The 144,179-nt window shown below is 43.8% G+C and overlaps 1 protein-coding gene and 1 pseudogene across 1 annotated transcript; one reads left to right on the forward strand and one right to left on the reverse strand.

Annotated features, from left to right (window-relative positions):
* The first annotated feature begins 13,550 nt into the window (after positions 1-13,550).
* On the forward strand, positions 13,551-70,881 carry LOC146833216 (aquaporin-5-like). The gene is made up of 5 exons (XM_085600055.1): positions 13,551-13,603; positions 15,048-15,563; positions 16,440-16,604; positions 69,596-69,676; positions 70,492-70,881. The coding sequence occupies exons 2-5, from the start codon at positions 15,123-15,125 to the stop codon at positions 70,708-70,710; spliced, it is 906 nt and encodes a 301-aa protein (XP_085456181.1). The 5' UTR covers positions 13,551-13,603; positions 15,048-15,122; the 3' UTR covers positions 70,711-70,881.
* A 47,245-nt stretch (positions 70,882-118,126) lies between these two features.
* LOC146833217 (uncharacterized) lies at positions 118,127-119,106 on the reverse strand (annotated as a pseudogene).
* Positions 119,107-144,179: the final 25,073 nt, after the last annotated feature.

A 144,179-nucleotide genomic window follows, 5' to 3' on the forward strand; every position in this document is an offset into this window, starting at 1 on the left:
GAAGTATTCAAGAAGTCCGTTCTATATGAATAGTTCTACTGTAAGCAGATTGAATTGCCTTTTAATTTCAAATTTAGAAAAAGGTCAATTTTTAGGAAGAGTTCCAAGTTTTGTTCTGTTTTGAAAATATGGAGGCCAAATTCATAGCTTTCCCAGTACACTGTGAGCTGAATCAAAAGTCAGTGTATGGGTCTGGCGTAAACATGAAATCATCTACTCCAGTAGACAAAAGATCGTCTACCGATGTCGGTGACAGTTGGAATACCCTGTTTAGAAGGTTAATTGCACAGAGATGTGAAGCATCACTGTCAGCACTGGATGCCGCAGCAATCTTCGCGCCTGTTGATACCTGTGTGCTGGTTGATCCATCTCGTACCTCAGCAGCAGCAGGCAGCATCTGTGAGATCTCGAATGCCGTCATCAGGATTGGTAGCCTCTGGGAACAGCACAGAGCATGGGCCGTTATCGGGTCCAGCAGAGTATCGATATCCATTGGCATGATGATGGGAGTGTTAGACAGATGTCTAGCACGCTTTCTTCACCGCAAAGCAGGCAGCGTAGAACAAGTAAGATGCAATCTTGCCGGATTGGTCTAAATGACAGAAACCATGTGGTATTAAGTTCCCATAGGCGAGGTATGCCCAAAAGTTGTACTATGCGCTCACTGCACTTCCGTTCTAGGAGATCTTTCTCCAAGTTGCTGTGAGTGACACCGGTGGATAGGCTTGCCATAGTGTAGTAGTAGGAATAGAATCAGGATTCCTGCAACGAGTGCTAAAATTAATGGCAGACCACAAAACACCGAATGCACGAAGTTTGGAATGATTCCGAGGACTGCCTGAAAAGGTGTAAACAGTCATAAAAATATGGTCTTAAATACATGTACAATCCCGCTCTTTTCAGACATGTTTAAGATACGTCCCATCATTTCTACAAAATGCATAGGGCAGTTTGTAAGTATGAGAGCCTATATCTCAGCCGAAGTCCTTGCAATTTGTAGATCATAGGTTTCTTTGGCCGAGGTCAAAGGCACGGTCTGTTGCAAAAGCATGGCTTTAATTCTGCTTAAATTATCAAAACGTATAAAAGAAACATTCAATGAAGGCCATAGAGGCGACTCCCTGACTGTGTCTATTTGGGGGAGCAATACTTGCATACAACACGTAACCCTGGAGCTAACCGTTACCAGATATGGGATCCTGGGCAACATGCCACAGCAACTCTGATCATTCAACATGAGGTAACTCCCGTTAGATAGTTGGCCAAACGTTGGATTAATCATAGCAGCTGGTGTACCCTGCAGGTGGCAGGACAAATTTGCCACTGAACCATTACAAGCTCCGTGTAAAGAAATGTCCTGACATATGAGTGAGCCGCTAAGTGCAATTTCAGTGTGTACCGCTTAGAAACACTTCCCGACCCCCACTCCAACATCTGTATTCTAGTGACAGGTAGAGTTATTTTGCCATGGATAAGCTATTCTGTAGCTGTTTTTTCTGCTACTGTAAATGGTAAATTTTCCAGTTTTTCAATGCTCATCACTGTATACTTTGCTCCCCTTTGTACCAGTTCGATCTGTTTATCTGGGAGATTGTAGTCAGAAAACAGAGCCGACGTTTTGATAAAACACCAAGGCACATAGCCTGCACGCAAGGATTGCAGCTTACAGCCTAATAACATAATAGAACGTAACTGAGATTGGCCTTGTTGTAGCATGGCTAAATCTTGTTCCAGAATGTCAATAGCAGAGGATACAATGTTGCCCAGTGAATATATTCTGGATGACAAAGTTGTTAACCCATTGTCGACCACAGCGAGAGATTTCTCTAAGTTAATACGATCAAGTTCACTTCTTTCTGCGGCCTCTGCCTGTGAAACGTTCCATATTTCATGATAAGCAGCATAAATGCCGGCATATATGAAACGTTTTTGACGCGGTTTTCTTGGTCCTAGCAAGAAATCCCTAAGGTCTGCGTCTTCTTTAAGTAAAGATAAGTGTTGTTTCACATCCTCAAGTGTAGATTTTTGTAACCAGTCGAGACACAATTTTCCTACACTGTATGTTGTTTTTACCCAAGGGTGCTGTTGTTAACATAATGTGGGTCTGGCCTATGGATAGTAAAGCCCGGTGTTCTATTCAGGAATCTTTCTTGGCAGATGTTTGTGTCTGTGGGCCAGAGCAACCATTTTTCCCAATCAGGGTCTGATCTGTTGTGTTGTAGTATTGTATTTACGGTGACCACCCTCTGTGTAGTGCTATTACTTGCAGGTGTTGGTACAGAAGATGTGTTCATGTCTTTGATCTTGGCTAATCCAAGCCAAGATTTTTGTTGCACAGTGTCATTCAAAAACATTATTTGCTGTGGGATGATACGGGCTCTAAATAAAACTTCTATCCCCTACACTTGCTATTCTTTAGAACACCAGACAGATTTTGTGTCGATTGTGTCTTTCCAAAAGTCAAACCCTTGTCTAGACAGTTGGGCAATAAAGGCTGCAGAATAAATATGTTTTGTATTAGTTAACATATTTTTCTGTCCTGTTTTATTTCCATTTCTATAGAAAAAGGTTTCTGGATCAGATGTATTGTACCCTGAAAAATATGGAAACTTATTTGCAAACGTTTTTGAACTACCCCTTGGTGGTGTAGGACAATGTTACCATTGGTTAAACATAAACACGTTTCTAGGTTTTGCAGATTTATGCAAGAAATTATGACCATAGTGGTTGTAACAATAAAGCTGTTCATAGTCTGATGAACCCTCTAAGTTTTCATTGTTATGGAATGCAGCAGATCTTTCTAAATCAGACATCATGTTATTAACAGTCTCAAAGTCCCAATCATCAGAATAGGTACTGGAGGTAATAAAGTCACTTAATGAAATTTTAAATAAATATGGAATCTTCAAAAGTTCAGTCGGGCCGAATATGTCAAAATCGGTTTTGTCCCAAATTATACCATCCTGTATAGGAACGGCTGTGATGTTCACTGCTGACAAGTCTCTTGCTTCACGATGGGATGATTTGTGTGGTTTTAAAAGTAAGTTCACATTTTTAGTTTCAGTGTCCAAACGAATGTATCTGCCATTTATAAGCACGTTAAGAGTATTTAATAAAGCTAGCCAAAGCAGAAAGAAAAATAGTCCAGAAATTATCCAAAGTTCAATCCATGGTGAAACCAGATAAGTCTTTTTCAGAAAATGAAAAAAGTCTTGTACTTGTTGCTTGAAAGACTGTAAGGCTGGCGTCGTTTCAGGCTCACTTGGATCCTCAGAAAACTTATCAAAGTTATTGAAATAGCCAGAAGCAGTTAGGTCAATTGTTGGAATTGCATCAGGATTCATTGAAATCGCTGGAACCAGTTGATCACGTGTTACGTTAGTGTAGACAGGTGTATCTGGATGAACTGTTACTTGAGTTTCAAGAGGGATGAGTTCCATAGCATTGTTGCTTAGTCCTTCATTTCCTTCTGCTGAATTCTCGATGGTGATGAGTCTTTCAGTCTGAACCTCTTGGATAGTAGGGTGAGGAGGGCGTCTGCTATTAGGTCGGAGTCCACAAGGCCTACTATTTAGTATCGGCCACATAATGTGGTTGATAAGGTCGATTGACACAAATCTTTTCTCCTTTTTTCCAGCAAGTGGCAACAGAAGTACTGTTCTTGTTCCGTAGACTGCTAGGACAGGTACTGGTTGTCTGTAAGAAGGTCCAAATTCCTTTTTGTCCGCAATCTTCTCTATGACTAGATCCCCAACTTTTGGGATCAAGACAGGCCTTGCTGGGACTGCCGTTTTTTTCCCAGTGGTGGTTGGCTTCAGGAACACGTTGCTTTCTTTCGATCTTAGTTAATTTAGATCCTGTAAAACAGCCAAACGATCTTTGATATTAAAGGATTTATTTTCCACCACTGTGCCTTTACATTCGAGATCAGGAACCCACATTCTTGTCCCAAATAGGACCTCATATGGAGTGACCCCCCCTAGAGAACTTCTTGGCAAATTATTTAATGAGCGTTGGACCCCATAAAGATGTTTGACCCACCCATCACCCGAACCTAATATTCTAGCTGTTATAGACTGCTTTATGCCCCGGTTTTTCCTTCCCACAACAGAATTTCCCTCAGGATGAAACAGAGAGGAGTACCGCAATGCTACGCCCAAACTGGCCATGGCTTCTTTGTAGGCTGAAGAGCTAAACGCAGGGCCCTGGTCAGAATAAAGTGTGCCAATTGCGTATGTGCCGATAAAGACTCGCAAATCTTTTATAACAGTTCGAGCGTCAGCCGAGCGCTGAGGCCACATCCATAGGAACCTAGAGCACAAATCCACTGCGACCATTATATATTTATAGTTACCGTCCCTTTGCAAGGGACTGAAGTGGTCCAGGTAAACACAAGCTAATGGTTTGTCTGAAATCAACAGGGGTGTCTGTTGCAGGACGTTTCACTGTGAAGACTTTCATCTGTTGGCATATTTCACATTCCAAAACATAGTTTTTGGTCTGTTTTCTAATGCCAGGCCACCAATATATTTGTTTTAGTAAAGATACTGTTGCAGAAACACCTGCATGGGCAGGGGCTATCCCTTCATGTGCTGCTAGGATCAGTCCTACTCTACGTTCCTTGTTTGGAATTACCCTATCCCCCACTCCAGGGATTCGAGCAAAAGGAACGTTATGAGTACTTGAGTGGAAATTTCTTCGGTAACGCTGCACCACTGCCTTTGCTTGAAGCATTGGCAGCCAACAATATCTCACTGTCTATTCTCATTTTTGAACGAGTGATCGCAGCTACGGAAGCCGTTTGCACAGCCCCCTTTGCGGCTTCATCAGCCAATGAATTCCCTGCAACGTGAACGCCATCACGTTGATGACTTAGCGTGTGTATCACTTGAGTTTTTGGTAGTTCGTTTCTCAACTGAACTACTTGTTCCCAAAGCGTTTTATGCTTTATCGTACCACCTTTTGCATCTTTGAATCCATTTTTAAGCTAATTCTGTAAATATTCATTATATGAATGAACACAGTAAAAGGAATCGCACACTATAAGTGTGGGGAATTCGCGATCTGTACTTTCAAGTGCCAGTTTGAATGCTCGTAGTTTAGCTCGCTGAGCTGTACAATCTCCTAGAGATTGAGTTTTAGTGACCATTGGTCAGAATTTACCATCGCGCATGCGACCTTTAACGATTGCGCACGCTGCACTATAAGCTTGCTTACTTCCTGTAGCGGGTTGTGCTGATCCGTCAATATAAATTATGAATTCGTACTGATCGAGGGGCAGAATTTCAGTGGACAGAGGACATTCATCTTCATATTACAGGAAAGCTTGTGTTTTTAAATCAGGATCACAAACATATTCAACATCCGTTGCAGCAAGAGAATTAACCCATTGTATCCATCTAGGATGTAACGCTTTCGCATTTGGGATGCTCGCTTTTGCAACCGCCTCTTAGGATGGTACTGGAGTCACGACAATAATGTGTTTCCCCTGAGCTAGTGCTCTTTCTTTTGCTACAGCAGTTTGAACTGCTGTCAGTATTTTTTCTGTTGAAGTGAAGCGCATTTCTGCTTGTGTATACAAATGTGATTTGTATGCTATTGGTACTTTTTCACCTTTATTATATGTTAAATAAGTGAATCCGTATTGACCCGAAAATATTCGGATCACAAAATTGCGTTTATTTACGCGTGTTTGTAAGTGATTTGATGCTAACATGTTAGCTTGAAGTGAATACAGGATGTCTGTGTGTTCCTGTGTCCAATGTTTTGTTGAAAAATCAGGTTTGATTAATTCATAGAGAGGTTTAACCCTTTCTGCGTAATTTAGAACATAAGTTCTACCAAAATTTAGAAAACCCAAGATGGATTGTACATTTTTCAGCGTTTTTGGAGGTTGGAGCAGTGCACATTTTTCTAAAAAGTTAGCTGCCAGGCTTTTGCCTTCACTTGAAAGCTCATATCCTAGGAAAAGGACATTGAGATGGGCAATTCTGGATTTTTTAAAGTTGCATTTATAGCCCTCAGAGGCGAAGCCCAATATAATGGTACTCACCCTGTTCAAGTGCCTTTCTAGGTCATCGTCTGTCAGATAGATGTCATCGACATATGACAATGCCTCGTCATCATAAATTTGTAGTAACTCTGTTACCCTTCCTGAGAATAACCCCGGGCTATTCTTAAACCCTTGTGGGAGTTGACAAAATTGACGCTGAGTCCCCATTATTGAAAAAGCTGTTAAGTACATGCTTTCAGGTGCTATTTTCTGCCAAAAGAAACCATTTGAAATGTCTAATGTGGTTTTATATTTTTTACGCACAATGTTATTCATTAATGCTGTACTATGTGCATTTTGCACTGCAAATGTTTTAGAACAAGTGTTCAAGTGTTTGTAATCCAAAACTAGACAATATGTATTGTCTGGTTTGGATACAGGAAACATAGGATTGTTCATTGAGGAGGTGCATGTTTCAATCACCCCTTGGTATTCAAGTTGATCTAAGATCTCCCTGACCTGTTTTTTAGCTTCTTGCTTTATTTGGTACTGCCTTTGTGCAGTAGGTTGATTTTTTAGTTGTATTTTGCAGTGAGGTGAGTCCTCATCCCATGCTACATGATTTTTGTATAATGCTGGGGCCTGGACAACTGCCCATTTCCTGGCATAACTATATTTTAAGTGAATTGGAATATGGTTGGAAAAGGCTGGCATAATGATGTCCTCGCCATGTAGGCACTCTCTGACAAATTTTGGTGGCCAGTCCTGTTCTGCTAGAAGTATATCATAACCCCTTGAAAGTTTCTCACAAAAGAGTGCTTTAACTTTTCTTGGTATGTCTCCCTCCATCCGGAGTGCTATTTCATATAACTTTTGTTGAGTACTAACCCTGGTATCTACAGTCTCTATTGTGATGTACTCATTCAAGTCCACTATCTCCAGAAGTTCCTTCAGGTTCTGGCGAGCTATTGTTACTTCTGCTGCACTGTCCAGCATTGTCTGAGCTCATTCTCCGCTCTTGAGCTGCGTTCTTAGTATCCTCGGCTTGTCTGGTCTTCAGACCTGCTACCTTCTTTTTTGAGAATTTAGGTTTTGATTTATTTTTCTGAACGTGCTGTTCGTCTTTGTACTTCGAGCGTTCTTCTTTGTGACCTGACCATCCTCTTCTTTCTGATGTCTGTGATGATATCTGAAAGGTACGAGAGGAACATGTATCAGTATCCTGATGCCTGTCAGGTTTTCTCAAATTAGCCCTATTCCTGAGTTTATACCTCCTTTCAGAGGGCTCCTTTTGAGGAGACCTACCTCAGGATTGAGATCGTTTCTCTTTTGAATTTATTTTGTTTATTATTTTTCCACTTCTTTTGAGAAGATGTAGGATTTTGTTTAATAGAGTCCTTCTCAGGACATTCAGACAGTTGTGGCTTCAAAGGATTTCCATGCAAAACTGTCTCTGCCTAATTCAGCGTAAGATTGTTCTATTATTCTGGGTAGTTCTTGTTGATGTTCTGTTACATCAAATTCCCTTAAGCGTTGGCGGATCGCCACTGATGCTGCCTCCCCTTTAATATTAGATAATATTATTGTTGAGACCTGGTCGAAGTTTTTTTGTAATTTCATACCTAGATCCAGAGCAGGCTCTGCCCCGTATTCGTTTTGAATTTGTTTCAGGACATCTGGCATTACTGCAATTGACGGAACACCATGTGTTATAGTATAGATGGCAGCAAAGACTGTGCCCCAAGTGGTGCAGTCTTCCAGTTGTGGTGTGATCCCCATTGGTAAACAGATTGTTAGAATTCTGTGTTTCTTATAAGGGCTAGTATTAGGAAATACTGCTTTGATTTGAGTAATTTTTTGAGCTATCCAGAATGGAATTTGTTCATATTTTGTGGGCATTTTACCCATGACTGCGTGTAAAGTCTGTGGAGTAATTTTTAATGTATTCCCCTGTTGAGGGGTTTGATTTGGAACGGTTAAAAGTGGTTGGACTTTGAAAGTCCGCATGACATATTGGACTAATTGTCTATACATTTTTATTAACTCTTGAAGTTGAGTAAGTAATTCCTTGTCTGACATCTCTTCAATGTCAGGATGTGGACTGTAGCCGGCTAGAATCGGCCATATTGCTCCTGGTCTACCTAGTGGCCCAAGCCTGGTAATGTTTTTGTGATGTTTTAGGGCGCATTTAAACTAGAGATTATGCTCCTGGTATGTGCGTGGAATTTCAATATCCTCAAAAGGAATATATTCCTCAAATGGTTCATCTTCTTTAAAGAAGTGAAACACTTTTGTTATTGGATTTGATTCTGGGAATACAATCCATGAATAGAATACCTCTGTCTGAAAGGATTTGTGTGCCTCTATCACGAAAACTGCTCTACCACCCCTTGGTGTTAGGCCGTGTTTTATGAGTTTTATAGTGATGGCTCTTCTTAAGTTTGGAGGGATGTGTATAACACCCTCCTCGGTTTCATTTAAACCTGTGAAATTAAAAGCTATTACGACTGGGTCAGCCGCAGCTACACGGTCCTCGGTGTTAGTAGCCCCGTTAAGGGACATTGTTTGAAAAATGCAGAACAAGTTTCAAGGAAACAAAGATAAGGTGCACAATATTTTGGAACACTGTATCCTTCAACGTTAAACAAACCAAACAGCTAATATATAGGATTTTTGCCCTATTCAGCTTTGGTGGATACTTAACCCTACCCACTCCAGACGTCTTGTGGAGTATAGGAGTAGGGGTCTCTGAGAAAACCACGACTGAGTTACTCAGTATCTAGCGTTAAATTAGTGCCTTACCAAACGTTGGGCACCATGTAGTGTAGTTCCTATTTCCCTAATAGGCTCTGCGCATTGGAATAATATACCCTGTAGTTTTGGCATAGGACTGAGGTCAGTATGCCCCTATCGAGTATATTAAACTTAATTACTTTGTGCCAGCTACCTCAGAGGCCACTAGAAACTCCTTGTAAACAAGAAGGGAGTAGTTTCTGGCAATCGCATAAACATGACAACTTTGTTTCCCTTTAGAATCGGAACGCTCTCAGAATCGTGGAAACAACTAATAACAGTTTCACTACGCTAATCGTGCATGCTTAGTTTCTTCAGAGTTACACAGAAAGAATAGACGGGCGTTTCAATAAAAGGATTTATTGAACAGTCTTGTTTCTCGTGTAAGAGATATGAGCTGTTACAATCGTAAGACAGTATGCGAGATGTATTATGTACAGCGTAAGCAGTAGAAAGAAATAATACTGCGCTAACATTATCTTTTAGCGATGACACATATATTCATATACATAAATAACACAAGCTAAAAATGTGAGTACTCATAAGATGCCTCTTAAACTAGTTCTACCCCTGTGTACCTATCCTAAGTGTAGTACAAGGTAAGAAGTAGGTAATGTATTCTATATGCAGTCTAATAGATAGATTGCTATAGTCTGGTATGGTATGCCATGGTATTGTATGGTATGGTATGGTATGGTATGGTATGGTATGGTATGCCAAGAGTCCCTCTAGCTTCTAGTCAGCTCCATAACTTTAGAATGTGAGAGGTGGGAATCTCTTGCCGGGTCTCGAACTCTAACACCCCGGGAAGGGAGTCAGAACACTAGAAGCTGGATTCTCTGCGAGCAGGGATGACAGTGTCTCTTGTCAGTGCGTCAGGCCGGGATATGGGCTCCTCTAAAGTCGAGGTCTCCTCTAACTTGCTTGGGCAAGGGAAGTATGTTTATACCTGATAGGTGCCTTGGAATGTCAGCATTGACGTAAAGTCGGGCAGAGGAAGACGTCAGAAATGAACCCTTAAGGATTAGTGCTTCATTCATAATAAATAAGTTCCTGGAGAAATCAAATAATCCTGGGCTATGGAAACTCCCAAGCGCTTAAGGGTCTGGTTTCTAAGAACTCGTTGTGACATTAGGGTGGACGGATGTAGGTGACCATGCCTGTATTTAGATGGCTGATGCCTAAATAAGGACTGGGATCGTATGTCTATATAAGGGCAATGGGAATTGTGCCTATATAAGGACATGTTTCAGGAAAACCTATATACAGACACTTAAAGCGGACCACAACACCCACTCCACTTTCGAATAAACAATAGTACTAAATGCTAAACATTAAATGCTAAACATTAAACTGAGTACCACATGTTGCTAAAAGCATCTGTAAAAGCATACTAGGACCGGTTTCGGGGTTTCACCCCTCTTTAGCCAGGATAGCTTGAATCCAGTGGCACAGTGAGCCCGGGACCCACGTCTGGGCATACCAGGTGCACTTAGGACGAGGAAGCAAAAGACACCAGAAAGTAACGGGAATAACAATCATGACCTACTTCTGGGATCAGCACTCTCTCTATGGCTCCTTTGGCCAAAAGAGCCATCATCACTTCTTGTTGGAGAAGAGACAGATGATCCTCAATCAGCGAATCATCTTGAAGGGGACGGAGAAGCCCATTCGGACACTCTGCAAAACCCACCTGTCCGATCTTATGGACTGCCAGTGGTTACAGGTGATGGTGGATCCTGCTCACAGGAGCTCCTGTGCTGGGCATGGGCCAAATCCCAAGCAGGACATCAGCAAGTGCTGTATTGAATGGGAGGAGCATTTCTGATGGGGACATTCCCGGCTGAAGCACTTCCGTTAAGACGTTAGTGTTGACTGCTACCTAGGGCAAACTAAAGTTCAGGACCTTAGCTGCTCACAGCACTCCCATTGCGAATGAAGCTTCCTCCTCCTCTGTAGCCACAGCAGGGGTAGAAAGCATGCCAGTATCTGAAGAAGTGCTCAGTCCACTGGCTTCAGCCAGACCCTCACACCAGTCCATTTGTTCTTCATAAGGCTAATATTCTTCAGGGTCCAACAACCCCTCCCCTTCCTCCCCGAGTCCTAGCTCATAAGATTAGGGCTCAGACTCCAGCCTGGACGGCATTTCTCTAGTCGGTCCAGGAGCCAGCATTGGATGACGCCCCTGTGGCTCTGTGTCAGAGTCACAGATGAAGACGGGGATGGCGCTGCCAGTGGGCACTGACACCTCTGGGAGCATTGTCCTCTGTATTGCCGTGGGGGAAGGTCAAGGTGGCCTGACTAGTACCAATCCGGATACAACTGTGGATCCCTGGGGCCCAACTGGTGCCAGAAGCACCATCATGAATCCAGTAGGGGCCCCACCTGAACCGGCAGGGCTCAAAGCCACGCCAGAGGAAATGGGCTGCCCAAATAAGAGATGCATCGCTTCATAAAATTCTTTAAATTGGGCAGGGCTTGCTCTGGCTCCTGGAAATTCGGAGAAGCGTGGATTCATCCCAGGAGCTGGCTCAACCACAGAGCCAGGACTTGAGAGGCAACGCTCCCTCATCTTGGGGGGACATCTGTTGGTGACAGGTGTCACAGAGCTTGAATGCGACCTTTTTGGATAACATTTCTGCCACACCAGGAGGTAAGACCTCAGATGACTTTAACAAAACATCCCCAAAAGTTTAGTCAAAAATTACTAAAGGGGTAGCTCCTCTCAGATCTGTGCTGAATGGCGTGGAAAAAAAATAACTAACATCAGAATGCCTGGGTAGCACCTATATAGGCACAGCAAATGTCACTTCCACGCAAATTACACCAACAACACCATGCAGAGCCAAACGGCGCAACCTACAGGTGTGCAGGGGTACTGCTCACGAAAAAAAAATGCAGATCCAGTCTAACACTTGGGGGTAATTCAAAGGTAAGGCTCCTGCGGCTAGAAGTCTCTATTAGTTGCTCTGAACAGCCAATGTCCATTATGGGTTGTGAAACTTCCCCAGGACTTCACCGGAATCCTCAGAACCTTTTTTTGTTTTGGTGTTGAAAGGAGAGATGGCAAATTTAAAGTGCCCCAAGGCTTTGCTTGGTTCCTGGCCACACCCCTCCTCACACAGTAAAAATTGTGCACAAGTTGGCAGGTCTGCAGGAAGTGCAGAAGGAATATTTATATGTATTACGTCTCTTTTTTAGTATAAATAGAAAACAATTTGTGTAGCACCTGTCGGAGTTGGGAGGGGCCTCACTATGTCAAGGGGGACGGACGTGTGGGCAATGGAGACTGTCATATACTAAAAAATGCAGGGAAAGAGACAGACAAGAACATCTTGATGGCTCCTTTTTCATAATACAATGAATTAGAAATTGCATTTATCCACCCAGCTAATCGTCATGACTGCATCTGGTCGTCAAATGTAGCTATAAACAGGGAGGTGCATGAGAAACAGTGTTTCCAAGTGTTTGACTACATGTAAAACTGACTAAGTTAATACCAACTTCTAGCTGATGCTATCACAGGCACGCCTTTATCTGGCAGTAAAGTGATATTAATATAACACACTTGTAATCCAACAATACAACAATTATGTGTAGCAACCTGTTGATAAATAAACTGTAATCACAGATTTAGCATGATTTTATACATTTCCCCACTGTCTCAAATTACTGACATAGGATAAAGGAGAAAGAATATCACTGTTCGATCTAACCACTGACTAGAATTACCCCCATACAAACTCCACACATGTGGGGCCCTAAAACCTCTGGCAGCTGCTGGTGAGTCTGTGGGAATGCAAAGGGCTCCTCCAGTCTTAGGTGGTGAAAACAGGTTTAAGCTGCTATAGATGGTATGTCCCACATCGAACTACCCAGATCTCTGGCTTACATAATGCACGCTCTGCCCATTAAACTCTGGTTCACACTTTTCTCGTTGCTAGATAAACACAGGGCACAAGTCCTAAAAAAAGAAGTGGGGGGACTGACCAAATTAGGCAGTATGCAAGTGACATCATGACGCGTGCCATCACAGCACATGACGTCACGACGCGTGCCATTCCACATGGCATCACAGTTAGTGACCGCATTGGAAGTGACATCAGGTACTAAGATCTCGCACATATGTTTATCAGGTGTATGATGACTACATTTAAGTGCATTATGATATTTAACAAATGAGATTTGAAGTCGGGCTGTGCTGAAAAAGTTGTGCAATTCTGATGCAAAATCTGGACCTCAACTAATACATTTTTTAAAAACCCTGCCACAAAGAAATTGGCAACAAGGAAAAGCATGGTAGTAGATCTGTTCTGCTTAATTGGTTGCAAAGTCTGCATTTTAAAATATGTTATGGGGTTAAGGCACCTGCGGCAGAGCTGCCCAGTAAATCACTAGGAATAATAATAATGGTGAGATAACGCTGGAGATTAACGCATTTGTTGGAGAGATCTGTGTTTTGTGTGGTCCCAAATTTTAATCAAAGGAGTATAGAAGATTAAGCTGTCTCCTGCAAAACATAATCACCCACTGTTCTTGGGGGTGGGACGGGGCGTTTGGAGATTGTTGAACCACTATTTTGTTGCTACCTTCTTCGGGTTTGTTATTCATGGTATTGCAGCACACATGGTGTGCATCTTACACAATGTTGTGAGTATAAATGTACCACTTAATTATGCAATAGTGCTCTGATGTGTGTATGTTATAACATGTGCAAATTGAAAATGCAATAAAATATGTTTTTTTTTTTAAAAGGTTGTGTCCTGCAAAACCCATCATGCAACATGCAGATCACGGATTTCTATTTTATGTAGATAGGTAAGTGGATTACTGCATTGAACACAGAGATCCTTTATTACTAGCAGTTTATAAATTGTTGTCCTTGTAGTAGGCCACAGTGAGCTGTGAAGGGTATTTGACTCCTACACCTTGTAACCCTGTCTCATGTAACACATCTTGTACATTGATTTGCACACTTAGATGATATATTTTGAATGAATAATGTGTATGTTATGTAAAGCGCTCTAACTGCATTGGGATGAGTAGCGCTATAAAATAAATAAAATAGTGGGACTTAAATTGTATTTATGTATATACCGTGACAGAAAAACCCATCTAACATTCTTACAGTGCATGCACTTATATACAGAGACTGAACACAGTAAAAAGCATGCATCTCTTAACCCCTTCAGTGCCCATGACGAGATAGTCTCGTCATGGAGCGCGGTTGCGCTGTGCCCATGACGAGACTATCTCGTCATGAACCCCGCCCGCTAATGCAACGGCCGGCACAGGGCGGGGAAAGGGCGGGGCACTGAAGGGGTTAAATACCTGTGTTTAGATAATAAGCTGTGTGCTTTTGTTTCCTCTCTGTTGCATTTGCATGTAAGTGTGAGGTTCCAGGCCGCCTCCAATCCCATACTCGATCAAAAGAACGCCTGATAGCCCCTTAATTTCTGCCTTTATCTTTGGCCCAGCTGGAGGTGAAAAGTAACCCCCTCTCTGCCTGCACAATTGCTGCTGGGAATGGAAAGCAGATGACGTGCAGGAGCTGCTGAATGTGTCTGAAAATGACACTGGGACAAGTTCAACATATTTCTGTGGGGCTCAACGTCTTGGCAGGGTGGGCGGCGTCCACCCTGTGAAAATAGTGGGTGGACGACGTGTACCGCATGTTCCCCTGACTCGTGCCCTGGATAAACAGATTCGTTAATTAACTATTTGTATTGAAAGACAGTGAATTACAGCGCTGTGGAGAAAGATGTGGCCTAATGGCCAAAGATGCCGACTTTGGAGCTGGGAAACCAGGTTCGAGTCTCGGCGTCGGCTCAACGTAATGTGATTCTGGGCTGATTACTTAAACTACCCCTGCCGATCAAAAAATGAATGTGTCTTGTGTGATGTAACTGGTGGTCCTGGAGAGCGCTCCAATGCCTTCCGGTCGAGATGGCGCTATATAAAACTGCAAAAAAACAGAAAGTGACAAGGTCACCGACTATTCAGGAATGGCACCATCGAGTGCCATTTCTTGGAGTGGTGGGGATGAGGTAAGAGAAACTCGGGGCCATTTAGTCCACATTGCTAAACGTTGTATTTTTGTATCTTAACAGGAACAATTCCTAGTGTGTAGCGGCCAACGTGTGAACCCGGCGAGTGGCAGCTTGTAGGCGTGCTGGACTAAACCATGTGCAATAAAATGGTTATTTTCTGTTACTAACATGAGTTGTCACACCTTAGTGAAGAACAATTTTGTATTTCACAGGTGGATACCGGCGACCACGCCTATTCCTGGATTTTTTTCCTCGTGTGCCAGCGGATATAAACGTGCATCTCACCCATGAGCGCGATGTACGAACTTTACGAAGCGGCTCAGAACGGAAACTTGCCACACTTCCAAGTGCCTTGGAATCCCACCATGGCGAGCGAGCTGTGCACCGCGGCCTTCACTCGAGCCTTTTTGGGCGAACTGTTAGGGACTATGGTGTTCGTTTTCTGTGGTCTTGGCTCGGCGCTTCTTTGGTCCCCGGAACCACCAAGTGTGCTGCAGATTTCGTTGACCTTTGGCCTGGGCGTCGGTACGCTTGTGCAGGCGGTGGGGCACGTCAGTGGCGCTCATTTGAACCCGGCAGTCACCCTCGCGTTTCTGCTGGGGTCGCGGATCTCCCTCTTGCGAGCTGGGGTGTACATCGTCGGCCAGATGCTGGGGGCAGTGGCCGGAGCAGCCCTTCTTCACGCGGTCACTCCGTCTGATGCTTACGGGACCTTTGGAGTAAACAGGGTGAGTGAGCACTCGGTCTGCCCACTGCGTGGGAGGGAATAACCCAGCCAGCTGTAGGCCAGTGCACCCCCACCTGGGTCAGTGAGCAAATCATGTGACATGCATCTGAGAGGTTTCAGAGGGCATTGTGGTAGGCATCTGTGTTTACAATAAATGTACTATATAGCCAATGGAAATCGGTCCCTGATAAAGAGGTAGTAGGTTACATAGAATGCTGCAAAATTCTATAACTCTGTATTGGATTGTCTCACGGTCAGTGCTTGAAATGGGAAAATAGAAGTGCAGGTACTCTGTATCAGAGTACCTGCTTGCTTCTGAGAAGTGCCGGTACTCTCCAATTAAAAGTATTACGTCTCTCTTGGGAAGTGCCTGTACTCTCCCTCTCAAAATAAAAAAGTGCCGGTACTCCGTACTGGGCAGTACTGGCCCATTTAAAGTGCTGCTCACTGTGATGCAAAAGGGAGATGAAGTCTGGCAGGCTGTTGGGTTCCAGCATCTTGAAGAACTTAAGGCTGGATGGAGAAACCCAATAGGGGTTATTGTTCCAAATCTCTCTATAACTTAATGTATCAATGCATATTATTCCCTCGTCAGTTCATCAATGGCACCTCTTCACATGTTTACAATATATATTTACTCCATAGCCTATGAAAATCGGTCCCTGATAAAGGGGTAGTGGGTTACATCGAATATTGCAAAATTCTATAACTCTGTATTGGATTGTCCCACCCTGGTGCGAAAGGAAGATAAAGTCTGGCAGGCTGTTGGGTTCCAGCATCTTGAAGAACTCAAGGCTGGATGGAGAAACCCAAGAAGGGTTAATGCTCCACATTTCTCTGTAACTAGTTGTATTAATGCATATTATTCTCTCTCCAGCTCAAGAATGGCACCTCTTCAGCACAAGCCGTGGGCATCGAGCTTGTCCTCACCCTGCAGCTGGTCCTCTGTGTCTTAGCCACGACAGACTGCCGCCGGGCTGGTAATGCGGGCTCGCCAGCGCTATCCATCGGCCTCTCTGTTACTCTCGGGCATTTACTAGGGGTATGTATCCAGCTTCCATAGTTCAGCCCTTACCCTGTGCTTCCATTCTTTTACTGCTTTGCACAAACGTTCTGAGGAACCAAAGGTGCAAACTCAAATCTTTCTGTCTTTCTGTCCATGGTGTGGCTGAAGTAGGGAATGGTCTGTGTCATAAGGGTGGGGATTCAGCATTTTGTGTTTGCAAGATTGACTTGCAACTCTGTCGACTCCACAATGTCAACTACCACTATTTTTTATCCCAGTATTGTGACAACAAACCTTAGTAACTACTAAATGGCAAAATCAGTAGAAGGCAAGATGTACAGAGGAACATTTCTTTACCCCTGGCAGAAGCAGAAGAGTTGCCAGTCAAGTGGACTGGTGATCCTGTTTTAGGGGAAAAAGATCAAATAGGTTTATAAGTGGTGCATATTTTATGAGGGAAAATCCTGTAGTCACACTTGGAGGAGTCTGTGCCCAGTAAAAACCTACAACTGATGGTTTGCATGCAGGAATCGGTGCACAAAAAGTGATTCCCATATGTTATCCCCCTTTATATACTGGGATATAGGCGATCAGCCTGTGATATTCTGGTAATTACGGGACCAGGTGTTACCAGTACCTCCATTATTGGTATAATTATGTGCTATACTACCGGCTCTCAAATCTAGTGGCTAGATTTGAAAAGGCATGAATCTATTTATGGTTCTAGATTCGTGCTGATGGAAGAGAAAAAAGTAGCACTGGCACTGACAAACTATTGAGCGGCATATTTTACAGCGGAGTACCAAATTCAAATTACCTTAATACATTTAAGCCCTCTTTTAGAAAAAAACTCGAAGGTCCCGATTACGAGTTTAACGGTGCAGTGGCAGGACCGCCCCACCGCAGCACCGCCAAACCCGTGTGATAACCGCCCACCATATTATGACTTTTTTAGTCACCGGCAAATGGTTCCTTTATCGTTCCCACGGCGGTGCCTCTAAAATAGGCACCGCAATGGGAACGTCAAAGGAAGTTCCAGCGCAGCATGGACTGTGAAGTCTATACCGTGCTGGAATTGGGGGTGCATGCACACAGGGGGGGCACATATTGTGCTCCCCTGAGTGCATTCACATGGAGTGAGACACAAGGGGGCCCCTTTCCTCACCCCGCGGTTTTCATGGAGGAAAGACCTCCATGAAATCAGTGGCGGTGAGGAAAGCCATAATATACTTGGCCGGACAATGGCAGTCCTGCCACCCATATTCCTGCCTCAAGACCACTGCGCCACCACCAGGGAATGGCAGTTCCCTGGCAGTGTTGGTGGTCCCAGGGAGGTTCAACTGCCAGGGTCGCAATGTGGCGGTCAGAAGAGACCACCACCGCAGCCCTACCACGAGCCTGGCGGTCCGAGGACCTCAGGCTTGCAAATAGGCCCTAAATGAGGGCAATAGTCAGTTTGTCCTCTTCAACATGCAGCTGCATGTAAGGTGCAGACAGCATGCTCCTATATTACACACAGAGGGGGTCACTTAGAGTTAGGTGGTGTGGCAGCCATGCTGTGGGTCAGCGGGGCTCACTCTCCACCAACCTTATGGGTCCCTCACTTCATTTAAACACAAGAAAATGATATGTCCCTGAAAACCTCCGACCAGGCGGCCCAGTCGTCAAAGGGCTGCCAGTCAATGCACAGGATGGGCTACCCTATTAGGTATGGGCCTTCCAATACATACTTTCCTGTCCAATCCCCCACGCCAAGCCAATAAACCTCTCATTATGCTGACCGGCGGAAGAACTTGCAGTAAAACTATCTCTGACGATAGCAAGGATTTCTTTGAAAGGTGGGTGGTTTTCTCCTTGAAGATGGAGGCAAAGGGTTTCCCTGGCAGGGCAGGCTGTTGGGCGGGCTCGCTGGCCACCTACCATACTGTAAATGTCCTCTACAATGATTATAATGCATGTCCTACCTAAATGTTGCAAGAAGCTTTGTAGTATAGTCCCTGTTTCTAAGTAAGATAATCAATCTTATTGAAGAATAATGACTGTTTCTTAAAAAATACATATATAATTTAGAAAACAATGATGTAGGTTAATCTTTTAAATATTAAAAACGCTGGCTAGTTGGCATGCATATTTTCTGTCATGTCTCTTTAACCACAAAAAATGACGTTTTTATGGGTTAAGTTAATCAAACCCGCTTTGCTGTAACCTGCAACTTCATTAATAGATTCTTGCGAGGGCTTCTTAATTTTACAATTTAAAAGATTCTTTAGGTAGCTTTTTTAAAGTGTGTTTGTAATATAGACGTCACACCTACAATACAAAATCGTGCAAACAAACCGTCAGATGAAGCTGCATTAGGATGAGCCTTACTGTTAGGGCTAAGGTCCGAGTTAGGGCTGAGAAAAGAGATAGGGTGTGGAATAAGCTTTAAACATTAACAAACATAACAAGCATTGAAAATGCAATAGGTCTCGCCTTTGATTAAGTTAAATCAATGTGCTTTTCGAATGGGATTGTATAGCAAAGCAAATGGCTTTAACTTAATAAAAGGCAAGACCTATTGCATTTTTAATGCTTGTTAGAACTGCCAGTGCGGAGTACTGGCAGGACCCGGCCCACTTAAAGCCCTGGCGCCAGGTAATAGAAAGGGGTATAGTTTGTGGCAGCCCCACAGGGACTTGCTAACATTGCACCAAGAGGCTGCATTTTCAAACACGGCAGTCAAGGAAGTCCAAACATTCTCCCCCTCGGACTTATTTTCAACTGGAACCAGAGAGTACAATCAAGGCGCAATCAAGCTGCATTTCCAGCATGTTTCCTGTTCAATTAGCAGACTCCAGTAACCTCAGACAGAGGCTGCACCGAGGGGCCCCAGTTATTTGGAACGGGGAATTTTTAGACCCTTAATGCAGGGGCGTAACACAGGACCCCGCAGCCCCCGCGGTGCGGGGGGCCCCCACGCTCCAGGGGCCCCCTCACTCTCAGCAGAGGGAGACGGCTGCGCCTGCAAGCAAGCCTCTTCAGCCTCCCCAAGTCCCCATAAATTAAACTGTGCGCGCACACCACGGTGACGGCATCTAAGCCTCCGAGTCTTCCCTCTCATTCTGTCTCGCTCCTCAGTTAGTGAAAACCGAGACTTCAAGAAAGGGGTATTACCCTCTCTTTCCTCCTTTCGTTTATTTGCTCCCCTGTGAAATGGATCCAAAAAAGAATAACATTTTTGCTGGAAACGTCGTCTTTTTCTGACACAAGTGCAGCCTCCAGGTGGAGAGAAATAAAACATTCCAAATGTGAAAAATAAATAAACTAATTAAAGCAAGACAGAGTGGTTGCAAGGTGTCCAGATTGATTTATTTACACCTAAACACATTAGCGCCACTTTACAGTGTTTGCCAGTGAAGTGATACTTTTATTTACTCCTCTCTCTTTGAACAACATTGTTTTCCCTGTGTGGGAAAGTGCACCTTGCCTGGAGGTACTGAAATATCTGCTTGATGGGTGAATTGGAAAACAAAATGTGTACAGCGACTGTGTGTTTACGAATGGGGTCTTTTTAAACAATACTGCCTATGTTTTGAAATGATATAAGCAATGGGCACTGAAACGGGTCCCTTCCAGGCCCTGTAGTCATGGCCTTACCTTTTTATGCAAAAGCACTCACTAATTTCAGAATAATGAGTGCCAAAGAAAAAAGGTAACCATGTTGTTCCTGCTTACGTATCACATGCTTTACTTAATCTTGCATTCCCTATGAGTGTTTGCTTTTTCTTGGATGTTGTTAATTTTTTTTATCCTACTCACAACAGGTACCTAATGGGAATTACTTCAATGTTTCACAACACAATGTGTTTATATTATCAACAGTGGGGCATGTGTTTTTTAAAGACGAGAACCCTCACTCACCACTAGGATGACATGCTTCATCATTGGGTTCCCTCTTGCACATAGTGTCCGCAAGGTACACTATGTGGGCTACAACTCTCCAATGGAGAGGAGCATGAGGTGTTTTGTTATACCAATGGAAACAGTGACTGAGGGGCAGAGTGCAAATCAAAAGTGATTTAAAAACATCTCCTAAGGGAACCAAACTTTAATAATATTCCCAATGGATGTCAATAAAAAGTAGTGTGACGATAGGGGTAAAATATCTCCTATCTGACTAGGTCAACATGTTTCTGCTAAGCGACGTAGAGTTCATAGCATTCATCAGGACCACTGTCTTGTCACTCTGCTATAAAGTGAAAAAAAAACATACTTATATCTTTTTATGTATGTAAATAAACAAGACCAACTGCAGTCTGGTCTTCTCTCTGTAATGTATAAAGAGAATTCATTAGATACATACAACACATCATGATGACCAACATCGTGTACCCTAGTGATGAAAACACTGTGCCAAAAACCATCACCACTGTGACAACAGCCATAATTACAAATTGATAATTAAAAACATCTCACCAATATTTGATGAGAGTCTCCTCCTCTACCTAATTCAGGTCCATATCAATGTGTCGGTACCTAAGGTAGGATCGAATGGCACACATAAGTCATGAAAGGGGCCATCTTCTTAGTAACGTTAAACAGATCTAGTGTCTAGAACGATGCCTAGACTTTCATACTATCTCCCCATTCGTATCTCTCTCTCATCCAACAACAGGTTTATAAAAAGGTGTATAAAAAACAGGTGTATGAGAGGTCATTATCTCGATCCTGCCAACTACGTGTACATAGTGAGGGATTGACTCGTAGTCTACAATGCGTCTAATACTATGCATGCTCATTGGAGGCACAGTGAAAACCTTGTCTCTACGGCTATCCATGACGGTAAAACACACATTACAGAACTCATAGCGTGTAGTCCATCGATCTTCTATTAACACCCACATCCAATAACTCAATCTAGACACTAACGTGTATACTGTAACTTAGGGTGAATCGTAGCCTACAACACATCTAGGCTACACACGCTGACTTCAGGCACAGTCAGCCTATCTCATTCCACAATCTCTTTACTCTCCGGCTATGCGTGACGGTAGACCCCACACTACAAAGCTCACAAAGTATAGGCCGTCAATCCTCTATTAGTACATTCATCCAATACGATGGTTCACACTCACCAAATATCCGCACACAAGGCTCTGCATTTAATAATCAGGAGCGCGAGAACCGTGGCTGTTGTCTCACGCCGTATAAGCGCTTTCCCTGATTCAACCCGGAAGTCCAAAACACCTCTTCCGGTTCATATCCCGTGCGAGATTACAACAAAGTATAACATCGTAATCAGCACACATCACCACATCTTAATATTCATACAGTATACGGCACTTCCAAATTAACTGCCTCAACAAGGATTTTCCGAACCTTCGGAAAAACCGGAGGGTATTGGTTTCTAATCCCAAAATACTGCATCATGGGTAATGTAGTCACACTGAGTACCTAATGTCGTTCTAATGTGAAATATCGCAGATTGCCTTTATTTATAATGAAGATAACTTGTTGAAATACTAATTACTGTAGTCCATAAAACATTTAAAGGGGCAGCCTACCAGACTTCAACATTATCCCGAACCCTACAGCCTGGTCCACAAAAGACCATATGAATGTTAAACAGATATTCAGAAAATACTGTAAAAACGGGTAATGTAATCATACAAGCTACCCCATATAGATTTAATGAGCAAAAATGCCAAGATGAATTGCAAAAGCCAGGACCACTCTACTAGGATAGAATACAGAGGAGTGTGACTCTAAGAGTGTCATATAGCAGATATTCGGACTCTGGTCACAAAAAGTAATAATGATTATAATATATTCCAAGGTATATCATCGTTTAGACCCAAAGTGTGGCTTTTCAACCGGAACACCCATCTTTGTTCCCTTCGAAGGAGTACTCTATCCAGAGGCCCCATATTAATATCATATTTGGGTTTATCAAATATAGTCCACGTGAAATCATCTGCAGTATGTGTTTGATCCACAAAATGCTTAGTCATTCTGGTATTCGTTTTTTTGCACCGAAATGCACTACGGTGCTCCACCATCCTGATTTTAACTTTCCTGGTGGTCATACCAATATAGATCAACGAACAGGGGCATTTAATCATATAAATGACCCCACTCGTATTGCAATTAGTGTGTGTGTTTAATTGCCATGGGGTCTGAAGACCTAAGTCCACTTGAGTCATCTTACTTGTGAAGGGACAAACTGAACAAGATCCACACAGAAAATGTCCTCTAACACGTGTGGATCCCCAAAGTGTCGTTTGTCTGTTGTCCTCTACCTCCACTCTTGGTCTTGTATGTACCAATAGATCGCGAAGATTACTACTCCGCTTAAAGGCAAACAAAGGTCTTTCTAAGAATAGATTACCAATATTCAAAATGTGCCAAGCTTGATTAATGGCTTTTTTCACATTATCAGACAAATTGCTGAAAGTAGTCACACAGACCATTCTTTTATTAACTGGTTTTTCATGTGACTCAAGGAGAGCCTCCCGATGGTTATTACGAGCTCTCTTCTGTGCCCCAGATACTAACTTACTGCGATAATGCCTAGCTAGTAGTTCTTCGCTCAAGTTTTTTGCATGTATCTTATATTGTGACAGCTCACTACAGTTCCTACGTAACCTTAAAAATTGACCTATAGGAAGGTTATTAAGTAAGGCCCGTGGATGAAAACTATAGTAGCTCAACAATGAATTCCTAGCCATAGGCTTCTGATACAGTTCAGTATGTATTTTCCCATTCTTAGGGTATAGTCTTAGATCTAAATAAGATACAGCACTGTTACTCGATTCACCAGTAAATCTCAAGTTAGAATCTTGAATGTTAAGCCATTGAGAAAAAAGGTCTAGAGAATCCTGGTCACCATCCCAGATGACCAGGATATCATCTATGTATCGTCTCCACAATTTAAGGCGTTGTGCAAAGGGATTGTGGGTCTCAAAAATGATCTTAGTCTCAAACCCATACATATAAAGGTTGGCCATACTAGGGGCAAACGTGCTGCCCATCGAAGTGCCAGTCGTTTGCCAATACAGGTCACCTTCAAACTTGAAAAAGTTTTCTTTAAGAGCCAATCGGGCACACTGCATAACAAAAAAGTTTGGTGTGGAATCTTCTCTAGGATGGCTCTCAAGTAGTTGTTCAATGATTGCCAGAGTGTCATCCTGTGGAATGTTAGTATAAAGTGATTCCACATCATATGTGACCATCAATTCTGTTGTGGGATCAAAAGACATGGTTTCTAACAGAGATAAAACTTGTTTAGTGTCCTGCAAATACGACGGCATCTCTGCCACTATAGGACGTAAAAAGAAGTCTACGAACTTGGATAACGGCTCAAGAATAGAGCCGATACCTGACACTATCGGTCTCCCTGGAGGCGGTCTCTGTGATTTATGTATTTTTGGGAGAACGTAAAATGCCGGTATCTTAGAATCCTTCTGAATCAAAAAATCAGCCTCACTTTTAGTGATCCAATTGTGTTCTTTGCCTTCTTTAACTAGAGTGCCAATCTGTGTTCGTAGTCTTGGTGTAGGATCTAGTGTGATCAAGGTATAAAACTTCGGGTCACTAAGCTGTCTCAAACATTCATTACGGTAAGATGTTGTATCCATAAGAACAATAGCCCCGCCTTTATCGGCTGGTTTTATAGTCACATTTATATCGTTACCCAATTTCTGAATACATATCCTTTCTTCTTTAGAAATATTACAGTAGAATGGCTTAGGGGACTGTAAACTAGTTTCATACGTTTTGAGAACTGCCTTCTCAAAGGTATTCACCTTACTTACTTTCATCTTGTCCTAAATTAGAAAAGAAGAAATGTAATCGCACTTTTCGAAAAAACTCAGCTAGTTCTTTATAAACTATGAAATTATCCCCACATTCGTAGGAACAAAGCCCAGTCCTTTAGAAAGAACCATGTGTTCCAAATCCGTAAGTGTCTTAGAACTCAGGTTAACCACTAGGCAATCTGGTCGCTTGTGTGTGCTGTCATACTCCGGGTCACTCTCTGTTCTATCGCTGGGTCCCAACTCACTTGTTGTTGGCTGATCGGCCCTCGTCCTCTGTTGTTGCCTCTCCGCCGTCCTCTTCGGCCTCTGGCCTGACCAAAAAAAGGCGGGTAACTAGGGCCACCAAATGGGGGACCAGGCATAAAGGGTGGAGGAGATGGATATGGCCAAGGTGGTTGAGGCCACCAAGGAGCATGTGGGGGATATGATTGCATATTCCCCTTTCCTTGTCTCACAAAGTTAGACGATTCCGGGTCTGAGTCATTGGAATCACTCCATTCATCTAAATTTGAAGTCAATTCATCAGTATCCCTACGCCATCCTCTTAAGCCTCTCTTTCCCTTTTTCTTATTGAGGCTAGTTTGAAAATCATCAGAGATATAGGGATAAACCTTTTCAAGGGTTAACCTATCAAGATCCTTTTTCAGTTTATTCACCTTGAACTTTACAAGATCTTCCTTAATCTCATTAAGATTTTTAGAAATTTCTTCTAATTTCTTTTTATACACAGTGATCTGAATACCTGTTTTCAATTGATTTTCCAAAGATGTTATCTCAATAGCTAAAAGGTCGGCCGTTTCCTTAGCTGTATTTATGATTAGGACCAACCAATCCATGGAACAACGCCATGCTATCTTGGACCAATTAGTGACAAAGATTTTATTGTCCAAGAAAAGTCTTGGAACATTAGTCACTAAAAGTCCTGGAGGTGCTATATTACCTCTCAAATATTCTGTTAATATGGCGGCATGCAGAATGGTTCTCAAATGTTGCTTTTTAACATTACTCAGTTTTGTCCACTCCTCTGTATTCGAAAGAGTCTGAGAGATGTGTGTATCTAGGATACTGGGTGTTTGTAATATGGCCTGAACCATATCATCGTCAAATGCTAATCCTGTATTATCTGTCATTTTAACGTTATCTAAAAACAGAACCAACACTACACAAATGAGTGACTAACTTGACAAATGAAAACTAACCTTACAATATGACCCACAGCCAAACAGCTGTGCTATATATAATCTCACAACAGGGTCTGTTAGGCAGCATATTGCTCTTGTCTAGTACATAATTAGAATTGAGTCACATCCAGGTGTTTATAGCGGGTCAGTGCAGTGCAAGTTTCTCTAAGTGTGGCAGTATGGGGTTCAGTGGGGGACAGGGTGTGGCACTATGGTCAGAGCTGCTGAAGTGGAACTGGTGAACCAGGTTCAGCCTTAATGACCAGGCTCCCAGACCACTCTCCTGAGGCAGCACATTCCTGTGCTACACCTTAGAAGACGCCGCAAGATCTTAAAAGCCCTGGTGTCTTAGCACCAGCAGGTGGACCCTAGCGGTGGCAAGTGTGGATTAACCTTGAAGGCCTGTCCACCACTATCCATGAAGTTCACCTCCAGTCTTGGGGACAGACCTATGAAGCAGCACACCATAGAGTGGCAGTGACTCTGTCACTGAGGTCACAGGACCCTTGAGCAGGGTGGCTCCAGGGCAGTGCGACCGCACCGGCGCTAACTTCAGGTGGGGGCGTTGTGTTTGTAAGTATATTATGCTTTTAAAAGCACTTGCTGCCTCCTTCCAGGCCTCCAACATTTTTGGGCAACAATAAAAATGTCTTGATAACTCCAGTGATTAATGTTCTTAGTAGAGAGAGATGGTGTTTTGTCTAGTGGAAGGTTTGACTCATGAAAAGGAATGGCAGAGGTGTAATGTACATGCTGCTAAGAACATGTGACATGCATATCACAAAGTGCACATAATGTGAATAGGTCAGTGGGTTACTGCTTTTGTCAGAGAGACCCTATTGGTACTTGCAGTTAATAAGTTAAAATCCTAACATAGAACAGTGAGCTATTAACTGTCATGTAAGAGCTGCATGCAAACTCCAAGGTATAAATTAGAGCGTTATGTTTTTTTCCCCAGTCTTCGATTATCCTAATGTTGCAAAAAAGGGTTAATTTGGGAAGAAATCAATTCTGATTATTAAAGAGAACCCCTAACCATGGTATTATGTTTTTAATTCTGAGTTTGTGTTTCTGCAGACCAATCACTATTAAACTATGCTGCCTACTAGTATGGTTGTCATGTCACTCCTACGCCTTGTAGTCCTTTGTCTTATGTAACATTTCCTACACAGTGATTTACACACATATGAATGATTGTCTCTGTGTAATATGTGTGATGTAAAGTGCTCTGATACCCTACACTGGTATTAGTGGTGCTGTAAATTTTCTGATACTTTATTATTTTGAAAGTTTTACACATGCTAAAAGTCTCTGCAAAGATTTTTCCTTATTAGTACTAGTGGAACATACAACTGCAGCAATGAGAAAGGTCACCAGTCAACCTTTGCAAATGGCCTTCCACTTCACAGCAGCACAAGTCACATTTTTTAGTAACCTTTGATGTGTTTGAGCTATAAACAATTAGTTAAAATCGTCAGATTATGCAGCAGATGATGTACTATGTGGCAAATATGACAAAGCCATAGTTATGTGGAAAACATTTGCAAACTAGGATATTTTGCCATACATGTTTGAACTCTCTCTCTAGGCATCTTGAAGCTGGAAAACTCCCAAACTGGGTTTCGCCCCTCTCAAGGGACTGAAACAGCCTTACTGGCAGTCACCAAAGACTCTAGAAGGATTCTTGATGCAGGTGGTTCTCTAGCCGTGATATTGTTAGAGCTCAGCGTGGCATTTGATATGGTTAATCACCGTATCCTAATGCATCGACTCAAAGATCTGGGTGTGGCAGGACCAGCCCTGAATTGACTGTGCTCTTTCCTCGAGGGTAGATCCTTCCAGGTCTTCGAGGGCGAGGCCATTTCAAGCCCTAGGCCCCTTTATTGTGGAGTGCCTCAGGGGTCGTCCCTGAGTTCCACTCTCTTTATGGTTTACATGGCTTCTCTCGCAGACATTGTTCTACCCTTTGGGGTGCATATAATTACATATGCCGACGACACTCAATTAGAGGTGGCATTTAAGTACAAAAGCAGTTCCCCTACTTGTCTTGGCCCATGCCTCAAGGAGGTGATGAGGTGGATGTGCCATTCCCATCTAAAACTGAACAGTGATAAGACCGAGCTTATGTTGCTCGGTAATCCCTTCCCCTTCGAGGTTTCCTCTATCTGGCCAGCATGTATGGGTCCTGTGCCTATCCCCAAATCCGAAACAAAGCGTTTGGGTTTCTGGATTGATTCTGAGCTTAGCTTTTAAACCCAAGCAAGGAAAGTTGTTGCCTCCTACTTCGGTATTCTAAGACTGCTGCCTAAAGTGTTGCCTTTGCTACCCCATCAAGCAAGAAAGCTCGTGGTCCAGGCACTTGTCTTATCCCGCCTGGACTATGGCAACGCTCTTTATCTCGGTGCTCCCTGTGCGGTCTTTAAGAAACTTCAAATCATGCAAAATTGTGCCGCAAGGATTCTTGAGGGTACTACAAGCCGCCAGTCAGCCAAAGCTGCACTTAGGTCTTTACATTGGCTTTCCATTCAGGAAAGAGTCCACTTTAAAGCCCTCTGCACCACCCATAAAATGCTAGGGGGTGTGGGACCGGCTATCATTTCTTCCTTTGTCCAGCCCTACCAAGCCAACAGGCGGTTATGCTCAAATGACCTCCACCTGGCGTCTGTTCCCAGAATTAAGAGGTCCAGAAGTGGCGGCTGGCTCTTCTCTTACAACGCCGCTAAACTCTGGAACTCCTTACCGCTTCAGCTACATAAAGAGCCAGACCACACAGTCTTCCGCAGGAGGCTCAAAACCTGGCTTTTCCCTAATTGATTGCCACAGCTTAGTGCAGTTTCTGCCCTAGCGCTGGGATTCCTTCGGGTAACCATGCGCTTTATAGATGCTATTTCATTTCATTCATTTCATTTCAACTGCTCTTGTGGAAAAAGGGAGGAGAAGTGTTGATGACAGAAACTCCATGGCTGGGAGACAAATGGCTTGCGATTCCACTTTTAAGGATATTTGGGACATTCGGTGATTGGAAATGTATCCCACTTTGTGAATGTATTTTAGTGTCAATAACACATGTTAAACCTTAAATAAACATGTGTATCTATTGGTTAAATTAAATAATGTATTAAGCTGTAACCGGTTAGTGAAATGGGAAACGAATACTAAAAATTGGGATATTTTGCTCTTTCTGCCACACCTCTCACTCAGCCCACTGACCCAATCCATTGGTTATTCCCGCACTTTGATTCTCCTCTCACAGTTCCCCTCCTTTTTTCCCACCATTTCGACCACTGCCTGGCACTAACATGCATTAGAGACAACTGTGGGCTTTTACCACTGGGTCTCTTAGAGAATGACACCTCATGTCCATACACGGGGGCTAAACACAGCACGTTTCTGGGTTCTCCGCACAACGTGTTTGCTATTTGACGCCAGACTTCTGCAGCTTGTGTTGAGGAAATTAAACATCCCCTTGAGCTTGTATAAAACATAGCCTCCAAGTGGCATTGGCACCATGTCGTGTCCATTCGTAGCTTCTATCCAACAACACTTTGCATGCTGGAATGTTTAACCCCTTACTTAGATGGTCACAGCACAACTCTCAGAATGCAAGGTGCTGTTGGCTTAAAATCCAGGCCTGGCTGGCGGTGTCACACGTGACGATAGAGCCATTTGGAGGCAATGGTGAATCTGTAATTTAGCAGGCGGGCCTATACTCTTAGTACATTGTAAATACCGCCAGTGTTGACACACTGAGGTCTGAGGCCTCTGTTTGTTATGAACTAAGGCCCAGTCTGGTGGTTCAGGTCAGTCCTTGTGAGGGAAGCTGCTGGACTTGTTTTTACCATGCACTTTGAAAGTATTTTCACCTTGATGCAAGAAGAAAGTTGGATTGTTTTACAAAACATGCTTGATTTTTGTATATTGCTGGACTGGTGATTGCTTTATTTTGCACTTTGATAGTATTTGCACTTTTTCTTTTGCTTTACTAATTACAGTTTGTATAGATTGTCATTAGGTACTTGCTGATATGGTTTGTTTTTATTCTACAGGCAGTGTTATTTATGGTGTTGCCTGTAATACGTGTACCTTAAATCTTGTATTTAGCATTGTTTACACTACAGAAATGATAAATTAAAACAGACAAACATCTGCATCAATGTTCTGAAGCATCCAAACAGTTTTCTTCCTCAGCCTTGTTTGCCTGCCTGTTTTGCAGTGCTTACTAATAAAGACATTATGATTGAAATTGCTTCCTCAGTTCACGTTATTATCATGCACAACCATTGACAGTCGCTAGTGTGTGGCATGCAGATAATTCACCAGTCTATTTCTCTTGACGTTCGCAGGATACTGAGTTATAGCTTGTGTACTTCTCATGTATATTGTCAGTCGAGTTTTTATGGAATTGCAGGTTTGGGTTGGTCTTTCAAAGTTTCAAGGTATTGGCAATTCTATTTCAGACCCTTCATAGTTGTTGTTTGTTCTTCAGCCATAGGTAGTTCCTGAGACAATAGGACCGCTCCTTGGCATTGTTCTGATTGCTGCCTCAGTTAAATAATCTGCTTTTGACAGTATTGTTACAAATTGCATAGCTTTTATGTTAAGAGTGTTTCCCACTTTCTCATTACAACTTAGGGAAAGACAATATAGAGGCATTTCATTTAAATGTTGGAGGTTTCAAATCAAAATATGCTAGATTTCTGGGTGGTAGGGCAAAGTGGTAGATGGAGGGCCGGGGGAGGGGGGGGGGGGGGGGCCCTCCGTGTGCTTTGCAGGAGGGCCCCCTCAAGTTTCGTTACGCCGCTGCCTTAATACTCGCAAAATCAATGGTGCACAGGATCCAGGCAGGATACGGCAGACAGGACGGAACCTGCAGCTCGACCCTCGCAGGGCCTGGCCCGCGCACGTCTTCTGTAAATGTGCCTCTGCACCCCGCGCAACACCGCCGCAGTAAGACGGAGCGGCTCTGGCTACGCCGTCTTGTGACTCCCACATCTTTCACATTAACGATGCATTCAGGAATCAAGAAATGGAAAAGAGGCACCATCCAACACTCCCATGGTAAACCGACACAAATTACCTAGAGGGCCACAACCTGGAAAGAAGCAAAACCACCAAGTTACGGGAACCCTTGTCGTGCGCGAGCTCGGCGTTCGCATAGCAATGATGGCGCGCGGCGTAAGGGACACAAAGAGGCATCTTCTTTCAGCTCTCGGAGGCGCATCCTTCATCTGACTGGGAATCGATACCGCCGTGAACGTGAAGGAGGGCAGAAAGCGGATCCTGCCCACCCGTCTCAACAGGAGTGGTGGTGCATCACCGGCGCACACAGTAAAGCGCCTTCTCACATGGCGGGAAGCCGGTGTGTGTGTCGCCACTCTGCAATGCCCCCATCTTCTATATAACAAACCGTTACTTTTTAAAGTATCTTTATTCGCCCATTTGTGTTTTTCAATACTTTTTCCCTTTTCAAGAGGTTGTCACTTGAAATGTGCTCGTCTGCGACAACCACATTTTCAAACCCTGTTTTTGATGTGATGTTACCTGCGGTGTTTGGAAGTGTTTATTATGATACCATGATAAGGAGAAGCGGTGGAGTGAGATAGATATGAAAGTGCGGGGAGGCAGGAGTGTGGGTTACAGAGGAATCTGTCTCACCATTTCCCCATGAAGTATACGTCTGACCAAAAAAAATGTAAACGAGTGTCCAAAATGGACGCACCTGACCAAACCACAATATATATGGTCAGACTGGGGAGAGCATTTAGAATCTCTTAACAACATTTTATTATTTCTTGTGGGCCACAGACTTCATAGAGACTTTTAATTGTAAAATACAGTGTACAACCCTCTTCTATGGTTAGACTTGGTCTTTCAATATAGAAATGCAGAGCGATTCGGAGATACGAGAACAGAAACTACAGAAAAAGTGACAGACTTTAGGCCTAGTTAAGAAGAGTACTGCAAAACAAGCAAACTTGGGCAGATGATAGTAAGAACAACATGTAATAGAGAACATGGGCTTTTGGGTTTCCTCATCCCAGTGTAAAGCAACAGAAGATGTAACCAGAGAAAACAAGCCCGCAAATGGTGCGCACGAGTTGCGGGAGTTGCTGGTGTGCACGCGCGGTTGCGAGCAGCAGCATATGTTTCCAATTATCGCGCCCATGTGTGGGCACGATAATTGGAAACATATGCTGCGGCTGTGCGTAACAGACACCAATATGCCATGGGCGGAGCAATGCGCCCGCCTTTGACCAATTGCGTTCTGTCTTTGGAAAAAAGACGCACGCAAAGGCCAATAGCGTAGCCCAAAAGGAAAAGCACACGGTTGTGCGTGTGCGATTCCTAAACACCCTACAAGAGGACTCTCCCTGCGCGAGTCCTAAAAACGTTTAAAGCTTAGTAAGTACCATGACTATTGTTCTACGATGGCCATGTAGAGATTTGCAAATTTTGCCCCATGCTTATCCTGAATAGCTAAGATTGAGAGGTTGCATACAAAATGTTCTTTACCTTGCCAATTGCTTGCCTTCCCTCATCAAGCTGCACCAAATATTTCATAACAAAATTCCAGTGGCTCACATATTTTGCCAAATTTGGTGCAATAGTCGAAAGGGAGACCACAGATACAGAAGAGAGCCTGTATGTATGCATTTCATTTTTATAGGGCACACACTAAATTATGATTATTTTTAGGCACTATGGGCATAAAAAATTAATTTAAAAAAACTGTCAATAGTGAGTAATGCACTCTTTAGAAATGGTTGCAGAATTTTGTGAAAATGAGAGTTTTCACGGTCTCCCTAAAGCTAATTAATAATGTAGGGTTGTCTTATTAATTTCCATGGGTAAAGCTTTCCACAACGTTGGGCTCACAACCGAGAGACTGCACTCCCCTGTGGATTTTGGCTCTGACAATATTTCAAAAATGTTTGGTCTCCTGCCAGTGCAGCGGTTAGTCATTTTGTCTTGAAGGTATTTTGGGACAAAATTGTTAAAACACATGTATATTAGGCACAAGAATTTGAAGTGAACCCGTTTGACCACTGGTAGCCAAAGTAAGACTGAAGGCCAGCAGAGCTAGGTTGTATTTTCTTGATATCGAGGAGCTAATGTACAGCAGCATTTTGGGTTAACTGAATCGAGCAAACTGATATGGATGGAGGTAATAATTTAGCGTACTCGAACTCACAATAAACGCTCCAAGTAACATTTTATGGAGTGTTTGGTAAATGCAGGGAATCATTTGTTTTAGTTTTTACTGGTATTCGGGAGGTGACTTAAATGTTGAGCCTGTATGTGCTTTGAGGGTTATTTCAGAATCCCAGATGATGCCTAGATTTCATGCATGTTTAACAAAAGTGGTCAAAAGTCCAAACATCTGTGGAAAATATGACACTTTCTCTGAACTGCATTTATTAAGTAACGTGCCTATTCTTCAGCCTTGGCGCTGTTGAGCTTTAGCTCCCTAAGCATCAGCCATCTGGCCACCTCTTCTAGGCATTCCTTAAGGGTTGTAAGTGCCTCCTTCATGGACACAAAGATATCTGTGCATGTCAACAGCGTAGATTTAAAAGACCCCTGTTGCAGAAAATTTGGACAAGAGGTTTGATGAAAATATTTAACAGTAAGGGAGATAACCAAAATCACTAAGGAACCCTGTAATTCAAATTCATATCTGTAGATTGACAGGAAGGAACAACATACTTATCTTCAGTAATGCTCTTTCTGATGGATACTCTATCTAACTGCAGATTCTTCATCTTGTGAATTTTCCCCATGGTGTCAGACTGGATCTGGAGATTTTCTCAGCAATTCCCTCGCATGGCAATAGGTGGCGTTGTGCAGCTCTGTGTCGGAGCCGTGGCACCGCAGAAGTGATGTTGGGACTCCAATATAAGCGTCAAATCTGCTGAGACTAGAGGGCATATTATCAAGCACGGCGTTACAATTATCGCCGCCTTAGCGGCAGAAAACTGCAGCTAAAGCGGCGATAATGGGCTTGATAATATGCTGCAGAGAATTCCAATAGAAGCCCATGTTGACACCAGAACATGGGCTTCTATTGGAATTCTCTAGAGCAAATTATCAAGCCCATTATCGCCGGTTTAGCGGCAGTTTTCTGCCGCTAAAGCAGCGATAATTGTAACGCCGTTTCTTGATAATATGCCCCTATGAGACTTCAAATCCTACTGCAGAGCATGCATGTGCCACTGGCATGGTCCAGTAGCAGACTACAGTAGAAGCCTCAGACCTGCTCTCTCTGAGGCCCAGGTAAAATGGTTAAACATTGGGATCATAGCCCGAATGTACTGGGCTTGTTGAGGTGAAGGGAATACCTGAAACAAAACCGTGTCCAGGTAGGCTCTGATAAAAGTGAACCTCTGTGAAGGAGTCAGGTGTGACTTTGGCATGTTAATGGAAAATCCCGGAGATGTCAACAGGTTGTTCATCTTCTGAAGATAGTTTACAACTGTTTGTGGGGTGCCCGCTTTCAGCAACCAATCATTGAGGTATGGGAAGACTGGTATTCTCAAACTCTGAAGATTGGCAGTGACCAACACCTTCACTTTTGTGAACACCTGATATGTGCTGGTAGGGCCGAAAGGGAGCACTATGGACTGAAAATGGTCTTGGCCTACCTGAACCAGCATTTAACATCTGTGGGACTGCAGGACGGGAATGTGGAAATAAGCTGCCAATAAATCCAATACCACCATTCAGGTGTTTCTGGATTTAGAGCAGACTGTACTTGGGCCAAGATGAGCATCTTGAACATGTTCTGCTTGAGGAAGAAGTTCAGAGGGCAGAGGTCCAGAATAGTATGAAGTCCTCTGCCTTTCTTTGGCACCAGAAAGTAGCAGGAGTAGAAGCCAGTCCTGACCTCTGATGCTAGTACTCTCTGTATGGCTCCCTTCTCCAAGAGATTTTCGACAAACCATTGCAAAATCAACAAGTAGTCCTCCAGAAGCCGTTGCGTTGTCGGTGATATGTTTGGGGAGATGGATAGGAAGTATAGGGTGTAAACATAGTGAACGATTTGAAGCACCCATCTGTCTGACGTGATGCTTTGCCATCTGTAGAGCTAATCATTTATCTGGCTACCAACCAGGTGACAGCGCGCCACTAAGGGTAAACTAAGGGGATTATTTTCAGTAGCGGTGGCTTGAAAGGGGTAGGGCTGTGTAGTTTGTTGAGCCTGGGGGCCTGCAAGCTGTCAGCCAGATCTCAAGCTTCAGTTTCAAAAGGCCTCGGAGTCTGTTGTTGCTAAAGGCAGGCAAAAGGGGTGGCGCTGGGCCAAGAGAGTGCGCTGCTGTCTTGCTTTCCTTAAAGCTCTTTAATGTTGAGTCCACCTTATCTTCAAACAGACGGGTGCTGTCAAACAGCATGTCCATGAGTGATGGTTGGAAATCACTTCAAGAGGCTTTAGAGCATTTCCAGTCACTATAAAAGTAACAACAGCCCTACCCAGACAGTCAACAGTGGTTCTGAGGAGATTTTGTCCTCGCTGCAGTACCTCTGTAAGTACATGTGTTTTACCTCCACCGAGGGAAGCCTGATGTCAAGCACTTCTGCCTGCTGCCTCTTTATCATCACGGCAAACAAGGTAGATTCCTCTGTAGAAGAGCCAGGTGGAGAAGTGAGGCAGGTTTGAGATGAGCAGGTGAGATATCAATTCCAGTGGACGCTTGGAGGTCTTCAAATAGGTTCTCGCCATCATATAGTTGCGATGTGTCATTGCCGTCATCATATTGTGGCTTCAGATCTGAGAATCCATTGAGCAATGGAAGCGTATCAGAATCATAGTGGAGTTGTAAGAGTGGCTGAGGTGGGTATGACTTCGGAAAAGGTCATGGTGGATTTGCCTTCAAGTCCAATAGGACTATGGGGTCTTCCACCGGCATTGGAGGCATTGCTGCCAGCACCAACATGCGGGTCTCCAGCACAGGCCTCGGGTGCCGTATTGACAGTCAAAGCAGGTGTTGGTCTAGGAGTCAAGGTGGACCCAACATGGGGTCGAGATGTGCAGTAGGACACATCTGCAGGCAATGAACCAACTGGAGGCCTCCTTGGAGCCATGGAACCTAGAGGCACTCCTGAGGGATCTGGAAGGATATCAAAGATTAGCAACATAACCTCCTTGAAAGCTTGAGTCTGTTGCAGTGTCGCAAAGGGCCATGGGAACTCGGGCTGGATTGGACTAATGCAGGGATTGGTTCCGAAGTGGGGGACCAAAAACAAATCTTGGAACTTCCCTGATAGTTGCGTGGCGTCTCCTGATGAGAGTGGTGGAAAGGAGAGACATGTTTTATCTTTTTGTGCTTCTTCTTTTTCAACCTACCTGAAGACCTGTAGTGGGGGGACAGCCTCTCTCAGGAATTGACTCGGTACTGAGAACATGTCCACATCCTCAACTTTGAAAGATACCGGGCCTCCTGAGCATTTCTGCGATGCTTGGTGACATAGAGATTGGCCTTGCAGTCAGGGAGGACCTTTGGGTTCATCCAAGGACATTTGTAGCACAAAGTCGAGTCATGTGAGGACTCCAGAGATCAGAGACACACCGCGTGAAGTTCCTTCAGTGACAACTGTTTATGGTAAACCTTGCAGGTTTGAAACCTTTTGTTTTAGGGGAAAACGTGTCCTTTGCACACATGAAAAATTGGGAAAAGGACCCGTCAGGTTACAGAAATCAAGGAAGGGAGCTCAGGATCTGTGTTGGAAGGTGCAGAAAGAACAGAACTGATGTTGACGTGCGGAGGCTTTATTGTAGCCACCTTACAGGGTGGCACGAGCGGACCCAACAGGGAGCCCCACGATGGCACCTACTGGTGCGTGATGGAAGTGCTGAGAAAAATCTGCAGATCCAGTCTGGCGTCTGGAGGAATGCATAAGGTGTGGAATCTGCAGTTAAAATTACCCAGAAGAACCATGTTCAACGCGTTGTGTTCAGTTTGAAAAAAGACCTAAGCCATCATGCAGCTTTGCCAGAAACAAGTGCATCGGTCTGCAATCTACTGAGGAGAAGTACATCGTTCATCATGTCTAGGAAAGTGCTCTTTTTTTTAACTTGGTCATCCCCACTTTTTTCCTGGTATCTGATGCAGTTTTGACTGAAGTGCACTGGGTTCCTGCTAACCAGGTCCCCAGTGCCAGTGCAATTGTTCCACATCTGATAAGACCTTTAGCACCCATGTAAGACCCTGGTAAATGGTACCCCTGGTACCTAGGACATGGGTACTAAAGAGGGTCCTTAAGGTCCACAGCGCGTATTGTGCCACTCTAAGTGACTAAATTCAGTATTCAGGTGACCCCTGACACCAGGAACTTAGAATCAACTGACTCAAGAAGAAGAAGGACACCAAATTACCACAAGAAGCAAGAAGTGAGGATCAGTAACTTACTTAGCACCAATCCTGCCAGTCTGCCTGCTGTACCCGACAATTGCTAAAAAGATGACTCATCCCACAGCTGTTCAACCTCTAAAAGCCTTGGAGGGCTGCCAGCACTTCGCAAAACAGACAGTCTCTCCTTTGGAGTAGCAGAGCTACTTCCCTGCAACATTCAGGGCACCAACATGCTAGTTCTGGTTTACTGAACTGCTGACCCCTGGCCTCACTAATGCATTAACTACCCAGGAAAAGGTGTTCCGTGCTCCCAGAGGTCCGCCCCTTCTCCCCAAGGAGTAATGAGACGCTAGTCACTTAGGAGCCCTCCACCATCAAAACCCAAGGTATCGCAATCCTTGCATCATCCAAGACTTGTTGGTGGTCCAATCCAGACACTGAGCCCACAGAGACTGAGCAACCTATGAAGGACGTAAGCACCACAGAAGTCATCTTCCAGAGTGGCCCAGCTCTCCTGTTGAGTCCCAATCTCCCGGTCGCCACCTGAAGCAAGAGCCTCTGACCTCCTCGACTTGACACCTCAAAGCGCCTCTGCGCCCAAGCCCCACGGCCTGAGTCCAAGCAACTGACGGTGTCTGTAGCACCCAGAGACCCCACAAGACCTGAGCTCACCTTTGAGTTCTGCCCTACTCTTTCTGCAGGTACTGCTCCCATTTAATTCAACTGGTCGCCCCACACCAAAAAGCACCTCTGCACCTGGACGCCCCAGAGCCAACTGAGATCACCTGTTGGTGCTGTCTTGGACCTTGGCCCCTACTTACCTTAAGTCCTGAAGAATAGTCCTACAAGTCATTGGCAAGTGACTGTATGCAGTATATGTTCTTCTCTATAGGATTACATTACCGCATTACTTTGCATATAAAGTGCATTTTCTGTCTCTTGTAAAATCACTATCTATTCCAAAAGCAAACTGCACCATTGAAATATGACAGACATTATGTAGCATATTCGATTTTGAGAGAGGAATAAGAAAGCTGTTGAAGGAAGTGACCCGATTAGGGCCACCCGGATCACTCATGACCACCTCTCAGCCTTCCATACAAATGAAGAGTCGGTCAGACAGTAGAGAATACAAACCAAAGTTATTTATTAGTATACGCTCGAGTGGAGTCCGGCCTCCTCAGATTGTCGCAGAGGGACTGACATTAGACAACATGGCAAAGCATAAAGTACATTTCCAATATCCTTGAAGACCCGCCCAGACAGGAATTTTCCAGTCTAGGAGCTGGTGAACAAAGGAGGTACAGAAGGATGAGCTATGATCCTTGGACCGGGCACACATTATCTTACATTCAAGGTTACTCTGCTTGCCCACACCATTCTGAGCTGTGGGAGCAGGCCTATCTAGACAGAAAGGTGTGCAGAAATATAAGCAGTTTATTCATTAGCACAGCAAACTCAACCTTGAAGAAGTACACGTACAGAGGGCACATTGGCAGCTGTTTTTTGATGAGGCAGACACGAGATGAGACAGACGTTAGTTTCGATCATCACCCAAAATGGCGGCCAATACAAAATGGTGCTGCAAATATTAACTTAAACCGTACAATGCGAGAAGGAGTCGACCAGACACATTTACAGTCCAACAGACCCTCCTTTTAGCATTTGCTAACAATTTTGTCCAGTGATAGGAAACAAAGAACTTCTTGCAAAGTAGGAATGCTACTAGTACATGTTAATACACACATTATCAATATTCAAAAATACCTTAATCTAAGGACATATGGTCTTGGACAGCCTGCATCATCATAACCGTAGTGTGGAAATATGGATTTTTATGGTCGGTTATGTCCCCTATCTTGGACCCCAACGGTTTCATGTATAAGTCACAAGTACATGTATGTTCCCTCCAGTTCCAGTTATGAAGACGCAAACACATGTGCGTCCACCGTCAACATGTCCTCTTTCAGATCCGCCATGAATGGGCTGGATATTCTATTCCTTAGTATGAAAGGCCACCGGCTTTATATGGTTCATTTATCCCATTTTACAGTCCAGGCGAGTAGGCCCTGATTCTGCCACCAAGCCTTTTCCTGCCTTCTGCCTCTGAAAGCTCCAGTCTGAGCCTGCATCTGTGACCATGAACTTTGTCTTACTCCCTGCGCGGCTAACGGTGCCTGATCCAGCCCGTAGCCTGCCAGAAAACTGTACTTCACCTTCAAGATTATCTCCTCCGCCCCTCATCCGATGCATTCCTGTCTAGCAGTTTAGGTAAACATTCCTCCAGCTACCGTGCAAAGGGGCCAGGCCTCGCTGTCCTCATGCAAGTAATTCATAAACCCTGTTACCATGGAATATTCCTACCCCCTCGCATCTAGTGTAGACACTTAGACGCTTGTACATGCACTAACAGTCAGTATAGTCAGTATAGAATAAGATTCTATCCTAAGAGACCTCTCTTTTTGGATAACACAGTTCTTTAAACATAGGATATTAGATATGATTTGGGATTAGGTTGACATAACCCCAGACTTTTGTCTCCACATGTAGAGCTAAATGTCAAGTCCCATTCTCCCCCTAGTTGCACGTCAAATCACACGTCATGCTGCCGCGCGAGCATCTCTGCCAAGTATTTTTGCTGACATTGCGAAATTCTTTCATGGAACCACCCATTTGTGACATCATACCTAATGACGTTCTTTAGTTACGCCTAGTTACACCCATTTTAGTTACGCATGTATATCTTTATCTCTGTTATCAACTGTTACGCCTCCTGCATCTGTTTCACTGTAATGCCTCTTCTATAAAAATGATTACCTGTCAATAATGTATTGTCCTTCACTTCCTGAACCTCCGTGGTGATGGAATATGAAGCCCACAATTCGAATTGTTATTGGAATAAAGCCCGTTCCGAATCTCTAATACCACGGATTCTGCCTCTTATTTTACTGAGCTATTCTTATTAATTTTCCGCATCAAATTAAGTACCGGTAATTAAATTATTTACCACACATATGGCGCCCGAACAGGGACACTTTCTCATCTCACGCGCCGGAGGTGCGTTGCAGGCCCGGTCTCCTGCCACAGCTGGACGGACAACAACGCGTACCCACAGGATTTCCTGTATCTCCCTCCTGCCGAGCGGGGGTAACTGAGGCTGCGATCAACACCCAGACGAGGCGGTGAGAAGTGCGAAGTATCCCGACCAGAGCCTAACTGAGAGAGCAAGATCCGAGGTATACAGAGGCCCACCAGGTTCCGAAGTTCCGAAGTTTCGAGTCGAGTCCAGTCCGGTCCAAGTCCAGTTCAGTTCAGTTCCGAGGCCTTCCGTTCCGAGCTACCCGGTGAGTACCATTGCCGGGGAGGCGTTCTGACGTGCACATAGGTTGTGCCGGTCAAGACGGGTTTGGGTACACAAATCCGGTCTGCACTGTTTCAGCAGTGTATCTGTACTGTTTAGCAGTATATCTAGTATGTCTAGTATATAATTCAGAATTACCTAGTTAGTTGCCGAGTATTATGCTTAGTGACTAGTTCCCTAAATGGCCATCATTATTGTTCATTAAATGTTAAATGTTAAATGTTTTAAATACGTTCTGCATATTGTGGTGTGAATGACTGTTCATTATTGTGTTTTGTTGTATTAAACGTGTTCAAAATTAGGTATTAGATCAGTTCTCAATATGCCGCTCTTTTCGAAATTAAGACAGATCAAAACTAGAAAAGGGGTACTCGAAGAAGCTGTTCCCATTCCTCCTAGGGACACTCCAGGGTACTTCATGTATCATAAACATGGCCTAGACGCCATATTATTTCTTGATTTATGGGTAGACTACACCAAGGAATTACCAGAAAGTCAGAGGTGGCCCGCAGCTGGGACCTGGGATGCAGATTGCATCATGAAAGTAGAGGAAGAATTATGGAAAAAGAAAGCTAGACAATCACAGAAAGATGCCATTGAATTATGGCGTAAAGAATCATATAGACGTACAGAAAAAGCACTCAGACAGGAAGAGAAAAGTAAGGAGAATTCAAATAAAGTTCGAGAAAATCTATTAATTGAAGAAGGTACCCGAGCAAAATCAGAACAAGTAGACAGACAAAGAAATGCCCTTATGAATGGTATGTATCCTCTTCTGGCCGAAGGGTTACCTAAGGCTACTCCGGAGATACCAAAAGACTTGCCACCTCCATTGTTTCCGATAAAAGCACATCCCAAAGGGCATCCCAGAACCGCAGAAGATGTTTTCCTTTCCTCTTATTTAGACGACGCAGCTCCCGAGTATGCTAATACTGCACCACATAGACCGCCTGCCGAGGGGGTTCAACGCCAAGACCCTCCGTCTGTACCTCCGCAACAACAAACTCCGACACAAGTTCCGGCAAGCACATCTGTTTCTACAGCTGTACCCACACCTATGGTTGCTATATCACGTTCAACGAATCCTTTCACATCCAGCACCCCAGGCGGTGCTACAGGAGGTACAACAAACATTTTTTCCACGCCACCCAGAGTAAATAAACTTTCCTTTCAAGAATTAGCCCACCAACGTACGCCCAAACTAGTAACTCCCGACATGCTTAAGGAACTTCTAGTAGATTGTAGATATGACCCTGTGCCCGGCAAAGAGGACGAAATGCTGCTGGCATCATTACGTATCCGACGAGCTGCAATATATTTAGGGAGGCTACCAGGAATGACTACACATTTAGAAAATATATATCACTTTGTCCAGTCAGGGCGAGATTCTGAAAGTATTAATAGAGCCATGGAGCACCAGAAAGTGGAGATACAGGGGGAACTGTTACGTTTCCTCATAAATTGTGTGATCAGAAATCAAGACCGACCAGGGGTAAATCCGGAAGAAATGCGAATTCTTACCACATGGAGTCGGAATATATCAGAGGGGAGACATGATAGACTATTAAGTATAGTAGCTATGTGCCGAAAGATCCGCAAAGAAGTAGAACGAATACACGAAGAAAGATTGGCGGTAGTCCAGCTTGAACAAAACGAGGAGGAGGAAGAATTAGAATTGCCCACAGGACAGTTAGAAACCATGGCCTATGTAGGTAGAGGAAGATCTTGTAATAATACTAGATGCTTTACTGATCCGATACGTCCGATACGTCCAGATAATAACAGAAATTTCCAAACCCCTATAATAAATATAAGGTCCCCCGAACATTCGTTCCAAGCCGCTGACAAATTACTCCGAGAACGAAGGGGTTATCATATACTCGATTCTATGGACGAACAAGAATTAGCCAGGTCAGCCGTTCACTGGGTTGACAGTCCCGGAAAATATAGTGATGATACACTAGTGCACACGTTTTTGAACCTCACCCCAGATGAACAGCGTTTAGCTGGTATCTACATGATTCAACAACTCCTTATATTATATAAAAGCCAACACTCCGATCCTGGTCCCTTACCTGATATATTGACTGAATTACTCACGAATAAATGGAGAGGTTCAGGTACTGAGTTAATTAGAGAAATACTAGAATCCAGAAAGCAGTACATTCTTTTTGTATGCCCCGAACATGTCTCACTGCCCATCAAGGAAAGAACGACGTATTATATGGATAGACAGAATCCCTTACGCGAAGTCCACCCGATAAAAGGTGATGACAATCAGTTTAAACGTGTGTTTGTATACACACCCATATCTAAAATGGAACTATTAGAAATGAAGAAAGTGGTACCCAGTCATGACAAAGACCCAGCGGGTTTCCACCATGAAATTAAAGACATGTTGCTCATGGGAGAGTATACCTATCCCGACATTATGAAAATATTAAAGGTATTAATGCCTGCGGGCATTTATGAAAAACTCAAAGAAAAGGATTGGGAGGTGGGAGACCAAAAGATAGATTGGACAGCATTAGAAAACGAAGAAACAGCTCGAGGTCCAGGTTTAGGGCTTGGGGAAAAGACCAAAATACTACCAGGTTTATTAGTACAGGTACTGCCACGTTTATTAACTACGAAAAAGGAAGACTGGGGTGCAATCTCAGCCTGTAAACAAAAGCAAGATGAAGACACTAGTGATTTTTATGCCCGATTCGAAAAATGTTTTGGTATAAATAGTGGAATAAAAGCAAGTAGCGAATCGTATCCACATCTGTTTGTGACAAAATTAGTTGAAAATGCCTTGCCCCAAGTTAAGAATAGAGTATTGAAATTCGAGAGTACCTGGCAAGGTAACACTCCGTCACAAATGTTACAAATGCTACAGTACCATCACAATAGAATTAGAGAGGAACAAGAACATGAACAAAGACGCATGAAAGACACGAAAATGAAAATGCTAGTTTCCCAGACAGTTCCAGCTGACGGTCATAAAAAGGGTATGACACAGTCCAGTGTTTCAGCAGGTTCTGTAAAAGGGACATGCAACTATTGTAAACAGCCAGGTCATTATGTACACGATTGTCCAGTTTTAAAACATAATATCGCCATAGGTAATACAAAAGAAAGATCACGGCCACTTAGACAGGATCAGAACCAACAAGGAGCCCCGCAGCATGCACAGGCCATGCCAGCTCCGCAACAGTCTATGCCAGCTCCATCACCGCAGCCTATTGCTGCCACACCAACAACGACACGACAGATGTACCAGACCGCACAGTATGACTATCCTGATTATCAACGATACTCATGAAACAGCCTAGAGAGGGAAGTTGGCTTACCCCTTATCGAGGTCCCTGTAGATCAGGAAGGACCTTATGTACACAGTGAACTATTAGGCCAAGATAGAAAATTTTTACTTGATACAGGGGCAAGCCGAACAACCATAAAACGTAGTGAAGTTCCAGGGGCACCCCTCTCAGGCTCACAGAATATTTCCCTTGGTTTTTCAGGAAAACCTATCATTAACGAAGTATCACAGCCTCTTCCACTTACGATTGGTCCCTTGACACGAACTACAGATTTATTGCTTACTAAATCATGTCCAGAAAACCTGTTAGGTATAAAAACGTTGAAAGCTCTAGGAGCTATAATATGTTGTTCTCCGGAAGGAGTAAGATTGTTTTTACGTGATTTCAAAGGGCACTATGTGTCCCGAGACATGGATCACCGACTGCAGACTTTACCCACACATTTATGGGCACAAGGCCCTACAGATGTTGGTTGCATGAACATTACACCATATCGAGTCACACTAAAGACAGGAGTGGTACTACCACGAATGCGACAATACAAGTTACCCCCAGATGCTGTAGTGGCTTTACTGCAAATCATTGACGAGCTTATTACCCAAGGAGTGGTTGTGGAAACCGACTCCAATGTATGTAATTCCCCGATAATTCCGATTCTTAAACGAACTGATCCAAAAGCCCCGCCAGTATATCGATTGGTTATTGATCTGCGCGAATTAAATAAATGTATTGTACCACAATACCCCGTAGTTCCAGACATTTCTTCATTACTGACAGCCATTGATTCCGAAGCAACATTCTTTACTGTAATTGATCTCAAGAATGCCTTTTTCAGCGTCCCAATAGATCCGGAAAGCCAATACTTGTTCGGATTTAGTTTAAATGGACGAAGCTTTAAATTCACACGCGCACCTCAAGGATTCACAGAAAGCCCCAGCATCTATAGCCAAGCACTGAAACGAGAACTTGACAGTATCCACATGCCAGTCAACACTGCCCTGCTTCAATATGTCGATGATCTGCTGATCACCGCTAGAAGCGAAACTGAATGTGAAAAAGCTTCACTGACGGTTTTACAATTTTTGGCCGAAAAGGGGCACAAGGTGTCCCCTTCTAAGCTGCAATTCTGTGCCCAGCGAGTTGTTTACCTTGGGCACTCGCTGTCCAAGGAGGGAAGGCAGCTTACGTCAGATCGCATCCAGTTAATTACTAACATGCCAATACCCAAGACACAAAAGGAGGTACGGGCTTTTATAGGCCTCACTTCATATTGTAGGCAGTGGATCCCTCAGTATGCATTTCTAGCAAAACCACTCATTCAGTTGACAACACAGGAGGCGGCCACATCGACTGTCCTCCCTTGGACTCAGGAACATACACAAGCTTTTGAAAGCCTAAAGAAAGCTTTATGTCAAGCACCTGTCCTAGCAACACCATGTTACAGTAAACAGTTTACACTCTTTGTTACAGAACGCGAAGGTACTGCTTTGTCAGTACTCACTCAGGAACAAGCAGGATCACACAAACCATGTGCTTATTTCTCTAGTACATTAGATCCCGTAGCTCAGGCTCTGCCTGCGTGCCTGAAATCAGTGGCAGCGACAGCTTTAGCAATCAGACAAAGCGATGCCATAGTGTTAGGACATCCATTGACAGTACAAGTACCACACGCAGTAGAGGTTCTTGTGAACCGAACGCAAACACAACACTTGACTATAGCAAGACTTACCGGTTACGAATTGACATTGTTTCAGCCACACATAGAAATCAGACGTTGTAGTACATTGAATCCTGCCACACTTTTGCCAGTAAACGGAACAGACCCACTAGCACATGATTGTATTGAAGTTATTACTATCACGACGAAACCCAGACAAGACTTGACAGATATCCCATTGTCAGATCCAGACCTGACGTTGTATGTAGATGGTTCATGTATGAGAACAAGTACAGGAGAGCTAGTGGCCGCGTATGCAGTCACAACAGACACTGAAGTCATTGAAACATATTGCATAAATACCTTGTCAGCTCAAGCAGCAGAGCTCATCGCTCTGACACAAGCCTGTATTCAAGCCACAAATAAGAAAGTCAACATATACACTGATTCACGTTATGCATTCGGAGTTGTACATGACTTCGGCGTACTGTGGCGAGAGAGAGGTTATTTAACTTCTCACGGTGCCCACATTCAGCACGGACCCCTCATTCATGCCTTATTAGATGCAATACATCTACCCACTGCAATATCAATTATGAAATGTAAAGCTCATACGAAAGTTACTGATATCATTTCCCAAGGCAATGACCTAGCTGACAGAACAGCTAAACAGACTGCTCAGAATCAAACTCACACATCTGACATGACAAAGACAATAGTTCTGACACCAACACATTGCATGACGGTTAAGGATCCCGCTCTTGACGTAATTGACATACAGACACATGCTACACCAGATGAAATAAAGAAATGGACTGAATTAGGAGGGATCCAAACGAATCAAGGATGGATGACGAAGGAAAAATCTATATGGTTTCTTCCCGACTCTATGGTTCAAGTTATCATTAATACAATACATAGTCCAGCGCACCTAGGAGAAAAAGCTATGCTAGACAGCATTCAACACATTTGGTTCAACAAACATTTACGAGCAGCAGCTAAACAAAAAGTTCGTACCTGTATGATCTGTTGTCAGTTTAACCCAGGTAAAAGCATTCCCGTAGAACAGGGTGGATTTCAGCCTCCTGATCACCCTTTTGAAGTCCTCCAGATGGATTATATTCAGATGGAACGATGTCGAGGATTCAAATATGTTCTTGTAGTTGTTTGTGCTCTTTCCCGTTGGACAGAAGCCTACCCGGTCTCAGATTACACTGCCCCGACTACTGCCAAACAGTTGGTTCGAGAATTCTTCCCACGGTACGGTTTACCACGTGTTGTCTACTCAGATAACGGCCAGCCGTTCTCATCCGAACTAATGAAACACGTTTCACTTTTGTTAGGCTATCAATGGAGATTTCACTGTGTCCGACACCCCGAGGCAGCAGGTCTCGTGGAACGACATAATCAAACTCTGAAAATTAGATTGTCCAAAATATGTAGAGAGAAAGGTGTTGATTGGGTAGTAGCCTTACCAGTTGCACTCTTTTACATGAGAATGGTAGCGCACTCTCGAACAGGGCTATCCCCTTATGAGGTGATCTTTGGCAGACCACCAAATATGTGGGGGACGCCTATACCACGCAAAATAACTGATGTTGACTGTAATATGCTGACAGATTACCTGGCTTCCTTGATGTCTGCACTACAATCTTGTCGTTCACAGGTAGCTGCAGCCTTTCCCGACAACACCGAGGTGAAACCCCATGACGTAGTTCCCGGGGACCTGGTGTTAGTGCGGAATTTTGACCGGAAGACTCAGCTGGATCCTAGGTGGAAATCGCCTCAACTTGTACTACTCACCACGAGGACAGCCGTGAAGATCGAAGGTCGCAAAGGATGGTTACATTCAAGTCATATCAAGAAATTTCATGGACTACCGTCTGATGTAAACGTTACACCTCGCGTGTCTTCACCGATTGACTCAAAGCTTCCTTTGGTTGAACAAAGCGATAAGGAACTATACAAACTAAAATTACGGTCTAATAAGTCAGACAATTTGATTGTTTAAGTCCTCTCCAAGGTGAATCGGTCGAATTTATCTCTGACATGTATCCCCTAGACCTGAATAGAGAAAGAAACCGAAAGATGCAGTTGAAAAAGCATGCGTACTGTAAATCACTGCGTAGTCATTGCACAGTGACGTTATTAATTTTGTTTTTCTTATGTCTTTTAATAATCGCTGCAAGTATATTGTTGCACATATATTATCCTATTTCTAAACATGTTTACAATGTTACTGCTGAACATTCTTTTAGTGAATTACCCCCGCATGAGTTGTCCTATAGATTTGCGCTGCGCAATAACACTTTTATTAGTATGTTACATCATTCCCATCAGACTAGCAATGCTACAAATTGTTGGATATGTGGCCGACTCCCTCCCTATCAGAACTATAAGGGAATTCTGCCTCTCTTTCCATATCCGTTCACACACAATGGCTCCTGTGGAGCATGGTTTAGTTTAATTAATTCCTTAGATTCAAACTCAGTAGCTTATCAAGACAACTGGGTATGGGGAAACCTGAACTTAGTTTTGCTTAAAGTCTGCTACCCTAACAAGGAGGGACTTCCCAAAAGAACAGGAACTGATCTAGAAAATGAAGTATACGGATTAGGTAATTTTACACTTAACCTCATGATCCTGAATGTTGAATCTGAAGCTACACCAATCTTGCCCGCCATGTCCGTATTCCCAGTAAAAGGGGAACTATGTATAAGAAAGAATGGCTCCATACACATGGGCCATAGTAAATGCACCACTGTGATAAAATTCAGTGATCAAGGCAAGTCTACATTTAGAGCTTCTCGTCATTCCTACTTTATATGTGGCCAGACCGCATATATACGCCTACTTCTAGATTGGGATGGTACCTGTTACATAGCATTCCTCCTACCACCTGTTTTCCTAGCTCCTCCTGATTATCATAGAAATACTCATTTAGTACACAATAGACAGCAGAGAGATCTCCCAATCGTCGATTACACTGAAACAGCATGGGAAAAATACACAGATTTCAATAAAGGTTTCTTTCCCTATATAGGTACAGTCACTAATAGTAAGTTGATACGTAGATTAACCAGAACCCTTGAAGCAGTAGTGAACGAAACTATTTCCGCCTTAGGCAATTTAACAGAAGAACAGTCTGCTATGCAGATTGTTGTGCTTCAAAATCGTCTCGTCCTTGACGTCATCCTGGCCGATAGGGGCGGAGCTTGTAGGGTCATCGGATCAAGTTGTTGCATTTTCATACCAGAAAATTCACCGTCAGTATATAAAGCCATAACCCGCCTTCATAAGATTGTAAGCCAGATACACCAGAGTCCAGGCACCTGGACTTGGTCCGGTTGGTTCTGGGGCGTGTTGTCAGCCTGGGGATGGAGAATGCTCTCCTTCCTAGGTATTGGCTTTCTCATACTATTCAGTTGCTGCTTATGTCTACAATGTGGGCCAGCGATTTGTGGTCTGTGTGCCACCTCGTGTATCCCACATCCAAGTTTTCGTTCGAGATCCCGGAAGAAGAAAGAAGAACAAATGATGTTATATGAACAGATCGATGGATTGATGAAGATTGATATCTCCTAAGGGCCAGTAGGGGACAAGGAGGGAATGTGGAAATATGGATTTTTATGGTCGGTTATGTCCCCTATCTTGGACCCCAACGGTTTCATGTATAAGTCACAAGTACATGTATGTTCCCTCCAGTTCCAGTTATGAAGACGCAAACACATGTGCGTCCACCGTCAACATGTCCTCTTTCAGATCCGCCATGAATGGGCTGGATATTCTATTCCTTAGTATGAAAGGCCACCGGCTTTATATGGTTCATTTATCCCATTTTACAGTCCAGGCGAGTAGGCCCTGATTCTGCCACCAAGCCTTTTCCTGCCTTCTGCCTCTGAAAGCTCCAGTCTGAGCCTGCATCTGTGACCATGAACTTTGTCTTACTCCCTGCGCGGCTAACGGTGCCTGATCCAGCCCGTAGCCTGCCAGAAAACTGTACTTCACCTTCAAGATTATCTCCTCCGCCCCTCATCCGATGCATTCCTGTCTAGCAGTTTAGGTAAACATTCCTCCAGCTACCGTGCAAAGGGGCCAGGCCTCGCTGTCCTCATGCAAGTAATTCATAAACCCTGTTACCATGGAATATTCCTACCCCCTCGCATCTAGTGTAGACACTTAGACGCTTGTACACGCACTAACAGTCAGTATAGTCAGTATAGAATAAGATTCTATCCTAAGAGACCTCTCTTTTTGGATAACACAGTTCTTTAAACATAGGATATTAGATATGATTTGGGATTAGGTTGACATAACCCCAGACTTTTGTCTCCACATGTAGAGCTAAATGTCAAGTCCCATTCTCCCCCTAGTTGCACGTCAAATCACACGTCATGCTGCCGCGCGAGCATCTCTGCCAAGTATTTTTGCTGACATTGCGAAATTCTTTCATGGAACCACCCATTTGTGACATCATACCTAATGACGTTCTTTAGTTACGCCTAGTTACACCCATTTTAGTTACGCATGTATATCTTTATCTCTGTTATCAACTGTTACGCCTCCTGCATCTGTTTCACTGTAATGCCTCTTCTATAAAAATGATTACCTGTCAATAATGTATTGTCCTTCACTTCCTGAACCTCCGTGGTGATGGAATATGGAGCCCACAATTCGAATTGTTATTGGAATAAAGCCCGTTCCGAATCTCTAATACCACGGATTCTGCCTCTTATTTTACTGAGCTATTCTTATTAATTTTCCGCATCAAATTAAGTACCGGTAATTAAATTATTTACCACAGTAGGCTTAGTATCATGTATTGGGGTCTTCGGTGTGGGTGTCAATTTTCCAGCACAGTAAGCACAACAAGCTGTAAGGCAATGTACGCATAGGCAACAAGTGAAAATTATACCTGCAATTGCTACCAGACAGAGAAGGATCTTCCACCCCCAGGATGTTAGTAGACCCCAGAACCAACCAGAAAGAGTCCAAGTACCATTCTCTTGGTGGATGTCAGATGCGAGCCTATGCAACTTCTGTATAGCAGCGTATACATTGGGGGGTGATCCGGTATGTACACGCAGCAACTGCTGCCAATGATGTGACAGGCCCCACCCCGGTCAGCAAGGATGATGTCTAACACCATCCGGTTCTGTAGTGCAACAAGCATTGTAGCCTGGAGCTCAGCTGTAATATAAGTAAAAATTCCTGCTGTGGTATTAATGACCCCTTATACAACTCTGGTGAGCCGACGAATATTAAGGCTATTAGACATAGGGACCCAAAAGGGTATGATATCCTTCATAGCATCCGTGAACTGCTGTAGAGTAGTGTCTGTCTGATCGATATCTTCTGTATTAATGACCCTTCTAATCCGGAATAAATGGGAAATCCTACGCTGTAATCGATGATCCTTATGATAATTGGGCGGTGCTATGTACACTGGGGGAAGGAGGAAAGAGAGGTAACATACACCTGACCATCCCCTAGGAAGCCAAACATAAGCTTGAGATCCACAAAGTAGATATTATGCGAGGGGAGCAAAGGCGGGTTACTACTCGTGCTCAACATTTTTGTATAGTTGCTATTACTCTTTCCCGCTTTCACCTTCCCAAGCCCTCGTACACAAAAAACAGCTGTTGTATTGACTACTAGCACTGGCATTGCCTCATCCTGAGTAATATTGTGCATTTGAAAAGAGCGACAGTATTCAGTGACGTTGAACCCCTGAAAATCCAACATTTCATTTTGAAGCCATGTTACATTTTTCTCTCTCGCATATACATTCATGCAAGCTGTCAGGTACAATGTATCAGGGGTCCCTTGTTCTCCCGGGGTAAATCCTTGGTGGACACGTATCTATTTTAATACTGTGTGATAATAGGCAGATGACATATTCATAGTACAATAATGATAATGAATGTATACCAAAGAGAACAATTCAAACCAACCCTGTCAACTCCCCAGAAAAGACAAGGGCAACGATAACAGGCTATCACTCTTATGGGTAACTGAAGAGAGCAGTCCACATATCCAACGATTTGTAACAGTAGATGTATCCTGGGCTTGGTGGAGTGTATGCAAAAACACATTATCTATGTATGTCTTTCTGTGTTCACCTTTCTGAGGGGCCAAAGTCGCAAACATGTGTTCAGGGGGAACAGACGTTGTACCAATCAGAGAATGCTTGGGATATTCCTCCTCAAGGAACCATAATATTCCAAGTACTGCTATTAGGAATATCAGAATAATCGCCCAAAACGTGGTGCTGCAAATGGCTGTTCTTCCTCAACAATAGGGCGACCAAACGGATACATTATAGCCAGAGGAAAGGAAATGCAATGGAGCAGATGACAAGAAAACAAAAAGGGGCAAATGTTCCCTGTGTCCTTCTGACCCTCACTGGTAGACTCCTATTGTTCATCAACGTTGGTGCTGTTGAGCACCGGCGGGGCTAGGCGAACCCAGCTCTTTGGAAGAAATCCCACGCCGCTCAGGATGAGTACGCTCTAGTTATCCTGTCCAATGTCTGAACAATGCACCAATTTTGCCTCTCCCTATTCTACTGCAGCCTAACTTATCGAGTCCGTCCCTGTTAATCTGACTTTTCCTTTGGTGCACTGTTCCTCCATCAGGGGTGCAGATTGTACTTAGCTACTCAAGGCACAGAAGCGTCCGGAAAAATGGGCTCAGACACTGAGGGGCCAATGGGCTGAAACTCAAGCACAGATGGGCCAACAGAGCGGGGCTCCTGAATAGCTTGGACCTCAGGGGGCACTGCTGCATTTAACACTGCATCATTCTCTTCCTCCATTTGGGTCCACGTTAGCTGGGCATCCGAGATGGGGACAAAACGGGGTGCCTGTTCCCCCTCTGAGTACCCATTGCCATAAAGAACCCATTAATTGTAAGGCAGGGGTAAAGGCACTCGGCGGCAATGATTGGTATGAATCCAGTTCCTTCGGCTGCCAACCTTCACAGCGGTGCGGGTGGCAAGGAGCACTTGTATGGGCCCCTTCCACCGTGGCGCCAAACTTCCTTTCCTCTGGAAATGCCTCACCAGGATGTAGTCGCCGGGCCAAATATTGTGTCCTGGCCCCTCAGGTGCTGGCGGAAGGGTATCTTGAACCCAGACTTTTAGTTAACTCATACAGGTAATCTACCAACAGAGGATATTCAATTTCTGAAAACTTTCGAGGTCGTGGGATGCCCCAAACATTCACTGGGTGCCCAAACACGACATCGTAGGGTGACAGTCCTGTCCCAGAGTGAGCCGTGACTATCGTAGACAAAAGGGCTAATGGTAAAGCATCTGGCCACTGCAACCCTGTGCTCTCCTGAATCTTTGCCAATTTCAGTTTGAGAGTGCCGTTGTCCTTCTCAACTAAGCCTGCTGACTGGGGGTGTTGTGCAGCATGACATTTCTGTTTGACATACAGGCCTTTACACACTAACTGAATGACCTTTGAATTGAGCTGTCTAAGAGTGGTCGCAGCAGTGGCCATCTCTATAAGGCAATCGGTTGGGCACGTACTTGATACTGATCTCACAGTCATGGTACCCCATGCTGTGGATACACTTTTGAATAAAACCAAGACACAGACCCTCACCAGTGCACTTTTGACTGGTTATGAATTGACCCTTTTGCACCACATGTTACAATTAAAAGGTTTCGCTACTAATGAATAATTAGGAATCCAATGGCCACAGTAGGAAGTGATGCAATAAAGTGCGCACATCCCTCTAAGTTTTAGGTATAGGCATTTTCACAATGCGCTCAGGGGTCAACCTTCTACCCTCCTTCGACAGTAGGTAACCTAAATAGGTGACCCCCTGTTGACAATATTGAAATTTAGAAAGGGGCACTTTATATCCACGGTGAGCCAAATGTAGCAACAACTTAACCGTACTGTCTTTGCATCCCTGTTTAGTGTCAGAAGCAATTAGTATGTCATCCACATATTGAAGCAGTACATTACCTGAGGGAAGAGTGAGAGAGTTCAATTGGGCTTTCAAGGCTTGGCTATATATACTAGGGCTCTCAGTATAGCTCTGAGGAGCTCGACAGAATCTAAAACTTCTGCCAGCTAGAGTAAAGCCAAACAAATGTCTGCTAGCAGGATGGATCGGGATACTAAAGAATGCATTTTTCAAGTCAATGACAGAGAAGAATTTAGCAGAGGAAGGAATCATTGTCAGAAGGGCAGTAATGTCAGGGACCACCGGGAACTGAGGAACCACTATTTTATTAACTGCGCGCAGATCAATCAAAAAATGATAAACATCAGGGTGATCATCAGAGGAACCCAAAGGGGCTGCTTTAAGGATTGGAAGAAATAGGCTGTTACACACATTCGCAGTCGTTTCTTCAACAACTCCAGACTCAATCAGATCCTCTATAATCTGCAACAGCGCTCGCTTCCCTGCTTTGGTATTTTATACTGGGGAGTACAAGGCAAGATAGCATTGTCCTTAACTTTGATGGAAACCGGGGGTATCTGCAATAGTCCCACGTCCGTATCACCTGTGGCCCACAACATGGGCGACGCATCTTTAAATTAGGCAGGGAGGAGTGCATATTTAGATAGACATTGTTTAGTACTGACTACGTTCGGTCCCATTGTCATGTAAACACCTTTCGGGGAACAAAAAATTGTGGCATGCAACTTCTTTAATAAATCCAAGCCCATCAAATTTTCTCTGCAATTCGACGTCAACAAAAATGGCAAATCCACAGTAAATGGACCTATAGTCAAGGCAAGAGGTTTGGAAATGGGGCTCACCAGAAAAGCCTACCAAAATATTATTCTGGCCAGACAGAGCTGCCCCGGGGACCAGTGAACAAGAAACAGAGCTATTCACTGCACCTGTAACCTCCCAGAATTTCTTAACTGAGCCTTGCAAATCTGCAGTGACATAAGGACCGCGCTGATCTACAGGTATCTGGACTGGTCCCTCACCCTGTCCCTGGCTGTCCTAGCTGTGAGACATCCCTGTCACCTCGTCCAGATCATAATCATCGTGATAATACTGTCTCCCTCGAGGGTCATCAAAATAGTTCTGTTCAGAGCGACCCTGCGAGGTCCCTTCTTCCTGAACCTTGTCTTGATCACTTGCTCAACTACCCCATCCACGAGAACCCTGTCCTCTAGGGGCTGCAGCTTTCTGTAATAACACCAGACACTAGCTACGATAGTGCCCCTCCTCCTTGCAATATGCACACTGATTCGGCCCTACAGGTGCAGTATTCCTGCTAGTACGGGGAAGCTACCGGGCCGGACCAGCACCACCTCCCCTCCCATTCCCCCTAGACGCCTGCTGTAACAACACCTTCGTCTTCAACTCCTTGTGCTTCTCCTCCGCCTTCTCCTTCTCCTCGTTCTCCCTGTGTTCATAATACTGTGCCATACTCAATATTACAGAAGGGGAAGAGGTGGTCCAATTGCTCTCTGAAGCCTGCAACGAGTCGCAATCTCAGGAAGCAGGTTCATAACAAATTTGTTAACGAACAATCGGACACCCCCTTCCACTCACAGGTCATGTCCTCTTAAATCCAAGAACACACCTTCAAACCGAGTAAAAAAATCAAACACTTTCAACCTTCTTATGACGACATACTGTTAACTTGTCCTAATCTACCCTCCTTGGTGCAATAAGAAAGTGCATATTGGTAATAATTCAGCCTGGTAAAGCAAGTACCTCGGCCTTGGGCTTCTTGCCTGGCTTTCTCTCCTTGTCCCATGCTTTAATCTCATCCCAAGTACCACCCAATTCCACAACTTGGTCCTGCATATGCACTTGCCGCCAAATATCAATGGGTACCAACAGACCAAAGAACATCTCAACATCCGCTAGCGTCATCACTGTCGATGAAGCGGCCACTGTCAATTCCTTGTAATATGTGGTAGGGTTTTTCCTAGGGTCGGTTAACTAAGTCTTAAGAGACAACACATCACTCCTTTTCCAAGGAGTATAAACCCACTGTTCTTGGAAACAGGCCTCTACCTGCAGTCTAATAACAGCGTACTGCGCGTTCCATAGCTCTGGTATTTCGGGATGATATAAGGGATGGACTTCTCGCATCGGAAACTGGGATACCGGGGTGGGGCTCTTCTCAAGGAACCGCCTTCGATAAGCAATCATCATCGCATCATTACCATAAACTTGAGCCGGAGCCATATCAGTTATGTATACATGGTCCTCAATGACATACAGAATTCGAGGGGCCGCATCCTTAAAACACTGCTCCCAAAGACCAATCAACATACCCGACATATGCTTAAAAGCATGCTGTTGCATAAACGGCTCATAATCTTTCATCACAGTCCATACATCCTCCAAATCATAAATGGGACTCTGGGCCCATTGAGAAGCCTGATTAGCCACCATTCTCTTCTCCTCCTCCCCAACATCTGATCGGATCAATGTCCGTCCTGGTCGCTCCTTAAAGTTCATCCAGTCTCTGTCTGTAGGTCTACGCACTGGTGCCTCACTAATCCCTAACAACGGGGTATGTAATAATACAGTGGAAGAAGTGACGGGGGCACCAGGCACTAGCGGCGTTAATGGCTGCGTCCTAAGTGTAATGGCTGGCAAAACAGACACTGAAGCACTAGGTATAGCAGAGGTACTAACAGTCATAGTAGCCATTTGGCGGCTTGGACAGAGAAAAGGCAGGAGGTGCTCAAGCCGAGGCAGTCTGATCAACTGTAGCAGGAGCAGGAGCAGTAGAAACAGGAGAACAGGTGGCTGAGACTGCGGGATAGTGGGGTATATTTTCTTCGGGCGTATGGAGGTGGAAGTCGAGTCTCTAATAATTCCTCCACAAAGGGATCACCTTCTTCTCGGGCAACATAAGATTTGTCACATTACAATCAAAACTTTCTATCAGCACACTCTATTCCCTGTTCTATTTTCTCTCTATCATATGCTACAGCTTTCTGAGTCACTCTCTGCATTCTCCCTTTCTGGGCCTCTTTGTCTGCCTTCATTCGCCTCTGTTTAGCCTCTTTCTGCCACGTTTGAAGAGAATCAAACATAGACTGCCTACTTCGTTTCACAAACAATTTATCCTGTAAAAAATAAATTTTCTGCTCGTCAAAGGTGCCAGTCAGCGGCCACTGCAACTTGGCGTTGTCCCTCGTATATTTGCCATAATGTACTAAACATAATAGGGCCAAGGCCATGCTTAACATCCATGTTAAAATTTGGGGTGCCATCCGGAGGCGCAGGCTGCCTTTCTTCCAGTCGAGCATCAGTAGAACAGTAACGACACCCCACACAAAGCAACTTACTCAAGTAAGGCTTTAAAAGAGAAAACAAGGTCCCTATTTATGTCAAAAAGATATTTGCAAATTTCTTCACCAAAGTCGGTCCAAAGACCTCATCAGATACAAATCAAAATGGTACCATGTTCATAAAGAACTTAAACAAATTTAAGCGCTTGTCCAAAGGCGGTCCTCAGACCACACCAAACACAAATCAAAATGGTGCCATAGCCACCACAAACCAAAGAAACTCACCTGGTGCACACAGGTTGAACCAAATTATTCTCCACTGCTGACTCTTTGGACCAAACAGTCAGATCCAAGGGTTTCACCGTTCAGGACCCCAGCCGGGATGACCACTGGCTGAGGCGCCGCCCGGTCGGACAGACAGGGCAGCTGCGAGTACCAGACTTTCTCATGCAGGGATCCCCGGTCAGCCCGTCCGACCCGACATGGCCCCGACCTCCTCACCCTTCCGCAGGCAAGGAAGGGTCACCCACCCGACGGGGTCCCTGTTCAGGTGCCAGCTGAAGATAGTGACCCAATAAGGGCTACCCGGGTCACTCGCGACCAGCTCCCAGCCTTCCATACAAATGAAGAGTCGGTCAGACAGCAGAGAATACAAATGCTTGAGCAGAGTCCGGTCTGATCCGCCTCCTCAGGTTGCCGCAGAGGGACTGACATTAGACAGCATGGCAAAGCATAAAGTACATTTCCAATACCCCTGAAGACCCGCCCAGACAGGAATTTTCCAGTCTAGGAGCTGGTGAACAAATGAGGTACAGAAGGATGAGCTACGATCCTGGGACTGGGCACACATTATCTTACATTTAAGGTTACTCTGCCTGCCCAAACCATTCTGAGCTGTGGGAGCAGGCCTATCTAGACAGAAAGGTATGCAGAAATATAAGCCATTTATTTATTAGCACACCAAACTCAACCATGAAGAAGTACACGTACAGAGGGCACATTAGCAGCTGCTTTTCGATGAGGCAGACACGAGATGAGACAGACGTTAGTTTCGATCATCACCCAAAATGGCGGGTAATACAAAATGGTGCCGCAAATGCAAAACCCCACAATGCTAGAAGGAGTCGACCAGACTCATTTCCAGTCCAACACTGTCTTACCTATACAACCACTCCAGATGTTCGCTAACATTGGAATAAGATGAAAACAAGGTGCAGCACAGGGGGAGACCTGCTAAAACATAGTGCAAATATTGTTGGGTCAAAGGTTTGTTCCCCTTCGCTCATCCTTCTCCTCGCTTGTCATAGTGGAAGGGGAGAGACTAATACTAAACTTTTCTTCATGCCACACCACTGAATGTCTGGGATCATTGGCTACACTTCAGGCTCATGAAATGCAATTCTATATCTTTCAGACCCTGCCCAAGTGATGAGGAGGAACTTGTCTCCTTCCCCTACATTGCCACGCCCCATCTTTGCAGAATGGTCAAGAGTGATAAAGCACCCCTCAAGACATCCACACCCACACCAGCCTTTTCTAGTGCCTCACCCATCATGAATGTCTGTGAACATATCTACTTATTCAGTATGCACGCATAACAGCAAGTTTGTTAGGGCCTCATTAAAAGGAGTGCAGTACCTGAGGATCTACCAAGAAAGGGGATTCCACCATCTGCATCTCAAGTTGCTTGAACATTCAGTTTAGAGCTCTGAACAAGACTGCTGTTGAGTTAGCGTAGGCACCTCTATTTCCAAGATTAAGTCTACCAAGCAGAAGTGCTAACTTCACCAAACATGGTGTTGGTCAGTCACTCTATAGCAGAGATATACTACCAGGTTTGGAAGAATTGTGTTATGAAAATCATGGGTGGAGGACTTTAACAAAAAGGGCAGCCTTATGCCCCTAACATGCTGGGAAACACCCCGTGCATTGTTAAGAAGACAAGCTATATGGTCACAGATGGATGACATAATTTCCACTAGTCTACACCAGCATTTGTGGAATTCAATTCAGAGTCCTCCTTTCCACCCCTAGGATGTTCTACAGATATCAGAGGCAGACACTTTGGTGGAGAAACTTCCACCATAAGGCAAAAAACTTTGAATGGAGATGGATGACCACTGCCCGTGTGGCAGTGTATCTAGATCTACTGCAATGGCACGCGGATATTTTGTCAGAGAAACTCTAAGTCACAACTGCAGCATTTCCCTAGACATCTAGATGTTCACTGTAGGAGGGAGAGTAACTGAAGAATCATTTCACGTCCATTTTGTTAAGTGCAAAGACATCTAGCTGAGAAGTGCTGCTGGTGGCACTGAGGATGAGTGCTTGAGCTCCAAGTGTAATATGAACCCAAGTAGCAGCCTTCCGCCTCTGCTTTTCCCTCAGTCATTAAGTATTCAGTGTCCCAGCAGCCACTGCTTTTGCCTTAGTCAGTTCACTTAGTGAATCACAGAGACGAGAAACAGCTCAGAGGAAATTGAGAACCTAATTGTCAGGACAGAGAATATAGCAGAGGTTGCTGCCAGCCTATTTAGTGTTGACATTCTCCCACAGTGAGAGGGGGGCAGAAGGAGGAAGAGGAGGCAAAACAGGAGGAAGAGCTGTTGCTACTTTAGTACTCTGTAAGCAGAGACACTTTAAGATGGACAAAGTGGGCAACTGTCCAGGTCGACCACCTTGCAAGGGGGTCATTAGTAAAGTGATTGGGACAGTCAGGAGCCCCTCTGTAAAAGCAACATGCTTAAAAAACAGACTTTTTAAGTTTGAAATCAGGGCATGCACACTTCACAAATGCTTAGTGTGCATGTGAGGCCTGCGTAACCTCCATCCTTAGGATCTCAGCTAGTGGTAATTAAAAGGTAATATTTATGTTTCATGTCTCTCTGTTTACTTCATGTCACCTCTTCTAACTCAACCCTCTCTTTTTACCTCTCTTTGCATCTGCTTATCTCTACATATCTAGTCCTTTTCTCTCCTACTCAACTCTCAACCTCATTTATGTGTTACTCACCGCTCTCTCAATATCTCTCAATACGGCATCCTTTTACTTCTGTCTATATCACCTCTCTTCCATAACAGTCCCTACCTCACTCCCTTCTGCCCTATTTCCATCACATCTCCCTGCGGCTCTCCTCCATCTACTTCTTCTCCATCTCTGTACCTCATCTCTCCTTACCTGACCTCTCTATCACTCCCTCTATTTTTCTGTACCTCATGACTCTCTAACTCTCTCATCTGTCTCTTTCTCATCACGTGTACATCACCTATCTCATTTCACTGATGCGAATCTCCTTTACTACTTCATATCTCTACCCCACTCCCTTTCTGCCAAACTTCTCAATTTACCTCGCCATTTATTCATGACCTAACTTCTCCACCTGCACACTTCTTTATCTCTGTCCATTCCACCTCACCTCTATGACTAACTTACTCCATTTTTGCCAAAATCTCGTTGTCTACCTCTGTCTCATTCTTTATTATTTTAAAAGAAAATAGACATTCAGAGAACCCATTAGAAGTCTAACAGACGTTTAATAGCCAAAAATAAAGCAGATAGAAGTATTCTAAGTGAGGTTCATAAAGTCAATGGACCAGTATATCTCTCTCTGAAGTGCTGGTTTACTTAATGATAAATTCAATAGATTTCTGCTCTACTTGTATACATTTTCTTCAATACAGGAAGCAGGGAAAGTTACATAATGACAATAAAGCTCGAGTTAGACACTAATGACCAGATGTCGAGCTCTTCTCATCAGACAAATGCGAAAACACCTTAGGAAGAAGATACAGTGGGGTACAGTAGAAAGCGGCCCACTAAATCTAAAGTTCTTGCAGTTCTTGCTTGGCTATGCCAACTTCAAAATAAAGTTACATAAGGCTAAGTGTGCCGGTCACAACACTAAGGGCCTTATGTAGGGGGGCTGGCATTTACCACTTCATAAATACCGAATCATACCGATTCGGTATTTATGAAGTGGTAAATGCTATGTAGGTATTCCTGCGGTAAAAATTCCCGATTCGTAGTAATTCGGTAATTACCGAATCGGTATTTACCGATTCGGTAATGAGGCATACCTTCCCATTGATTGAATCAATGGGAAGGTATGCCTCATTACCGAATCGGTAAATACCGATTCGGTAATGGGGGGAACACAATCAAGGGTGGCAGGGTGTCACATTGACACCCTGTTGCACCCCTGATTCCTGCATGTGTGCACATGTGGCACACATACATGCCCTAAGGGCATGTATGTCTGCCACATTGCACACTTCTAAGTGCTTTAAAATGCTTTTACACATCCATTCTTAATTTACCACCAACCATTAGTTGGTGGTAAATACCGACTCCAGACAACACCCACACACTCCCCCTACATCTCATTTCTGTATTCGGAATTTACCGAATCGGTAAAATTACCGATTCGGTAATTTTACCGATTCGGTAAATTACCGAATACAGAAATGATCCCCCTACATAGCAAAAGCCTAAATACTGGTCGGTAACGGTATAATTACCGAAAATCGGCCGTTACCGACCGGTATTGGGCTACCTACATGAGGCCCTAAAACACAAAAGGGCAATGGGCCTTATGTAGGTGGGCTGGCATTTACCACTTCATAAATACCGAATCATACCGATTCGGTATTTATGAAGTGGTAAATGCTATGTAGGTATTCCTACGGTAAAAATTACCGATTCGTAGTAATTCGGTAATTACTGAATCGGTATTTACCAATTCGGTAATGAGGCATACCTTCCCATTGATTGAATCAATGGGAAGGTATGCCTCATTACCGAAACGGTAAATACCGATTCGGTAATGGGGGGGGAACACAATCAAGGGTGGCAGGGTGTCACATTGACACCCTGTTGCACCCCTGATTCCTGCATGTGTGCACATGTGGCACACATACATGCCCTAAGGGCATGTATGTCTGCCACATTGCACACTTCTAAGCGCTTTAAAATGCTTTTACACATCCATTCTTGATTTACCACCAACTATTAGTTGGTGGTAAATACCGACTCCAGACAACACCCACACACTCCCCCTACATCTCATTTCTGTATTCGGAATTTACCGAATCGGTAAAATTACCGATTCGGTAATTTTACCGATTCGGTAAATTACCGAATACAGAAATGATCCCCCTATATAGCAAAGGCCTAAATACCGGTCGGTAACGGTATAATTACCGAAAACCGGCCGTTACCGACCGGTATTAAGCTACCTACATGAGGCCCAATATGTTTAAAATGTGTGTTAAAGTGCAACTCGCATCTATCTCCATATTTTCATATCCTTATCCCTTACTTTCTCCACCTCACTCTAAGCCTTACCTCTCTCTCGCTACCTCTCTTTCTCTGCATATCTCTTCCTAATTTTTACTTCTCTCCATCGTACTTTCTGGTGAGCTCACAATTTTTATTTACATTTCATCTTTTCTTTCTTTCTTTCTTTCTTTCTTTCTTTCTTTCTTTCTTTCTTTCTTTCTTTCTTTCTTTCTTTCTTTCTTTCTTTCTTTCTTTCTTTCTCCCTCAGCTCTAACTTCTTCTCCTTCTGCTTCCACTCACTTGCTCTACCACTCTCTTTACCTTTCTGTACTTCTTGTGTCTATGATCCTTTCCTGTATCTCTCACCCAGTGTACTCTAGGCCACTGTCTCCCCAGATGAGTGTATCTGGCAATTGAAGTTACAGTTTCGAGTACTGTGCGTATGTCTTATTTTATTATTATGCACTAGTTTACTTACTATAAATAAACTAACCCTTACAATGTTTTGCCTACAGTAGGAGGAATGGTTGACACTATATTCCCTGTAAAAATCTAGATCTAGGCACAAACGAAATGGCTCTATCAATACTTGTTCAAGCTTTGTTTGTTGGTGGACGCCAACCACCTTGTGCTTTCTTGTGTTTTTGCGTGCCCCCTTTTTCTGAAAATGTAAAGTATAATCCAATGCTTTTGGGCATCACATGGGTAATACATTCAAAGTGGTTGCAGCTGGGTGCCCCAAAGTGTGCCTTGTTCAGAGCTCTAAATAATCCTTACGATGTCACTTTGGGCCGGATGTAGCAACGTTTTTTGCGGGCGCAAATGAGTTTTAGACCTGTTTGCAAAAAACATGTGGCCCATGTACTAATGCTATTTTTCGACTCGCAAATTGGTGGGTTGAACATCTGGCCTTGTGTTCATTATTCATACCTGGATGTCAGTTTATGCTTTACATACTTCAGCATCGGGAAGTATTGGAAACCTCACTGATTATTCTTCAATAAGGCCTCATTCATCACGATTAGTAACCTGGAGTAATGTGTAACCCATTCCCGTTCGATCGCTGTGTTTATCAAGTGTAGTGGCCTGAGGATTGAACTGACACCAGGGGATGGGGTACGGGGTAAGGGACATGAAGCACACTGCAACAAAGGACCATTCCCTGTTCCCAGTGTCCAATGGACATGATTCCTGGCATTGTCCAGGAGGCAGTGAAGAATGGAATTGTGGTCACGGAGTATGGACGGAGGCCATGGCCATTGGCCACTGTGATTTGGCAGAAGGATTAGCTGACGCATGCCTTGATCAAAGCCCCAGCATCTGTGACCATATTAAAAAAGTAAGGGGTGAGCCACTGGTCATGGCTGAAAATGGTGCCCTGCCTGCTCTCACAACAGAGCACTAGATGCAAGACGTGGGCAAAAGACACACTGTGGCAGGCGCTGGCAGCAGGAGACCAGGCTAAGGAGGGAAACAGAATTTACACCGCTGTTTCCACAACGCATGGCTTCACAATGCAGTCATTACAACGACCACGTTGTTACCAGGCATGCCATTACATCTCAAGTCGTATAAACGACTTGCTGTAGGGGCAGGCAACACCAAGGAATGTGTTGTATTTTAAATCCAACATCTTCCCTGCTGTTGCACAAACTGGAGTAGGAATAGTAATTAATACTATTCCTAAGTCCAGCGCGTCACCTACAGCAAGTCGTTGATACGACTTGCGATGTAATGGCACTCATGGTAATAACGCGGTCGTTGTAACAACTGCGTTGTAAAGGCATGCGTTGCAACGTGATACATTCGGCTAAGGATGGGGCCAATGGCAACTCTCTGCGCCCCGAGACTGGGAGATAAAAGGAGGCTGTGCCCCATAGGCTCTAAAGGGAGGGACACTGGATGAAGGGTACAGTTGAAGGTCATAGCATGTGCTCATACCCTGCTTGGCAGAGGTAAAAGTAATGGCTCAGGAGTCAATGACATTGGGTGTATGATTTTGCCGAAGACCATGTCCTGTGACAAAAGTCTGTTGAACAATGCCAAGGGCCATGGACCAGTGAGCTCTGAGAAAATTAGGAAAGGGTGTGTGGGGTATGAACTAAAGCCAAGCTCTGTGCCAAAAAAGCTACTGGGTAAGGTAGAAGGCCTGGCACATTGAGCTCTGGGATGCATGCAGTGTATGGTGAAATATCATGTCCTGTACTCAGGACCCACTATATATGGCCAAAGGCGAGAAAATATGAATTTTGCATGAAAGGAAACTGGGATCGGTGTGTCACATTTCGACCATGGAACTCAAATAAGGCATTGCCAAGGTATCCACTCATTGTGAAGAAGCAGAGGCCTCTGCACGGTAACGCCTCACGGAGTAGTAAGTACCCCTTTTTACTCACTCAAAATAATGAGACATGATTCTGGGCAAGAGATGTTCACAACGTCGCTACTTTATACTTTAATCTGTGACACAGAAATTTACTCGTGTTGTATCCTCTATGAAGACCCCTTTTGAAAATGTAATCTATGAGTTTTCCACGTTTGGCTCAACAAATCTGTACATAACAAATGCAGTGGGAATGCATGTGTTTGCAGTGTACACATGCACTGTAGTTCTGTTCAAGTTAGAAACTATTTCTGTCTTCCTATAAAGTGATTATCGAGAGATGAAGTGAATAACCTTAGTGTTGTTGTCTTCTTCATTCCAGATTCACGAATGACAACAATGCTTGGCTTACTGCAACCTTTTGTGTATCTTTTTCTCATATGATTTAGCATCCATTTTTTAAGTTCACTGTAGGAAGATACGTTTGGGGGACTCCTCGGTCCTGAAGAAGGCCATTGACTCCGCGTGAGGCTTGAATATTTGTCAGAAACATGATGACCTCTGGATATAAGGGACAATAAATACCCTTGACGCTGGACCGTGCTTTCAACATTTCAATCTCTCTATAAGGCACATTAATACATTTCATATTTTACCTACAGGTAAGTTTATATATATATTTGGCCCAGTTGGCAAAGACTAGTCATTTCTCCACCAGCAAGCCGAAGAGTAAGCATGGAAGTCAGGTGGGTGAAAGCCCCATGCCTTATTAAATAGGAATTCCAAGTGACAACAAATCATGTGATTATATCCCAGTTCATACTACCAAGTGCTCCTTTCCTTTTCTTTGGAGACTGTAGGAAAGTACCACTTTTTGACATGGGCACCCCTACTTTTTGCATACTGGTACTGATGTTGATTGGCAGTGCACTCGGTCTCTGCTAACCAGGCCCCAGTGCCAGTGCTCTTGCCCTAAGAACAAGACAAATGCTTAATTGAAGCCCAATTGACAAATCCTTTAGCACCCTTGTAAGTCCCTGGTAAATAGTGCCCCTGGCACACAGGGCATAGGTACTAAAGAGGGTCCCTAAGGGCTGTAGCATGTATTATGTCACATGTCATCCAATGGGACCCACACACAAACTGCATGCAGAATGCAGACTGCCATTTCAGGATGCATGAAATGGTGCAAGCCATTACACAAACAGGACATTTCCCACTCCCTTGTGTGCAATGCCCAAGTACACTGCATGTCCTATATGTAAGTCACCTCTACAGCAGGTCTTAGAATAATAGAGCAGGGTGCATTATATTACATGTGAGGGTGCATCTGCTTGAAAAGTTATGACCCTGTGATGTCTAGCTCCATTGCTAGACATGTCAAGTGACCAGGAAGCATTTTAAAGGTATGTACTGGGCATTGGTCATTATGAGTTACCCAGCTACATAATGGCTTCACTAAAAATACTGATGTTTACTATCAAATATTTTGTTCTAATAAGTCCGTACTGATGCCAGTATTGGATGTATGAACACATGCACTCAGAGGGCATCTTAGAGGTGACCCCTGTATCCCTACTACTCACTTAGTGTGTTGTCTGACTGGTATCGCCCAGCCACCCACCACATATGAGTTTCTGACCCCCTGCAGGTGAGATCCCAAACTCTCAGGGGCCTAAAACAATGCCTGTCCGGCAGAAGATGATCACACCTCCTCCAGCTGGATGGCTAATTAATTTTGCATATCAAGGCCAGAGGCTTGAAAGCCTCTGCCGCCTTTGATATTTGCCCACGGCTTCACCCCAGACCTGGGGAACGCTATCCCCTCCCCTGAGATCCATTTGGCATCAGAGCAGGCAGGAAATTAGATATTCAGGAAAGGCGTTCCACTTACAGGCTAGTCACACTCCTAAGGGGAGCTACCTTAAATGGACAGGCAGAGAAGGGTTTCACCATCTTGTTTTGGTTAAAATAGAGAACTCTGGGTCAGGGTTATGCCCACGCCTGACAGGCATTGGTAATTTAGGGGGTGTAATCACCCTAATGGTAGGTAGCCCATTAGCTACTACTATATACTCCCCGAAACGTCCCTACATTGAGTATTTAGGGGTCCCCAAAACCAGAAAGACAGATTTGTCTACCTTGGGACAGAAGGAAGACAAAGAAGAGCCATCACTGCAAGAATTGAGGACCTACCCCAAACTTGTCACAAAACCCTGCCCGGCTGCTGGTACCTTGATATTTGCAAAGACCGAGTCATCCAAAAGGTGTATATCCTTCCCAACACTTGGAGGACTATTGAGCACTTTACCAACCATCTAGCATCTCCCTTGGGGTGAAGGAGCCGTCCTCAGGCACCGACTGCACTTGTCCGGCACACCGTGTTGCTGGCCTTTTGGCCCACCGAGGGAGCAGCACATCCAGAGAAAGTCTTCATGGATCTAGGAGGTCAGCTCCATCTCTCTGCCAAGTTTCGAGTTGCTAGACTCTCCAGGAGCCCCCCGCACCAATACCCTGTGTGCAGGAGCACTTCCAGCAACCAAGGCTTGTTTGTGTCCAGCCCGGACACCACCGCAAGTGAAACTGACCTGCACGACAAGGGACTTAAGGATGGATGAGAGCCACGATGAGAGTGGCCCTGCTATCTTGTTTTTCCTCCCATCTGCAGGCAACCCGAGAACCGTGAGAGCCTCAAACAAAAAACAAAAACGGCAAGCCAGCCAAACATCTCTGCACCAGAGCCCCACAGTACTGGTCAGGACTCCTGACTGTGTCCCCTTGGCCTAGGGATCCTCACAACTTGAACTCCCCATTGGGTTCTCCCGGACTTGTCCTCAAGTCCCCCTTGCAGCCCCTTTGTCTCAGGTACCGTTAACTTTACCAGTGTCTCACTTGAGGCTATCATCCTGACCAGCACCTCTGCACCCAGACACCCCTGGGCAGGTAAACCTAAACTGCTGTTGGTTCTTTGGAACTTGGCCGCTAAGTACCTTGAGTCCTAAAGGGCACCTCCAAACACAGACTTCAAGCAAATGTTTGCTGTGTATGTTTATCCTCCCGTAGGATAATATTACCACATTTGAGGCTCCTACATCAAAAACCGTTATTCGAGTATTTTTACTGTTTTCTTGTAAAATCTATAACTTCAAAAGTACTTACCTGATTCTAAAGATTTTGGTGTCTAAGTTCATAACAAAGTCTGTGTTATTTTCATAACTTGGTCTCAGATTTCTTCGTGAGTGTGTGTCCCATTTATTGACTCTGTGTGTACAACAAATGCTTAACCCTCTGATACGCTTAAGCTGCTCGACCACACTACCACTGATAGAGCATTTGGGATTATTAAAGTAAACCCCTGTAAACCAATAAGGGACATATGGACTTTTTGCATAGTTTTCCCTTACATTGGCCAACTACATAAAAAGCCAGCTTCCTACAGGGACGTTATATATTTTCATTCATAGCTGTAAATGCATAAATATTCTCTCATGCTCCCTTTATCTTATGGTCAAAGTTTCCCTCGATCTGCACCTAGAGTCCTAAGCAGATAGGCACGTGCTGCAGCCCTGAAGGCATTTCGACTAGTAGCATCTCATTGTCATGGACAACACCGTACTCGCTTAGAAGGAGCGGTGCCCAGTGGGGAATGACTAAGAGGGGGTTGAATGACTGGCTGCTAGCCATGACCGAAGGCCATAAGCGTGATAAGAGGTCATACAGTCTGACCAAAAACTGTGGTCAGTAGGTTCAATAAAACCAGAGAGGCTAAGGGTGTTGTTTTCAGCCACGCCCAGTCCCTACAATGCAGAGGGCATTGCCGAAGTCCTTGTCCTCAGGGTTTTTGGAGTTAGGGTAAGGGCTCAAAGCAAAGTTAATAACCCCACTCATCATCCTGAGCTTTTTGGGCACACCAGAAGGCCACGCCCTTTGAGCTCTGGGAAGGAGTGGATTGGGCACATGCTGTGGCTGAAGGCCACATTCTATTCAGAGGGCTTCTAGGCTGGTTAACAGTCCGAGGACAGCAGGGGCATCGGTACAGGAAGTTTACAGGCACTTGTAGAAATATATATTAAAGGCATTAAAAAGTAAATATTTTGTTCACGGAAATTATAGTTCTCCTCATGCAATCTGCAAATACTCAAAATTATTTAAATAAAAGTTTTAAAAAACGGATTCCTTGTAACAGTCAACATTACACAGAAAAATGCTGCTTGTTTGGATGTAGCAGGCTGCATCATATATAAAAATGAATGACTTCATCCTTGTTACAGGCATAACCCTATAGAAACAATCTGCCTGCGTTTCTCCAACAGGCAGGAAGTGGGATTCAAAAACATACTGCCTGCTTCTCCTAGAAAGGAGCCCCTACATTAAAACACGCTGCCTGTTTCCCTTTAGCATGCGGCAAAAAAGGGCAACAAAAATGTTACTTTAGCAGGCACCGTTATACTGTTTCCTCTGCTGTAATGAGCAACTTTATTGTTACATAGAAACATACTCTCTGCTTCTCTGTAATAGGCGGCATAATACTACCTACGTAGCAAGCAGCATTGTATAAACGCATATTGCCTGCTTAGCTGTAACAGGCAGATGGGTTAGGAGATAGCTATGAACAGAAACAATGACAGTGACTCTCAGCAAACCACAACACATCAACTGCTTCTCCAATTCTTGATACATTGAGCCTTCATAACAATGAGTGTAGCTGCTAACAATGTACTGAGAGCAGCTTGTTGCAAAGCATTCCTAAAGACAATGTTTCCTTCTTCTGAGAATAGTGTTATGAAAAGCAATAGCTACATAATGTCCTTCTTATATGTAATTTAGACAGAAAAATTCCCCAACAGAATAATTACCACTCCTTTGCTTTAGCATGATGGTGGTAAATCCTCCAGCAAAGTCTGCTGTGATGAAAATTACATTTATGGTGGAATTTTCTCTAACCATGCTTTTCAAAGTATTAAACCGCGCCAGCGTCCTCTGAATCAGGCACAACAGCAGCTCTATTGAAGGGACTGATCCTTGCCAAACAGGTGCCATGTTCGATGATCTTTATTGGAGAAGTATTTTGTTCTCCAAGACCAAACTCCCTAAGCTGGAGATTGGTCTTGCACAACAAAATCACAGTGTGCTGATGTTAACGGAGTGTCCCCAAGAGTGTGTGAGCGGCCGAGGCTTACATTTGCTACAAGGCAAAGCCATGTCTTGTACAGCAGACCCAGTTTTGGAAAGCTAGTGACAGTAACTCACCCTAAATAGGGTGTGGCAGCCGCGGTTATAGCTCATGAGCCCTGCGGTGGGCAAATCAAGGGTTTCCACAGGCAGAGACAGATGAGGCTCTGCCAACAGAACCTCACCGCCTTCTCTAGCTGTAAATGGGGCGGGGGAACTGAGAGATTGGTGGAATGCTCAAAGCACCTTTTTATGTAGAATACACTGTTCCTCCATACCTTACATTGTCTCTGTAGTATTAACACTGAGCTCTGCAAACAAAGGCTGTGATGTTTGATTTCTGATTCTATACTCATTTCTTAGATATACTATACTGGCTGCTCTATGAATCCTGCTCGATCCTTTGGACCATCGCTGATAACAGGAAACTTTCCTGTCCACTGGGTAAGAATTGGCTCTGAAATTCACATAGGAAATTCCAAGCTGCAAAGTAAGAATATGGACCTAAAATAGAATGCTCCAAGCATGGGTTTTTAGTTGAACCATGAGTAAATAACTCCAGTTATGGAAATGTGTTAAGGAGGGGTCACAGAGCGCATGACTGGGGGAAAGTAGTGGAGTGTGTTTCATACGCAAAGGAAATACACATTGATCAATGTGGGCTACGGCTTCAAGGCCAAACACTTATAGTGTGGGAATAGGCCACGTTACAGAGCATGCATTTAGAAGGCATGCCATTACAACGGGGTTATTACAACAACTGCATTGTTACATCACAGACCATTACAACGCAAGTTATTACAACAACTTGCTGTAGGGAGGGGGCGCTGGATGTTGGCATTGGATAATTTAGTATTCCAACTCCAGTCTGTGCATCAGTAGGGAAGGTGTTGGATTTAAAATCTAACACCTTAGGCCCCCTACAGCAAGTCGTTGTAACAGCTTGGGTTGTAATGGAATGCGATGTAACAACGCAGTCGTTGTAATGGCATGCAATGTGTAAACATTGTTGTAAACGAAGTTTACCATAGAATGGGGGTACATGTTAGATCATTCTGCATGAAGCAGCAAGGCTGTAGGTGTATAGTGAGGACTTCAATGTTAAGGGAGACCATGGAGCAGTTTGAACGTAGGAGAGTTTCAAGTGAGGTGGTGGTGGAATGGTAAGTTTAGAAGATCTGGAAAATGAGTGGGTGATAGAAACACAGATATGGATCCTTTGGGTAGTCCAGAGCTAATGCTCCATTTTTTTCCCACAGATCTTCTGGGTCGGACCTATACTAGGTGGTACTGTTGCAGTCTTTATCTACTATTACCTACTTTCACCACGTGACATGACTAGGTCTGAGAAGTTGGCTGTTCTGTGGAGCTGCACAGGTCGACGGGAAGAGAACGAACACCACCAGCTTGAATGCAGGAAAACCTCTGTGGACCTACAATCACTGTACAGTACGTCCAATAGCATGGACAAAGTGTAAGGGCTACCACCTAAGCAAAGATATTACTTTTTTATTGCTGTAACATGTGGTCTGGTTTTAACTCAGACCTTGTCTAAGTAGTATCACACTTTATACAGATAAACATATTTTTTAGATTTACTAAAATAAATGCTTTAGTATACATTTTACTGTTTGTTATGTACTTAAAGGAAAAAGCCAAGAACATTGAATTTCAAACATTGTGACTGCTCAGGATGAATAACAAAAGAGAAATGGGTATCTGAATAAAAGCATGATGATCTCAGTGACAGTGAGAAGATATATGCCCCTCTCTGAGAGGTAGTAGGTACCGTTGGATAAACAAAAGAATTAAGTAAAAACCTATAGGATCTATATGTCATGGGCTTTTATTTGGGGGACCTACTCCATCACATATCTATCCAAATACTCCTGTAATTTGCCTCATAAAAAATAGTGTCATACATTCCAGTTTTCTGCAGCTAGCAACTTAAGACAGGTGCACCCCATACATATCCTCATACCCACAAACGCATACGCTACATTATGCACATCAACAACATTCATAAATAATGTGCACCCCACATCAAAAGAGACTATGCATCTGAAAATTGAAAAACCCTGCACCTCTTCCCATCCCAACATGTTGTACCTCAAACTCTTGACATAATGACACCACTATGGAATATCCCAAAACAAATACACTCTTTATCATTCATCCTATGACTTTCCATTCCACTACTCAGAAGGAGTATCCTCCAGAAAGAGCATTACTGAAGGCAAGTAACTTGTTCTTCTGATGGATACTTCTAGCCACAGATTCCTCACCTATAGAATACTCACCTTTAGAATAGATACTGAAGAAGTGCCTCCCAAAGGTGAGGGTCTGTGTAGTGGGCTCAAACCAAAAGGCATTGCAAGACCAAATGGGTGACAAGACCTTCCCATCTGAATTGGGTGTGAAGTCAGTAATGCTGCATTAATGTGTGCACTGACGCCCACCCGGCCTTACAGTTGTCAAGAACAAGCACTCCATGCGCCAATACAGTGATAGCAGCGTTGGCTCTGGTGGAATGAGTTCTTAACAAAAAAGAAAAAAAACCTATGTCAGAAACACTTCTTAGCTGGACATCATAGAGTTCCTGTGGCATAGCCAACTCTAGGAAACCAACCTACTATAGTAATTAGGCAATTACAAGGGGGCATATGAAAAAATGAGGAACAGGTGCCATGTAGCACAACACCAAACAGCAAGAACATATTCGGTAAAAATCTAGGAAGTGCCTAACAGATGCAACCACCAAGAAAGAGTTGGCTAATTCTTACCAACTAGCTTATTCTATCATCATTTGCACTTTCCTAAACTGTTACATCAATGTCCTGCACCCAATTGTATGAGTGTTCACAAACTATGAAGTAATTCCTTCCCCTCGATGCAAGGCTAAAAACAAAAGGCGTTTATGTGGCATCCCTCAAATCCCTTTAATATTTATGCCCAAGCTCATGATTAAAAACACACTAACATGTTTTGACCCATGTGTAAAGAATAAACGACTTGTTTAATTTCCAAAATTATCTCACAGGCAAATTCATCAGGGCATGAAGACCAGTGTGTCACCTAACTGCGCACCATACCTCCTTATAAAATAGGAAGGGGGAGGGAGGGTACAAAAACAACCATGTGAGAAACCCAAAATGGTAATGTACTCACAAGAAACAAAGCCGCTTTGTCAATAATAAAGCATATTTACCACAAAGCCACCAGCTAAATGCTGACCGTTGGGCAACGGGATTGGTTTCAAAACACAAGGAGGACCATGGGTCACCTGAGAACAGAACAGATTCATAAAAGTGACCAACCAGTATGAGGCTCCTTATATATATCTCAACAGAGAGCCCAAATATCACTTCTGTAAGCCGTAAAATCACAACATGCTGACTTCAGTGAAAGCAACACAGGCTTATGCCGATATGACTCCATCACACACTCTCCTCTTATAAAAATGTCTACACACAACGGACATCATGGGCCATTTGTTTCTCAGTAGCTAATACAGTCACACGTTGTGAAGCCAGGGGCAAGAAAGCAGCTGAACAAATTTCCTTGAAGCTTAACTATGGTGCCAGTGACCATAATTTCGCAAAACGCCCCAGCCAGCACTGAGGTATGGAATGATAAAACTTTCCAGACACACGACGTGATGCTGCGATCAACCCCTAGACCATGGCCCATACACAGCGGCATCTTAGAGGAAGAACAAAAAAAAAGGTGGCCGACCACACTGCTGGACCATAAACCAACCTCGGCACCATCTTAAAGTGTGCCAAAAGCAGTATGGCTGCCCTAATAGGGGAAAGAAACATTGCAAAGTACAAAATAAAGAGGACAAAAAAGGTACAAGAGGAAGGAAACCTGATCTTAAATGGGAGCAATTGTCTAAAAGACTTTAAACAAACTGCTTATTAAACAAGTCCACCCTAAAACCTCCAGGGAGAAATACGTTAGGGCACCCACTACTCAAGCATTGCTGGTTTCAAAAGTACCAGTACAACACTCAGTGCTGGATCTTATGCCACTCCACTATCTCATTAATAAGACCCTTTTTGTCAGTCTGTTCAGAAACACAATTAACATACAAATTCATCAAATTATCAATGTATTCAATTTTATATTTAAAAAACATTAATGGGTGTATGTTGAGAAACATGCTCGGTGCTCTGATACAGGTGATACACAAATGTGACAATACGTGTCTCAAGTAAGAACAAAACACTTCTAATATGTGAAAGGACCTCCAGAAGTTCACAGCAAGATCTTTCTGGACAGCAGACAATACCGGCCCAGGAGAAGCAGACATCTTTTGGAGCACACCCAGCCAACTTCACTAAGATCTCTTTTCAAGCAGTACTTTCTGCTGTCCAGGAAGATCTTGTGGTCCTCCTCTGAAGGCATTTTTACATTCTAGAAGCGGCCCTCTCTGCCCGCTTAAATTACCAGATCCCCCTCACCCCATCCTAACCACACTGGTAATTTTTTATGTCTTTGACAGTCTAAACAATCCTTGCACACAGATGTAGCTGAATTGAGCCCATTGGTGCCATCAGCAATGTTTGACTAGTGCCAATACCCTCTTTTTCTCAGGATCATGTATTCTTAGAGTTCTAATGATAATCCATCTATCTGTCTAAAGGATCAAAACGTAGTTGACTAGTTCTACGGACCCAATTTGTTTGTACAAAAAAAATAAAATGGGTCGTGTTGTTCTTACTCCATACACACTCTTGATCACGTATTGTCACAGGTGTGTATCACTTGTGTGAGAGCACTGTGCATGTTTCTCACCATACACCCACTGTGCCGTCACATTGTTTTTAATGTTTTTTTATATAAAAGTAAATAAATTGATCATTTGTTATATTTGTACATTGATTGTGATATCAATTGTCTTAGGACTACTGTTCTTTATGCCTAAGCTTACCCAAGGTTCAAGGTGACATTCGGCTTCCCTTGTTACCTATAACCTCCTTTTTATACAAAGCCTCCTATGCTGCCGCACATCTGTGATCCAGATACTCCAAAACTGTCCAGTGAAAATCCAAAGGGTTGTGGCCAGCTTCCTTGAAATGGTGCACCATTTTGGTTGACAGTTCTCTGCTTTGAACATACTGACATGTTCCTGCATACAGAGCTTCACAATGCCGGTTGATAATCCAATATAGTGTAGATCACATGGTTAGGTGAGCTTATAGATGACATAGCTGGTATTACAATCACTCATGCTATTCTGTTGGCAAATGTGACCATCGCTCAATTTGACATTTTTGGTTGGGGATGTGAGTTTACACACACATTACATCCCCCACATGGAAATTGTCCAGTAGTTAATGTAGCTATAGTAATTTTCACCTTCTTTGTGTTTGTATGCACCAGTCTATCTTTAAGATTGGGAGCATAACAAAACGCAAAACGGGGTCTCAGCATTTTGATAGATCCAACACTTAAGTGGGGCCAGTTTTAAAATATAATTTCACAGGTTTTGGTGGAGAAAGGGTCAAAAGTAAAGGTTCAAAAGTAGATACCATAGAGAGACAATCAGCACTGAACTATACATCTTATCAAGGAGGGGCGAGCGTAGAGTATTCAAGGCCCTCTTCCGGGCCCTATAGACAACCTCTTTTGGGTAGGCTCATTGCTCAAAAAGTTCCTCGAATATAGAGGATTCTGTAATGTAGGTATAGACATCAGTGCAGTTCCACCTCTTTTGAAAAAATTGGTCATGGGGAGATTATCCCTCAAAGCCTGTGGATGGAAGGAGGTGTAATGTAACAGAGGATCTTTATCAGTAGGTTTTTGATCTACTGCAGTTATGTAGCTAGACGCATGAGCAAAAATATCCAGATCCAAATCTCTGCTAATAGATCAAGTAAAGTGAAGACAAGGGTCAAAGGTATTCAGCCAATGTAGGAAATGGCGCAAAACACCATTGATATATCATTTCCAGAGGGCTATGTTGGAGCTATAAGGGTTAGATTTGTGATAAATAAAATTATTTTTGAACATCTCAACATAGATGCAAACTAAACCTGGTGCAAAAGTTGCACCCATAGAAGTCCCAGAGACTAAATATTGTATTGTATAGCTGGTCCTGGGAAGCAAAACCGTTTTAAGTTAATGCCACTTCAATATATTTGAGGGAAAAAGAGGGAGGGGCATCATAAAACCATTCCTTTGCCTCCAGAGACCTGGCATATGCCACCAGTGTGGCATCCTGGGGATCACTCGTAGAAAGCATGTTAATATCAAGAGTTACCAACTATTGAGTGAAATGGTCATATTCAAGGTCTTGCAACAGATTAGAAAATTCCACGTATATCACAAGTAAACTGGTTGGTTTATGACACTCAAAGAAAAAAATCTGCAAACTGTGAGAGAGTCTCCAATAATGATTGGATGCCAGACACAATGGGCCTACCTGCCGGTGGTCACTGTGGGTTGTGGAAGCTTCTGCACCACATAAAAACCTGGAATACAAGATTCAGGATTCAGCCGAAACTCTTCTTCCTTCCTGGTAATCCAATATTTATCCCTTGCCTTATCCACCACCGCCTAGGGGAAATGAGCCCTCAGTGCTCCCGGAGGCTGCTTCTTGGCCAATGCATAGTAGATCATAATGCAGAGGAGAATTCACCTTGACAAAGTCCTTTTCTGTACCACCTTACATTTCCTTGTCCCAAAGAACATCACAAGAAACCAAATGTCCAGGAAATAGAGTCTCTCCTCTTAATTTGAAGGATGAGGAGTGGAAAAGACAGTTAGTATGGTGATGGACTGGCCAGCACAAAAAGGTGTCACATATTTAGGCAAGGCCACCTTGGTTCTTAACAGCAGTTTGTCTGGTAAAAAGGTGGTGAAGGGCAACTACACCAAGAGAGCCTGGAGCTGAAGTTATCACAATGAGGAAAGAGAGAAGACACAATGAGAAGCTGTGCATTGGCTCAAAGGGGTAACATATGGGGAAAGTCTGGGCCAAATTATGTTTCCATTATGGCATCACAAACGGCTTGTGAGGGAACATGTTCATCAAATCTTCAATGAACCGCATTGCAACAGGTGATTTAAAGAAGGAAGGTTGGTCCGGTCAATGCAAAATGACCTGAAAGGGTGACAAATAACCTTTAATGGTGTCCACTGCAAAACTGTGCTGGGCCACAGATAAAACAAACAAGAAAACATCCAATAGTTTGGCTTGAAAGGGGTCCCTATTGCAGACTCCACACCACAAATTTTACCTATCTCTTTGCATAAAGAGATTTTGTAATGGGACGCCTGGCATCAAGGATAACAACCACAACCTCAAAAGGTAGATTGAACACAGTCAGCCTTAGCTGCTCAATCTCCAAGCATGAAAGGGTAGATTACACAGGCTGATTGCAGAACCCTGCCCTGCTGCTGCAACAAAAGAGACTCCTGAAGCTGTAGCCTGATTGGATGACATATGCTCATACCCAGAAGTTCGAGGTACCACACTCTCCTGGCCAAATCCAGAGTCACTAGGATGATTTGGGCCTGGTTGTTCCTGATCTTCAGAACTCAGGACAGGAAAGTAAGTGGTGGAAAGGACTACAGCAGTCCTGTACTCCACGCTAGCCTGAATACATCTTCTAGAGAGAGTGTTCTTGGGAACTCCACTAACCAGAAGTTTTGACACTGTGTGTCCTCCACAGTGGAAAAAATATCTAGCCAGGGCTCTCCACACTGTCAAAAGATGTCCGGTGCCACTTCAGGATGGAACTACCATTCGTCACCAACCAAGCATTGCCAGCAGAGCTCATCCGTCCTGATTTTTAAAGATCCCACCAGGTGGTTCAAAACCAGGAAGACGCCCTAATGCTCTAGTCAACACCAGAGGCAAAGCACTCTTGGCAATGAACCCACTCTGTCCTGCTTGTTGCAGTACCTCATGACTGTGATATTGTCTGTGAGAACCTGCACAGGCCTTCATGATGGGTGGCAGGAAAACCTTCAATGGCAAGTGGATGGCCTGCAACATCAAAAGAGTTTTGTGGAGGCGGGTTTCCGTCGGATATTAGAGTCCTCTGATCTCCACCTCTCAAAGAAGACCTCCCCAGTGCAGAAGGGATGCATTAGTCAACACCATCAGCTCTGGGTGGGGAAGGGAGAGGGGACTGCCACTGGTCACGTTATGGTCAAGCAACTACCACTGCAGATCTTGTGCACTCTCCTCTGAAACATGGATGATGTCTCATGAGGTTTCTTGGTGTTGGGCACAATGACACTTTATATCCCACTGCAGAGTTTGCATGGGCTATCTGAAGAAGTAGACAAGCAGGATGCATGGGGCCAGTTGGCCAAGAAGCCTCAGAGCTGCTTTCACAGAGTTCCACAATTGAGGCTGAAACATCAGGATTATAGCCCAAATGTCCTGGACTCATTGTGAGGGAGGAGAGGTCCGCAACTGCACTGTTTCCAGAAGAGATCCGATCAAAGGAAGGGTTTTAGAAAGTGTCAGGTGTTACTTCAGCTTGTTGAACGCGAACCCCAAAGATTTCATAAAGTTCACTGTCAACTGATTGTGAGAAGCACACCTTCAGCAGCCAAACATTGAGTTAGGGGAAAACTTATCCCTAAACTCTGAACATGGGCGGTGACCATGTCCATCACTTTTGTGAACACCCGAGGGGCACTGTGAACAACACTGTAGGGGAGTATGCAAACTGAAAATGCTCCTGGCCTAACTTGAACCATAGATAACGTCTGTGGGACTGCAGGAGAGGTAGATAAAATTACATGTACTGCAGGGCCAAGTCAACTATTCAGTTACCCAGATTCTGAGCAGGAAGCCTGAAAGCAGTGTGAGCATCTTGAATTTATTCTTCTATAGGAAGGTATTATGAGAACGCAGATCTAAAATAGGACGAAATTATCCATCCCTCTTCTGCACAAGGAAATAGTGGGAGTACCAACCCATCCCTACTTCCAAGGCCAACACCCTCTGGAAGGCCCCTTTGACCAATAGAGGCTGTACCTCAAGATGGATAGGAGCTCCTCTGAAAGCTGCTCTGACATGGGAGAATGTTGAGGTAGATCATAAAGGAATGGACGATCTGGAGAACCCATCTATTGGATGAAAATCTCTGATCCTGCCCCCCTCAGGTTGGCTGTGGACCAGTAAGGGCTAAACTAAAGCAGCTTGGAAGCTTCTGCCATAGGGACAGAGGACTGGGTGGAGTGATGTCCATGGTGAACTGCATGACGTTTGCTTTAATCTCCTTTCAAAACATGAAAGCAATGGCATGACTGCTGCGGTGGTGGTGGGGTCTGGTGGTGTCTATATGCCAGCACTCTAGAGTAGCCTCAAAAGTGTCAAGGGTGCTGAATGATGGAACTCTAAGGTAAGGGCTGAAAGTCCCAAGGAATATGCACTGGCTTTGCTTTCTTTAAACCTTTCAAGGGCAGAATGAGCATGCACGTTCACAGAAAAGTCAGTAGATCCAAACAAGACATAGTGACAGATTTAGCTGCATTCTGGGCCTCTTGGATGGTTTGATAGAAGAAGACCGAAACTCCCCTGTGAAAGAAGGCCATATCTCACTGGTCATGCCCCAAAGAACATGCATTTAACAGCCCAAGAAGTAGACTGCATAGACTGACCTCACTGCTAAGCTGGTGGAAGAAAGCATCCACTTCATTGAATACCTCAATCAGATAGGTTTGTTTTGATGCGTTTTAGGCTTGATATCATTCACCGTTTGACGAGCTTTCCAAATATTAATAACTGGTTTTGTGACCTAATGTATTGTCCTTGCGAAAAGATGTCTAAACAATCGACCATGCATATACTGTTGTTTTGTAAATTTATACAGATCTGAGGAATTCTTTTATTAAGCCTTTAATGAAATCTTTAAATTCTAATCAATGTAGGCTGGCGTTTTTACATTTGCAACTACTTCCAAACTTGTATAAATGCAAAGTATTAGCAAGATTTTTAAGGGCTACTATTTTTAGAAGATAGTCATTACCTTCTGTATGCTAAACTGTGCCTGTATTTTATCGTTCCTGTTTTGAAACTACCTCCATTCACTTTTAATGTATTGTGTCTAATTATGTATACTTTTATGATACACTTTGTGAATCGAATAAAGATGATTTGATTTAATTTGAATACCTCAATCGTTTTCAACTCCCTGTCTAGAGAAGTCATGGGGAACTCACTGTTGAGTGACTTTCTTATACACCACCAAACTCTCAGGTGTCTGATACTGCGTAACAAAATTCTGAGTCATCTGGCAACGGTCTTTGGTGCCTGGTACCTGCCTGTTCACGGCTGAGCAAGAGCAAGACGTCGCTCAAGTACCCATATGGGTACAAGTCACTGCTTCATTAAATGAAACAAGAGCTCAGATGATGCTGGTTGACCTCAGTGAGGACATATGTTTTGAGTTCAACTGAAGGCAGCTGTGGTTCAGGACTAGGGCTGGGTGTAATTTGCGTAAGGGGTCTACGCGGAGAGGCACGGAGATGGAACCACTCTCTGCACTCTCCGAATAGCTCCGTTACGCGCTGCCCTACTCCCGCCCGCAGTATAAAAAAACTTTAAAAAGCATTAGAAATAACATTTAAAATAACCTTACCTTATCGGCGGCATCCCCGGGCTTCCCTCCGTCTCCATCGCGTCTTGTTCTGGGAACTGCGCTTGCGCGGGCGCCCGCGCATGCGCAGTTCCCAGAAGAAGATGCGATGGATACGAGGGAAGCCCGGGGACGCCACCGATAAGGTATGATTATTCTAAATGTTATTTCTAATGCTTTTTAAAGTGTTAATACTCCGGGTGGGAGACGGGCGGGAAGCGGGAGGCCAACACTGTTCGCCAGAGTGTGCTGAGATTTGCCTTATTTCTCCGCCTACATTGCAGAAGGCGGAAGGGACAAATCTCCGCACATTCCGTGGGTGGAACAGAGTTATCCGCCCACCCCTATTCAGGACCTCAGCTGCATTTCCAATCACTACAGCAAATGATGGACACTGCTGCACTGGGGCTCAAGAGGTAAACCCAGTCCTATGCCAGGGGAGGTTTCCAGACCGCTGTCCTTCTGCAAGTCTGTTTAGATGTCATCATTGTAGTGTGGAGGTAAATAATCCCCACCATCAGGGTCGAACTGGGACAAAAAAAGCCCTGACACCAAAATAAAAGTTGCCCTCCTTAGCACATCAGATAGCTAAAAAAGAAACGCTGTATGGGTATTTTGCAAGATATGGGAGACTGCATGCATTTGTGATTGCTGCAGGGAATGCTTGTAGTAATACCAGGGAAATCAGTAGTAACAATTGGCCCACCTTGCCATAAAACAGGCCCACAAACTTCTAAAAAATCAGCCCACACACTCGTCTGTCAGACCAGCCTATCAGGCACTGTCTGATTTCCCTTTAAACCTGTCCAAAACTGCCCATCATCACCATTGGTATTTTAGGGTGGCTCGGAATCCAAGCCAAAGAGATGATGAAGCCTCTGAGGAATGCCTCGCAGAAATGTTCTACTCTGAGGGCCCAAAGGTAGGGGCCGTCAAAGTAAGGACATCAGAGAGAGCCTGCCCTTTTTAGAGCAGACAGTCAGATGTCCTTTTTTACTGCCCTTCATTGGAAGAGAAATAAAGAGTGAGCCCCACACCGTGGGAGAAAACTCACTGGATGTGGGGGCCATTTGTTTTTTGTTTTTCAGAAAGAAGCTCTTGCTTTGGGAGTTTGACAGTTTTTATGTGTGTTGTTTGCTTCACCCTTAGTGGACAAATGAGTGTTGATAGTAAGGGTAATACGTAGGTAGTATTGTGGACTTGTGGTGTGGATGAGTGAATTATGTCCTCTCCAGCATGACCGTCTGATCTTGTCTGCTTTTGATTTTATTATGAACAGCTCTTTGTCATCTTGAGGTCCATGGCTTGATAATATGGTGAATGAGAGCTTTGAGGGGCCTATTCACATTTTTTATTGGCACTTCATACCTAACCTCAAATCATTCCTTGCTCCAGCGGCAGCTCAGCACCATGTGACTCTGGGCAATAGCTCACTTAATTTCCACAACGGCACCCAGCGCCTTGAGACCCGTAAGGGTGAGTAGTTCGCGCTTTACAAATATGGATTTACATTTATCAATGCAGCAAGTGGTTCAGTATTACACGTTTGGAACAACCCTTCAAAATTCACGTCTGACACCAAAACTCTTACCACATATGCCCCTCTTTAAACTTATGCTACACAAACAAAGTACAATAAATGGAGTAACCTCATCCAAAAGCACTTTGGGGCTTTGACAGGGGTATGGGAAACTACACAAATGTAATAAACAGTTTGCTACACTTATTAAAACCTCAAGATCGAGGGCTCAACAATATGAAGTTCCGAAACCTAATTTCAGGGAGACTTTAGCAAAGCATTATCACCATCTATGCCAAACCATTTTAATTATGTGGCAAACTAGTTCTAGGCAATTTTGCCCCAGAATTGTCACTCATGCAAATTCCAAACTGCCACAGAGGTCCACATTTTTTTTAAGTTACTGATTCCAAAATGATGCCAAGCACAATTTTCACTCTATGAGTGACTGTCAACCAAACACAGCCAAATCTCAAAGCTATTTAACAACCACAGACATGTTTTTTTTTTCATGTGTGGGAATTTGAAGTGATGCAGTTTACATATTTCGATAGAAGTGAAACTTGCGCGGAGGCAGCAATCAATGACATCTAGATAAAAGTAAGTACAAATTTAAGTATAAAAGGATCCATTCAAATATGCAGTGGAAAATACATTGAGTACTAGAAGGTAAATGAACACCGGTGTGGGTCTTCTGCAAGGTAGTTACCTCAACCCATTTCGGCTTGACAGCCTCACACAAACAAAGATTGCCTTTCGATTATGACATTATGCTAAGCTTTTGACCTAAATAGAATGCGAAGTAGAAGAGGCCAAGGGACAACAGTAAAAAAAAATGTCAACTCTGATATAATTAAATAAATTGATGATAACCACATGTTCAAAATTGCAGAAGGTAAATGGAGGTGTAGTGGAAAGAAGGTTGATAAGCAAAGAAGGAGATTGAAAGATGATAAATAAAACTGCTTGTAGACAGGCAAAACTAGATGGGATAAGGAAGGAAAAAACAACAACAGTCCACAAAAACTGGAGACTGCTTGAAAAGTGAGGGACTCGGGTGAGCGACGGGACATTAGATAGGCCAACAGAGTGCCTTGGGTCCTGATGCAATGAAGGAAAATGGACACACCGCGCGGCTGTTTGAGGAGCACAAGGCATATCTAAGGTGCAGTATGCTAGAGTGTTTCCAATTTTGGCGCTATGCCAGTACGCAAACTTACTGTAACTGGCCAATGGGACTAGTCAGGCTTCATGCCATATCCCAAAATACATTTATAGACACTACTCGATGCGGGCGGGCGCCTGGATCCTCATCCGCACTGGGAGATAATGCCTGGATGATTACCCTCGGCCTAGTTGCAGGGGGTCCGCACCAAACACTGACGCGGGACGTGTGCCTGTTCTACGGTTAATGCAGCCATGCCTGGTCAAGAAACCGATTCGGATACCTTCACACCAGCATACATGCCAACATTTCAGAAGAGCAAAGTGGGAGATTCTTTAAAAAAAAATCGGGAGAATGGGGCCTTCAATCGGGTTACTGTCATGTATGGGCTTTGGAAGTGTGCTGCTGCAGGATCAGGCATTTGAAACTCAAATGCACTTTTTTTCCTTCCCTTTCAGACCTTTCAGAAGCATGGAGCGCAATGGCAGGCAGAGAGAGGGTTATGCAAGAGTTCTGCACTCACTGGCTTGGCAGGTTGCTGGCAGTGCATATACCAACGGCACCCCCCCTCCCTCCCACCCCGTGTGGCAGCCCAGGCACACACACAGCCGCCCCCGAGTACTTCACAGGTCTTTAAAAGACCATTGGCTTGTTAATGGGGCTTTGTTGGTTTTTCACCCCTTCTAGAGCCCCTGCATCGCCACTCTGACTATCGCTTGAAGAATTAGCACGTTACACAATACCAAGCCCTGTCGCGATGAAGCAGGTCGTTCTTGTGCCAAAAACCGCCACCAGCAATAAAGGCAAACCCACCCCAAGGCCTGCTACCCCACATTGGCCCTACACACCTTGACCCGCCGTACCGCCTGCAGCTTGAACCGGAACAATCGTGGACAATGATCGGAATCCATGGGCAACCTCCGGCCGGTAGCTAGGGAGAGGGATGGGGGTAGTTAGGGAGAAGGCCCAGGAAAGCGTAGTCAGTGACTGACTCAGACAGCCTGGCGTGCAGCGCCAGGGCAGTCCAGTAATAATTTAATTAATGCTGGCAGGCGGCTGAGTGAGGCCGCAATTGTAACAATGTAGCGCTTCAGCACTGAGGTGGTGAAATTCGCCATCCCTCCACTCCTACAGCCTCTCGTGCGCACGCACACCAGTGTTGCCAGATTTTTTCAGCATTCGCTAGCCCAACGCCAACCAAAAAGTAGCCCAATATTGCTACTTTAACGAAGGCGGGGCAGGGACAGCGTCAAGCACGCGGTAAATGGAGATTTGTGGTCAGACCATTTTACAGCAGTGGTCTGCGCAGAATGTATGCTCTTGCTAAGTCTGAAAAGATTTCATTCCGCAATCTTTACTTGACTCCACACTCATTTAATTTCTACCGTGATCAATGCTTCAAGCAGAGCTGAAAAGCATCGGGATTGGTGTTGCAGCAGGCTGCCACGTAGCTGCCAAGGTTTCAGATTGCTTACGTGTGACATTTTCATAATTTCAGTGAAATTATGAGTGACATTCAGCGATTATGAGTGACACTTTCTTGTGAACAGTATAATGTCACCCACACTTAGTAGTAGCATGGCACAGCCCACAGCCTAGATCGGACACCTGTTTCCGTGCGAGGCTGCAGAGAAACAATATATTAAACAGAGATTTCAATCATCTGAACTGTCTCACTTGCTGGCAAGAAAGATGGGGGCGATGGGTGCTGCAAGTTGCAGTGGCCTCCTGGTTCGTGCCTGGCACTTATTATTTTACATATTAAGCACTGCACTGCTTCATTTAAAGTAGGGGGGACCTAAACCAGTTCCACAGTCAAAAACCCTGTCCTGCTCAGCAGTACCACAACACCGCCACGTCTACGGTAGAGGAACTTTAGGAAGGCAAATTAGCCCACTAAGGGAAAGTGTCCCAACGTTGATCTACCTGTCCTTGATCCCCATGAAAAGCCTGATGGTTGCAGGCAGGAAAAAACACAAATAATGTATTATATGCAGTTGGAGACGACCTCTTAGTGCATCAGGTGCATGGACTCTAAACCAACAAAATGCTGACCCAGTCAGAAATACAGTTCAGTGGTCTTGAAGAGAGGCCTCTTCATACACTTACTGAACAACAGGTATGATGGGGCACGCCTAGTGTTTGGGGTAAGCTGTTCCATGTTCGGAACAGGTGTAATTCAAAGGCCAGCACAGGACAAAAATATTTTTCTATGGACAGGTGATGGCACAAAAATAGCGCCCCATTGTATGCACTAGGCACGTGCCATGCTCCGGACACCGAGGGCGCCCAGGTAACTCCAAGCAGACACAGGGACATGTGATGGATAGCAAGGAGGCAGGCGAGCAAAGAAAGCCATGATACTACCCGCACAGTGTGCAGTGGTAGCAGTGACACTCGCACTGTCAGGAGTCGCAGACTATCAGTAACAGCTCGAGCAGCACTAACATCACGGCAAGGATACTGCTGCCGGGTCAGCACACCGCAAGTGTGCCATATCGAAACCGAATGTTTTACTTCTGAATATGGGAGTCTTTACTGTCATTGTGAGAAAAATAAAATGTGTGCATTAGGATGCTATCTTAAACCTATTGTGTACGTTTTGGTAGACTAAGGTTAAGTTTTGTACTGATGTTTTATAATTGCGTTTAAAATGTGTAAAATGCATTTTATAATTCAATTAATCTGTTTCTTTATCATTCATTCAGTATTCTATACATTACTCCAACTTTTCGATTCTGAATGAGCCGTCGATTATTCACTATAACATAACCGCGCCTGGCTAGTTTAAGAGGGCCACCAGATTTTAACACGGAGTGCAGTTGATGAGTTGCGTGTTTTCCTGACCTTCTAAGTCGCGAGCATGTGCTAATGTCATATGTCTATAGCCTAAGTTCTATCTGTAACGCCTTTGTATGCGATGACCATGACCGTCAAACAGTGCCAAGCTTCTGAACACGCATTTGCATGCCTGGGAATTCTTAGTCTTTTGTCTACACTAATCCATCCGTTCCTTACCTGCTGAGCCTTCCATGAGCGGTGCTTTGACATATGAGCGGTGCAACAAGGTCATTCGGAAATCGGTCATTGATTTCTTTCGAAACTGTTACGAACATGCACATTTAGCGATTTTCAACACAGACATTTAGTAAGTTTTAAAGCTTCTTTTCTCAGATAAAAGTTGACTAGCTTGTGCAACAATTCTCCCTTTTTGCAGATAACTGAAACTGAGCACTACTGTTACAAATGCCTCTATTTAAAAGGGGGATCGATTTTCTCTGACCTTTGGCAGGAATTGCTCATTTGGAAATATGTATGTCAAAAGATTAATGCACAGCAGCTTAACTCTATCAGGCTTGTTTAGTCTGGTGGTTCGCTGATTGTGCAGAAAATGAGCATAGGTAATGAAAAGGGTCATGGAGGGCGACCACGCCCTCCCCCTCAAAATCAATTCCCATATTACCGAGAAGCCATTTCTCTCTCCCTGGGAATATACCTTTAAAGTTTATCTCTGCTGTCCTCGACTCCCGTGCAGGCAATGACGGTGAAAGAAGAACAATTAAAATAGATGAAGGACTGATACTAGTAGTAACAGATTTCTAGCACAAAAAGTAAAAAATAGCACAAAATAATTTATAAAGTAGCCCAAAATATAGCAACCTGCACAAACCAAATTTTTACCGCACAATTGGGAAAAATCTATCCCAATTGTGTGTGATCTAGCCCAAACTGGCAACACTGACGCACACACACGCATCCACTCACATCACACGCTTGCTTAGGCATGCTGAAGTGGATGCCTGCTTGTGCCCCGGGGGGACCGCAAAGTGCATTCTCATAGAGAAGCACTGTAGTAGGTCCCTGCTTGTGCCCCCGGGGCACTGTGAAATGCACGCAACGGAAACAAAGCTAAACTCTCTTTCAGGGGATTGTCTTGAAACGAAGAGAGGTGGCGTAACATATAAGGCTGCCGACGTTGAAGCTGGAGAGGAGAGTTCGATCCTGCCTTGGGCTGTATTAATTATAAATAATTAAAAATAAATAATTAAAAGAAGGTCCTCGGTGGGCTGTATTAATCATAAATAATTAAAGCTTGGGCTGGTTGCTGGCTAAACAGAGATCTCAGATGAGAGTGGGGCGAGACAAATAAAACAAGCATTGTAGGGAGAGACAAATTAAACAAGCATTGGCAATAGGGTTGTGAGAAGGCATCGGAAGAAAGTAGTCTGTGCAGTAAAGGGGCCAATAGCCGTGGAAGGACACAAATGAGGACATGTCCATCATAAGGAGGGACTAACAAGTCTACAACCAATCAGAAGCCACTATTTAAGACACCAGCCAATGAAAATGATGGGTGGAGAGTGGGCGGAGCTTACATACACTATAGTGTATACTGCATGTCTCAACGAGACAGTGCAAGCACTGCCTAGGCGAGACCTAAAAAAGAGGGGAGAAAAAGGGGGGGGGCTCTTCAACAATCAAATAAACCAAAAAGAAACCCTGTCTGAAGTACAGAGTCTTACCAAATCAAAATGTGCGTATCAATCGCACTACACTACCTTCCCGCTCTTTAAGACAGAAACCAGTCAAAGGTCAAGAAATTGTAAAAATCATTTCTCGCAGAAAATACTTGTATGAAATAGAGACGCAGGCACACCTTACTATGTGCATACTGCCCTTCTCTTAATTTCCATGGATATAATGTTAGTGTCTTATGGCTATATATCCTCAATAGCCCACTATCAAAATTCAATTGATTAAGTGAGATAGACTCAATACCCCCAAGGTGTTCACGCCATTACACCACCCTGGATAATGATTATAGATGCCCTTCAATATATGAAGGGCGCAGTCCTGACCAATCACAATGCTGCCATTTTAGCATTGTGATTGGCTTAGGGGAGGGGAGGGAGGCTGCCTGCTTCCTGTTCCTGCCAGAGGCAGGAGAACAGAAGCAGGAGTGGGCCGGCTGACAGGTACTTTTTCAAATTTCAGCTCGATCCCCCCCCCCACCCGTGATTAATGTCGGCCGCTACTTCCTTATGCTGGGTTTTAAAGAAAAACACTTTTTTTAATTTTGAAAAGACTCTACCATATTATTAGATGATGTTTGTTGCATGATTTATATGTCAAATATTTCATGCCTTGGCTCTAGGTTGACTCTCTCTGTTAATTACTTGGCACTGCAACATCTAGTTTTTTCCAAAGTTGCTAGTATCGTTATGATGGGAATTACTTTCAGGTAAACCAAAGGGTCGGGAATTTCACCCTGCTTCAGGGCAAGGTGGGATTACTATAATCAAATGTAGATCCTGGACATTTACACCAAAGCATTGGGAGACTTCTAGTTGCACTATGGGAATGGTCCCTGGCGTATTTTGGGTTTTCTCCCAGTACGTCAGGGTAACATAGAGGGATTTCCTATAGGCCCGCCATCATCCTCATCATCGATTCTGAATCGGTGGTCCATTGACCCTTGGGGGTTGTCTACTGTTAAGAAAATAAATGTAAGATATTAGCAGAATAATAGATAATATATACATTGAAAGCTAAATTTAAAATTCTCAAATCTCTCAGTAAATGTGTAGGAATTGGAGGCTAAAACCTAAGCTGATATCATAAACTTGATTTGTCCTAACAGCACACATATAGGAAACAACACTGGCATCTCTAGAGGGAGGGTAGATGGGGCCTGTGTCCCAGTTCCATTAGTCCTGCCCCCATAGGCCCCATCACTAAAGCTTTTGAATGTTCCTCCTTGCAAGGAGGAAACACAGCAAAAAATACATGCACCTTGCACACATATTATTATGTCTAACTACCTTTAACTGCAAGGCAGTCATCGTCTGAAGCAATAATGACTTAAAAAACATTATCTTACATGTTTACTAAAAATGTTTAAATATGATTTACACACATACCTACAAAGTAATATACAAACAAATTATATATGTATATATATATATATATATATATATATATATATATATATATATATATATATATATATATATATATATATATATATATATATATGTTACCCAGTCGCGTCACCACTGGGTAATAATAGTAAGAACCACGTTTCCATAGGATATAGATTTTTTGATTTACTATTAACTTTGGCACCATTTGACCAATCTTCACAAAGCGTTACCAAAAAAAAGTTCATCAACCTCAGTTCCTTCCTGGAAAGTTTCAGAATGAGCTGTCAAGTAGTGGCTGAGCAAAGAGGGGTGAAGATGTTTCCCAACATGCATTTTCCCCATGGAAAAACAGTGATACCACAAAAATGGCTGTACGGAATCACAAATTTGGCAGAAAACTAGATTTTAGTCAAAAAAGCGTGTCTTTCGTGGTTAGGTGTAAATCCGTTCAGTAGTTTTGATTAGAAATGAAGGTTCAAAATATATGTATAATTTATACCACAGAGACTCTGCGGAGTTAACAGGTCTCAAGACAAGATCTGTGTGACTGACAACACATAAACAAAGATATGACGGCAGATTTTAGGCTCAGGCACTCAGTCCCCTGTCCACTTCACAATTTCCCTTTGCAGGTGGTCCTACCAGTCTTTCCATGACCAGTTGTGTGGCCCGAAATAATTACTGCTAGAAACACCACTGGCAAACAGTGTTATGGATGACTGATGGCATAATTAAAGCAATAGTGTACACTGGCAAAAAGGGTGCACGCATAAAGAGCAAAAAAGCAAAGTGATAAGCTGGAGTCTAGCACATTATTTTGCATTTTAGAAATAAAACCAAATTCAGAAAAGCCTTACCTTTTTATTAAAATTTCGATTTTTGTACATCTTTTGTTAGTGAATTAAACAAAATATTTAATAACTCCTGTATTTTTGTTGTCTACTTCTTTCTGTAGTTTTGTGCAGCGTTTTGATTTCATAGTAAGTGCTTAAGCTGGGGTCCTCGGCTTCCAATACTGATTCATTAGTTGTCCACAGAGGGTAAAAGGTTAAAAATCCCTGACCTACATGTGGCATTGCACACGCCTGGCAATGCCAAAAATGGGACCTATCAGCAGGTCCGTTCACATTTTCAGTGGCGCATTGGCCACTAGGTGACAAAAAACCGTGACAGTTTTTGAAATCAGAAGAAAAAAAGTTCCCTAAAATCATAAGAGGGATGGGCATGAATTCTGCCATATTTGCTGCTCTCCTCAAAATCAGTGTAAAAAAGAGTGCAAAGAGTTGGGACAGCTGTTTCTACAACTCTATCGTGAGTTTGACACCTCTCCAAAATTAATTAGTTTGGGGCATATTATCAAGAACGGCGTTATAATTATCGCCGCTTTAGCGGCAGAAAACCGCCGCTAAAGCGGCGATAATGGGCTTGATAATATGCCCTGGAGAATTCCAATAGAAGCCCATGTTGACACCAGAACATGGGCTTCTATTGGAATTCTCCAGGGCATATTATCAAGCCCATTAACGCCGTTCTTGATAATATGCCCCCAAGTAAGTTGGCAAGTGTACTCAGAAGCAAAACAAAACGACAACAAGCCCTATGTACAAATCCCTTTGATTCACAAATCATTCCCAAACTGATTTGCTATTGCAAAAACAGCCAGAAGCTATGCACCAAACACCAAAAATCTGAATGTGCGTAAATTGCACAGCATATCGAAAAATTTGGGAAATCACAAATCGGAAATATGAATTGTTATAACGAAATACCAAAACTTCAGTTTGTGAAACCTTCACAAATAGCACATATTTGCAAGTACACCAATTTGCACTTGCGAAATACCATAAAGTCGAGGCAGGTGGTAATCAGGCGTACATCATAAAAAAAACTCCCAGAATGCAATTAAACCATCACAATAGAATGCTACTATGCTGTGACTTAGTTGATGGTGATTTGTGCTGCACAACATAAGCAAACAAAGGTGGGGCACCAATCTGGTAACATACAATTGTGACTGTAGCGGAAAATCTGAATGCTAATTTGAAAATGCAATGCAGAAATTGTGTGAGGGATGGTATCCGCAATCCCTTGGGATACATGTGGGCTTACAAGTGCCTCCACAGTACTGTTGCATGACCCATCATGGCCAAATGCACATACATAGCATATGAACTGCTATGCAACGCTGAAATACAATACAGACATATCAGTCTTCTCAACGTCGTGCAACAAGGTACACTGAGAATGCCTGACTCGTCCTTGTGAATTAGGAAGGTCTCGTGCACAGCAGTGTAGAGTCACTTTGAGCAAAAGATAAGTGTTTCAGTCACTATGTAAAGTCTGAGAATGCACACTGGGTGCAAAAGATACATTTTGGCAGTTACTCCTTGTGAGACCACACATATAACATTGCAAGAATCCACACATAAAAACAGTGTTGTTACAAACTTTAATGAATAACAAAACTACATGGCAATTAAGCATCAGTCTGTCTGCATATGTGAGTCCCCACTAAGAATAGGGCACATTACACTATCAATAACCTGCCACTTATACATGGAGAAAAATATACAATAAATTGCAATAACCTAAAGACACATAAATAGCTGAACATGTGAGAATCATCGCTGGTGGTGCTGCACCTAATATGGACAGAGTAAATGTGTCCTACTCCTCATACCAAAATCAAACTGTAGCATCACCTAACCTCCTGCCTGCATGCCATCTCGGACAGGGCCTTATTCTGAAACAAATGTAAAACATCTGTACAGACAGAAAGAAAAAGTTAAAAACTCCCAAAAGTTGGGGCCAGCTGTTTTGCAGGCTTGTTTGATGATGTATTTCTCAAAATTGTGGTACTTTCTACATCGAACTGTATCTACAATGCATGCTTTGGGCACTGCCCACCACGTGCCATGGACACTTAATAAATTTGTTGTAAAAAAAAAAAAAAAAAACTCCCAAAAGTGCAGACACATCATTGACCCGAAGGGAAGCTCGATGAAACCAAACAGAGGGAGTTGAAGACCCTTGGGGCCAGATGCACTGAGCTATTCTGGGTTCGCAAAGGGCCCGATTCGCAGAATCAGTCTGTTTGCAAACGCAAAAACACATTTGGTTATGTATTAAACCCAAATTGCGATTCAGTGACACGTTACGGAATTGCAATTTAGATTTGCAAATGCATATTGATTCGGTATTCCGAAGGGGCGTGTTTAGGGCATCCCTTCCAATAAGAGAATGGGAGTGGGATGTATTGATGTTTTGCAACTAAAATCTGGTTGCAAAATACCAATACTTTACATACTACAAACATGTAGTCATAACCGATTCAGAAACGAGACGAGATCCTCAAGGGACCCCTTCTCCGTTGTGAATTTAAAAAATGAATGTTTATAAGACTACTGCCTACTCTTAAACAAAAAAACAAAAAAACGTTTTATTTTAAAAGCAGTCCTGTTTCCTTTAAAGGAAGAGGGATGCATTTAAAAAAAAGTCTGCTTTATTAAAAAGCTATCACAGAAAGTGTGGTTTGCTGACCGCAGCAGGCAACCATCCCTGTGATGGATGTGATTCATAGTGGATCGCAAATTGGAACCTTCCTCCATAATAATCATCAGGTCGGTCGATTTGTGACGCACTAGGAACTGGTGATTAAAAAAAAACTTTCATACATTAATAATAGAGATTACCAAACATCAATTCGTAAAAAATCTGTTTGGAAATCGCTATTCTAAATGTTTGAACATCTGGCCTTAAGTGGCTACAGCTGTTGAGTTGGAACATTTGTTCCCAGGTTTGAATCAAAGCCTTGATGCCTGACTCAACATCGTGTGAGTCCGAGGATATCACTTAATCTCCCTGTGCCTAAAAATATTAAATGTAATGTGTACAATGTATTTGTGTGCAAGCCTTTGTTGTGATGAAAAGGAAGTGGCGCGTAAGTATCTTATATAAAAGATAAACAACCCTTATTTCAAACATGCACAAAACTGGCAGTATGTAAATCTGGTGGTGGGGAGAGAAGCTTTGTGATAACTAAATGTAGCAAGACTGCAACCCAAGCACCAGAAAAAATTGCACTTGTGTTCCAAAAGGATACCATAGAAAACATTCTTAGTATAACCTGTGTTAAGCAAGGTCATCTTTTTAGGAAAACATGACCCCAACACAATGGTGGTACAAAAGGGGGTGGTGATGGATGGAGCATCAGAACCAATCAAACACTAACACCCAGTCAACAGATCTAGGTTTGATCCATCACCCTTCTTTAGCCCACTCTGCCACCCCAGTTCAGACATGGCCATATGCAAATCAGTCTGACCCTGTGCCTCATGGGAACAGTCCAGCCTGAACTGCCAAGCCATGCCTTCCCTGGACCAGAAACAAGCTTCCTAGGACCGGTTTCTGGCATTTCAGCAGTCTTCAGCCAGGCTTGCTTGAATCCAGTGGCAAAGTGAGCAAGGGACTCAACGGCTGAGCATACCCTAACAACTTATGGCGAACAAAGCGGTACAAAAGGGGGTGGTGATGGACGGAGCATCAGAACCAATCAAACACTCACACCCAGTCAACAGATCTGGGTTTGATCCAATACCCTTCTTTAGCCCACTCTGCCACCCCAGTTCAGACATGGCCATATGCAAATCAGTCTGACCCTGTGCCTCATGGGAACAGTCCAGCCCGAACTGCCAAGCCATGCCTTCCCTGGACTGGAAACAAGCTTCCTAGGACCGGTTTCTGGCATTTCAGCCGTCTTCAGCCAGGCTTGCTTGAATCCAGTGGCAAAGTGAGCGAGAGACTCAACGTCTGAGCATACCCTGCCAACTTATGGCAAACAAAGCGGTACAAAAGGAGGTGGTGATGGACGGAGCATCAGAACCAATCAAACACTCACACCCAGTCAACAGATCTGGGTTTGATCCATCACCCTTCTTTAGCCCACTCTGCCACCCCAGTTCAGAAATGGCCATATGCAAATCAGTCTGACCCTGTGCCTCATGGGAACAGTCCAGCCCGAACTGCCAAGCCATGCCTTCCCTGGACTGGAAACAAGCTTCCTAGGACCGGTTTCTGGCATTTCAGCCGTCTTCAGCCAGGCTTGCTTGAATCCAGTGGCAAAGTGAGCGAGAGACTCAACGTCTGAGCATACCCTGCCAACTTATGGCAAACAAAGCGGTACAAAAGGGGGTGGTGATGGACGGAGCATCAGAACCAATCAAACACTCACACCCAGTCAACAGATCTGGGTTTGATCCATCACCCTTCTTTAGCCCACTCTGCCACCCCAGTTCAGAAATGGCCATATGCAAATCAGTCTGACCCTGTGCCTCATGGGAACAGTCCAGCCCGAACTGCCAAGCCATGCCTTCCCTGGACCGGAAACAAGCTTCTTAGGACCGGTGTCTGGCATTTCAGCAGTCTTCAGCCAGGCTTGCTTGAATCCAGTGGCAAAGTGAGCAAGGGACTCACGTCTGAGCATACCCTGCCAACTTATGGCGAACAAAGCAGTACAAAAAGGGGGGGTGATGGACGGAGCATCAGAACCAATCAAACACTCACACCCAGTCAACAGATCTGGGTTTGATCCATCACCGTTTTTTAGCCCACTATGCCACCCCAGTTCAGACATGGCCATATGCAAATCAGTCTGACCCTGTGCCTCATGGGAACAGTCCAGCCCGAACTGCCATGCCTTCCCTGAACTGGAAACAAGCTTCCTAGGACCAGTTTCTGGCATTTCAGCCGTCTTCAGCCAGGCTTGCTTGAATCCAGTGGCAAAGTGAGCAAGGGACTCAACGTCTAAGCATACCCTGCCAACTTATGGCGAACAAAGCAGTACAAAAGGGGGGGTGATGGACGGAGCATCAGAACCAATAAAACCCTCACACCCAGTCAACAGATCTGGGTTTGATCCATCACCCTTCTTTAGCCCACGCTGCCACCCCAGTTCAGACATGGTCATATGCAAATCAGTCTGACCCTGTGCCTCATGGGAACAATCCAGACCAAACTGCCAAGCCATGCCTTCCCTGGACTGGAAACAAGCTTCCTAGGACCGGTTTCTGGCATTTCAGCCGTCTTCAGCCAGGCTTGCTTGAATCCAGTGGCAAAGTGAGCAAGGGACTCAACGTCTGAGCATACTCTGCCAACTTAAGGTGAACAAAGCGGTACAAAAGGGGGTGGTGATGGACGGAGCATCAGAACCAATCAAACACTCTTGGCTTGGCAGTTCGGGCTGGACTGTTCCCATGAGGCACAGGGTCAGACTGATTTGCATATGGCCATGTCTGAACTGGGGTGGCAGAGTGGGCTAAAGAACGGTGATGGATCAAACCCAGATCTGTTGACTGGGTGTGAGTGTTTAATTGGTTCTGATGCTCCGTCCATCACCACCTCCTTTTGTACCGCCCAACACAGTGGTGGCAGCTATTGTTTCTTAGTGGTGAGACATGGGAGAACAATCACAACCATACACATAATTAAAATAATGAAAACTACACTTACCTGCTGCTCCTGGTGCTGGGCATACTATTGTGAGCATGTGAGAAGCGCTGGGATTGGTCTGAGCAGCTTTGTTTGCCACTCAGAAAGGCCCAATACCTCTCGTCACAGAATGGCATGCCGATATGCTTTATTGCAACACCCAGTCAGACACATACAAGGAACTGCTCCCACCACAGAGCCGTCTCAAGGGCTTTTGGGGACTATACTAACAATTATTATTGGGAAAGAGATGGGGGAACCTGCAGGGGGAGCAATCGATTTGGACAATTAATGGACACCTCTGATATACCAAAGTCTTTGAAGTTGTACAACAAAGATTCACTACTAATGCCTAATATTTTGAATCTGGAGACACTGCTTGATTACCTTGTGATCTATGTTCCCCCCAGGCCAATAATATGCGCACTGTATGCAATATGCATGACTTAAATAATACATGATCAGAAAATAATCTAACATGTCCAGATAATGATGTTGGTTTTGTATATTTGTGATATTACAATCATAACTGAACTCTTGGTGTGAATGCAACTTTGTCTTGTAAAATGCAATAAACAAATAATAATAAAAAAAAGTAATGAAATCCATTGTCAGACTGGAGGATGGAAGAGAATGGAGTGTGGGGAATTTGTGTAAAGTGAAAAGCCCAGACATGGGCCAATGAGTTGGGTTTTCGATATTTGGCTTGGCCCGTGATGATTATAACCATTTTATTGCAATTGTGTATTATACGTTTTTTTGTTTGGTTTAAGTTATTGGCAATTTGTGTTGTTTTATGGAAAGAGGGGAGATACGTTGAGATGCACTGCATATAGAATGTTGCTGGGGCATTGATAATGTAAAATGGAATGGGAAGTCATTCTTATTATTAGGTTTTTGTTAAGCCCACATATCACCCAGAAGAGTCTCATGGCGCTGTAGTGGGTTCAGTGGAGGAAAATCATTCACGGCATAGAAAATGCCTAAAACAGCCAAGTTTTAAGCTCCTTTTTGAACAGTCTGTGGTCTGTTAAGGCTCGAAGTTGTGTTGGAAGCTAGTTCCAAAAAAGAGGTGCTAAGTGGGAAAAGGATCTGCTACCATTTCTGGCGGTTTGGATCCTAAAAGGGGTAAGTAACTATTTTGCTCCCAACCTGAGATTCTTTTTTGGTATATACTAATTAAGTTTCTTCGCCAGATACCTCGTCCCATTTCCATACACAGACTTATGTCTTAGGCAGATGAGGTTGAAATGAACAGGTTGCCTAATAGGGAGCTAATGTAGGTTTTTAAGCTGAGAGCAGATGGGGACCGAGATGGAAGATTCAACACCAGTCTGGCAGCGGTGTTCTGCAACACCTTAGTCTAGTATATAGTTCCTCATTGATAGAGGCCATCAACACATTTCCATAGTCTAGCCCACTGATTAGCAAACCTTGAACGAGGGATTTCCTGGGTTCCAAAGCAATCCATTGGAAGATTTTACATAGGTTTGCATTATGCCATTGCAGGCGCCCAGGATATGATTTACCTGGTCCTTCATGGACAATTTGCCATCTGTTTTTACACCAAGGTTTCGTACCATGGGTTTTGGGGAAGAACAGAGGCCCAGGGTAGGTGGCCACCAATCATTTGATCATTGGAAATTCTGGGAGGAAGCGGTTGAGAGAGGCCTTGCTGGAGGTTACCGGTGTGTAAAGATGTTCCTATAAATAAAGAAGAAAAGTAAAGAAACCACTGTGTGCGTGGTTACTACACTATTGGTGACCTGCCTCTTTATATATCTCGCTCTAAATTGTCAAGCTCTATAGTAAATATCAAAATAATTAAATTCCAATTATTATCTGTAATATTTTTATGCCTGTAATGCACAAGATTTCTTACAGGAGAAGCACTACCTTTACCGCCCAGCTATGTCATCTTTCGAAGGGAGGATCTATGCAATAGGTATTTGCAAGCAGAATTAGTTGGAGTCATGGACTTTGAAAGAGGCAAATGTGAACAAAATCTGCGATCATGCCAATTCAGAAGTCTTAAAATGTTTACTAACAAAGAGAATGATAATCTGTGCATCACATAAGCTGGTGACTAAGGCTTACCCACGCACCCCGTGAGCACAAAATGTAAAGCACACAAAGGCAGAATGCATATTTATGTTTTCAATCACGAGACTCCAATAGAGATCAATTGATAAAAGCAAAGTAAAAGAGCTATGCAGGTGCAGAAACTGAACTTGTGGGATAGTACACATTCAGCCTTCAAACTGACACAAAAATGTGAACTTATCTCAGCTGAGGAAGGAATTTAAGAATTTTCATCTATCATGCCAGGCATAAAAGTGAAGCTTTACCCATCAAAAATGGACACACCTTGGTGTCATTGTTTTAGAATTGAGTAAGAATATGGGTGCTGCTATGGCAGTTATGCTGAGGCAATATTTCTACATTTCACAATTCCATATCTTTTGCCTTATTTATAGTGTAACTTTAAAAGCAAAACTATTAAATTATTTGTCATAAGTCTGTTTACCATCATAACTTTATTATCGATCACAAAGATCTTGAATAGTGCATCACAACCAGATACATAAATACATACATTTACTAGTGCCAGGAGGATTAAAAATGCTAAAAATACAACATTTTATATAAAAGAACATTAAAATACCGAATCAAACTAAAACCATATAAAAATACATATCATTAATAAAAAGTATATATTATTAAATACTACATATTAAATGTGTTACCCAGGGCACTTTGTGCGTCTAATCCATAGAGCCAACAAAAGTTTTGCTATGCCAAAGACTACTACTCTACTAGTGTCTGTGCTCAAAATTCTGAGCACCTCTAGATAATGACCAGGTCCAATGAACCTGCACAACGGAATGATCCACTTAGCCCTCAAGTTCTCATAGTACATACAAAAGAATAACACGTGGACTAGGATTCGGGGTTTTGTTTACAAGCCGGACATATAACATCGGAGGGTGCATAACTACTCCACTTACAACAAAACAATTTCGTGGGTATAGTGTTATATCTGAATTGCAGAAACTATTTCTGTGCAAGTGGAGGAACAATTTCATCAATGGTGTCCTCAAAGAGAAGGAAGGGTTTAAAGCAGGGGTCTCCAACGAGTAGCTCGGGAGCTACTGGTAGCTCGCCAGTACCTTCAAAGTAGCTCTCTGAGGTGAAGTCAAGCCCAATATCAAATTCAGAGAGTAGGTGCCTATGAAAGAAGGTAGCACTGATCATCTCAAGACCCTTAGAGTGACAGCGAGACAAACTTATGACAGTAACTCATAATAACACACAAACACACACTGTGTCAGTTTATAGGGCCTGCTACAAGACAGTCTGTATTCAATCTCAATAGAATTAAGCCACAAGGAGATTGACCATGTTGTAGTCCCTCCTTTATCAGTCACAACATGTGTGTGAGCAGTGCACCATCAAAAATGTATGGCAGCAGTATTCTGAGCTGTAATCAGTGCTGACCCACCAAAGTGTGGGACTGCAGGAGTCAGAACGAAAATGTGTCAGTTAAATGCATGATCAGTTGAAGACCTGAGGAGAACAGGGTATGATCCAGACCAGGAAAATTAAGAGATTCATCAACATTTATGTGTGTGCCCAAACTTAACACTATTGCTTCCTGAAACTACGCCTGGTGCCAAGAACTGCCATATATATATGCTAGCCCTCATCATAAGAGTGTTATCTTTGGCATAGTTGTCTCCATTCCTGGCATAATAGTGCCAATGGCATAATAATGGTCATCCTTGACTATTTTTGTATTTTTGGTCTAGTTGTGGTATACCGGCAGCCATTATAGACCTACTAAGATCATGACTGGCCAATATTCACCAATTCCTGGCATATTGATGGTCATGACTGATATATGGTCTTATCCCTGATCCTTATGGTTTTCAGCCTTGGCACAACTGTGGCCCTAGTAGAATGGTGGGCATTACTGGCATAATCCAGGCATCCGTGGTGCTATGGTGATCATCCATTGCATATGACTGTAATACCTGGGAATTCAAAGTAGTCTGTCCATATTAGACATTTGTACATGGGCGTACATGATGAAAATGACAAGCTGATGTTTTGGGACTGTGCATTTCTCAAAAACTGAAAACTGATATTTTAAAGGCAGTTTTAGTTTTCAAAAATGGGTCTTCTTCTGGAAAATTGAGTTTGTTTGCCCACAGTGGAAAGTGGTATTAGATAGGAAAATTAGCATTTTCAGAAACCGGTGAATGATAATTCAAGCTGAGCTGGGAAGACGTACTGCTGTGCTTATGTTCTTTGTGCCACTGGGCATGTGAAGATTTGAACATTACTTTGTAAGTCAAGTGGAGACATTTAATATTGATGAACTTTTTCCCAGCATTTCTGCTGGTAACCGCACTTGGTATACTTGGGTGGTAACTACTGAAAATCTTGCTTTGGGTGGTCATAGTGTAGTCACTATTTTACAGTTATAAAATGTGCTAGTAGCTCGAGAAGACTTTCCTTGAGCAGAAGTAGCTCTCACTACAGAAAAGGTTGGAGACCCCTGGTTTAAAGTCTATAAACTCTGGTGTGTTTACATTGTGGGACACATCATCATTAAAGCATTCAAGTGAAACAAAAACAGATTTTTCATTTACATTATCATTTCCTGGTAGTGTAAGAGACAAAGGAGGGGAAGATTCTTCCTTTTTGTTATGTTAACAGACTATATGCAAACTCTGATAAGTATGCAGAGCAGAACAACTATCACAATGCTGCAAAAATGATTTCTATTATCTACATTCCCAGTCCCTCAAGTGTGCCCTTTAACAAGGAACATTTACTCCATGCCTCAAGGCTAATCCCATCATCAATGTTGTGTAGGTCATTGAAACTTTTACAGATGTTATTGATCTTGTCATCCATACTCAATGAAACCTTTGGTGTAAATGAGCAGCAAGTGTATCCTACAATGGCACAAACTCCACCTTTGGTAGCCAGGACAAAATATAGAGCCATTCAGTTTTGCAAAAGGACAATTCATTATGTTTCTAACAAATCAGAAATTGATCTTAACGCTAAAGCAGTTCTTCTAAAACCTTAGTCAGAATTTAAACTTCATGGATTGTTAGTCCTATCTCATACTTGGGCAACAGAGTAGCAAAGAAAAAGGCAATTTCAGATATAGAGTAATGCTTTCCGGTGCAGGGACTTAGCATGAGCAAGACGTATACTGGAGATGATGTAAGCAGGATAACAGGGTCCAGGTCCAGACCAGTCCTTGGGTAGCCAGGCATAGACTAGTTTGCCACAAACATAGTAAGTACCAGGTTGCTCTGGACAGAGGCTGTGGAAATGAAGGACCACTGATGGAAATTCAAAAAGGATAATGGTCAAGTTATGTGGCCCAGATTGATACTGCCATTTTGATTTTCACAATCCACGCCACAGGCAGTGTCATCAGTAGAATACCAGGAGTATGATGTCGACCTTGAAAGGGATAGGAATAGTAGCATTTTCACATTCTACAGGAAGCACTCGGGGAGATAAAATTCAATATCTTCTCTACCAAAAGAAACAAGGGCCACTGTCATGCCCCACTCGAGTATCAATAGGTAAGTGGACCCAAATCCAGCAAGAGGAAAAATTCAGTTTCTGTTGGTATTGCTCTAACAGGTGCAAAAAGCAGTGCTGAATTTGCAAGGTCTGACTGTTTCGAGGGTGAGGGACAGACAGGATGTTGCTGATCTCCGGGTGACCGCCATCTGCTGCCTGTAAGGAAAGTCATCTACAGAGCCAAGCAACAAGGCTTGTAGCAAAGAGGGCCAAACAGACTTATTAAGGAATCAGGTAGCTGGGAGACTTCCACCACCAATGTCGGCCGTGATATCAGTAGGAAGGGACAGCTGCACATTCTGATGAGGGTAAGATCAAGGGAAGTTGGCAGCTGAAGTTACTTCCAGTGCTGATGAGGCACAGTAGTTCACTGGAGAGGGAAAAGGACGTGTAGGAGAGGCTTCGCTAACAGGGTCAGAGGCGATAGCAGAGTTGGAGTCTTTACGTTCGATAGTTCTCTCACAGTGTTTTAAATGCACCCACCCTTTTATTCTGCAGCACTTTAAAGCAGTGATTGTGGTGAGCAGCACTTGGAAATGACCACACCAACAGGGCTGCAGTGTGGATTTCTGCTACTGCATGTGGACCAAATACGTTGCTGCAGATTGTGGCCGGCTTCGGCTGGACAGAAAGGTAAAGTAGCTCACACTTGAACATAGAAGCCACTAAGGGGCATATCAGCAACAACCGGCGATAATTATCGCTAAGCGCACTTAGCGCTAGGATAATTATCACCGGCTAGCATGGATTTTTATCGCTGAGATAGCGTGCTATTAGCAACGCTTATCTCAAAAGCGATAAAAATCCTAGCGCTAACTGCCAAACGTGAAATTATCGCTGGAAACCCAGCGATAATCCCACGAAGTTTGGCGATAGCTTGCTGATAGGGCCTCACATACTTAGCCATGATATCCACCTTCCATAGGATATCATGGCTAAGTCAGTTTAAAAGCAGGCGTAAGGAAAGTAGCGATAACAGAGGTTATCGCTACTTTTCTTGTCGCTATGCTGCTTTGCGTGTGGCTTGATAATAGGAGAAATGTCGCTTAGCGACATTTCTCCCATTATCCTGGGGAGGAACGCCCACTTTTTATCTCATTAGAGATGCAAAGATGGACGTTAGGAATTCAGGCGCTAAGGCAAGGTTTCACGCGATAGCGTGACCTTGCTAATATAGCGATAAAATTATCGCCGCTTTTCGGCCGAAAACGGCCGCAAAAGCGGCGATAATTTTATATCGCTGCCTTGTAGATATGCCCCCACGTTCTGTGCAATACTGGAGTGCAGGTCAGGGTGTACTGGGTGCACATGGGAATCTGACACAAGGAGCATGGGTTGGGCCCATTACAATTTCATATGCACTTAGCTTAGGACGTAATTTAAAGTTTGGCAAAAGGTAGCCCATCAGCAGGGTAGGAGGAAATTGCATCCGTCACCCAGACAGACCACCATCTGCCAAATTTAGAGATTACTGCTGACCCAGCAGTGATCTCTCTACCTTCTGAGGAACCACCATGACAATGGTTCCTCTGAAAGTGCAAAAGTTTAATGGACTGCCCAGTCATTTGACATCCATACACCAAACGTTTTGTTTTTCAAAAACAAACTCCCATGGTCAGAGTTTGTTTTTCCAAGAAGATTTTTGCCTGGGAGTGGGAGTAAATATTTTATTTTTTATGTTATGAATTCCAGTTCAGCCCTTCCTTCCACCCAAAATATTGTGGGTTGCCTGATGCCCTTACTCTGACACCCTGGACTTCTCCAGGTCCTAAGAGTAAGCTTTCTGTTGACAAATCAAATCGAGTAACAGCTGACAGAAAGCTGACGGTCCACCCAAATTCCAATAGGGCAGATGGACTGAGAGGTAGGTGGACAGGGAACCATTTCACATCTGTGATAAAGTTCCCTGTCAGCCAAACTCTTTTGGCAAGGGATAGTGCTGATTAACCAGGTTGCCAAGGCAAGGTCATCAGGCTACTCCAGATGTGTCTCACCACAGCTCTGTTTTGCAAAGTGGAATTGAAATGCTCTACTTTCTCTGAGGAGTCATGGTAACAAGCAGAGTGAAAGTGTTTGTGATCCCTCATACCTTTCCACAGTGCCTGTACTAAAGCAGACACAAAATAAAAGCTTCTGTCACTTCCTTTCAGAAGGGGGACCGAAAATCTAATAATGAAGTCCGTAATCAGCCTTTTTTGTAACAGTAATTTCATCAACATGTTATTTGAGCCAGAAAACGTACAGATTTCAACCAAGATATTTGTGTATGGAAAAGTCCATCTGGATGTGGATGAAGTGGCCCTATGGAGGTGGGTGGGCAGAAGAAGTGGTTTTGATTCCCTTCCCAATACTGTGGACTTGATTGGTAGATCAAGAGTGGCATGAGTGAAAATATGGTTAAGATGGGCGGAATATCGGGGCGTAGAGTTACCCCCCCTTCCGCCTCTAGATCCCTGACAGGACATGCTCCCCTAATGTTATTGGTCATTGAGCAATCCGGATTATCATTTGAAACGTTCGGAATTTTTATCCAATTGGACAAATATAGATTTGTGGAATTTGGGAATTTGGGACTTCCCGCACATGTATTTCTTACTGTACCTGCAGGTTTTGCAGTAGTTAAATCTTTTTCAATTGTGTGTTTATGTAGCTATACGATGTCCTCAAACTGTATCCTTTGGACCATGGCCCGGTATGTATCATGCAAACTTAATAATAAAATATATTGTTAAAAAAAAAGAGTGGCATAAGTGGACAGCGGAAGGGAAGAATGGAGCAAACCAGAGAGTACTTGTGGCAAGGATCATGCCATCTCTGCTGACATGAGATATTGTCATGAAATACTCTGTTTATTATTTTCTCCTATTCAGTGATGCCTGTCACTTACATCTGAATCTAATTCAATATCAATGCAAAGAACATATTCTTTTTTATTTATTTATTTATTTAATTTTTTTAATAAATTTTTTTATTATTTGCAAATTCTTTCATAACTTCAGCCTCTCCACATTTGGTACATGCAATTCACAGTAACACATTGCTCTTCTTAGTTCACATACAATATTGTCATGCGACATATCCATAAGAGTTTACGTTATTATCCGAGTTCCTGTGCCCTGTCTCTCACTGACTGCTAACAGTCTCCGCATTCTGATATCTATTACCCTCAACTTTCCCCACCAACCAAACTACTACCCCCCTATCTCTCCCCCCAGTGTGCTCCCCCAACAGTTTCCAATCTCAATGTGTCTTGACTTATAGGTGTCAAAGAACATATTCATGATCAAAAAGACAAATTATGAACGCAGGTGTATCCATTGAAATTTTTTAACATAGAATATCAAAGCACCATTTTTAATTCAGCATTCATAACGATATTGTCCTGGGGTTATCTATAAGTAAGTTTCAAATACATCGATACTGTATAGTCCGTTGCACCAGTTGGGTTGAAGTTCTTAAAAAGACTTCGATGTACTGGAATGCCCACTTTCTACGTATATCTTGACGATGCATGTCTGATGGGCATTACAAACCTGCTCTAATTGATATTATCAAAAGAAAGATGGGAAATGCGTCAACGTTTTGGTCTCAAAATGTTTTCTTCCCCAAAACCAGACTCGGGCCGGGTGTGTTATACACCACATGGAGGTCCGGGGATCGGGGTAGGAATGGGGGGGATTGGATAATGGATTGGGGATGGCTACCCTGGGGATCACGTAGGACTCAGTATCTGTGGGACTTTGCTTGCCATGCTCCCCAGAGTACCGTACTGGACTTACTTTAACACATTGTTTTTTATTGGGCTGCTTTGGATATGATACCTTTTTGTTGCCTGGACACCGCTTGCTGCCTGGACAGGGATGGTGGGAAGGGTTGGAGGGGTTGTTTGCATAGGTCTATTGTTAGGAGCTACACACATACACCGTACGGGTTACATTTGACATTGCAACGTGCGCACCCCTCTGACACATTAGGCGTGGGACCGTCCAACATTAATATCCAACATGGCTGCCCCCCACATAGTTCGACTCTGCAATATAATCTGCCAGCGTGGAACGTGAGGGACCTGGCCAATTCCACAAAGCAGCACTGGATTCATTCCTATCTCAAACATTGCCACACATATGTAGCATACTTACAAGAACCCCACATGATGGTGTCAGAATTGTATAAACTTCATGCTAGTTGGAGAGGCCCGCCTCAACTGGACCTGCTTCAAAACCCACAACTTGAATCCCCTCTGCAACGACTGGCCATAACACAAATTGACAGTGCTAAGACCCCAGGTACGGAAGTGCTCCCTATAGAGTATTATGTTGTCTTTTCTGCCTCGTTGTCTCCCCAACTACTAAAGATCTATAGCGAGGCATGGGATAGAGGCACTTTATCGGAAACTCTTAGGGAAGCTCTCAAAGTGGTGCTCCCCAAGCCGGGCCGGGACTCTCTGGATTGGTCATACCGACTGTTGTCGCTCTTGAACCTTGACTATAAAATACTGGGTAATGTTCTGGGGAACTGGCTGCTTCCTATCATTGGACACCTGGTGCATGCAGACCAAAACGGTTTCATCACTGCCCGTAGTATTTTCTGAATATTTGTCGACCCATCGGCCTGATGGGGGACACTTAGGTTGGAACCAGTGTCCCAGTGATGGTTTCACTGAACATCGAGAGGTATTTTAAACACCTGGGATAGGGATATCTGTTTACGACCATGGAGGTGATGCATTTCGGCCAGGGGTACCTTAGGTGGCTTCAAGCATTTTCACGGCAACCTGGTAGCACAGGTTAAGACGAGACAGCCGATATCTGCCAGCTTCAACATACAGAGGGGCACTCAACAAGGACGCCCTTTATCGTCGATCATTTTTGCTTTAGCCATGGAGTCGCTGGCCTGTGCACTCACCTGCGAGAGCGCTCATGGGGCGTAGAGACACAGAGAGTGCACCACGTGATCTCCCTTTACGCCGATGATGCCCTTGTATACCTGCACAACGATTCGCTCATTAGGTACATTCTTTGCTTTGTGTTATCAGGCCTTAGAGTGAACTGGCCCAAATCTTGTATGTTTTCTTTACACCAGATCCCAGACCAAAATAGACTAGGATTGCCTCACACCAGGTTATTCACCACATTTACATACCTGGAAATATGGGTGTATCACACTGATGCTGATCTCCTGGATACGAATTTGGGCGGTGTTTTGTCCTCCATACGGGGGTCCCTGCGGTTCTAGAGATCGCTACCTGTGTCCCCTGTGGGTAGAGTGGCAATGTCCAAGATGCTTTTTTCCCTCGCATATTGTATTTCTTTGCCTCACTGCCTATTATGCTTTTCATTCGTTTTTTTACAGACCTCAGCAAGCTCCTTCTAGAGGTGATTTGGGGGTCTGGTATGTGCTAAGTGGCGCTATCTTGGCTTTTTAGACCCAGGCAGGAGGGTGGACTTGGGCCCTTAATTATGAGCTCTATGGCGCTGGGGCAGAGCTGCCGTGGCCGGTGTGCTGGCTGGGAACCGCCTCAGTTCTGAGCGAGAGGCGATAGGCAAAATGTTGGACAGGCCACCTATTTATACCTGGTTCTCCCCCTCGGGACAACAGATCCTCCACCTGCCTCATCAGATGCAGGTTGCACATTCTTGTTGGCTGCGGTATGTTAATGGCAAAGTGACCTTGCCAGCATACTCCTCTTTAATGTGTTTATATCAGACGGTGGCACTTCCGGGGTCATCGTAACCAAGAGGTCCAGAGCTGGCCGAAAACAGGGCTGATGAATGTGGGAGACGTTTTTGCAGCGGGGTCGTTTCTCTCCTTTCAGGACCTTAATGATTCCCGGGGCATTGTTGCTGGACACTTTCTGGCATATTACACGATATACAGGGCAGTACCATCACACTGGGTGCTGGCAGACCCTCCCATGGCTCCCCAGCTACACACGGCCATCACACACTGGGGTGCGTGTAGGAATAGCAACCCTCTACATGGCCTTCCTGACTCATAGCTGCCAGCCAGACATTAGGGTTCGTGAATTCTAGTTGCGCGATGTACACAAGCCCCTGACTGAGAAATAATGGGATCTATCCCTGAACCAGGGTCGATACTTGTCGCGCAATCTGCACTTTTACCTCACTCAATTCAATTATATGCACCAGACATATATCACGCCCTGACGGATAGCTCATATGTTCCCAGCCGCTTCGTTGGCCTGCCCAAGATGTGGGACAATGGATGTAGGCTTCATTGACTTGGTGCTGGAGTGCCTGGTGTTAGCAAATACCTGGGCAGAGGTAGTTGTGGTAACATCCACATTCGTTGACATGGCGCTCCTACTCACGCCAAAGCCTTGTTTACTGGGAATACGCACAAGGCCTAAAGCGGACAATATCAACACAGATTTGTTGAATTTGGCATTTGTGTTGTTTCAATGTTTAATTGCCATGTGCTGAAAATCACAGACCTCCCCCGAAAAGTTGTGCTGGCTCAGTGTACTGCTTAAATTGGCACATGCAAAAGCGGATGCCCTTGTGGAAGCTCACAGACAAGGAAGTGACGAGACAGGGGGCATAATCTGGAACACATATGTCTGGAATAAGGAGGCGAGGAATGACCTATACCCTCCATGACAGCATATCCTGCAGATATTTGACTTAATATGTAGACACGGATCTAATTCTGATGCTGTGTTACTGCGCTGTTCTGATTGCCGTATCATGTGGCCTGTGGATGAGAATTCTGTGTTGATGCCTACGCATGTAACTTTATGGTGTTTCTATCATTCCTCGGAAATGGCTCAATAACTTATTGTGCATTTGTACCTCCCTTTGTGTTTTTGTTTGCTATGTTTTCTCCATACCTACAATAAAAATATGTAAAAGAAAACCAAATGGCTGGTCTTGTGGAAGGGGTTAAGTCGACCTCTAGTGTAAGACAGAAACAAATTGGCCTCAACATCCACTTTCTCAAAACACTGTGACAGACTGTCAAAATGAAATCCAAAGCCAATCTCCTGCAATCAATGGGATAAGTGATTAGAAAGATTCAAGATGATCTTGAAGTCACTCGTCATGAGCGCGTTTTTCTCTTGGAGAAATTAAATCAGGTGATCAACCTTTCCAGTACATTCAGAGGAAGAGGACTGAATCCTGCTATTAGTATGAGGACCAGACTGAAAACAAGAGGAAGCAATTCATAAGGGAACTGGAAGGAGCAGCTCCTTAAATTTCTCAAGTTTTAGCCTCATTTAGAACATTCAATGATGAGCCATACCCCTTCCAAGCATTTATGGCTCAATACAATTCACACTTTATAGCACAACCTCAGCAATTTGCAACTGGAAAAGCTAAGATAACTTTTATGTTATCTTATTTCAGAAAAGATGCTTTAAAGCTTAGGCAACTCAGTTAATTTTAATCCAAAACCCTCTGCTGTTGAACTTTGAATCCTATGTGCAGCAATGTGTGCTAGTTTTTGACAAGAGGAAAACAAATGTAACCACTATTGCTGCCTTACACTCTCTTCGGCAAGGCAAGTAGGACCTGAATTCATTTATTAGCCAATTTCAGCAGGTAATCATTGAGGTTATTTGGACAGATGTGACAGCAGCAGCAGCCTTCTACCAAGGACTTCATGAGTGTTTGACTGAGGACCATTCTTTAGGGGAAGAATACACCAACAACTTTATGCCTGACAAATACAGAGAAGGCAAGAAAGACGTTGGATTCTGGCAAATATGTCAGTCTCACTCTCTCTGTTGATGCTGTGAAAAAAACATAAGTTACACTGATGGAGAAATTCTGTTTTGAAACATCTGCAGAACTTTATCATTCGAATACAAAAATCGAAGAAGAAAGGAAGGTCTTTTCATTTATTGAATATGCAAGGACACTTCTTTTAAAGAATGCCCTAGTCTGACAGGAAACTCCAGGATTCGACTTTGAAGGGCGAACCCTAGGTGACTGCTTGCAATATTCCAAAGCCCCCCCACCCCCATCAGTAAAGACTTTGTCAGACAGTAATACCAACTCCGGGTACCGATTCTCACCAACCAAGTCCCACTTTCCATCTTGGCTCACATGGACTGCGGTGCTTCAGGGAGCTTTATCGATCATAGGTTCCATGAAAGAGATGTTCTACCAAAACACGAAGAAGCAATTCAGAAATCCACTGTGAGAATAGATAGGAAACCCCAGATATCCTGAGAAGTCTTCTGGGAAAATCCATATTCAGGAATGGTTTTACATAATGGACATTTTGGGACCATTCAATGCAACATCACTGATACTCCAACTTGTAACACTATACTGTGTACACCTTGGTTACAAAAACATAACTCTTTTATTGACTGGAAACAACAAAGCATTCACTTTTCATCCTAACATTGGCACAAGAAGTGGTTTCTATGGAAGGGATTAGAGTGTACACATCCCTTAATTCGTTGTACAGCACAGGAGAATGAACAATTGCATATACCAGAAGCAGATAAGGATTTTCAAAAGGTTTTAAGTAAAAGAGGAGCAGACCAAATGCCCATTCTTATTCCAAATCATTGCACTATTGATTAGGTCCCAGGAGAAAAGATTCCTTAGGGGCAGATATATATACTCATAGTACAAGATATGATCCTTCAAGAATGTGTGTTGGAAAGTCTATAGAAGGGGTTCATTTATCATTCCACTTCAACTGCAGGAGCCCCATTTTTCTACATCTTCAATTGAAGGAGTGAGTTCAGTCTGTGCATAGACTACAGAGAACCTAATGCCATCGCAATCAGAAATATTTCTTGTTTTTTAATCTTTTACAGGATTGATCTGTGTGGTGCCTACCATTTAGTACGGATATGACCAAGAGTTGAATGGAAGACTATGATCAACACCTGATTTTTTTATCATGTTTTTTTTGTTATCGGCATAAGCCTTAACAATATAAACAAAGTATAGATATATTGGTTAAAAAAATCATTGCAAAAAATAACACCAAAAAATTAGTGTGAAAAAAGAGAATGCAAAGCAATCCTTATGATTGCAAAGCTATTCAAAGCAACGAGATTCCAAAAATGGTATAACTATAAAATTCAATACTAATAAAATATAAATATATCTAGACTCTTTTAAAAGCTGAGCACAGGTTGTTGCCCCTTTTATTTAAAAAAACGTATATAATATGACTTCTTGAGTCTACTGGTTCTATCCCATGCAGCCAGATGCAAGCAGCCACTGCATGGTAGATATCTTCTTTATCGGATGCAAAGGCATGGGAATAGAGCATACTCAGAGTTAGTGACATTATATGAGCTAATTACAGGACAGAGCCATATCCTGCAGATGTTTAGTGGTAAAGGGCAGGAAGACATAAAATGTAAGATAGACTCCGTATCCCTACTGTCAAAGTCACAGAACTCATTGTTGACTTTATTTTTCCATCATCTCGCTGTCTAAGGTTAGCAGAACCTCGAGGTTGAACTTTAAATGTAGCTTATGATGCACTTCAGGATTAATTTTGTCCTGGTATGACTCGAAACCAGCTTGGGTTATATTCAGAAAAGGAGTTCTGTAGTTTGCATTATCATGAAATTCTATTGGTCATGTCTGAATTATTGCTAGAGGGGTTCTCCCACAACTTATCAAGTTTGGGTAGCTTCAATGTCATTGCTATATGCTTAAGCCATCGTACTGAGTGAGGTACCTCTGCCAAGGCACCTGATCTCCACCAGATTCCAGACATATACCTAACTGCTCATTCCTTTGTAACCAAACCCAGTATAATATAGGGGTTAGGTAAATAACATCAGGGATAGACGTATTCCTTAGTTCTAGGTGTAGAATTGCCACGGTGTTGGCTGGACCTAAATTCAGAAGACATTGAACAATGCAACATTTTCTTTTTTGATGGGTCAAGGTATCCATATGACGCCATAATTCAACACAATTGGAGGCTGCAGCTATAGATTTGTGGCAATGTATGTGTGGCAGAGTGCATGGGGAGTGACCCCCAACCTTCTACTTACCTCTCAGAACAGCAGGAGTACTTTACGTGCCTCAATGTTAGGACCGACTTCTCTCTGGGCTGGGAACATTTTAATTTACCGGTCAAACATATACCAGGATAGTCAGACATGGCTGTCCTGTTCCAGGAGCTGATTTTTAATAGCATTGGGACTCATTAGGATGGCGTAATGATCGCCACCGCCGGGCCAGCGGTGGCAAGCATTATGCCATCGAAATGAGAATTACCCACCGCCATATTAGGATGGTGATGGGTATCACGGCGGACACAAAGTCCATCTGCCGCTTTTCTGCCGGTGGAAATCATTACGATTGCCTGCCGGGCGGAGCTGGGCCACTAATATTGTGGCGGTGCCTAGCAGGCACCATCCGTCATATTAGGATGAGGGTGAGTGATAGGCCTTTCCATGGTGGCGATGCTGCCATGGAAAGGCTGGCGGGGGGGTGCACTGGGGGGGTACCCATGGTATCCCCCCCTGACAGTTCCCTGCACCAAGTGGCAGGCACCGCGTGGTGTCTGCCACGTGGTGCAGGGAAATGCCGTGCTTGCTCCTTTACCATTGCGGACGGTGCTGCAGCCAGCAGCACTGTCCGCAATGGTAAAAGGCCAGGATGCACTCACCAGTATGGCGGGCACATCCTAATTGGGCTGGTGGGACAGCCACACGTCTGGCGGGCAGTCCCATCACCGTTATGATGGTGTGCGGACTGATGTCCGCCCGCCATTATAATGAGCCCCAATGTTCAGCAAAGTAAGAAGGCTGCATCATCTGCATACAGTAAAATAGGGGTTCTTGCACCCCAATTCTTACATAATCCAGATTCAGTACCTCAAAATGTCCACCAATATCATTAAAAAATAATGAAAAGAGCAAGGGGGCTAAAGTACACCCTTGGCAGACACCCACGTAAATAGGAAGCTTTCTGTCAATCCTCATTGACTCTACACTGGACTTGAGTAAAAATGTCTGTATGAAGACTTTTCAATGTATTTAATAAAGGCTGTTCAACTCCTCGTTGCTGTAATGTATGCCATATTTGTTCCCTACTGAGCAGGTCAAAGGCCGACTTTAAGTGAACAAAAGTCACAAATAGCGGTTTGCCACATATGTGGACATATTTCAGAGCAATAAAGTAAAGCTGCATGTCCTGATCAATCGTACCGACTCCTTGCAGAATCATGCTTGAAGGATGGACTCTGAGCTACCCCAGTTTTAAGACTATTAAGTAACACAGACCCAAATATTTTACTTGCCGTATCTAGTAGTGGCATTGCCAAATAACTCAAAGGATTATTCCAGGCATCCTTCTTATCTATGGGTGCTATAGTTGCTACATGCCAAGATCTAGGGATAGTGCCAATTGCCAATGGAGTATGAATTACCTTGGTGAAAGATTCAATATCCAATATCCTTTTAAGATGTTTATTATTATAAAATGCAGCACAGCAACAGGAACCTTCAGATGCTCAGGGAAGCCCAGTACAACTGACTCCTTGTGCAATCTGAGATTCTAACATTACATTCTAAATAGAACTGGAATGTAAGAGAACCAGAAGAAACATAATAACAAGACATGTAAATTACAACATACCTCCCTTTTTTACAAAACAAACAAAACACAAAATTACAATTAAGCAAGTACTGTTTAACAAAAAGATGTACAATAAAACTACCTAGCATACTCTAACAACTTCCTGGGTAATGACCTTGTTCGCGAAGAATCTTTAACTCTCAAAGCAACTGAATTATTGTGTAAGATTGTGGTATCAGCAGTGGGAATAGGTGACTCACGAAACCTGGCAGAAGCAGGTAAATCTGAAGGTGAGTGATTGTAATTTACCTGCCTGGAATTATAATTGGACCTGGTATTCAAAGGACACTTAGAAACACGTCTGACATTCCACATCTTACCATCCTGAGTTATAAGGGAATTCCTAAAAATTTTTGTAACCTTAATGGGCTTAGAAAAATTGTTGGAATACTTCCTTAGAAAACCAGGTTTCTTAATTCTAACAAACTCACCTACTCTGAAATTATGCTCCTTTGTATTCCATTTACTATCATACCATTCTTTATATTTCCTTTGTTTTTCTTTAAAAATCATACTAGTGTCCATGGTACTGCAATCATTCTTGATATTATTACCACACTTCTCCTTGAGCCACCAAGGACAAATATGAGAAACAGGCTCTCTTCCCTTTAATAGGCGAAAAGGACTAACCTCAGCAACGGAATGTGGGGTGATTCTATACATCCACAATCTTTCCCTTAAAGCATTTTTCCAATCATGTGTCTGCTTCAGAATCTGCTGCATCTTCTGTGGGGCTGCAAGCACCATTCTCTTTATGCTGGTTGCTCTTTTTTAAATATAGGACAATGTTTGCCCATAAAATAGTTTATAATCAGTGTACAGCCATCCTTAATCTCATGGCCTAGCATGTCAAAGCTCTGCTTATTTAGTTTAGTAGAGGCTTCTCCAGTTCCTTTTGGATGTGCAACTATGTAATTTCTTGTATATCCTTATGGATCATCTCGGCAAGACAGTGCCAGAGAGAAGTTTTCAAAATGTGCTCTTAGACTAGGTTTTTAATATTATAAGACTGTAAGATGATAGTAGGGTACGAGTTAGATCAACTGCAGCGAAGGGGTGGTAGTTGACATGTGAATAATAAATGCAGAAATGCAGAATAGTTTGACAAACACAAGAGAAGAGGCAAAAAATGTACAGCTACTTATCTTAAGGTGGTCAGGTGTTAATCAGGCAGGCAAGGAGGCATCTTATTAGTCATTTTAGGTCGAGCCTAGGCAGCGCCTCGGCTGACTCTTTGAGACATGCTGTATATATTTTGTGCACTTACAGCCCGCCTATTGCTTTTCATTTGTCTCTTTGAGTTTCCTTTACAAAAGCCTTGCTTCCAAGTGGCTAATCTTTCCTGTGTCCCTCCTTGCCGTGGGTTAGTCCCTTCCACGGAGTACCGCCCCATTACTTGTAGCCTTACACTTTTCCTGTTTTCAGAATTATCTTTTCTCTGATTAACAGCGTATTTCACAAGCGCTCATGTTTTCACTTGCTCCCTTGTCTGCACCTGGCCTAATTCATGCAAAGCTTCAGTTGTCTTAGCACTGGCTGTGTAGGCTCAAAGCCATACCCTCTGCTCTTTCAGCCTCTTTAGCACAGCGCAATCACAGCTTTCTTTCTTTCCTCCAGCAGGCTCACTCAGCTCCCATTTACTTACTGCTCCGGCCTCATACTGCCCCACCATCCCCCTGATAAACGCATTTACGCAGTCTGCTGCTAGGGGACGAGAAACACTACAGCTCGCTTGTTTTTCCATTGCGCATTATGACACTTCAATGCAAGTCTTTTCTTCAAAAACGCCTTCTAACCCTCGCTGCCCCACCTTCTCCTTGATAAACGTATGCACAGTCTGCTGCCGGAGGACATGAAACACTACAGCTCCTTGTTTTCCTATTTAGACACCAACATCCGTTGTGCATTGTGATACTTCAATGCAAGTCTTTTCAGTAAAAACGTCTTCCAGCCCTATACGACTAACGGTGCAGAACTTGGACACCCCGGGCACACAACCAATCAGATGAAGCTATATTATGTTTGTGGGGGAAAAACTTTGGTGATTTTGGATTGGTCGCAGGAACTCTGTCATGAGTTATAGTGAGTTAACCATAGGCTTCAGGGACTTTGAGCTTGTTTCGTGGTTTAAAATAGGCTGAAAAATGTTACCCACTTTTTCATAGTCTGTGAGAACCCAGAGAGGCTCCATTGATGTCAGTAGCCGGAAGATCCTGGTGAACCATGTGAACTGGATTTCTGCTGGTGGGTAAAACAAATTCTAGCTATTGCGACACATAATTTTCAATCCTATTAAGGACACGGAGGCAAGGATTATGCTTTTCTTTTCTTTACTGCCAAAACAGCCGCCAATGAGAACTTTAAACATAGCATCACCCGGAAGGACAACCCCCTCCTTAGTATGCACCAATCACGTATCATACCATATTATAAATGTCTTTGTGTGAACCACAACTTCCTCTTTCTTTGCGAAAAACTTTTCAACATAGTCCAAACTTGACTGATGAATGCTGAACTCCGCCGATTCCATCATCGACTCCATCCTTCTTCAACCGTGGGAACATTTCCTGTCGAGCCCGACAAAGATGACCAACGACCCTTCAAGTGGGCTTACTCTGTTCTTCTGAAACGAGAATGACATGTCGTAATATACCATCCACAAACTGGATGTTCAAACTGAAAATGGGCAGGCAGAGACCCAATAAAATACACCTTAACATTTCACACAATGATCAATATGATCCAGTACAATTTTCGCAATAAAATACAGTTTCGTGGGTGGGATAATCCTCGCCTCCGTGTCCTTAATAGAATTGAAAATTCTTTGTCGCGATAGCTAGAATTTCTTTTATCCTATGTCAGTCCACGGAGACTCAGATTATGCTAGTTTAAAGTTGACCCACCACATTAGTAGCAACGTCTACAATTGGTTTATGATAAAACGTTTTGAACGTAGAATCAGAAGACCAATCTGCCGCAGTCATGATATCCTCTAGACGAGAACCTGTAGCCAAAGCTTTGGAGGCCATAGCCCCTCTTACTGAATGAGCGCCAAAGGCTGAAGTATCAATACCTGCCAACTGCAACAACCAGAAGACCCACCTGGCTAGAGTCGCGGCAGAGACTGGACTGAAAGGTTTCTGTAAAGAAATCAACAACTGTCCTGCCAAATCTGTCCCAATTCTCGAGTGCAATCTTCATAACACTTCAAACATTTAACAACACATAACTTACTGGGATGTGGCAAAGCAGGGTAAGAAATACATTTAGAGCTGGTTTTAGTGCGCTTAGAAATAGTAAATGACACCCCCGAAGGAGTGAAAACTCTACCTGCTATGTCCAGGGCGCAAACATCCGAGACACGTCTACATGATATCAAACATAACAAGAGCGCCAATTTGGCCCATAATTGTTTACATGAGAGACCTTCATTCGCCGGCCAATTCCGAAGGAAAGGTAAGACCACATTTACATCCCATAACCTAGAATACCGGGGTTTGGGAGGATTTACCAACCTGATACGATGCACCACTTTACAGACCAATGGATGTTATCCCACCAGTTTACCATCCACATGAGGGTGACCTGCCGAAATTGCCGATCTGAAATTGTTAATTGTCCTATAAGCCGAACGTGAACTTGCCAATTCCGATAGGAAGTTAACAATCATATGGACACCGGATCCCACGGGATCTCCCTGTCGTGCAGTACACCAACTAACCCATTTACGCCAAGCAGACTCATATCGCTTATGTGTAGCAGGCGCCCAGGATTGGGACAGGAAATACAACGTGTTCTCCGAAACTCCTGACATTTGCCAGCGTCTCCGGAAAGTCTCCACGCCATGAGGGATAACAGACCCTGGAGAATGAGTGGATGAGACTGACCCAGAGGGTCCGTTATAATCTCGGGGAAGGACTGCAGCTGTACTGGGAATGCACACGTTAGAGCCAGTGCTGCCGGGAACCACGCTTGGGCTCTCCAACACGGGGATACTAAAATCACCTCCGCCCTCTGTCTGCCTAATTGTGCCATTGTTCTCTGGATCATGGCGAACGGAGGAAATGCATACAGCATACCCATTGTCCATGATTGAAGAAAGGCGTCCGAGTTGCTCGCTAGAGGATCTGTCCGCCAACTGTAAAACTGGGGCAGTTGTGTATTGAGTGTGGAGGCAAATAGATCTATCGTACAAGGACCCCACTTGGCGTGGATTTGATGAAAAACCCTGGGATGAGGACGCCAATCGCTGGAATCCCGAAGGAAGCGGGAGTTCCAGTCTGCTACCACGTTGGTGCTGCCCAGAATATATTCCGCTGTCACCGATATGTTATGTTGTAGGGCAATAATGCCAGAAGTCCTTGGCTATTTCCACTAGTAAGCGTGACCTCGTTCCGCCCAGACGATTGATGTATCGTACTGCTGAGACATTGTCCATTCGGAGCAGTATACAACAACTCGCTTTGTGTGGTGACAGGGTTCAAATTGCAAACGAACCCGCCAAGAGTTCCAGGCAATTGATGTGGACTTTCAGCTCCTCCTGGGACCAACGGCCCCCAGTCTCCACTGTCCCACACTGGGCTCCCCAGCCCCATCTGCTGGCATCCGATTCAATCACTATCTCTGGGACTGACGCAAAAATGGCCTTGCCATTCCAGGCATCCATGTGTTCTAACCACCACGAAATCTCTGTCCTGGCTTCCTGCGTTATCAGAATCTGTTCCGTATAACTGAGCCCCTTGCGTAAGTGTAGAATTTTCAGCCTCTGGAGTGCCCTGTAGTGAAGGGGACCCGGAAAAATAGCCTGAATGGACGAGGCTAACAGACCCACCAGCCTGGCCAACGTCCGCAATGATATGGTCAGAGCAGACAACGCTCTCCTCAACTCTTTCTTGATGGCAATTCGTTTCTTGAGAGGCATCAAAAGTTGAGCACAGACTGAGTCCACCTGGAATCCCAGGAACTACATCGATTGTGACGGTGTCATAACAGATTTGTCTACGTTGATGATAAACCCCAACTCCTGAAGGAGTTGCGTCGTCCATGCTAGATGGCGAACCACTGTAGTAATACTCTGGGCCATTATCAGGATATCGTCTAAGTAGATGATGAGCCTGACCCCCCGCTCTCTCAAAAATTGAACTACCGGTTTGAGGAGCTTGGTGAAACACCACGGGGTGGACGAGAGTCCGAATGGCAAGGCGGCATACTCGTGTCAAACGCCTCCCCATTGAAACTGCAGGAACCTCCTGTGAGGCGGAAAAATAGGAACTGCCAAGTAGGCGTCTTTTAAATCGAGGCGCACCATCCAATCCCCTTCTAAGAGTAGATCCTGAAGTAAGTGTATGACTACCCAAGAGTTGAACTCTTTGAGGTTTAACACCAGACGATAACCTAGATCTTTTTTGGGTACGAGAAATACCGTACAGGTGAAGCCATGGTCTTTTGTGGTGTAGTTCGCACAATAGCTCCTCTCTGCATCAGAGATGCTACCTCGTCGTCTATGAAAGACCTCTCTACATGGGAAAAATGTAGTGGGTGTGGTGTGTGTGTCTGTTGGGGAGTGTCGTAAAAGTCTATCCGAAAACCTTGAACCGTCTGCAGTATACAAGGGTCTGTGGTCAGGGTTCTCCACCTGTGAGCGAACCCAGCAATCCGACCCCCCACCTTGACATCTCCCCCCTGAATTAAATTTACCTGAATAGGAGGCGTCACTGTCATTGTTGTGACCTCTGTATCCTCCTTTCTGGCCTCTGCCTCTACCCCCACGATTTCTGGTGGGAAAAAAGTTGGAGCGGTGGGAGCCCCCACGTCCTCTCCGCTCGGTTCCTCTCGAGGTCTGATTGAATCCACGGCTGGTCGCTCGACCCCTGAAGCGCCCGGTCCTGGTAATAAGGCCAGCGTGGAAGACGTTTTTGATGTTGCTCTGGGCCTTGTCTAGGGCTGAGAAAGTGGAGACGTATTTGCCTAATTCTTTAACAAATTTATCTCAGAAGAGTAAACCGTTTGCCAGGGTCCCCGCCTCTGTTGGGGCCATGTCTGCCAGTTGCGGGTCAATGCGCATAAGGAAAGAACGTTGCCGTTCCATAGACACGGCACAATTGGCATTGCCTAAAAGCAGAGAGCCCTCTGCACCCATTCTAGGACCTCTGTCGCATCTAGAGGCGTGTTGGAATCTTTGGCTTGCACTGCAGCATCCAAAATCTTCGTAAGGGGGCCACACACGTCGAGGAGTTTGTCCTGACAGCCCCTCCATGACCGGTCCAAGCCTTTCTTGGGGTCCTTGGAAAATGTCTTGAGGAAGGTGGCCATGTTGGGGTCCATCTCCAGAGTGTCCGTCACTTTGCCAAATAGGGCTGGCCTGGGACATTCAGATCTGAGAGTGGCGCGAACCTTCCGCTCAAATAACTGACGTATATTGTCCTGGGCATAACGTGCCACCTCAACACATGGCACCCATTCAGTGGATCTAGGGTGCACAATAGACTTGGGGTCGAAGAGCAAGTGCTTGTTGGGAGCAAGGGTGCTCTCTTTATATGTCTCGCGCTTCTTCTTTGCTGCCTTCTTAGGCGCCTCCGATTGATCGGAGTCAGAGGTGTCTGGGAGTGAAGAGGAGGAGTCATCTTCGTCCCCTTGCTACATCAGGGATGCGCTAGACGCCGGACGAGAACTCCCATAGCCACCATGGTCATTAATGACGTTAGCCGCCATCTTGGCAAGGACCTCGGATGAATGATGATGGGACGGTCCGCCTTGGGAAGTTTTGAATTTACGCTTGCCATAGTTCTGCAGGGGTTGCGTAAATGGCTTTAAGGCCTTAATCAGCGCCCTGTTTACTGAACCCTGGACGTGGGAATCGAGGGCTTCAACCAAGTGTTCCTCCAGCTGGTGCTTATAGGGCACCTCATCATATTCCACATCTTCTGCGTATTCTGCCCACTGGTCTGCCTCTTCGGCGTAGTATGCCATCGTTAAGAATTTGGAGGGAGGAGGAACTTTGGGGGGGGGGGGGGGACAACCCAGGGGTGTTACTGACGTCAGATAACCCTGACTAAGCTGTCCCTGAGACTGGTGTACACTCACCCTGTGACTAACTATTGAGAATCTGACCCATTGATTTGAGATCAAAGTGGAGGGAGCCACCCCTATTTCCCCCTAAGGCAGTGCCTTCATACGATTTTGCACCCCGTCGGGCATTCAGGGACGGAGGGTAGAGGCAGGAAATCGGTCCGCGCTGCGTTTAACCTGATCGGCAGTGATATTCCCGATGCGTGCATTCGCGCATGCACGGACCGAGTGACAGCAGAAAGCAGACTGCCCCCTCAAGCACGCAGCTCGCGTCTGTCCCGCTCCACTGCAATTACGCTGCCACCACAAGCGCCAGAGCGCCGTTAAAGTATTAATAAAACTAGCGGCACACGCGCCGCAAACCACACAATAACATGCAAAGTTATCGGTACATTAGATCACAATATACAAAGAAGAAATAGAAAGACACTTAACTCGCTGCTGCAGCAGCAAAGAAAGAGGAAGTTGTGGTTCACACAGAGACATTTATAATATGGTGTGATACGTGATTGGTGCATACTAAGGAGGGGGTTGTCCTTCCGGGTGATGCTATGTTTAAAGTTTTCATTGGCTGCTGTTTTGTCAGTAAAGAAAAGAGAAGCATAATCTGAGCCTCCGTGGACTGACATAGAATAGATTTCACCATGGCGGGCTCACTTAAACTCGAAAAGATCAGCACCATGTTTTTTTACTTGCATATTAACTTGTGTGTTTCCCCAGTATACGTCCCTGACGATAATGGAGTACACGGATGCTCAGTCATCTCTTCCTCGCTGGGTCGGTCTTTAAAGCCACCTGCTTGAGGTGCTGCCTGCCGGAGCAGCAGAACATCAAATATTTTTGACTCTCGCCTTTAAGAAAAGACGACTACCACTACATTTAGACTGCTGGCCCACCTCCTTCGCACTGTCTCGATTTTTGAAAATGCATTATATTTCTATTTAAAGGGTTCCTGTGTGAAGTTTGGTACGTCATGTGTAAAATAGTTGTCAGACAAGGGGGGAAATACTGAATTAGCTAAAGCTGGTTTATGTTTTCAAGGTAAAAACATCTGCGTACCAGATTGCAATGGAAACATTGACTTTTTTAAATTAAGCATTTAATAACATGATTCAGCAATTTCTAAACAATACTGATTGCGGGAGTTATTACCTATTTGATTTGTTCTGAGTTTACAGACTTCTGAAGGACAAGTCAAGTTTGCAGGATTCAGACTTGGTACTTGACTATTACAGGTTATTTCACCAGGTAGCGTTTAATTCACTGGGTCCTGCAGCAGACCGAGACAGTTGCACAGGACATGGGACAGACATGTTTGAATCACTGACGTTGTCCTATGACAAGCCCCTGGCTCGTTTTTTAGGTCTCGGATAGACAGCGCCAGTGCTGTCTCTTCGGGACATGTTGTTTTTAGGTCTCGGCTAGCGAAGGCTGCGCTTGCGCAGTCTCGCTCGCGAGATTTAATGACTTGTTAGGTCTCGGCTAGCGAAGGCAGCGCTTGCGCAGTCTCGCTCACGAGATTTAATGACTTGGAGTAGTGTGGCTTGAACCCGCCCCTCTTCTCTCCTCTTCTCCATTGGCTGTCCTCTTAAATGCTGGGCAGCCATTGGAGAAGAGCTTTGTCTCTCCAAACAAGCCCCGTCTTTTTCAGATTCGTGGGCGTGTTTTTTCGATTCTTTCTCTCCTCTGGAATGTAAACATTCCAGCCAATGGCAAGAGGAGAGAAAGAAAAACACGTCCCCAAATCCGAAAATGCCGCTGCTGTTGTATGGGGGTCTTCTGCAGCCATTGCGTCCCCCGGACTATGGAATAAGCACCAAGACTTCAGGCATGATACACATCAAAGGGATACCGGTAAACTTGATGTTATTTTTTGCTGACATTTGTCTCCGACTTCATATGTATTTTGGTGACATTCTTATATGAAGATTAGGAGGTAATGCGGCCTCTGCATCGATTATTTATGAACATATGTTTTCGAAAACCTTAGATGTCTGGGTCATCCAATTGGTGATATAGCTTTAAGACACCCTACGTCATCACGTGTGCGTCGGTTAGTTAAACGTTTTCCAGCCGCACAGGAAGTGAAAGCACGCTTCGACCCCGCTCTGCGGGAGCCTGAACGGCTCTTATCGAGGTGAGACCTGGGAGCGTCTCGGTGTTTATTGGCTTCTTTCCGACCCCGATATCCGTTTGTTGACTTTTTTCAGGCTTTGCGATCGTGCCTTTGTGACTATTTTTAACATAGATCATGCACACGAGGCAGCTTTCTGTCCGGTCAGCTCGTAATAGTGCACGTAGTGTATTTACTCACTTGCTTGAATATATTGGCTTGTCTGAATTTGTCTCTTCATGGGAGAAAAATAAAAAAATTGTTTCTAGTTGCCATCTTGATTTTAATTGGCCTCAGCATATGTATATATTGTCAGTAGTTGAACCGCGATCAGGCGTCTGGTTTAGATTGGAGCCAGATTGGTCTATCATATTTTAATCATATGTCGACACTTGCCTTTCATAGGCATACGACGCTGCGTTTTTTCGTTATTTGAATTAATTATACCGTTGCATTTGCAGTATGAAAGTTGGCTCACGACCTTCATACATGAAGGGTTGACCCTGAACTTTCATTTGTTTCTCAGGATCTACGGCCTGTCTGGTTATCTGTCCAGGCATATGCTGGCCTCTTTACTTTTTTAGGTCTCGGCTGCGAAGGCTGCTGACCGGGAACCGGAGGACTCCTAGTGGCGGCTGGAGAGAGAGCGCGCGGCTGTGGCCATTGGAGCGGGCACAGTGAGCGCACGCGGGGCCGGCAGCGGAGGGAAGCGGCTCGCACGCAACGGCGGGTCCGACTCCGCAGCCCCGGGTTCAAGCATGGTAGAGCAGGCGGTGCTGGAGAGCCAGCCGCAGAAGGGAGCTGCCGCCTCCAACTCCTCGGGCCGGGCCACCGGGGGCAGCTCCTCTTCCGGAGGGGCCTTGACCAGTGGGCTTTCGCAGCCGGCGGGCTGGCAGTCCTTCACCATCTTCTTGGCCTGGCTGGCCGGATTCAGCTTCAGGCTCTTCGCTGTCATACGCTTCGAGAGCATCATCCATGAGTTCGACCCTTGGTGAGTGTGGGGATGGTCTGCCTGATGCAGTGGGGTTTGTTGAGCAAGAGGGAGGGGAGCTTTAAGGCTCAAGGGAGTGAATCTGATAACCTGTCTTGGGCCAGAGAAGAGACTCCTTTGGTGCATTCTTGCATGATCTCTACGAATCCCCTCTCCAATCAGGTCCTACAGGACCAATTAAGTAATTCCACCCAGGATGAGCATGGACTGCTTTACAACCCTGTGCCGCCCCACCTGCCGGTTTCAATCCAGAAGCACATGGAGGAAGAGAGGTACCCCGTGAAACTGAAGGAGGCCTTTGCTTTATATGCAGCTTTAATGGGACGAACTTGGGCAGTACCACAGCTTTGCTACATAAGACATGCACGAGACTTAAAACTTGCAGCATACTCGCCCTTGGGCTTAATTATAACTTGCAGGGAAATACCAACCAGGTGCAAATAGAGGTACTAATTTGAAGGACTGTGCATTCGTTGTAGGGAGCCAAACTGTGATTTACACACCACGTTTTACCGAGCGCAGCAAAGAACATGTACCATGCAGATCACAAAGTGCACATAATGTAAATAGGTCAGTGGGCTACTGCGTGTGTGTGTGTAGGTGGCTCTATTTGTGTGTGGGTTGCTCTATGTGAGTGGCTCTGTGGGTGGCTCTGTGTGTGTGGGTGGCTTTGTGTGTGTGGGTGCAAATGCAATAGGTCTTGCATTTGAGAGTGATTAAGCTATTGACATTGTAAATAACAATGCTGTTTCTTTAAATGTTTTAAAAACAAAAACATAAACAAAAATAATGTCATGAGCAATGCCAATAGCTCTAACTTTAACAATGCCGAGACCGTTGCATTGTAAATGCTTGTTAATCAGTGGGCTTACAGCCCCCTCCTATACCTTACCTTTAGCAGGTCTCAGTGTCGCACTCATTTTCTTTGTTTCCATTTGTCATGGCATCCGGGCATCATGTCCTTTTCTAGTGTTCGGCCCTTGCCTAGAGCATGGACAAAGTACTAGTCTCCTTCCACTGCTCCAGTTTGTAGAGCTATTTTTTTATTGTCTCCAAGCATGCAACAGGAGTACTTGTGTTTTCAGGCTATCTCCCCTATTCGTGTTGCTTCTTTCCCTTTCGCCCTTCTGCTCCCACCTGCTTCTTCTCTACCCTCTTTATCCACAACCCATTTGTAACTGTATAGCTCTACAATCCATGGCGGCACAACACCCAGGATAATGTGCAGGGCCAGCTCTAGGCGGTGCGATCGGTGTCACCACACCGGGTGTTGACTTTGGGGGTGCGCTGCGTTTTCAAGTAAAATATGGGTTTAAAAGCACCTGCTGCCGCATTCCTTGCCTCTAGCAATTTTCAGGTAACCATAAAAATTGCATGATAACGGGTGATTTATGGAGCTGCAGCAGAGAGATCAGAGTATTGTCCAGTGGAAGTTTTGACTCATCATAAAGTAGTGCAGGAAGTTAAAATGCCTGCTGCAAAGCACTTGTACCATGTAGATCACAAAGTGCATACAATGTAAATAGGTCAGAGCTTCTGTCAGAGAGACCCTTTTATTACTTGCAGTTTATAAGTTAAAATCCTAATATAGCACAATGAGCTACTAATTGTCATCAAACAGCTGCATGCAAATTGCAAGGTACATATTATACTGTTATGATTTTCCCCTAGTCTTTCATTATCCTTATGTTGCAAAAAGGGCTCACTTGGGCAGAAATAAAATCTTATTAGTAAAGCAATCCCCCAACCATGGTCTTACGTTTTACATTCTGAGTTTAAGCTTCTCCAGGCCAAGCACTCAAACTACACTGCCTAAAAGTAGTGATGACTTTATTCAATGTGTGTATGATGTAAAGTGCTCTGACAGCTCACACTGGTATGAATGGAGCTATAAAATAAAAGAATTGCATGAGAGAGAGAGTGGCTATACAGACTTGAGGGGCACTTTTAAATGGTGGTAGTGGGGGAATCTGGGGAGAAGGAGGTCATTGGGACTATTGGCTATGCCAATCCTTCTTTTGTTATGTGCAAACTAGCACACTGTCTGTGCTCTGCCTGGTCCTGCTGGGGGGGTGTCTACGAACAAACCGCCTCCTGTGCGCTGCCTGGTCCCCTTGGGACACATGTCAAAGAAGGAACCTCCTGTATTTACAGGTCCTCTCTTGGAAGATATGTGTAGTACCAAATCGTCAGCATACAAATGAACAGACTGGCAAGGGGTCACACTCGCAACCCGTAATACAGCAGCAATGCTGCACAAGTACCACAGGAGCACAGTCCTCACTTCCCCAGCCTTGCTGCCCACACATCACATGCAGCAATGGCAGCAAGCTGCACTAGTTATGCTCTTCACCTGCAGGGACAGTGTGGGCTCAATGCAACTTGTCCTCTCCTTCAAGATAAAGGAGGTGAAGAACACAGAGGAACACTGAGTAGTACAGAGTAACAAGGAGCAAAGTAAAAAGTGTGATGCACAGACCACTGAGGAACACAGGTTAAGCACACCTGCTCCACACTCCTCGTATAGAGCTAGTTAGTAAGTCAGGACACGTACCTGCTACTGCAAAGATCACAGTCAGGTGCGTTTGAGACAGCCACTTCCTCTTCCCTCAGTGTAAAACTAGATATTGGCACTTTGCGTACTTGGTGATGCCTTTTGGCCTTTGTAATGACCTGAAGCTTTTCAGCATTTTGTAAATTACATTTTCCAAGATCTATTTGCCCTATACATCATTATAAATCTCAATGACATTATGATCTTTTCACAAAATCTAGAAGGATATCATATCCATGTTAAGGAAGTGCTTAGAAGATTGAGAGAACATTTGTTGTTTGCAAAACTTGAAAAGTGTCTATTTGAAGTCCCCAGGGTTGTGCTCCTGAGGTACCATTTCTTGCGATGAAAAATACTTCTGCATCTGGAAAAGTTTAATCTAGTACTTGATTTTCGCCGACAGCTAACCGTCTAAGAAGTGCAGAAGTTTTGGTGTTCCCCAATTTCTATAGGCATTTACAACAATACAAGAATGTTTCAGAATGACCTGATTTAAATTCACCCAAGAAGATGCTCCTTTTAATTTGGGCAAGGGACAAGAGATACCTATGAAACCCTTGCCCTTCATTGCGGAGACGATTGTCCTTCACTATGATGCAGTTTCTGTCCCAGAAGGATCCTTAAACTGTTGAAATTCACCAGTGACATATTGATCTTAAAATTTAAAGTCAGCATAAATCAACTACACCAATGAAGACAGAGGACTCTCAGTGATAAAGGAAGTCCTCTCATATTGGAGTTGTTAGCTAGAAGGAGATTAAGATAGTATTACCACCTGGACGAATCACAAGATATTGGGATATACTAAGCCTATAAAATGCATCTTAGACATACCAGGTGGTCTCTGTTCTTTCCTTGATTTGATTAAGAGGTTAGTTTCAGATGAGGAAAAAGCATGAAAAGCAGATGCTCAAAGCAAACAAGGGGAAGAACTTGAGCCAAACAGCAGTCCCCCAACCATTTTAGCTACTAAATAGATCATACTGAACAATGGGCACAGTGAATACTAATAGCTGAGTTCCCATACAACAACACACTACATACATCACTTGGATATTCTCCTTTCTTTTGTTCTACTGGGATTTACCCTCACATTTGGCCAAAAAGGTTTTCCTCTCCTACAGTTTCTTCAGTACTGCATACCCTACAGTAGACAAGTAGGGTACAAACAGAGCTGTAGAGCATCTAAGAATGGTCACAAGCATCTGAGGATGGCTAAAGTAATATTTAAAAGTTTTGCTGATAGGCATTGAACTTCATGTCCCAAATACCTGAGTGGGAAAAATGTTTGGATATCCACAGATTACTTATCGATTACATGGATACACATAGTTTGTTCTCATATCTGCAGGTCCCTTTCAGATAACAAATGTAATGAGACTGCAGCAGTAACATGAGCCCTTCTTGATCACAGGAAGGTTCACCCAGTTCTTCATGTTTTTTGAGCCAAGAGAGCCCATCGAGTTACTTATGTGACTCCTCCCACAACTTTGATTGATGGAACATCTGATTATGAAGTAGAGACCATTTAGAACTTGTATTGGTGATACGGTCAATAGCAGTTTTTGCTAACTTAGAATGGGTATGAGGTATCGGATAATCAATGGAAATCAGCTTCATTTGCCCATGACTCTCGTCTGCTCTCAGGGTTTCATAAAAAAAGTCAATCCAAACCTAAGACCCGGTGAGAGGGAGGATTTTCGGGGGTACTGTCAGGTCCCAACACACGGAAAAGATGGCAAACAACAGAAGAAGGTACACACAAACACAAAAAACTACATTTCCCAGACTAACATGCACAATCCCAGCAACTAGTGGACCAATAAAATTAGGCACACTTTCAAGTCAATAATGGCAAACCAAGTATTTCAACCCCACATTCATAGAGTTCTCCTGTCTGGAAACACCGGTTGTTGTGAATGTTCACTTTTTGCTACTGATCGCACTTTGCTTGTTCGGCCCTTCGCCTATGTCTTTTTTATGCTTGTTTGGTTCCTTTTGGCTCCATATTTTTCTAACCCTTTTATTGGTTAGTAACACCTTGTTATCTTCTTATCAACTTCTCTTCTCCTCCTCTTCACCAGTGCAATGAGGACTTACAACTTCGGCTACTGCGCAGGGTCTGTGCTAGGCTGGGGGCTAGTTACAGCATTCCGTTTGCATGCACCTGGTAAGTCCTGTACTTTTTTATCCTTATTTTTAATCTTAATGTCTATTTCACGCTGTTGTTACTTTGGAAAATGTTTTCTTTTTCACTTAGGTGGAATCTTTTTATTTGTAATTTTGATCTGAGAGCCTGAGACTCTAAAATCCATTCCAGGTTTTCAGAATACAAGCCTGCAGAAGCATGTCTCTCTCCCTCCCTGCTCCCTTTTCTAGTGAGACTGGGTCTTCTTTAACATCCTTGATCCAGTCTAAGGGCATGTCCAGTGGAGTGGTTGGCTACATATGGGCTGGTCAGAGCAGGGTCTGATTAGAGAACATGCCCTGTCGCCAACATTATTTTGCACAAAGCTGAAGACTGTATGCTGTGGATACATTGATTACAAGTGGAGGGTTAGGTGTATGACAAACTAAGTATATGACCAACTAAATACAGTAATTCTCTTAGAAAGGCAAAGGTTATATCGACGTTATAAGCAAGTATGGTATTAAGAACTTCCCGTACCCCCGAAATTCACTGAAACAAAATCAAAGGATAAAGACACATTACAGTTAGGTGTTGAAAGGAGGTGTGAACTTAGAATTAAAATACAAAAAACCACTGAAATTCCTCAGTTGGATCTTAGAATTTATTGAACTAACTATAACTTGAGCCCCACCATGCACAGCATATGACCTCACATATCAAAGCACTCATGACATCTAAAATGATATCACTGATGATACCACTAACAACATCTCAAATGAAATAATTGATGATATGTTTAGAAAAAACAAAGGTTACAGGGACGTTATAGTTAGGCTCAGATTTTACACACACAAAACCGTAGAAATTCATCAGTTATAGTTATCCGAGCTAACTATAACTTAGAGCCAGCAATGCACTGCTAATGATCTCACATATTGCATCACTCGTGACATGGTCATTGACGTCACTGTTGACATCACTGATGACATCTTAAATGCCATCACTGTTAACATCATCCAGTGAGTGTAAGTGGTTCATAAAAGTTTCTGAGACTTACAAATATATACTAAGCTACTGCACAAGTTCAATTACTATTCTTTCTGTACTACTACTGAGTGAAACTATTTCTAACATATGTCATTTGATCTAAAATCCTGTTTTTAAAGCGGGTGTGCTATTTATCAGTGAATTAGCCTCTATACTGACACGTGTCCTGCTGATGTAAGTGTATGGTAGCACTTTGTAACAGTCTAAGCTGTTCATTGAGACTTCCCCCCACAGTAATGAATAAGTATAGGTCTGTTTTAAGACATACTGACCAGTTCCCTTAAATCTCTGTCCTTTGTGATGAATGAATGTAGAAGGAGATAGCAATAAATTCATTTTTTTACTAAGACCTTTCTCTAGGGTGATAGCTCCAGTGTAGTAGACATTTACAACAGACTGACCTCTCAGCTCACATCTTTCTCCAGGACAAAGAATACTTTTACTAGTGGTTTGTGACACTGTGGACTGTCGGGTGAGACCTCTCTACTGGTTATGTTGTGGTGGTTTGTGTAAATCTGACATTTGCTCTACAACCTGTTTTCAGGTTCATGAAAGATGGTGTTGTGGTTTGCAATAGACTAGCCTGTACGGTTAGAAGTTTTACTTTGGTCATTAGTGTTTAGAGTAGAGGTTTAGAAGAGACAGGGCTATCCGCTGAGAACTGTCTCTTAGCAGATAAGTGAGTGTAGTAGTTGATAAGGTTACAGTGAGCTCTGTGGTGTATGTCTCTCACCTGTGTTTTCTTACTTTAAAAAAATGTAAATGGTATTTTATTAAGTATATTGAAGTTTACTTTGCTGGATGATGTCATCAGTGATATCATTTGAGAAGTCATGAGTGATGTGACTCACCATGTGATGAGTGATGTAATATGTAAAGGTCATAACCAATGCACTGTGGATACATAAGTTATAGTAAGCTCACGTAACTATAACTGCTGAATTTCTATGGTTTTGTATGTGTATAATCTGATCCTCACTATAATGTCACTATAACCTTGGTTTTTTCAGTTAATTTCTAAGGTTTTGTATATTCTATTTCCTAACTATAACATGCCTATAACCTTTTTTTAGTCAAATTCTATGTTTTTAATGCTATTTCCTAACTATAATGCCCCTGTAACCTTTGTTTTTTTGTGAATTTCACTGTTTTTTTTCAAAAATAAACTGTGCTATATTTTACCTATAAGTTCAATCTAGTAGTATACATTTTTACACGTTTATAAATACATTTTATTCACACATTTATTCTTATTAGACATTTTAAAAGTACCAATTAACAAATTAAGGTAAGGTAACTTATGTAGTCTTTCTATAAATACAATACACCAAGTCTTTCTCTTTTTTTAATTAATTTTATGGATGCACAGATCAGCCACATTGTCACTGTGAATAGACTGTGATTCCACACACCCAAACCTCAACTTCTCATTGTATACTGTAAGTCACCACCCATGCACATTGCAAATCACACCCTAAAACAGTTGTTTGGGTTAAATATCTCTCTGGAGACAGACTGAAAACCACAGCACAATCCTGTTTTTTAGCTTCGCTTTCAAAGTACAGAGTTTAAAGTCAAGATGTCTTCAGCTGAAGATAGAAGAGAAGAGGAAGAGCAGGATGAAGAAGAAGAAGACTTACCACCTCTTAAGAAGTCCTCTGACATTTGGAAATATTTCTTCATCCCTTCAGGAGAAGCGAAAGTCATTCCAAATAGTCCCCCAAAGCAATATATGCATCAAAAAACTGTTGAGAGGTACGGGGAAAAGGTATTCATGTCACGCCCTTCAACTGGAGTTCTTGTCCCCAGAGACGATGCTGGACCTCTACTCACTCTTGGTGCAGTGTCCGATTGAGGGAAGAGAACACCCTGAGTCCAACGCTGTCCCAAAAAGGAAGGGGGTTGGGGTAAAAACAAAGAGAGAGACTTGCGATTTTTCGATCTGCTATTGGGACTCGTGGCGGGTTCCGGCACTCTGCATCTCTAGTTCTTCACTGCACTCAGTTTCTTCTGTCTGAGGATGTCAGCCACTAAAGAACAAAAACATGCATTAATTAACTGTCTTACACAGATTACTGTCTTTCAGCTTACACTCTTTTCATGAATGATAATACAATACTATTCACTCACAATACGTGTACTCAATTTCAGCAAAGAATAGATGAAGTACTCTATCTCAGCATAAAGCATTTGCAGGTTTCTTCTTTATGTGGAGCCTCGGATATCTTGTCCCAGCACCAGGCTTAGAGTTCTAGCACTCTAAAATAAACACACAGTAATGTGCAGTGTCTTTCTATGTGTATGAGCATGCAGCAAACATGATAGAAAGTCCCAAATGCACCATATTATACAGTCTGAAAACACACAAGCTCTCAAATGTCTAGGAATGCGCAAAAAACAGAATAGGCTATGGTTGGGCAGGGCTTTTGTCCAAGAAATAACATAGGAAATTGAAGCCTTCTAAAATCTGTCTTCACTCTTGCATTTTGTCAGTGCACTAACCTTTGTTTCTGGATTTTGTTAGCTCAGTCATTTTCCAGGGTGTGTTAGGTTTGTGTGATGCAGCTCACGGCGATCCATAATCTGGGAGAAGAAAGACGTCGTATACAGGATGAGGGACATCGCAGCGTCGATTGTAGGTAGGTGGGGTATTGACTGGATGGGTTGCGCAGGCCTCCAGGAGATTAGAAGGAACAGCGTCCTACTCTCCTGATGAGAACAAAGCTGGCGCTTCTACATGGCTTGGGTGCAGTTTTTAAACCACCTGAAACCCAAGATGGCTGCCAAAATGTGCATCCTGCGAATCTCGCAAGATTTTGGGAGCATGACATGGGAGTGGCTGTTCTGCACACCAGAACCCCAGGGGATGTCATGAGGTCCCATAAATGTGTGTATAAGCCCATGTGGCCCCCAGGGTTTCTTAAAGCATGTTTGAGAGTCGGCCTTGGGGGACAGGATGTATATAATATGTGCAATGAGACAACAAGGGCACCCAGGCCCTGGGGAATAATCTTAGTGCAAGTAAACTGAACCAATCAAGATTCGTCATTAAGCAGGCCACGGGTAAATGCAACGTGGGCCCCAAGGCACCCCAATGTACTACAGCACAGGAGTGCGCACCTGGGGTCATGAAAACTATATATACAAGGATTTAGCAAGGGATGATGAGAGAGAAGGAAGGTGGTGCATTATCAACAGCAGCTGGACCCTCAGTGGGACTCTTACCACCTGAGCAGATTTGCAAGACATGGTGACTCATTGTGGCAAATGCCATATGGTAGTTGAATTAAAAATGTCAACTGTCGCCCAGTTTATGGATGCTGTAAACAAGCATAATTGTTAATTTATTTTTCCCCTCACTGTACCACCTTCCATTCCTCCTTAAACACAAGTAGATATCTAAAAAGAAAATATAAAATACATTTGACTTTACATTGCATACTATTTGATCACATAGTATAAGCAGGTGAGTAGTTACATAAGTGGTCATGTCAGTGTGTAAGAAGCTGTGTAAGTGTGCTAGTATGGGTATATAAATGGATATATAAGTGTCTGTATGGGTGGGTGACTTGGTGTGTGAGAGGTTGAGTGGATATGTGAGTGAGTGTATCTGTGCCTCTGTGGGTGTGTCACTGGATATGTGAGTAGCTGTGTGGATGTGTGACTGTATAGGTATCTAAATTGGTAAGTAAATCACTGTTTGAATTGGTAGCGGGCTCTGTTAGTGAGTTGGTGTGTAACTGTGTGTGCAAGTGGCTCTGTTAGTGGTGGATATATAAGTGCTGTGTTGGTGTGTGAGTGGATTTGTAAGTGCTTCTGTTGCTGTCTGCCTGGGTATGTGTCTGTATGGTTTTGTAAATACATGTGTGAGTGGTTGTATGGGTAGCTGACTGGGTGCATAACTATCCATATGGGTGTATGAGTACATGTTTAATTGACTGAGTGTGCTAGGCACACAAATGGCTGCATAGGTGTGTGAGTAGGTGTGACAGTGCCTGTATGGATGTGTGAATGACTATGTAAGTGGTTGTATAGGTAAGTAAATGGATATGTAAGGTTTTATGGGTGTGCGACTGAGGGGCTTATTTGCAAGTCCCTTGCACCACCGGTACGTCACTTTTCTCCATGTTACAATTGACACACTGGTGGCAGAAGGGGCTTGTAAATTAGCACCAGAGTGTGTATGTCATTGTCTGGCTATATGAGTGGTGGGTACATACATGCTTTTGTGGCAGTGTAACTGGGTGTGTAAGTGCCTGTCTGACTGTGTGCACATTACGTACTATTAAATTACATACTATAAGCCACGACCCCAATCTAATTTCAAATACATTCATTCATACTAGCTTAATAAAATACCAATATTTTCAGTATAGCAATTCCTCTTCCTTCTTTGCTGCTCTCTACATTTTTAGTTACTGTTCTCATCTAACATTCCTTCTATTTTGCCATTTACTTTAGTGTCTAGAAGCTGCATATTTTTTCAGCTTATATACACTCATAGTTTTCTTTAGTATAGTGTAAAATCTCTTGCTTTGTCCAACTTTTATTTTAATATCTGTTAATATCTGTTTTTCACTGCAAATCTCAAGGCAGAAATATGAGAATCCTCCTCCACTCTCAGTACAAAAGTGCCAATAATGTTCCCTTCACCTTTTATTTTTGTTAAACCACTTTTAAATGGTCACTATATGTAACCCTTTCCATGTTTCCTGTAAAGAGGCCCAATTTGGTAGGTTTTTTGCAGATCAACGCATCTACCATGGGGCTCAGTGTGCCCCCATGCGGTACGTGGCAGATCCACGTGCAAACCCTTAAAATGAAGTTGCCGTTAATGCTTTTCATTTACATTTTAATACATAAATATGATCAATTACAAGACATACTGTCACTATTGAGCAATTTGTGTACACTAGTCTGCTTTTCAGATTCACACTGCAGTCTCTTTTGTTCCCTTCCTCATACTCCTTTAGCTCCGTTTCCATAGTAACCATGTTTCTAATAGTCTTTGACTGTTTGCAATTCCAAGCATATCCTAAACACCATAACTTTTTTTTTAAATTCCAACGCCAAACATAGTTACTTTTTTCTTAAAATCACCACCCAATTTTAGTTCCTTGCACATCTCCACCATCCAATCAAACACGTTATTTTATATTTTACTTGCTGTCCTCCACTGTACCTACATTCCATCTTCAAACCTGATTCATTCTGTTGCAGCATTTTCCTGTGTGCTACTCTTGCTTGTCTTAAAATGTTCAGAGTCTCAATTGTAGGCCATAGTTCTGTGTATTTAGCCAGAGACAGTGCTAGAAAGAGTGGCATTGACAGGAACCCAGGTTTACATAATGTAGACATTACTTGGGTTGGCCAGAGAGAGTTAAAGTGGCATTAATTGCTGCCTTTGATTGAAAGCATCGAGTATTGCCAATATTCTGTCCTCAGCACAATTACTGGGGTAGAACTGGAAATCCTAATGAAGGATACCTATGGTTAATTAATGTCACTGTTCCCACATACTGGCTTAATATTTCCCAACATTAGCCAAAGACAGAAGTGGCTCTGGTCACCCCAATTTTTTCTGCAGGTAGAGAAAAGCAGGAAACATGTTAAGAACACTTTTGTTGCATTTTTCTGAGACCACAACATTGACTCTATATACCATAACAACTTAGGTTTGGATCTGGAAGGAATGTATCAAAAAGGCGGAGTCCATTTCACAGGAAAAATTGTGTTCCTGCACAATTTAAAAGGCTTCATTCTCTTCTATGTGTAATTATCATGTACACACCATAAACACAAAGGCTCTTTTCAGTGCTAACCCTTTTCCCAAACACTAGTTATTTTTGTTTTCAAAATTCTTTAAAGTTCTCACTCAGATCCACCGATCCTCGTCCAAATAAGGGGTGAGCTGGCTATGTTGCAGGCGGATCCACGATGAATCCGCAGATCCATTCCAAACCAAAAGCACACATTCAATACAAAACAACTACACATTTAATACAAACATATACTATTACAGCTTATATAACTGTATCACTGCCAGTGTGTGGGTACGTGAGTAGCTGTGTAAGTAACTGTGTGGGGGAGTGAAGGGCTATATGGGTGTGTGAATGGGTATGTCAGCGGCTGTGTGGGTGGGTAACTGGGCATGATAGTGACTGTGTGGGTGTAAGAATAGCTGTCTAGTGCCTGTGAAGTATGTGAGCATTTTTCTGAATCTGGAAATGGGTGTGTAAGTGGCTGTATCAGTGTGTGAGTGCGTGTATGAGTGGTTGTCTGGCTGTGTGAATGGGTGTGTGACTGGCTGTATGGATGAATAAATCAGATTGTAAGCAGCTCTATGGGTGAATAAATGAATGTGTGTGTAGCTGTATGGGTGAGTGAGTGGCTGTGTGATTGGCTGTATTGTGAGTGACTGGGTATGTGAGTGAGTGGCTATATGAGTGAGTGAGTGGATGAGAGTGGCTGCATGGGTGAGTGAGTGGCTGTTTGGTTACCTGAGTGGATGAGTGAGTGGCTCTATAGGTGAGTGTGTAGTTGTCTGAGTGCTTGTAGAGATAAGTGAATAGGTATATAATTTGGTGTGAGGGTGTGTGAGTGGGTGAAGGGGTAGTTGTATAGGTCTGTTGAGATGTTGTATGGGTGCCTGAGTGCTTGTATGATTGATTAAGTGGGTGTGGGAGTAGATGTATGGGTGATTGTAAGGCTTTGTAAGTTGTTGTATGGGTGAGTAAGTGGTTATATGAGTATATGTATGAGTGAGTATGTGGTTGTGTGAATGGCTGAGTGGGTATGTAAGTGACTGCATGGATGAGTGAGTGGGTAAGTGACAAATTGCATGCTTATGTGAATAATTATGTGAATGGCTCTGTGAGTGAGTGTATGGGAAACTGTATGGGTGTGTGAGTGGGTGTGTGAATGGTTGTGTGGATTATGTCATCAGTTATGTCATTTGAGATGTCATCAGTGATGTCACTGACCATGTCATGATTGATGCAATATGTGAGGTAATAAGCAGTGCATTGCAGGGGGCATTTTTAAAATTTTCATCCCACCGAAGATAAAAAAAAACAATGAAACGTGGCCTTCTGTGCTTCTTTAATTATCGGCCCGTGGGTGGGCAAGGTCCCGGGGTATTTGCATAATAAAGGAGGGAGTGCACGTCCCCCCTCCTGGGGCTTTTTAATGCTCCTGGGACCACCACTTTCCTGAGGCGTGTTTAATAATAAATGGGTGCCTCTCTGACCCCCTCATGCCCCGGGGGCCACCACCTTCCAGGTGCTTTAATTTGGGGGGCAGTGCACAGCCCCGGTGCCTGCAACCTTCCCTGAGTTTTTCTTTTATTGAATGCAGGGGACACCCCCCACCCCCACAGCCTGGGGGACCACCTCCTTAGGGCAAAATCAAAGAAAGAAGGGGGCCGCGGCCCCCCTCCTGGTGCCATTGATGACCCTGGGGATAGCCACCCCACAGGGCCAGCTTCTGCTATGACCTGGGGTGCCCACTCACAGGACATAGATGTTTGATGAGGATTGGCAGTAGCTTTCCTGCTCCCTTAAAGCCACAGCTAACACTCTGGTTTCAGCTTCCTCTCTGTGATAGCAATGCTGGCTCCCAGCAGGAGGCGGGGGAGCCAGCAAGGACAAGGAGGCTTAAGGCTACCCCCGTGGTCCCCAACAGATGGGAGTGGGTGCCCTTGGTGAGACCAGGGCAGGGCATCCACAATAGAGGCCGGACCCTGGGGGATGGGGTCCCAGGGGCTGAAATTGGCTGGGAGGGGGGACGCATGGCCCCTCCCCTCATTTAAAAAATAAAATAAAAAGGCCAGAGAAGGGAGTCTCCGGGGCCCCCCTCCCCTAATAAATATATTAAAAAAGCTGTCCCACCCTGCCTGCTTTCTCCACCCCTCTGCAAACGTGCTTCCTGGCACACTACTGGTTGAAGAAGGAAGTTGCCTTGGATGCACAGGGCCCTTTGGGGCCAACAAGCCCTTCTGTTACCGCCAGTAAGTCTCATCCAGCGTGATTGCTGATAGGTCTTCAGAAGCCACAGTCCCTTACTCCAACACTCTGCAAATGAGCCTTCTGGTGCACTACTGAGATGGGAATGAAGTTCTCTTGGATGCTGAGGGACCTTGGTGGCCAGGAAGCCCCACTGTTACCTCCAGTCAGTCCCATACAGTGGGATTCCTGAGAGCTAGTCAGAGGGACTGCCTCTCTTCTCCACCACTCTGCAAACATGGCTACTAGTTAAAAAAAACATAGAAATTCACTTTAAAAAAAATACATTACATGGAGGTTATACTTAGGAAATAGAATTTAGAAACCTTAGAAATTCACTGAAAAATCTAAAGCTTAGAGAAACATTATAGTTAGGCTCAGAATTCACTCGTACAAAACCATTTAAATTCAGCAGTTATAGTTACCTGAGCTAAGTATAACTTACTTCCCCACAATGAACTGCTTATGACCCCACATATCACTCATGACATGGTCAGGGACATCACTCATGACATCAATGATGACATCTCAAATGACATCACTAGTGACATCAGCCACAGAACCACTAACAGTCCCATACAACCTCTCATACGCCCACTCAAGCACCCACACAACCTCTCACATACCCACAGATCCATGCCAGGACTCACACCCACTCACTCACTCCTTTCATAGAGCCACTCACACACCCACTGACGCACTATTCACTCACCCATACAGCCACTCATATTAACAGTCACTTACTTGTACAGCTAGTCACATAGCCACACACTCACAGATACAGCTTCTCATACACCCACTTATTTACCTACATGGTCAATCACACACCCACTCACTCACCCATACAGCCTCTTAACACAGCCACTCACTCACCCATACAAGCACTCACACACTCACTCACACACCTACACAACCACTTACATACCCATACACACATCCATACAAGCACTCACACATCTGCTCATTCACACATACAGCCATTCACACAGACACTTGCTCATTCAGCCATTCAAACACCCACTCACTCACCCATACAGTCACTACGCACCCACTGGCCCACCCATAGAACCACTCACACCACCACTCACTCACCCATACAGCCACTGACACACCCACTCACCAACACAGCCACGCACACATCATCTCACTCACCCACACATCCATTTATTCACCCATACAGCCACTCAAACACACAAGGATACCTACAGTCACACAGCCACTTAGATAATATATGTTAGAAGTAGTATCACTCAATAGTAGTGCACCTAATATACAACTGCAACTTTTGTAGTAGGTTAGTATATATGCTTAACATCCAGAAACTCTTAAAAACACTTACACTCACTTGATATCATCAGTGATGCATTTGAGATGCCATCAGTGATGTCACTGACCATGTCAAGAGTGATGTAATCTGTGAGGTAATAAGCAGTGCATTGTGAGGGGGGTAGGTTATAGTTAGCTCAGGTAACTATATCTGCTGAATTTCGCTGGTTTTGTTCAAGCAAAATCTGAGCCTAACTGCAACGTCCCTGTAACCTTTGTTTTTTTAAGGGTATATGTATATACCTCTATACTTACATTTTTTTGGGTAATGCTATGGTTTGTGAAGGCAGATCATGGTAAATATCTGAGTGGTAAAGGCATGTGTGGAAAAGACGAATGCGTTGCAAAGCTTTCGTTGTAATGGCATGAGTGATCTAGACCGCAGTGTAATTGCTGTTTCCCTTTGCCACTAGAATCAATGAGAAAGGAAACAGCACAAATAGTGGTGCCAGACTGAAGTCAGCAGCGAAGTTGGTGCAGAATCTGATGTGGGTTCAAGAGGCACAGACGGCACCAAGGGTAAACCCACTGGATGGGATACAGCTTGAAGAACTGCAGATCCATGTTGCCCAAAGGGATGCAGAAGAGAGCTGTGAGAGGGCCAAATATATGCAGTATGACATCCCTAGAGACATATATTTGCTGCGATGTCACCGAAGGACCAGGAAACCTGGGTTGCATTGGAACCAAACTCTATATTGGCTGCTCAGGAGTTAAGGAGCGAAGCCAGGAGGCACATTGATGTGTTATTTTTGGAGGAATGTCCAAGGAAGTGGGACTGGGATCTTCTTTTCACTTTCATCCAGTTACGATGTGAAGTCTTTCCATGCTTAGCAATGTAAAATTTCTACGAGCTGACCCATATTGCCTTCGGCTTTATCTGAGCTCAGTCATCACAGACCCTAGAGCCTTGCTCCGACCCCAAGCATCGCAGACATATCTTGTGGGGATTTGGCACAGACATTTGTTTGTGACAGTGACTACCTGGTTCAAACGCTGTAATTTGAGGCCTACACAAAGGGGACCAGAACAAGCATGTTCTGAAAACACCCCACCGGCTACTAGCTGAGGCCAGAATCGAATTTAAGGTTCTCTGCAGCATCCATAAATCCTTGCGGGGAAAAGACCCAACATGCCTGCAGAAACTAGCCAAATGTATACCCTAGTGAGATACGTCTGCTCACCCACTTCTAACATGAGCTATTAAACTTCATACAAATGTTTGAAACACAGAAGCAGATCCCTGGGTGTAAATTACTGTGTAATGCCCTAACCCCCTTCTCAACACCTCCATCTAACTCCTACGTGGCTTTTGTCTTTAGTGTTTTTGTTCACTTTCTTGAGCTCCGAAATAATCAAAATGTTACAAACAGTGAGCTATAAAAAAAATAGATTAAATAAACAAACAAGCAAAATTGGCGTAGGGCAGCGCGGCAAGTCTTTTTAGTGCCCTGCCCTACTCCAATTTGAAACGGCAGGCATGCACTGTAGTTAGGAGATACGGTGCATTCCTGTCCTTTCTGCCAGCGCACAAATTGGTGCCTAGCGCAAACTCAGGCACCCTTGCACAATGGTTCAAGGGTGTTTGTGTTGTTGCCACAATGGCTTTTGTGCAGGAAGGGACACCTCCCTGCACAAGAACAATAAACTTAGCCATTTTCATCTTTCTGTGGCCTGCAGAGTGCAGCACACATAGAAAGAGGGAAAAGGAGGAGAAATAAAGTTATTTCTCCTCGTTACGCCTCGCCTGCAGAGGCACACAGGTGTGACGCATTTACAGATCCTTATAAATCTGGGATTGTGTCAAAACCCATGGGGGCTGCGAGGGAAAACCCACAGCAATGCCCAACGATTATCCTTGATGTAGAGTAAGGCAACGCAGTGCTTTGCGCTGCCTTGCCTTATTCCATTGAGTCACAAGAGCGTCATAAAAAGTTCACTGCAAAGTCCTTCCATCTAGTGGAATTGACATTCTCAGGCACTCACTCTCTCTTATCTTACACATATATGATTTAAATAAATGTATGTTTTTTTCAAACTCACAAAGGAATTATTTCAGGACAAGCAATGGTTGGTGGGCAATTTGTAGCTTATTGGTAGGTTTTTCAAAGATGCGATAGAGTAAGGTGTGGCCCTTTAATAACCTTAGACTGCAACAGACTACGGCCCTCGTTTACAAGACGCCTGTGCTGCCGGACCATCACTTTTTATGACGATCTGGTGGCACAGGCCTCTCAATCATATCAAGCAAGGCTACTCTGCGTGGCTCTGAATGGCCTCATAGATATGGAGTAAGGCTCACTCTATGTCAGGAATGTGTTCCATGGGTGTTGCTGTGGGTGTTCCCACTCAACACCCATGGATTTTGACACTGCCCGAGAGTTACAATATCATGTAATCCTGGGGCAGCGCCCAAAACTTACGCCTCCTCAGATGTTGGACTGCAAATACGTCTAGCCGACTCCTTGTAGCATTTTGCGAGTTAAGTTCGCATTTGCGGCGCCATTTTGTCTTTAACCGCCATTTTGTACTGTGATAGAAAGCAGGCTTCTGTCTCATGGACTGTCTGCCTCAGCAAAAAGCTGCTTCAAGTTACTTTTGCTTATCGTATTCAAGGTTGAATCCTAATGCACTAATGAATAGCTTATACTGTCTTCGCATGCCTTTCCTCTCTCGTAGCCCTGCTCCCACACTAGGGAGTGTTGAGCCTGAGCAAGGCAACCTTGAAAATGTGATAACATGTACCCATTTTGCAGGTGGTAGCTCATCATTCTGTACCTCCATTGTTCTTCAGTGCCCGAGCTAGAACATTCCAGGCTGGGCGGGGTTTAAAAGCTGTTGGAAATGCATATTATGCTTTACCAAGTGATGTGAAGTCAGTCCCCTCGGTAGCATCCAAGGAGGCTAGTCTGACTGGACTCCGCTTGAGCGCAATACCTAATAAATATCTTGGTTTGTATTCTCTACTGACTCCTCAACTCTTCATTTCTTGGAAGGCCGAGAGGTGGTCGCGAGTGACCCGGGTGACCCTTTACAGAGCAGGCGTAACAAGGAGAAATGTTTACATTTCTCCTTGTCTTTTGCTCTTTCCATGTGTGCTGCTTTCTGCAGCACACATAGAATGCAGAAAACCCTTCTCATGATTGTTTTTGTGCAGAAATGTACCCCTTCCTGTACAAAAATAATCATGCAAATAATACAGACACACTTGCACCATGATACAAGGGTGCCTGCTTTGGAGCTCGATTAAAAATTGTGCTAGTCTGAAAGATAGGAATTCACCATATCTTGTAAATACGATGCATTCCTGCCCTTTCGAATTGACGTAGGGCTGCGCAGCCAAATGACCTGTGGCGCTGCCCTATGCTAATTTTGTGTGAATGAGGCCCTTCATTTTTTTGGTTATCAATTAGACTTTTGTGCAGACTGTGGCACTGAAAGTGCAGGATGGATGATATCCTCTATGTTGTGAAAATTTGCATGCATGTTTTCTATATCCCTTAGATGTCTCAGCTTACTTAAATATCCTTTTCCCCGGGCCTATCAGTAGTAATAATTTGCGAGACCGGAGAGATTGGTAGAAGGTTCCAAGAGTGGTTAATTTTATACTTATCCAATTGCTTTAAATGAGTTGTCAGAAAGGAAGGCTATGAGCCAAGCACTGTACCTGTTCACTACAGAGTGCCAAAGTGCCTGTGCCTTTCCCAGTAGTGCATAAATTCTAGATGGTGTCGTTTGAAACCACTGTTCACCAATATGAGGATGGTATCTAACAATATCATCCATTAAAGACATGTACCCAACATACTTCATCCATTATGGGCTTAATGTGCCTGATCTGCATGAACGTATGACATAGGATAACAGTTTATTCTGTTACTACAATAAATTACTGTTTTCCTCTACATTTTTCTATAAAGTATCTGTCATAAACTGAACAACCCCAGTGTGCCTTCTCAGGTGAAGGCAGAAGAACAACCAAATAACCAGATCAAGGAAATACATTTCTCAGGGGGGCCTGTCCTACTTGAGCATCTGTTCTAGCATCCAAAGAGTCCAAACAATAATGTTTGGTAAACATGTGACCAGATCTCTATGTAGCCACTTTGCAAATTGGGGCTATGGGTACATTTCTCATCAAAGCGGCAGTAGCCGCATTCCCCTTAGTAGATTGCGCTTTAGGTCTAGAGAACACATTTTTATGAGCTTTTTGGTAGCACTGTATTTCGCAAGATACTATCCATCAGAAGATGGACTGTTTAGAAGTGGCTAGACCTGTACGAATCAAGCCATAGTTTACAAATAACTTGTCCAATTTACGTATCTTTCGGGTTTTGTCCAGATAAAACTTTAGGACTCGACTAACATCTAAAGAATGGAGAGTTCTTTCAGCAGGTGTGGCAGGATGTTAGAACAGAGTTAGTTAGTAAGGAAATTGTGTGATTGACATGAAAATCTAAAATGACTTTAGGAAGTAATTTTGGATGAGACCTCATCACTACCTTGTTGGAGTGAAAATCGGTGTATGGTTCGTGACAACACAATGCAGGGATTTCACTAACCCTATGTGCTGATATGATAGCTACGAGGACAGCAGTTTTCCATGAGAGATGTAGCGAGAAAACTTGTGAATGAGCTCAAAACTGTTCTGCGTGAGGCATGAGAGAACTAAATTGAGCTCCCAAGGAGGAGAGGGATGTTTAAATGGAGGGGAAACCTTTTTCAACCTTTCTCAAAAATCCTTGACAACAGGAATTTTGAAAAAAGAGGTTTGCTACTGACATTTTCTGTGGGCAGTAAGACCTGACAAATGAACTTTTATGGAAGAGAATTGTAAACCATACTTTGCCAAATGAAGTAAGTATGGAAGAATGACGTCTTGGTAGGTTGTTGGGTCCACATTTGTGTTAGAACACCAAATGCAAAACCTCTTCCATTTGATTTAAAAGGCTGGACGAGTTGACGGTTGTTTAGCCTCCTTGAGAATGTTCATGCATTCTTGCAGAAGGTTCAGGTGTCCATACTGAACTAGCTCAGGAGCCATGCTGTCAAATTTAAGGAGGAGAGATTGGGGTGAACGATCTGGCCTCTGAATTTCATGAGAAGATCTGATCTGCATGGCAGCTTGAGATGTATGTGGCGTTCTGGCCGGTGAAGAAGGCCCATGAACCACCATTGACGTGGCCCCTCTGGAGTAATCAAGAGTAAGACAGTCTGATGAGGCCTGACATTATCAGGGGGATTGGAGGAAAGGCGTAGAGAAATTTGCTGGACCAGTTGATCCATAGGGAGTTCCCCAGTGTCCCTGGCTGAAAGTACCTTAAGTCAAAGCCTGGCCATTTTTTGTTTCCTGCAGCATCAAACAAATCAATTTGCAGAGCACCCCAGAGCCTGAAGATGTTTGGCACAATGTTGTCGCAAAAGACCCATTTGTGGGTTTCCTGCTGGACTCTGTTTAGGAAGTCTGCTTGAACATTTTGAACATCTAGGATTTGAGTTGCTGTGATCCACAGGTCTCTGGCTATCAGCCACTTCCAAATTGTCTGGGCCTCCTGGGATAAAGGTCTGGACCTCGTTCCCCCTGATTGTTGAGGTAGTACATGGTTGTCATGTTGTCTTTCTGAACAAGCAGGGATTGAGTCTTGAATGAAGGGAGAAAGGTTTTCAGTGCCAGGTGAACTGCGCGGAGCTCTAGGGGATTGATATGGTAGGTCATCTCCCTCAGAGGCCATGTTTATTGGATTTGGAGGTGATCCGTGTGTGCTTCCCATCCTAGTCTAGTACCAAGGCATCTGTTACTATGGTCTGGTGAAAGAGTATTCTGAGGAAATGAAATCCTTTGCAGTAAATTTGACCATTTCAGAAACTGTGTTCCATGGGGGAGAGTGTGATCCTGTCCTCCCAATTGCCCTTGAGCTGGTCCCACTGATCCTCAAGACATTCCTGAAGAGGACGCATGTGGAGACGGCATTCGGAGTTAGAAAGATGCGTGAAGCCATCGATCCGAGAACATATTACACTGTCCTCACTGTTGGGTGAGAGGCTTTCATGAGAGAGTTAATTTGCAGACAGACTGATAATAGTCTCCCCTCCGAAGGAAACACTCTTGCTTGATTGGTGTTGATGGAGGCCTCCAAATAATGCAGTGCCTGAACAGGAGTAGATATGGACTTGCTGTGATTGATATGCAGCCCTAATCTTTGAAGGAGATCGCTTGTCCGCTGGTAATGCAGTCAGACTTCCTGAGGAGTTGACGCGTTGAGGCAATTGTCTAGGTAGGGGTAGACGAAAACTCAGTGCTTCTTGAGGTGGGCAGCTCCCACTGCCATACACTTTGAGAAAGCTCTGGGGGCTGATTAGAGTCCAAATAGAAGCGCTTTGTGCTGATAATGAATGTGACCCACTACTAAACTCAAGAATTTGCAATGCTACTTGGCTATTGATAAAGGAAAGTATGCATCTTGGTCTATCGGGCAGAGACAGTCTCCCTGGTGTAACTGGGGATTTTAGTGATGCAGTGGCAGCATTCAAAACTTTTCTCGTCAAATCCACTTGTTGGCCAGTTTCAAATCGAGAATGGGTGTGAACTAATTCCTGGGACATTTCTTTTTCACCAGAAAGTATTGGGAATAAATGCCTGTTCCCCTATGCTTGGGAGGAACAGTCTCCAATGCATGCTTCTGCAGAAGGATGTTGACTTCCGAGCACAGCATCTGGAGATTGGGGATTGGATGGTTTTGGTGGAATATTTGGATGAGGACTGGTGAACCTGAGACAATACCCATTCTGAACAATATTCATTACCCAGG

The sequence above is a fragment of the Triturus cristatus genome, chromosome 4_2, assembly GCF_964204655.1.
Source record: "Triturus cristatus chromosome 4_2, aTriCri1.1, whole genome shotgun sequence".
In the NCBI taxonomy this organism is placed as follows: Eukaryota; Metazoa; Chordata; class Amphibia; order Caudata; family Salamandridae; genus Triturus; species Triturus cristatus.

What these genes read in the sequence shown, in the direction of transcription:
- LOC146833216 (XM_085600055.1), top strand. Translation starts at nt 15,123, where the DNA reads ATGAGCGCGATGTACGAACTTTACGAAGCGGCTCAGAACGGAAACTTG. An exon ending in GGACCTTTGGAGTAAACAGG is followed by an intron (nt 15,564 to 16,439) that starts GTGAGTGAGCAC and finishes TTCTCTCTCCAG; the next exon opens with CTCAAGAATGGCACCTCTTC. An exon ending in CTCTCGGGCATTTACTAGGG is followed by an intron (nt 16,605 to 69,595) that starts GTATGTATCCAG and finishes CTCATTTCTTAG; the next exon opens with ATATACTATACTGGCTGCTC.